Source organism: Lynx rufus, unplaced genomic scaffold (genome assembly GCF_022079265.1).
Source record: "Lynx rufus isolate CCGP_SWC_20201006 ecotype Redwood Valley unplaced genomic scaffold, mLynRuf1.p SCAF_5, whole genome shotgun sequence".
Classification (NCBI taxonomy): Eukaryota; Metazoa; Chordata; class Mammalia; order Carnivora; family Felidae; genus Lynx; species Lynx rufus.
The window spans coordinates 45,384,853-45,492,500 of NW_025814867.1; the positions used below are offsets into that span (position 1 = coordinate 45,384,853).

Genomic DNA, 107,648 nt, shown 5'->3' on the forward strand with positions numbered 1-107,648 from the left:
TTTGGCATAGGGTTTAGTACGCAGAAGTCTTGCACACAGTTTGAAAAAGGGCCGGTTTGCTTCGTTGCAGGGACAAGTCTAAAATTATGTCACGTGCTATTGGCTGTATGAAATGTAGCTGCAATAAACCGGCATAATAGAGAATGTCCATTGTTGTGATGGTGAATCTTATGTGTCATCTTGTTGGGCTATGGAAGCCAGCCTAACACCAATCTGGTCCAACACCAATCTAGATGTTGCTGTGAAGTTATTTTTTTTTTTTCGATGTGATTAACATTTACATGGTAGATTTTGAGTCGAGTGGATTATCCTCCAAAATGTGGTTGAACCTCAACCAATCAACCTCTGAAGAGAAAAGACTGTGAGGTCTCCGGAGGAAGAAGGAATTCTGCCTCTAAAAAGCCTTCAGACTCAAGACTGAAGCATCAACTCTTCTCTGGGTCTCCATCCCGCTGGCCTGCCTTGCACATTTTAGACTTGCCACTCTTTTGTGAGCCAATTCCCTAAAAGGAAGGTCTCTCCTCTCTCTCTCTCTCTCTCTCTCTCTCTCTCTCTCTCTGGAGAACCCTGAATAATAGTGTTTATCAAAAACAAACACTGGTTACCAGTAAAAGTGTTTTTGGCTCCTCTGATTTGGTTGAATATCAAAATTGAATCTCAGGAGGTCATTTTTCTCTCTGAACATTTCTGACCATGAGTTTTGTAAAATCCCGAGAATGTGAAGAGGTCAAGGCAAAGAGGCTATTTGGATTTATTATGATTTGAGTAGTCAGGGCTGAGGGGATATATATATATATATATATATATATATATATATGTCGGATTTCGTATTTTTATTGTAAACATAAGAGGCATAAATAATTCCTTTCTTATTTCCCTTCTCTAGCCATAAATGCTTTTTTTTAAGCCTTACTGTTCCCTTCTTTATAATTTTATAGTTTTAGTGGTAGCATCAGTATTTAATATTTATTAGGCAGTCCCAGTATAGAAAAAAAAAAAAGAAATTATGTGATCCTTGCTCTCAAATAATGATGAGAAATGTCTTGGAATTTTTTATTTAGAAAGTCACATTAAAAAATAAATTCTGGATCTGCCATTTAAATTGTTTAATAACCCCAAACCAAGAAAGGAGAGTAGCTACCTTTTTCTTAAGAATCATTATTAAATCTGTGTATTTTTGTCTGTGGCTATGTCCTACTTTACAGAAAATTCTGTCGGTGAATAGACAGTTTACCAATAAACTGTTCTGTTGGGTTTCATAAACATATATTGGGTATTTCCTATGTGCCAGGCACTTGGAAAGGCCAAGGTAAATAACATGAGGTTCCTGCTCTCTCCAGTGGTGGAAACAGACACATTGAGAGAGGAAAATGCTGTGAGAACAGAGGCTCAGCGGGCAGTACGTTCACAGGAGATGGACAAGACAGTGGAGTGGTTACGAGCATGGCCTCTGGGCCCCAACTGCTTAGTTTTGAGTCATGGTTTCACCTCTTGCTATCTGTATGGCTTTAGACAAGTTATTTGACTTTGCTGTACCTCAGTTTATTCATCTGTGAAGTCGGGATACTTTCATATCTTTACCATATTAAGACTTCTAATCTATGAAAATAGTATACTACTCCACTTATTTAGACCTTATTTCTCTTCCCATTGTTTAATTCCCAAAAGTGGAATGCCTGAATCCAATGCTATGATCATTTGATTGATTGATTGATTGATTGATTGATTTATAAGTTTATTTTTTTTGAGAGAGAGAGAAAGCATGCATGCATGAACAGGGGAGTGGCAGAGAGAGAGAGGGAGGGAGGGAGGGAGAGAGAGAGAGAGAGAGAGGGAGAGAGAGAATCCCAAGCAGGCTCTGTGCTACAGAGGCTTGACATGAGGCTTGATCCCATGAAACTTGAGATCATGACATGAGCTGAAATCAAGAGTCAGACACTTAACCCACTGAGCCACTTGGGCACCCCAAATGGCATGGTCATTTTAAAGACTTTAGATACATATTACAACTTTCATTGTTGTTTGTAAGCGTCCCTTGCTCAACCTGTCTTATTCCTTTAATTCTCAAGTTGGAATTCATGGTTCTACTCTTTTTAATAAAGAAAGTGCTGCCTTTACTTCCTTACCATTCTCTCCATTTTCAGTTGGATACTGATTAGGGTTCTATGGATAGAAAGGGCTGGCCTCTGGAATATACCAAGAGTCAAGAATGTGATTCAACCACATCCAGAGGAAGCCACCACTCTCTTGGGAATTGTATCAAGACTTAGAGCAGGAGGCCTGGGTGTAAGAAATGAAGTACAAAGAAAAAATGGGACTGGGGGATCCTGGGCCAGGCTGGAGGGACAGGGCAGGGGAGGGGTACAGAAATATGTGGAATCTGGGATTGTCCTTTTCTACAGTCTTATGCCTTTGTCCCTACCTCATGGCATGTGAAATCACCCAAAACTCCTGTTCCAAGACTTTCCCCACTGCAGCAAAGGATTGGGGCTGAATACGGAGTCTCAGGCAGCAAGAGGTCTGCAGCAGCAAAAGGAAGGAGTAAGAGCAAAGCAAGGATAGTTGGGGAGAAGGAGGGTTTTGCAACCATGTGGTGGGGGCAGTGGGTGATGGTGGAGGGTCCAAAATCACTCATCTGTGAAGGAAGTATACTACATAAATGCAGAAACCTGTGGTCTGAATCCATTTGTATTCTTTGTGGATAATTTAAAAAAATAATACCAATGATTTCATGAGAGAGGCTAGTATCTCTTCCAAACATAGACATCAGTATGTAAAAATTTAGTGTTATTAACATTTGCTGTAGTTTCCCAGAAAGCTATGACTGATCAATCAGCCTTATAGTCAAATTTGAAAATGCTGGGCTTGCAAAGGTTTTGACTAGCTGGCAAAATTATTCCCAGACTTTCTTCTTGCTGTTTTCTTATGATGATTCATAGACAGAAATCTGGAAATAAACTTTTAGAACCTTTTGATTTTTTTTTTAAAGCAAAATCTCTTTAGTGTTTAATTAACCTTACCCCTGAAAAGCTCTTCCTTAGGATTAAGTTAAATCCTTTATGCTTTAATTATCATTCATTCTCTTTAGTTCTACTTTCTGTGAAGATGGAAATTTCCTGATTACATTCCTTCCTAAAAGAACTCTGCCAATCCATAGAAACTAGAAGATGGCTGATACATTCTCTTTTTGTTCTTCGGTGGTGTAGTGAGGAGAAGAGGGTGTCAGGCTCAGGGTCAAGTTCCAAGGCCTCCCCCATGACTTCATAACTTTGGAAAAGTTAGTCAGTCTCTCTGAGCTTCATGTGCTGTGGCTCCTTTGACTTACTTCATGGAATCATAATGAATATGACTTATGTGAAAACTCCTAATCTTTAACCAATGTTTTCTTACTTCCTATATGTTAAAAATACTCCTTTACAGCCTACAGAATGGGAGAAGATATTTGCAAATGACATATCTGATAAAGAATTAGTCTCCAAAATCTATAAAAAACTTATCAAACTCAACACCCCCAAAACAAATAATCCAGTTAAGAAATGGGCAGAAGACATGAATAGACATTTTTTCCAAAGAAAACATCCAGATGGCTAATAGACACATGAAAAGATGCTCAACATCACTCATCATCAGGGAAATACAAATCAAAACCACATTGAGGTACCACCTCACACCTGTCAGAATGGCTAAAATTAACAACACAGGAAACAACAGATGTTGGCAAGGATGCAAAGAAAGGGGGAAACCCTCTTATACTGTTGGTGGGAATGCAAACTGGTGCAGCCACTCTGGGAAACAGTATGGAGGTTCCTCAAAAAGTTAAAAATAGAGAAAGGGAGACAAAACAAAACAAAACAAAAAAACCACCACCACAACCATCATATGTTATAAATAAAATTACGTTCTTTAAAAAAAAAATTTAAAAATAGAACTACCCTATGACTCAGCAATTGCACTACTAGGTATTTACCCAAAGGGTATAAAAATACAGACTCGAAGGGGTACATATAGCTCCGATGTTTATAGCAGCACTATCAACAAGTCAAATTAAGGAAAGAGCCCAAATGTCCATCAACTGATGAATGGATAAAGAAGATGTGGTGTGATACACACACACATACACACACACACACACACACACACACACACACACACAAGGTAATATTACTCAGCCATCAAAAAAAATGAAATCTCGCCATTTGCAACAACATGGATGAGGCTAACAGCATTGATTGTGCTAAGCGAAACAAGTCAGAGAAAGACAAATACTGTATGACTTCACTCATATGTGTAATGTAAGAAACAAAACAGATGCACACATGGGAAGGGAAAAGAGAGAGAGAGGAAAACAACCATAAGAGACTCTTAACAATAAGAGAACAAACTGAGGGTTGATCAAGGGAGGTGGGTAGGGGGATGAACTAGATGCATGATGGGTATTAAGGAAGGCACTTGTTGGGATGAGCACTGGGTATTATATGCAAGTGATGAATCACTAAATTCTACTCCTGAAACCAATATTATACTATATATTAACTAACTAGAATTTAAATAAAAAATTGAAAACTAATTCTCCTTTAAACATTTTCTTTTTTCATGGCTTTATATATTTTGACAGTGGCATCATGGGCATCATAAAGCCAGAAGTCAAAGTCCTAAAGTGAGAAAATATAGATATTGGTCGCAAACAGTCCCTCAGTCCGTGTGGCCTTTGATTGGTCATTTAGTCACTGGTGTGAGCCCCATTCCTCATCTGAAAGACCTTAAAGACCAGTGTAGTGTAATGGGAAATACATATTTGGTCATTGTCCCCAGTTACTGGCACAGAGCTCTTTAAAGTCCTTGGAATTTCCTGAGTAACAAGAGTGATAGGACCATCTTTTGTTCTAATGAGGCTTGGCTGGGCTTCTAGATGGCTCTGGTATGGAGACTTGTCACCAGAAAGACCAAGCCTTAATGAGAAGTCTAGGACTTTCAACCTTAGCCTCCAACCTCCATGGAGGGGATATGGGCCAGAGATCAAGTTGATCACCAATGACCAAGGACATGATCAATCATGCCTGTGTAATGAAACTTCTGTACAACTCCTAAGCATCCATTTGCCATGAAGGTGGAATACCCCAATTCCACTAGGGACAGAGATTCCTGTACTTGAGACCCTTCTGAACCCCACCTTCTGTACCTCTTCACCTACATGTTAATTTATATTCTTTATAATAAACTAGTAATGTAAGTAAAATGCTTTCTGAGTCCTTTGAGATGTTCTAGCAAATTACTGATTCTGTTGAGGGAGTCATGAGAAGCCCTGGTTATAGCCAGTTAATCAGAATGATCTGACACTTGTGACTGGAGCCTGAACTGAAAACATTTTTGTGGAACTGAGCCCTTCAACCCACAGATTTGAACTCTAGTTAGTTAATATCAGAATTGAGTTAATTATAATTGGACACTTAGTTCACCTAGTTGGAGAATTGGAGAACTGGTTGGTGTCGGGGAAAAAAAACCTTTCACTTGGTGTCAAAAACAACTTGGCAACCAGCATTTAAAGTACATATCCTGGATTCAGGCTGCTTGGGTAGGAATTTTTGCTTCTTTACTATATTAGTTTTCTATTACTGACTAACAGATGAGCATAGATTTAGCAGCTTGAAACAACACTCATTTATTATTTCATAGTTTCTATGCATCAGGAGCCCCATCATGGCATAAACGGGTGCTCTACTCAAGGTCTCGCAAAGGTGCAATCAAGGTGACCTCCAGTTCCCATGAGGTTCAGGTTCCTCTTCTAAGTTCATATAGTTGTGGCAGAATCCATTTCCTTGTGATTATAGAACTAGTTTCTTCCAGACAAGCAGAAAAAGGGAGTCTCTGCTGCTTCAAGTCTCTGATTCTGGGCAAAGTCCCAGCTTCCTTAAAAAGAACTCACTTGACTAGGTTCAGCCCACCCAGGATAATCTCCCTTTTGGTTAACTGAAAGTCAAACTGATTAGGGACATTAATTACGTCTGCAAAATCCTTTCACCTTTGCTGTATAAGGTAACATAATCATGGAGATGGTAGCCCATCACCTTTGCCATATTCTGTTGGCTTATTCAGATTGTCTTTCTTCTTGTGAGTTTTGGCAGGTTGTATCTTCCAAGGAATTGGTCCATTTCATCTAGATTATCAAATTTGTGAGCATAGAGTTGTTCATAGTCTTCCTTTATTATCCTCTTAATGTCCATGAGATCTGTAGTAATGTCGCCTCTTTTATTTCTAATATCAGCCATTGTGTCCTCCCTTTTTCTTAGTTAGCCTGGCTAGAGATTTATTGCTTTTATTGATCTTTTCAAAGAACCAGTTTTTGGTTTCATTGATTTTTTTTTCCCTTATTGATTTCCTGTTTTCAACTGCTCTAATTCTTATTATTTAGTTTTTTCTCCTTACTTTAAATTTAATTTGCTCTTCTTCTTCTAATTCCCTAAGGTGGAAACTTGGATTATTGATTTTAGATCTTCCTTGTTTTCTGATATATGTATATTTAGTGCTATAAATTTCCCTCTAAGCATTGCTTTTGCCGCATCCCACATGTAAGTTACATTTCATTTTCATTTAGCTCAAAATATTTTTCTTTCTCTTGAGATTTCTTCTTTTTTTTAAAAAAAATTTAAAACATTTTATTTTATTTTTTGGGAGACAGAGAGAGACAGAGTGTGATCAGGGGAGGGGCAGGGAGAGAGGGAAACACAGAATATGAAGAGGCTCAAGGCTCTGAGCTGTCAGCAAAGAGCCTGATGGGGGCTCAAACCCATGAACGTGAGATCAGGACCTGAGCTGAAGTTGGACGCTCAACCAACTGGCATCCCTGAAAACTCTTCTTTGATTCATGTGTTATTTAGAAGTGCATTGTTTAATCTCCACATATTTGGGGATTTTCCAGCTATCTTTCTGTTACTGATTTCTAGTTTAATTTCATTGTGGTCTGTGAGCAGACATTGTATAATTTTTCTTTTTCAAATGTTTATGTATTTGAAGGGGCGCAGGGAGGGGCAGAGAGAAAGGGAGACAGAGGACCCAAAGCAGGCTCTGCGCTGAGAGCTGAGAGCCCGATGTGGGGCTCGAGCTCATGAGCCATGAGATCATGACCTGAGAGAAAATCGGATGCTTAACTGACTGAACTAACCAGGTGCCCCTGATTTTTATTCTTTTAAATTTGTTAAGTTTTGTAACAACTCTGAGAGGTCAGCCAGTTAACTGGGCGGGAGTGTTTTATTGCCCAGAACGTGGCCTATCTTGGTGAATGTTCCATATGAGCTTGAGAAGAATGTGTGTTCTGCTATTGTTGGATGAAGCAGTCTATAGATATTAATTATATCCAGTTCATTGATGGTGCTGTTGAGTTCAACTATGTCCTCCCTGATTTTATGCTTACTAGATCTTTTCATTTCTGAGAAAGAGGTATTGAAATTCCCAACTATGATAGTGGATTCATCTATTTCTCCTTACAGTTCTATTAGTGTTTGCTTTGCATAGTTTGATGTTCTGTTGTTAGGTGCATAAGAACTATTTTTGTTTTCTTGGAGAACTGATCCCTATATCATTATGTTATGGCCTTTTTTGTCCCATGTCCCATTGATAAATAAGTCATAGTTCCCACCAACACTCAGGGAGGGACAATACACCTGTAAGGGGGGAGAGGGTCATGCTAGGGTATGTCCACTACATGTACATGCTGGCAGTGATCTTGGGTCAATCATTTCACCTATGTGCTCAGTTTCTACTCTTGTAAAATAGGTACAATATTAACTATCTCACTGATTCATGATGAGGATTCATTAATTAATACCTAAGACGCATTTAGAATAGCACCACATAGCAAGTATTTAATACTTTGGGCCATTTCTCTTCCCATGGGGCCGATTGCTGCCAATTTCTGGTACCTCTGGCCACCTGGCTAGAGTTGTTACAAAACTCAGGGGGAGGAGAGATCTCTGTTAACTGAAAAACACCACACAAATGAGATGGATTATTGTTTTCCTCATTGTTTTTTTAAATTTATTTTTTAATGTTTATTTAGTTTTGAGAGAAAGAACAGAGTGCGAGCAGGGGAATGGTAGAGAGAGAGGGAGACACAGAATCTGAAGCAGGCTCCAAGTTATCAGCACAGAGCCCAATGCAGGGCTCAAACTCACGAACCATGGTATCATGACCTGAGCCCAAGTTGAATGACTAACCGACTAAGTCACTCGGGTGCCCCTTGTTTTCCTCATTCTTTAACAAACATAACTTTTCACCTACTTTCCTACGATTGTGCAATGACACATAATTGTCTGTTTATATTTGTGGAAGTAGAGGTTCCACATCAATTGATCTTGTTGGTGTTTCACACTTGCCTGCTTTGAGATATTTTCTGTCTTGTTTTAGAGGCTGCTCAGGGTCAGAAAGGTCATGGAACAGCGAATAATGATATATGGCTTTGCTGAATCTGCTGTGTGATCTTATGGAAGTCACTACCCCTCCCTGGGCCTGAGGAGGCAAAATAAGATGATGGACAACACTAGATAATCGCCTGATAACCCCTTCAGTGCTTACCTTCTCTGATTTGTCAATTCTACACAATGCCATCCAGAATCTCTTGACTCAGGTCCATGAGCCCTCTTTATTTATAGGCTATTTGGGGTTTGGTGATACTTTGTACTCTTCCCTGGACTTGGGATGATTCAGTTTTCTATGGAACCAAGAAAACCCCTTCAGAGACAGCAGAATTGATTCTCAGGAATGTGATTCCAGGAACCAGAAGCAAAGCAATGCTAACGAAATCAAAAGCCAGGCAAAATTAACAGATGCTCCGAGTAATGAGCAAGGTGCAGAAAGGTTTTTCATAATGACTGCCTCCGTAGAGTATAAATAGGAACGCATCCCTTCCCTCCCCGTCTCCCCTCACACCATCTGTTATTTGTGTCAGGCAGTCAGTAATTGCTATATGTGACCCTTGTTGTTGGTAACAGGGACAACACTGTGCATTGCAGTTTTCTTTGCTTTCACCCATCTCCTGGCAGCTGTGGCTATAAGGTTTGTGTCTATCCGAAGATGGCAGATCAGGATTTCCTTGGCTCTTGTAACTAAATATAAACAAATCACTCACCCTCCCTATTGGGAAATAAGTTATAAATAACAAGTCAGAGCAATCTTTCATCAGAGAGGCTGTGGTTACTAGGAGACGGGCACTGCTGTCAGGCTAGCTGTTGTCATTATGTATCCATATGGCATTGAATGTAAGCTCTGGTTCTCTGTCTTTGGCCTTTCAAATGGTTCTTGAGGATACTATTCGTGCATATTATTCAACTCTTTTGTGCCTTTTAAGAGACGAAAGCTCGGGTTCTAATTTGGCCTCTGTCAACAGCATGCTGTGTGACTTGGGTGAATCCATTCATCTCTCTGGTCTTCAGTTGAAGTCCCAGTAAAAGAGATGGGAAGGTCGGCTGGGTCAGGGATTGGCAAATTATGGCCCACTGGCCAACAAATCTGGTCTGCTGTCTGTTTATGTGTGGCTTGTAAGCTAAGAGTGTGGTTTTACATTTTTAAATGGGTGAAAACAAATGAACAGAATAATATTTCATGACACAAAACATATGGTGTCATAGTATAATATAACAATATATAGTTGTGAGATGTAATATGTAATGATATACATAACTATTTCATGAAAATAATGATTTTCAAATTTGTAGCCACAAATAAAGTTTTATCAGAACACAAACACACTTACTTGTTTACCTGCCCTCTGTGATTGCTTTCACACTCAGTAGCAGAATTGAATGGTTTCGGCAGAGGCCATGAAGACTGCAAAGCCTAAAGTAATTACTATCTGTTTTTTTACAGAAGAAGTTTGCTGACCCCTGAGCTAGGTTGTCTCCTAGGTCCCTGTAACTCCATTTTATAAATTGACTAATTCTTAGCACAGCTCCCCCTTATCCTGGGAAGGGAACTCCAGGCTTCAGGTGAACCACATCTGGGCTGCTCTTACCGGAAATCTGGCACTTTCAATGAATCCTGATTACTGCCCTAGATAATGGGTGCCCTGAAAAGACTAGAAACATCTTGGCCCAAGACAGGATGGGGCGCTGGCCTCTGGCCCTGCCCTCACTCGGCATTGGTCCAGGTCTGGGGACCAGGGTAAGGAGTCACAGGTTTGTCCTGGGAGTTGAGACCTATAGTGGTTCTGGACAAAGACTCCTACAGGCCTAGTGAAGAGATGGGCTTCTAGGATGTCCCTGATATGACAGAGAACCCAAATAATTGTGGCTTAAACGAACCAGAAGCTTAAGGGTCTTTTCCATAAAACTCCAGGTAACCGATACGTTAAAGACATCAACTGATTGCAATCTATGGATTTTATCTGGATCCTGCAAAAAGCACTTATGAGATATTGGGGAAATTAAACACTGCATGTTTAAAAATAATAAAGAATTGCTGATTTTTTTAGGTGTGATAATGGTATTATGATCATTTTTTTTTAAGAGTCCTTATCCTGAGATCTGTACCAAAATGTTTATGAATGAAATGATGTGATGTCTGAAATTTGCCTCAATCCAGTTGGGGAGGGTTGAAAGTGGGTGAGGGCGTATAGATTAAAAAAAAAAAAAATGGTCAGGAGTCAGTAGCTGAAAATGCATAATAGGTTCATAGGGATTCATTATATTACATTCTCTAATCATGGATCTATTTGAAATTTTCTATAATAAAAGTTTAAAATATTTAATGTTTATAACCAGTGATCAAAAATTTGTACCTAAAAGGAATTTCGTTTATGAAAAATCTCATACAAGTGCCAAAAGTATATAATTACAGCCATTGTAGCTGTAATTTGTAATAGAAATACTTCGAAGCAAACTTTCCTATGAGAAAAAAACTCCTTGGGGAGAAATGGTTGTGTTAAAAGTTCCAAGCATTTAAAAATTTCAATTGGGGCGCCTGGGTGGCTCAGTCGGTTAAGCGGCCGACTTTGGCTCAGGTCATGATCTCGCGGTCCGTGAGCCCGAGCCCCGCGTCGGGCTCTGTGCTGACAGCTCAGAGCCTGGAGCCTGTTTCGGATTCTGTGTCTTCCTCTCTCTGACCCTCCCCCATTCATGCTCTGCTCTGTCTCTCTCTGTCTTAAAAATAAATAAACGTTAAAAAAAAATTAAAAAAAAATTTTCAATTAATGGAATACATTTTATTAATAAACGTTTTATTGATATATGATCATTTGAAAGTTTAAACTAGATAAATAAAGAAGACATAGAAATTACCACTAATTCCCTAGTCAAATCAACTTTTTAAAAAAATTTTTTTTTTATTTAAAAAAAATTTTTTTAACATTTATTTATTTTTGAGACAGAGAGAGACAGAGCATGAACAGGGGAGGGGCAGAGAGAGAGGGGGACACAGAATCCGAAGCAGGCTCCAGGCTCTGAGGGGTCAGCACAGAGCCCGATGCGGGGCTCGAACTCACGGACTGCAAGATCATGACCTGAGCCGAAGTCGGATGCTTAACCGACCGAGCCACCCAGGCGCCCCCAACTTTTTTTTTTTTAAGCCTATGCATCCATCATGGAAACATTTACCATGTACCAGGTGCCTACTATGATACTATGCATGATACATGGCATTTTATTATTTCTTCAATATAATTGTTGTAAAATTATTTCTTGGACCTGAAAATAAATCTGGGTTCTCCATGATTAGTCTAGTGGCTTCTCAATCATCAGGTACCTGGGCCTCAGGCCACAGTTACTTCTGTTGTGTGGCTCTGCCATTCTCATGCTTGGCTTGCACTTCATAGTTCAATATGGCTGCTTCGCCTCCTGCCGTCGACTCTGCATTCCAGGGTGTAGGAGAGGGAGAAAGGTAAAGGACATGCCCTTTAAGGGGATGACACAGATTTTGCCCTGTGTCACTTCTGCTTCTCTTCCACAGGCCAGAATCATGTGGCCATTAATTGGAAGGGAGTTTGGAAATACAGTCCTTAGCTGGGCAGCCATTCATTCTCCTAGGAATGTTTTTACTACACGGTTAGGGCAGAATAGCTGTTGGGGCACAGTGACTGGCTTCTGCCATGGCTGTTTATGTTTACATTTATGTTTGTATGCAGACTCCAGGAGTCTCCCTCTGGATCTGAGTTTAATGTTTTGCCTTTCCCTCACCTCCATCTGCATTCTGGCTTCTCTTCCCTTTTCCTCCCTATCTTCTTGGAAACAGCTTGGTGTGGGAATCCATGTGACCACATTCCTTCAGGTCTGGTGGTTCTGATCCAGACACCCACCCTCCCGTTGTTCATGCATTCCTATCCGTGCAGTCACTCATCTCCCCTGCCGCCACCCCCCAACACCCACACCCACGCCCACAGGCACATATTTGGTGTTGTAGTTCAGGAGGCATGGGTTTTTAGTCCTGCCTCCGTTATTTAGTCCATATGTAACCTTGGGTAGGTCTCCTCAGCTTTGTGAGCCTCATCTTCCTCACGTGGAAGAAAGCATCATCGCGTCACAAGAAAGAACCCTTGCCTAGCCTCCCTTCTGTGATGACTGAGGATGTGAAGCGTCATGAGGAAGTGCCTGGGCTTTAATAAAGAAGAAGCCACATTACTGGAAAGTAATGGATGGAGGGAACCCTTGTGCACTGTACTTTCCCTGAATCTGATCTCACCGACCTTCTCACAGAGGGAGCCTCTAGGGGCCATATGTCGCACATGACACATCCCAGTCACAGCTGGGTGATCCTGACACAGAATCTTGTCCTGAATAGGCTTGATTGTTTCCTTTGGAAACATGCATTTGGACTTAAGGGTCAGGTGATGGTGATAGTTAGTGGTCGAGGTGTGTAGGGACTTTCCACAGTCCCTCAGGTCCCGGAGTCTTCTCTGAGCCTTGGAAGTCAGCAAGCCTTTGTACTCTGGGAGATACCTTATTTCTTCAATACATTTCACTTCTTTGCTTAAATTTGTTACAGTGGTTTCTCTTCTTAGCTAAGCATTTTGATTATTGGGAAATCTGGCAAAATTTAACATTTGGCACCCTCATCTTAAAAATCTGTGCCCTTTCACCCTCTCGCAAAGTCAAAGGTCAGTTGTGGTTCTTCCTGGGGTCATGCTTTTCCCCCAGTCAAAATCAGCCATTTAGAAAAGGCTCCAACAGCAATCACTGACGCTGTAAAAAACATGAAGAGGTTTTGGATATACACCTCCCCTAGAGGGACCATGTCATCCTTAATTCTAATTACATAGTAAAATATATTTTTCTCTGAGGCTCCCGGGTGGCTCAGTAGGTGAAGCGTCCGACTCTTGATTTCGGCTCAGGTCAGGACCTCACCATTCATGAGTTCGAGCCCCACATCTGGCTCTATGCTGATGGTCAGGACCCTGCTTGGGATTCTCTGTCTCCTTATCTCTGTCCCTCCCCTGCTGTGCATACTCTTTCTCTCTCTCCAAATAATAGATAAATAAACATGTATGTATGTGTGTGTGTGTATATATATATATATATATATATATATATATATATATTTAAGTTCATTTATTTATTTATTAAGTATATTATACACACACAAACACACACACACACACACACACACACACACACCCCAATAAAGGGATTTTATGTATCAGAAAAGAGAAGAGGGTGGAACTTTCTGGAGAAAGGGAAGATCTTTGAACCCTCTCCACTTCTCGTTAAGATCAGACTGTGTGTGCACTTGCACATGTGTGCACCCCCACACTTGCACACATCTGTGCCACACTGTGTGACCACAAGCAAGATCAGCTATCCTGCGTTTGAAGACAGGTGACCTGACTCCTCATGTATTTACTGGGTGATTTTGGCTTCCCTTTGAGGCACCCCTCAGGCATCTAGACCTCCTTGTGGCTTCTCCCACTGCTCCCACTGACCTGTGGGCCCCACCTCTGAGGCTCTAGTCCTGCATTCTGGCCTCTCACCCCTCACCCACCTCCTGACATTCAGGTGGCTTGTCTGAGGTGACAGTAGAACAGACTTTCACCCAATGACAGGAGAGTTTCTTCAAGCTATTGCAGAAAGGGAAAGAGACTGAGCTCAACTCTGAACACGGCAGTGACAGCCAGTTCCCCACTCCTCACATTTGGCCAAATGCTGAATCCCAACTACTTTGCCTCATAAACAGTTCTGCATCCTCCACTATCTGTGTCAGCCTCTCTCCTCCTGGGTGAGTTTCTGCAAAATGATCTTGTTGCAAGTTGACCGATCTCTGTGTCTATCCCTCCTCAACAGCCCTGCAGGTGGTTCTTCTGTAGTAGAAATCCAACTTTTCCTTTCCCTTCGGTGACCGGCCGGTGAAACTGCCAGCACGTGTGGCCCTTCACCAGGATCAGGGCTTGCTTCCTCCACGCCGCCCCTGTGCAGCTGGCCTCCGAGGGACACCGCGCACCCCCAAACCACAGCCACAGGGTGCATCTAATCAGTATTGTGGTTGCCTTCTTGCGCTCTTACCTCAGCTTGCTACACCGACACGATCCTCCCTCCCTTCAGCAGGTGAATGAAACCTCGGCTCAAGGCAGTGATTACTTTGACTGGGAATCTGGGGTGTTTACAGTTCACAAGGTGCTGAAGAGACAGCTTTAAACTTTCTGAACAGGGAACAGATTTGGAAAGCCCCCAAGGTGCCCTACACAGAAACTTCCGGTTTCCAAAGTGAGCCTTTTAAAGAAAAATGGCAAGTAGTACTAACAGAAAGGAAGAAGGAACACAAGGGAAGAAGAAACCTCGAAGACTGGATGAGCAAGGAATACCAACGGCTTAAATCACTGACTGTCCACCTGCTTGTCTCTGTGGTCTGTGTGGAGGAACCCTGCACAGAACAGACTCCCAAATGACCACGAGGTGGGGCCACCGGGTTATGGCAGGCCCTGGTACCCTCCGCTCACCCTTGTGCCCCCCAAGTGGTGCTTGCAATGATGTGCGCTGCCCGGCCTGGCAGTACTGTGCCCTCAAGAAGAAGCAGATTCCCTTGAGTCTTCAGCTGATTTAGTTGTGAGGGATCCTAGAGATCTTTCAGGGGGATCATCTTTCATGTAGCGAATACCCCAGCTGTGGATTGAATCCTGACTCTATAGCACATGGCGGGGGGGGGGGGGTGCAGGCGTGTTCTGGACGCATGGGTACGACTTTGACGAGAGCTGATGCGCATGAGGCTTCTCCCTTTGGGTTGGAGAAGAAAACTTTATAGCGAGGTGTCTGGAGAGGAGACAAAAAGGGGGTTGCGACAGGAAAGAATGCAGCCATGTGTGTGGCATTTTTGTGTCATACTCAGCCTGTGGGTCTGGCTTTAAGATTTTTTGGAAGATACGTGAGCTCCCAGACACAAAAAAGGCTGGTCGGGGGAACAGATGACGAAGTGTGTCACAGGGTTGACGAGGGGCTCTTCTCCACCCCCACCCCCAGTCTGTTACAGACCTGAGTGCACTTCATGGAACAATCCCTTTGCTTGGAGGCCTTGGAGGCAGCTAGGCTGTGAGCTGTCTTGGTATAGACAGACTTGTTTCTGAGGAAACAGGACTTAGACGCCCCCAGAATGAAACGGGAGGGATGTGAGAGAGAGGGCCTTGGTTCTTTATTTGGCAGGGGGCTGACTATTAACAGCCATCAAAGGAGCACCTGCGTGGCTCAGTTAGTTGAGCGTTGAACTTCGGCTGGGGGGGGGTGGTGGTTCGTGCGTTCGAGCCCCTTATTGGGCTCACTGCTGTCAGCACAGAGCCCACTTCAGCTCTTCTGTCCCCCGCTCTCTGCCCCTCCCCCACTTGCACTCTCTCGAAAATAAACAAACATTTAAAAAAAGCCATCAAGATTTGGAAATTAAATCTAGTATATTTATGTTAATCTACTGGGGGAAGTCCAAGGACGTTTAGATTAGTTTCAGATAAGCCCACAAAGGTCAGGAAAATTAGGCATGCTCTGCTGTGGCAGAACTGGTGAGAACAGAAGTTTGGGCTTGAACCAAGTCTCTCTTCACCTTCAGTAACTGGTTCAACTTGCATTCACTTACTGAGAAAATGATCTGTATTTTAGCAGCAGCATACCTTCTGCGATTATTGAAAACGGGTTTAAGTTCTAAGCACAGGGACCATGCCCTGTGCTTCTCCTTCCTATGGGGCACAGGGCCAAAACGTAATCATTAGCTTATGAATCATTTGATTCACTCGTTAGAACGGACATCAGCTTCTTCTCTTGTGTGTTGTGGGCAGTTGCTGGCAAGAGATGGGGAAGGTATGGCAGTACAATAGACCTTGTGTCTCAAAAGCATCACCCCCTTCAACATGAAGGAGTGAAGACCCTGTTAGATTTATGATTAGACCGAAACCAAGAAGCGTATATGCATGATGGTAGGAAGGGGGACTCAGTTTAGGGACATCAGCAAAGATTAGAAGCAGTCAGCTTTCTGGAGCAGAAAGAGGGATTGAAAATTGGCCACAGTCATTCAACAAATATTTATCAATTGCTTAGTGCACGTCAACGGTGGTTATTCTAGGGACCGAGGATTTAGCAGTGGACAACACAGAATTGATTTAAGGTGAAAGCATGTTGAGGATGGGATTATATTTATTTACATCTCTCCTTCATAGCCTTGTAGTCCTAGGATGATAAAAAGTCTTGAATTTGTAAAATGTATGTGCCTTGTTCTAAAAACTTAAAGCAACTTATAAAGTAGTATAAAACTCATCAAGATTCAAATGGAAGTGGAAGAGATCGGTAAATAACTTTGGAAAATTTGAAAAGCATTGGAACCCCAAACCCAGCAGGAACAAGGCTAGTTATGAGGCATGCACCCTTGAAATCCCAGAAACAGCACCAAATGAGCCACAGATGTAGCTTTAGGCTTTCCAGTGACTAACCTGCAGTGGGTGATGATACCATTGAAACAAGTAAACATCCTCAGTTCTTTGGAGGAAGCATCATGAATCCTAATAAAGACCAGAAAGAAACTTCTAAGAATCTTTCCCAAACAGGGTACTCTGTGGCTGAGCTATGGGACTAAGGTAACAAGCAAAACACGACTCAGAGGAGACTGGGAGAGCTGCCACCTTGGATTGAATGGCTGAGTCTTTGTGAGTTCATATTCCATCTCCAGGCAATAGCTAGGGGCAAGGATGCCCACGGTAAGTCAGTCCCCGCAGTTTTGTTCAGCAGATATTAGACACGCGGGAAAGGTGTGGCTATCGATCTTGCACGTGTTTCATGAGATAAAGAACTTTAATGTGATTCCCAGAATAGCTGGAAGCAAGGTGGGATGGAGATAAGAAGGTTTGACTTTAGCTCCTTGCAGAGAAATGTGTGTTTGTAAACATAATCAGAATATCTCAGCTCAAGCCATTTTGCTTATACGGCTCCTTATATGTGTATGGGCTTGGCCTTAGGCATCCGTGAAGGGAGGAAGGATGGAAACATTCTGTTGTGTTTGATAGGATGACTAAATCTAGAAATGAAACTACTTTACCTCGTCAGTAAAAATCATCAAGTGTTTTTTTTTGTTTGTTTGTTTTTAAGGAAGTATTGTTCAGTCAACTGGATGTCTGTGCATGAGATACACAGAAAAAGTTAAGCTGGGCCTCCGTGTGTTTCTTTCAGTGTATCTCAGTGTCTGTCTCTGATTTTAGAAAACAGTAAAATGGGTTAGAAATGATGGTCACTCATAAAGCAAGAAACTAGAGTAAAGGACTCGTAGGAGTAAAGATTAATATATAGGATACAGAATCACATAACCAATCATGGCGGGTAGTTTTCGGGTACCAGCCAAACTCACACGTTCTTCTGTTAGAACTCCCCTGATACACGCACATGTGCACACATACGTGTCCATGGCGGCTGTGACTCATCCCTCCCTCATTTCAGCTGTGCAGAGCATGGGTGGGCATCTGACCAAGAGAGGGGATCGAGAGGCTGGACTGCACCATTCTGACTCTGTCTCTCTCTCTCTTCCAGCCCTCCCCGCCCCCACCCCATACACTCTTGCTCTCACTCTCTTGCTTTTTGCTTAAGATGTTTTAAGTGGCAGGGCACCTGGGTTGGGGGGGGGGGGTACTCAGACAGTTAAGCATCCAACTTCGGCTCAGGTCATAATCTCACAGTTCATGAGTTCGAGCCCTGCATCGGGCTCTGTTGACAGCTCAGAGCCTGGAGCTGCTTCAGATTCTGTGTCTTCCTCTCTCTCTGCTCCTCCTCCATTCACACTCTGTCTCTCTTTCTTTCTCTCTCTTTCAAAAATAAATAAAACATCAGAAAAAAAAGATGTTTTAGGTGATTTTTGTTTCTCATACTAAATGCTCCCTGATCAAGATACTAAGTAAACTAGGAAGATTTTCTTTCTTTTGATGTACAGGATAGAGGATTAGGGGATATAGCATAAATATAGTTTATATTTTATATATTTATGTATTTGCAAAAGGAAATAGCAATATTGGAGGGGCAGCCATGCCCCAAGGAAATATTGGGGGGGGCAGCCATGAAGTTTGATACAAAGTAAAAAAAAAAAAAAAAATCTGAAGCAAAGAGCTTCCGGTTTAGTGCTGATATGTGTGGAGGGATATTTCACTGTTTCTGTCTGCTGTGTTTTTCTGCTCCCCTGTGCTCACTTCATTTCTTCATCTGTACTCCAGAGACCTCTGCCCAATCTAAGCACATAAGCTTTGGGGAAAGGGGGTGACTATGGCGAGCCACAAAGGTGATGCTAAGTTCAAGAGTCACTAGTTCAGATGGGAAATAGAGTCTGAGACATTCTTGTGGAATATGTCTGCTTTTGTCTCCAAACTAGCTAGAAAGTTCCTAGGATTGGGAATGGGTGGGAGGGAGAGAGGAGATCCTCCTAGATTAAATCTAGAATCTGTGCTGGAGTCTTCTTCCAGCACCAGAGAACATTGGGGAAACTGAGTTGGTGCCTACTTGTCATCCTCGTTGCTGCTCAGGTGAAGCCCAAGATGACAGCCAGGAGGAGGTCTCCTGCCAACCGACCTGCAGGACGGACCCTATTCTGGGCTCCAAGACTTCACTAAGGCTTTGTCTGACCCAGAACTGTGGACTATCCTTCCTCCAAATACCCTGACCCCTCAGGAGGGGGAGAGCGAGGGGAAGTAGTGGTGTGGAAGGGAAAATGGCTGCCAGACTAACCATCACCTACATAACAGCTCCAAATGCGCACAGTGACAGAACTGACCTCTCAGCTCTTTCAGATACATTAAAGAACTTCACTTGGCGTTCGTTTTTTTTTAATGTTTATTTTTGAGAGAGAGAGAAAGACAGAACGAGAAAGAGAGCACTAGTGGGGGGCAGGGGGAGGCAGAGAGAGAGAGGGAGACTTTGGATCTGAAGCAGGCTCTGCACTGACAGAGGAGAGCCCGATGTGCGGCTCGAACTCACAAACTGTGAGATCATGACCCGAGCTGAAGTTGGACACTTAACCGACCGAGCCACCCAAGGGTCCCTGGCATTCTTTGATTAGGTATGCAGTTGTTTACCATTTTGTGAAGATTGAAACTCTAGGATAATTGTTGAATTTTGGTAATTAATGTAGTTACGGGATATCATTGGACTACTTGGGTTTTTTTTTTACTGGCAAACTTAAAACTCTGTCTTTAATAATAAATTGAAGCTTTGAAAAGAAAATAAGGATAGAGAGTGTTCATGGATATTCTTCTCTCAACAAAGGATTTTTTTAATGTTTTTTTCTCATTCTTTTTACATTTCCTCCCCACAATCCTCAGTGCCTCATAGACAGCTAGATCCATTGTAGATGCGAGATAAAAATGGTTTTGAATGATTGAAAAAGGGTTTATTAATCATTGTTTGGAAAGAATCCTGAAGGGTATCGGCATAAGCAAAGTGTTCATTTCCTCTTTAGATATTTATGCAGAAAATTCACTCTCAAGTCTTCATTTCAGCTGGTGGTGGGTAATATGGCCACAGGGTCACAGCTTCACAAAGGATAGTGGCCAGACAGGACCTAGTGGTGGTGGTGGAGGGTGCTCCTGACCCCAGGCTACCAATGAAGAGGCCTGGAGAATGTTTCATTGGCTTGAAGCAGAAGAGCTTTGCTAGAAAAGAGAGCCTTGGTGGCCTGGCCAAGGTGAGCTAGGCTGCAGCAACGAATAACCATCCGAACTCAGTGGCTTTATAGGAAGTTTCTTTACCAGTCTTGTCACACTCCGGTACAGGTCCTGAAGCCTGCCTCTGTTTCGTAGGCTCGCCGCCTGGATCCCATGACCCCCGAGGCTACAGCACCGGGCAAGGACACAGCTGGAGGATGGTGTAGGATGTTCTTCAGTGCCAGGATTGAAAGTGGCATGAGTCACTTCAGCCTATACCCTATCCGTCCAGACTCACTTACTTGACTGCAACCGCAAAGTTGGCTGGGAAATGTGGTTCGGCTGTGTGCCTACGAAGAATGTGGGGGAGGACACGTAGCATTTGTCTGCCACAGAGAATCAGGGGGAAAGAGTGACAGCAAAGGAGTGGGACGAAAAGAGCACCTGTGGGATGGGAACTGAGTGTACATGCCCGCTTCTCTAGGGGCTTCTGGCCTGGGATGTGCAACCGACACCATCCTTCATTCTACTCGGCTAAATGGAAGGATAGCAATTTAAGTGCAAATTAGTGAGCTGTGGCATCCTGGAATCCATACCTGCGAATTAGATAGGAGACCCTTTTTTGCGTAGGTACAGTTAGTGACAAATCGGAACCCGGGGACGTGGCAAGTGTGGGGTGAGCCACCTGTGGGCACCGAGACTGCATGTTCCCATAGGGCCGGTGCCCGAATTACTTGAGACGCCCAGGCCACCGCTTGGTGCACCTGCTTACTGCGCCAACTGGAGGACAGAGGGGACAGAGGCTAGTGGGAGACCCCCGGGTCTCACTCTCCTCCAGAATTAGACTCATGGCCCACAGCGGAAGGACACTTCTACCGTTCTGGTCACTTTCAGAGCAGATCGAGGCCCCTTACACCAAGATTCTAGCAAAGAGACATAATCCTTTGAGACACTTGCCTTTTCATTGTTGGGTGGTTTTCACCACAGCACGGCTATTCCCACGGGGTCTCTACAACCACTGCCGAATACTGTTGGATAGGCTCTATAGGCAACGCTTTCTGGAGATTTCTAACTTAGGTCGTCCGCTCAGCCTCGGACTCATTCAGTCTTTCCGAATAGGCTGGTGAGTCCCAGCTCTGGGCGGGACACTATAGACGTACCTGTAGATGTACACTTAGATGTTATCTAAGGAGGGATGGTCACGAAGTCTGTAAATCAGAGCATACACTTATTAAATTTACAGTAGCACTTTTAGGAGCAAGAAGGTGTTTCCTGAGGGGGAACTTCATCCCAGAAGCCAGGGCCCCACTCCTGCCCAGTCTTTCTCTCTCTAGTTTCAAGGAGCAGGTACCTGTTTCTCTAAACTGACCAGCATTGCTTTGTCCCTTGCCACTTGGAGGAGGCGGCTTATCTGCTGAACGAGCCATCACCCCTGATCCAGAAACGACTGCCATGTTGAAAGGGGTTGAGAACTGGTATGCCACCAGATCCAACACTGAGCACCCACACAGTGCAGGCTCCAAACATCTAAATAGAAGGATGGGGGACAGCAAGGGAGTTAGAAAAACCAGGCTGATGGCTTGGGACTGGCCTTGACGAAGCATTTCTGTAACAACCACACTTTTACCTGTACTGGATCTTGCTGGAAGGGGAGAAGTTGGGGACAATTGAGAGAGAGGTTAAAGCACCCTGATTTCCAGCCCCCAGAGTCTCTCCCTTGCCTCTTGCTCAGGTTTCCATCAGTAAATGGTCCGGACCATATCCGTTCTAATGGCAACTCGCGCTTCCCTCCAAGCTGGTGCACCCTGATACTGCCCCGGCGAACCCATCCTCCCTCCACCAGAGTTGGGAGGGGGCAGCCCCCCACCAGGCTCTCCCTAAAAACACGGGCAGAGGGAGAGGAGAGGAATCGCCCTAAGATTGTGTAATGTGTGAGCCACCAGCCAGATTGATCCGCCCTGAATGCTTGTGAAGTGACTTGAGAGCAGCTGTTCTGAGGGAGCAGATGGGGCCATGAGAGCAAAAGACCTTTGTGGAAAGCGCACAGAGGTGAGGCGCCCTCCTCCTCCTGTAGCCCACCCTGTCTGCACTTGTTTAGTCCCGAAGCTTCCTCCTATGGCCGTGAACGTGTCTTGCACGTTCACTGCAGGGGGTACCCCGAACGACTTGGGACGGCTTTCATAGCTTCTCCCCATTCCTCCCCTCACCCCCACCCCGGCGTGATGAGCCTGGGTATTCTCCGAGCTGATGAGGGCGGCTGCAGACAAGTGGAAAGGAAACCGACCAACAGACCGTGGAACTGTGTTTGCAGCCCCAGAGCCAGCAGGGGGCCCCGCATCCCTGAGAGAATGTGAGGATGCTGGCTGCCACCTGGGGAGGGAGGTCGGACACAGCATAATGAGTGTCACTCTTCGGCGCCTTTGATCCCCATAGAGGGAGCCACAAAAGGAGTCCTGGCCAGATCCCTCTTCTAAGGGTCACAGGCCACCGGAACCACACATTTCATCGGAGAGAAGAAAGGGACACAATGTAAGCGCACTCTTCTGAGGGCCCAGATTGTATCTTGTTTTATTTTTGTGTGTGGCACGATTTGCAGGGACCAGCAGCCCTGCCTCGACTTCCCATCCAGGGACCATTGTTAGTTCGCCTATTAGGTTCTCATTAGATTTTCAGCCGCTGCTCCGACTTTTCTCTTTTTACAGAAGAGAGAACAACTGGGGACTTGTTTCCTGAAGAAAGCGTGGTGTTAGAAGTTTTTCAAACCTCTGAGAAGAGAGAGAGGTCAAATGAGAATGTGGGGGCCTGGCTTTAAAGGATCTCAGGCCAATTACCGCGTGGGGAAGGTCCTTGGGCCTTCCTGCCCCCTCCCAGCTACGGAGGCTTCTGTGTTTAACTGTTGCATGAAGACTTCCAGCACTGGGCTCCACTAGCCTGAGCTAGAATTAACATCCTTTCATTGCCAGACTGACTTGTGGTCTTCTAGAAATTCTCCGGGTGTATTTCCTGAATGAAGGCGTGGGGACAGGCATCTGGAAAGTAAAGGTGTATTCTGATGTCAGCCTATGGGCCACGGATCACCCACAGAGCAAGTTACTTATCAGGGATATAAGCAGTCATTTGTTTCTTGTAAATTGTTCCAAAAGGGAAAAAGTTTTTTGGTTTTTTTTTTTTTTTAAGTGAGCACTTTCAGAACCTCTTGTATGGCGGCTAAGTACCCAGCAGCTGTGGTGAGGGGCCTGGTGGTGTATTCTCTGTCATTCTCTGCTTCTTCCTGAGCGCTTTCTTGAGGGCAGCAGGTCAGGGACAGAGGAAGTGTCTGTTTGGACTCACTTGTGGTCTTTGGTCAGCTGCAGGTCAATTTCATGGGTAATTCAGGAAAAAGAAAATGGGCTTGGGTCATGCTTTGTGACAGCTAGGCCAAAAACCGAGATGTAGTGATACCATCACAATCCCAGAATGTAATGTAATTTTCATAAGTGGAAATTAGTGCTTAAAGACACTAAAGTTAGAAACAACAGCCCCAGTGAGTCATTTGCATTAAGTTTACTAAGAAGAGTCATTTTGCATGATTCGTCAGTGGTCCCAGCAAGTATGTCTGTTTAAAGTACTGTGTTTCCCCACCCGCCTTTTTTTTTTTTTCCATCTAGAGGTTTGCAAATTTTGACCAACAGGCATGGATAATAAGACTGTGCTTTAAACGAACTTAAAAAAAAAAAAAAGCATGTGGATACTTTTCATCAATGCTCACTTAGTGCGCTATCATTTTAGGAAAGCGATTCCAGCTTTATTTCCTGGTATCTCTGGCAACAAATGTGTGGATGTATCAGAAATCGTATTTGTTTGTATTAAAACATAGTCCCCATGCCTTTTCATTCCTTCCTGATGGAGCAGGCATTTTACATTTTGATGCGTACATAGGGTGACAATTTGTCCCTTCTAGTCAAGAGCTTTAAGCACGCAGTTCCCATGAAGTAAAACAACCTTCTCAAACCTTCCTTCTGCTCCCCTTACTGAGCCTGTATCCTTAGTACCTCATTTGTAAACATTGCCACGGAGGGCTTGGATGCTTTCATTTGTGCATCTGAAAGGACGGACAAAATTAACCATTTCCAAGTGACCAGAGCAAGTCGACTCCCTTACTTGGCAGATCACAGGAATATTTGCCTTTCAGTACATTAGATCTGCAGCTACATTGGTCGTCTCCGTGTCTTTAGATTTTGCAAAAGGAAACTGAAATCCAGCAAGTCGTATTAAGAGCCCATTCAAAAAATGAACAAAAAAGCAAATGAAAACAACCCAGAACGAAGCGGTGTATTTTTCACTTTGCGTTTTGTAGGCGTAAGTCCCTTCTTTATCATTTGCAATTTTTTCTGAGAGGTGGTGGATTTTCACTTCAGAGGCAAACAGTATCATGACAAGACAGCCACAGGAGCCTGCAACAGAAGGAGCAAACAATGTGTTGTCACAAATATTTCCCGATTGTAAGGGGCAGGGAAGAGGGTCAGCGTGGAAACTAAAGAAAGCCTTTACCATCACCCTCGTTGGCATCCTTCTCCAAAAATATAGCATTTCACGTTTGTAATCATGAGCCTGATTCTCCAAGTGATGGGCGGGGGGCCTGAGTTATGTCCGTGAGCAAAGAAGATTTGGTGGAGGTGGGGAGGGTAGAATCTAGCTGATGTCACGAAGACTGGGAGATGTTCCTCTCTGTGTGATGAGTGGGCTGAATGGCTGGCTGGGCACCTTCAAAGCACAATGGTGGGATCCAGCTACAAAGCAGCCACTGCTGTGATGTGACTTTAAGAGAACAAATTTCTCTGTACTTCACAGACCATGCAGAAAAAATTCCAGCCATGCAGCCCCCTTATGAAAGGGCCTAGGGCTTCCTTCAGAAGACTTCCATGACCTCTCCCTCAGAAGGGCTCCTCTCTCCTCCAGCTCCCACTTGACCACGGCTGCCCAGAGGAGTCCCTGAGCAAAGGGGACCATACATAAAGCATTGAGGCAACAGTATCTGTTCTCCTTGTGTCTAACAAAACTCGGGATTTTTACCTGGGTGTGTGTGGCTGCCTTGAATAAAGGCCTCACTGTTTGGTTGAGAGGGGCGGGGTGAGGGCAGAAAAGTTTCCTTGAAGTATGCATGTATCAGATGGCTGCCCTGTCTTCTCCCCCTTCCTCCTTCCTGTAGCTGAAATATGGATGCAATGGCTGGAGCTCCAGCAGACATTTTGGACCAGGTGGCCTCAGAAATGGAAGCCATGTACAATAGAAAAACAAGAATGGAGGAGTATGGATTTCAGACACCTGGAGCTACCAGGCCAACCCTAGACTTCAAACTCTAGGTTTTTATGTGGAAGAAAAATAAATATCTATTTTGTTTAATCCACTATTATTATTTTTCCCTCATGTACTACTCATTGGTAGCCTAATCTAATCTTAAAGCTGTGGTGTGGGTGATCTCCCTGCAGGACAGGGGCACTCCATACTGAGTGGTGCCTGGAAGTTCTGAGAGGCTCTCTCCCTGAAGATGGAGAATGGGAGACCCCCAGATGGGTGGGTGGCACAGAGGACAGAAGCAGGTGGCAAGTGGATAGCAAGGTGCCCAGGCCTTCCACAGCTAGTGTTGCATCCCGGGCCACCTCAGTGGGGGTCGAGTTAATAGGAGACTTGCTGAGATGGTCTTCTAACTTGGGTCAAACCAGTTTGGATTCGGACCCTGATTCCTCCACTTACTCTGTGAAATTAGGCAATTTTAATCTCCAAGTCTCAATTTTCTCATCTCTAAAATGTGAATAATGGAGATGATGCACGATTAGCACTTGTCATTAGAATTGACACATATAAATGCTTACTAATCAGTAGCTATTCCTACGCTTTTTATGTACTCTTTTCATCTTGCAAGTCCTTGCCACAATCCCTTACCCCCCACCCCCACCCCACCCACCCCAAAAAAACCCTGACTGTTTCGGATAAGCCCCCCAAAAGAATACAGTACAGGCTTTTGTTCCTCCAAATACTCTCCCATTAGGTTTATGACTCCTTTAGAATAGGTAAGTGCTTTTTGCCCTTCAGTTAAAGTTTATTCAGATACCCTGGGAGCAGCAATATACTGGCTTCAGTACCCATTCATTAATTATCTCATTCATTGATTCCACTCGGCATGCTATGTGCCAAGCTCAGGGATAATGGTGGATATGTAAACGTTAAAGAAAATACATATGGTTTCTGCTCTAACAGAGAATAGAATAGGGTAGGGAACACACATAAGACAATTGTAAACCGATTTCAGTGAGTGTAATAGCAAGGGAGGTACAGGTGGCTATTACTGAGAGGGTGGGCAGCATCATGGAAGGTTCCTTGGAAGTAGCTGTAGGAAAAGTTAGCTGAGCAAAGGGAGGCTGGACCGGTGTGGGGAGTGGTCTGGACATGAGGAGCTATAATGCAAATGATGGCCCCCATTCCTTTTCTAAAGGTCGGGTTTGCATTGGGATCAAGGTAGAGACAGGATCTTGTGGGAGTAAGAGGTGAAGGGCAGGGAAGGAGCTATCCCATTTCTTTCATTTTAGAATTTTGCATAGGGCTGACCCATCCGCTTGATCATCATCGTAATATACCCCCAAATAATCAAATGATGCAGTTCTCTTGAAACTTCACTTCTCACCAGCCTCAGTGCAGTAGTTGAGAGTATTCCTTTGTAAAATTCGTCAGCCTATTTTTGTATTCGGAGCTTAAAACCAGAGCTCTCCCCTGGCAAAATCGTATTATTCCTTTCTTGTTAGATCCAACAAAAAGGCTGCAATGCTGTTTTCTCTTTATCTTTCATTTGAAAATTGTGGAGAAAATGCCATTGCTTTTACCAGAAGAACTTTCTTTGTCTGAGGAGATGGTGAATTTCAGACAGAAGCGAAACACTGTTATTTCCTTCCTGCTTGAAAGGAAAATTCAAGCTAGGTTTCCTTTTCGAGTTGTTAAATATTTTAGAGGTATTACTTTGTTAGGGAGACAGCATCATAGTGAGACTGCATTTCAAATTCCTGAAGTAAAGGTTGCTTGGGGTATCTTAAGACTCGCAGCCTTTCACCATAGCTAGTCATCCAAGCGTGCAAGCTCCCAAAACAGAGCGCATGGTCCAGTAGTTGAGAGGATGGTCTGAGATTCTGTTCTGGATTCTGGAGTTGACCATGGGGTCAACTTTATCATTTAAGAGTCGGAGCACAATAATCTTGCTTGAATTTTTGCCAACCCTGTGACTGTGAAGAGATGTGAAGGGAAACAACTTACTGTGATGTTAGGGTATCTTTGCTTCTCTCTGTCCATGGCTCTAAAAGAGATGTGGGACCAAGGATAACTACAACCTATGGACCAAAAGATACACATGAAACGTATCTTCTCTTTGTGGCCTGGATGCCAGGCACACGGGGAGAGGTGTGTAAGGGAAGGGGGTGATGGTGGGAATAGGGCTTAGCACTTTTCCAATATGGCCCTTAGTCCCCAGCAAGGGGGCTCCTTGCTCTGGGTCCCACATTTAGAGGGTGCTGCTCTCTCTCTTCTAGAAAGACCCTTCCTCACCCTCTGGTGAGGGTCAATGGGATGAGCCCATCTTGAGTCCCTCACCCACATTCTAGCTCGTGCTCCTGGGACCTGGGACTTCCCTCCCCAAACGGCCCTGAGTGCATTTCCAGGGCTGCATGGGTATCTGTCTTCTTTGGAGCAGTCGCTCTAAGGGCAGACTTTGTGGCTGGTGTTGCACAGCCCTGAGGCCTGAAGATGGCCAAGGAACAGCTACTGTGAGGGTGCAGTCAGAGCTCAGATACACAGTAGAGTGTACACGTGGGGCCCTTTGCAGTGTGGATAGAACCAAGCAAGAGGAGGGAAGTGGACAGACAGGGGCCAGCTCTTCTCTGTCACCGCATTCAGGTCCAGAATTTTAAATGTGAATGTGGCCTTCCAGGTCCTTATGGGGAGATGTTGTCAAGGCAGACGGATAGAGCATGTCTCATTGAATAGTTTATTAGCTTATGACTTTCAAATGTTTAGACATATGGTATGTGGACTGTCATTAATAGTCTTGCTCAAGGCCTCACAAATGTTAGGATCAGGCCTGCGTGCTTCCTTCTTCCTTTTCCCAGCTATCCATGTTCCCCAGGAGTCCAAACTCAGCCGGGGCCCTTTGGACAGATGCCTCACGTGTTTGTCTGACCAACACCGCTCCTGCTCATGAGGAAGGTTCGAGTACATTAGATGTAGGAAAGCCTGCCAAGACGTGCTCCAGCTAGAATTTGGGACATAACCAGGCACAGGACCCACGTTTTGCTGTCATGCGTCTTACCCAGAGACCAGCCGTTTTCCTTTATGTGTTTGATTGCCCTGCCATCTGGCTGGTACTGTAATATTTATTTCCCCCTTTAATGACTGATTACTGAGTTAATCCCTGACTGAAAAGGATAGCTGAGTTATAGAGCCGTCACACAATGAATTACCAGTCAATTAACAAACATTTGTAATGTGCTAGACATTGCACACTCATGACTCTCCTCTGGCAGCTCTCTGGGACTGCAGAGCTGGACGCCTCTCTCCTCCAGTCCTTACAATATAGGGAGCAAAGGTCACGGCCAGCAAGAGAGCTGCCTCTTCGTCCCTGGCTGATCGTGAGGGTGACTATGCCGTGATGGGTGAGAACAGCCTGCCAGGATCTCTGTGAGTCCAGGGTACCGTGGGCTTCAGGGGAAATGTGTCCTCAAAGGTGAAAAAAAAAAAAAAAAAGCTCTGATACATTCTCCTATTATCACTAAGATTGTATTGTGGGAAATAATAAATTAGAATTTCAATTCCATTTAAAGTAATGGCCAACATTTCCAGAAAGCTAGCACGTCATCTTTAAGCTCTCTTACAGATGACAAATACTAGAGGCATTCCATTGCCTCTGCAGAATGATAAATTGATAATTTCCTTCTTTAAGGAGTCTTGAAAGATGATAAATGGAGGTGGAAAAGCCACAGCTTTGCAGGTGTAGGTACTAATTTTCTGTGAAATTATGCAATCTCAGTAGAAAGCCAGTTATCAAAGGTGAGGTCTCCAGCAATAATTTCTTCCGCAAATGAAAGCGGTTCTGTCTTCACCCTGCTGTAGAGACCAGTGGCTGCTATCTAGAAAAGGGACAGCAGGACAAGTAAAACAAGTTAATACCTAAGAGTCGATTTTGAGGTCTTGATGGGGAGAAATTTGGTCACGCGTTTCCAAAGAGAAGGTGTGGATGAAAGAACACCACCGGTTAGGTTCAGCTTTTTCTCCTCATCTCCTGTACTGGAGAGTTGAAGAACCCACATCTAACTTAAGTTTTACAAATGTCATGTCAGTAGAGCAGTGATTTGTGCAAAGAAGAAATGATCTAAAAACGCGATCTTTTTTCTAATTTGAACCGACTCTCAGAAAAGGAGAATATCCCTTGTTTCAGAAAATACACAGAGCTACTTCTGCTCTATTCGTTTATTCAACAAATATTTGTTGGGTGCCTACTGCAGCGTTCTGGGCCCTGGTGATACAGTCCTGGATGAGCCGACAGAAATCCCTGTCTTCATGGGGCTGTCAGTGGTGGAGACAGTGGAGAAGAGGCAATAACTAGATAAGCGAGGACATTCTGTCATTTATCAGAGTGTGATTTGCACTAAGGGGAATAAAATAAAGCAGGGAAGGGGGTGGCCAGGGAGGCCTCAGGGAGAAGATGATGTTTTACTGCCTCTTGAAGAAAGTCAAGGAATGAGAAAGGTAAGTGAAGGGAAGAGCATTTTGGGGTAAGGGAACAGTGTGCGCAGAGGACCCGGGCGGTTTGGGCAGAGAGAGGCAGAGAGCCATGCAGAGAGGAGTAAGAGGTGAGCCGCGTGTGGGGGCAGGGGCTGGCGGGGTCCTGGGGTAGGCGCATCAAGTGGTGCTTTAGAGGTCATAGCAAGGACTTGCGCTGAGACTCTAAAACAAACAGAAAGGAAGACACACTTGCGTGTTCTGAATAGGAAGGGAGTCTGTTTGCGCTTGTGATAGAACAAGATTGAACATCTCCTTGCACGAGGTCATGGCCGGGTACAGGGCAAAGTGCGTTAACCTTTTCCAGCACCCTCGACATGAGTAACCTGGAGTGCAATCCTGTCACTGCCCTGCTGCCACCGGCACCTCAAATCAGAATCTCTGGTCCTTTGCCATCACGGGCTGGCTAATACTACTTCTTTCCTTCTGTGGCCTCCTTCCTAAAGTCTATGCTGAGAAGCCAGTAGAATACTGTCGTTGCCGACTTTTCCTACCACAATCCCGTCCTTCAGCTTTGCTCAGGCTCGGCGGCTTTGATGCCTGGATATCCCTGTATCTCCCTTCTCAGACTTTAGATAACAGCTCCTCCATAAGGACTGAAGTGGAAACAAGACCCGGAGAGTTTCTGACCACAGTTACAGAGTAATATGTCCTAGACATATTACAGAGGCCAGGATATTTGGAGCATGGAAATTGATATGTAATGTAAGCCTTCATCTATTTTTGTACTGCTCTTTATTTTCCTGTCTGTGTGTTTCATGTGTGACTGTGCTTGTTTATGTTCCATGCCATAGTTGTAATTATCATAAGTAATTAGGCCCGTATCAGGAACATCTCCCTTTTAAATGAAGGCAGCCATTGTATTTGTTTGCCTTGCTTGGTATAACTCCTAACATGATACTATGTGTAAGAGAAGACGTAATAAATACAATTTGCAATAAGCCCACATTTTGGAGGTTTTCACCACCTCCAAAAGGCCTGAGCCAGTACCTCTCATATCACCTTCAGAGAGTATTCACTGAACTATCTAGAATGTTCTATGCATGATCCATGGAAAGTCTTCTACCTGGCCTCTTCTCTTCTCCTTGCAGATCTGGGACTATGCCATCAACTGGGAAACTTCTAGAATGCAGTATAGAAAGGCAGACACTCATGTATCAGTGCCCCAGTGTGAAACTGTGGATCCAGTCGCTTCCATGCCCAGACGCTTCTTCTTTGGCTCCCTCTCTTTCTCTACCTCCCTAATTTGTGTACATTTCTCTCTCTCTCTCTCTCCCACTGTATTAGAAACATGGAGGGAAGTGTTTTCAACCCTGTTTTCCCCATTCTGCCTTCCCCTCCCATTTACTCTCCCATTTATGCTTTCACAAAGCTCACTGTTCAGCAATACTCTTGAAACACCCCTGTCTTATAGCCTCAGGGACATCATGACCTCCTGGTTTTCCTTCCTCCCCTCTAGACACACCTAGTCAGTGTCCTTTGCCGGCCGCTCCTCCTCAACCCAAAAGTGAACTGATGGTGTTCTTCGGGGATTGGTCCTAGGCCAATTTTTCTCTATCTACATTCTCTCCCCAGATGATCTCATCCATTTCCATTGCTTTAAATAATATCTATATCCTGACAACTCCTAAATTTATGTCTTTTGTCTAGACCTCTTCTCTGAGCTCCAGACTCATATATCCCACTGGCTACTTGCCATCTCTACTCACATACCTCCTAGGGTCTCAGAGTTGACATGCCCCAAATAGAACATTGATTTCTAGTGCTAAGCTCCTCCTTCCACATCTTTCTTGCCCTGAACTCTAAGTCTATTCCTCCCCTTGTCTTATTCGTCTTGGTAAATGCCACCACTGTCGACTTGCTTCAGCCACCGGCAAAAGGCTTTACTTTTGGATCTACGTTCAAAATGTTTTTAGAATCCATTCATCTCTCTCCATGTCCAAGGCAATATAGCCTAGTCTTTCACCAGACATTTCTTAAAAGGTAAATCAGCAACCTCATGTCTCCTTAAACTCTTTCACAAGTTTCTCAATGTAATTAGAATCAATTCTGAAAGATTTACCCTGGCTGACTTTTGAGGTCTGACATTAACTGCCATCAACAGGTCTTGATAATAATGTTGGTGTTTTTTGTTTTTTGGTTTTTTTTCTCTCATTTCCCCCTCATTACTTACCCCTAGCCACCTGGGCCTTCTTTCAGTTCCCACAGCAAGCCGACCTCTTTCCTTAGAGTCTTCACGAGTGCTTTCTCCTCTCCTTGGGAAAGTCTCTAGGGGTCCTCAGCTCCTTTGAATCCTTAGAACTACTTGCTGCCCAGTGCATCAAAGCCCCGTCCCTTCTTTCTTTCCATTCTCTATTATAGCAGCATGTTGATCACCCTTACGGGATTGAGTGTCATCTCTAATTGCTTATGTACGCTTTTGTTTGATTCTCCTGCTAGACTGTAGGTTCCACGAAAGTAGGACTGTGTGTACCTGCTTGGTTGTGGCATCACCAGTTCCTATTATGATGGCCGGCACATAGTGGGCATTCAGTCAGGGTTTGTTAAATAAGGGATATGTATGCACCTAAATCAGTGGTTCTCAATACTGGTCACGCATTAGAATTACCCGAGAGAGATTTATAAAAACACCTGTACCCAGGCCCCACCCCCAGAGACCCCAATTTAATTAGTGTAGCACGGGGCCTGGCATCAGCACTTTTAGGGAGTTTTCCGAGTGATTTTAATGTAGAGTCCAGAAAGAGAATCACTGCCCAAAATGAACTAAGGGAACCCATTGAGGTATTACTAAAATCCTAACTTGGGGAATGGTTTCTCAAATCTAGTTTATAACTGACAAGATGAGAAAGAGCACGTGAACTGCGTTGCCTGTGTTTCATGCACAGTGATGGTGGACAGAGATGCTACATGAAGAGGGCTGAGGAATAAGATGAACCAAACTGGAAGCCATAAGTAGTAGAAGGAGCGTCTGGTCCAAGAGGGCGACAGGCTATCGGGCCGTAGCATGAGCAAGCGCTGGTGCCTGAAACCTTTGGTGGCCTAATCCAAAGGTTTGTTCTCTTTCCTTCTCTGTCTCCAGGGTCTGGCATGCGTGCTGGGACACATGAGGAAAGGCTCATAGCTCCGTTACCCCGGCAGTGTGGAAGGAACACCTCTTCTCCTTCCTTCTCCCGTATCTTCATGCCTCAGGATGCCAAGCCTTGGGTCCCCATCCAGCAAGGGAGTAGACAGATCCAAATGATATCGGTATGAGGAAAGGGGGCATCTTGGGGAACCCAGGGCTGAGTGGGAGAAGAAGAGAAAGGAGGTCTGAGGAGGAAGGAATTTTCTCTGCTGACTATGAGGAGGGCTGCCTGGGCAGAGAAACAGGGGAGGAGACTCAGTGGAAAAGAGTTGCTCTTCCCCACACCCCCCACTGCCGGCCAGCAGAGGGGTTTTTAATGAAGTGTGACTCATATGGGAACAAAATGACTTCCTAACACAGGCTGTCCCCTCTTTGTGTGTTTATCTGTTGGCTCATAGTTAGAGTGTTTGTGATAAGACCGTAATCCCCATCCTTCCACGATGAGGGTTTAGAGCTGGGATCTCCATGAATATTATAACTTCGGATAAGCATTTCCAAAACTCCAGGGGCTTCTGCTTACTGTATGTATATTGAAGCTGAATGAGGTAGTCTGCGATTCAAGAGTGATCTGTTTACCCCCAAAGGTCACAAACCATCAGTCCGTTTGACGCTGACACGTGTTTTGTTTTAAAAAGTGATGGAAAGTTTTGCTATTTAAAAACACGGATTGGGGGCTTTAAAAAGCAGACGATGTGCAAAACACCTGTCCTTTACCTTCTGCGAGACAAATCTGGAGCTAGCTCCTTCTTTCCCTTCCTCCCCGTCTCTTCCTTCCCTCATCCACAAACCTTTATTGAGGGCCTGCTTTTGCAACAAGTTCAAAGATAAATAAGATATAATGTAAGCGCAGGGTCTGTGTGTTCCCGCATATATTTCTGTGCTCAGGTTTTCTTCGCATCAGACTTGGCCAAGGGCCGAGATAAGATCTGGGACTTGGATTAAATGCTGCATTCTCGGAGTCATCTCGCTTTTCAAATACCGTTAGTTTGGTCGTCCGTTAGAACTGTCAAATAATTTGTCTTCCAAATGGGCTGCTCTTCTGAATTCCGTTCAGAGGCTGGAGTGTGAGATGGCTGTGCCAGTTAATAAGCTGCCGTGTCTGGGCTTCGTACGAGTCTTTTCTCTGCTTTGTGAGGCTGGGTCAAGACTCCCCAGTCTCTAGTCTGCCTTGTCAGCTGCTTCCCGTTATGCTCTGTCAACAGACAGCTGTGGGGAGGGGACATGAGTGGGACGGAGCACTGGGGGACTTCCCAGGCCCCTCGACCCTCCCAGAGCGGCTGCGGGTGTCCCGCGACACTGTCATCTCCTCAGAGGGCTGAGACCAAGCGCCCCAGCCTCTCTCAAGCCACCAGGTTCTGGTAACTCCAGACTGTTCTTCAGATCTTTAAGCCCTGGGAATGGCGGCTGCTTTCTGAGAGCGCCGTCTCGGAGTTACCCCAGGGGCTCCTTTCTGTGCTGCTGGTTCTCTGACACCTGTGCAATCAGTCCCTGACGGCCCTGGTCCCCAAGAGCTTGCAGCAGAATCACCTGAGAGGCTTGTTGAACACATTGCTGGGCACACCCCTCCCCCTCCAGAGTTCCCGGTGCAGGAGCAGGTCTGGGGTGGGGATTTGCTTTTCTATCAAGTTCCCAGGTAAGGAAAGGCTCCTGGTCTGGGGACCCCACTCTAAGAACCACTGCTGAGCATTATGTTCCCTCCGGGAAAGTAGCGCGCGTTCTGTTTTCTGGCTAGCCTCTGATTGAGTTAATGGCCTTCACTAAAATAGCACACCACCCAGATCTACCAGTTTGGTTTGTTATGCTGGGGGAGCACGGAGGTAAAGCCAACATCCACTTCTCACCTGGCCCTACCTGTGAGATTACATCACTCTGTCGGTCTTTCTGTCCCCACCCTGCCCCTGTGTGCTTGCTCCTCTGCCCTGGTCTCGAGGCCCTCAGCCTTCCTTTACATATCTCACCCCATCTCTCCCCCGGCCCTTTTCCTCTGCCTCTGTGGGCCTGCTCTGCTAATCCCATCCATTTGAATTCCGATTTCTCTAATGGGTACTAAGTGCCCCAGCTAACACCTCCTTCTGGGTTTGATGTTTCAAGTCCACAAACACGTACTGAAGTGTTTACTGTGCACACAGCCTCACGCTGGATGCCCTTGCTGGACATGCCAGGATGAGAAAGACTGGTCTCTGCCGTCTTAGGGTCACTGTTGCTGCACAGTTGAGAACTGTGCTATCTGCTGGTGAAAGACGTGGGGAAAATATTAGCAGAACCCCCACAAGAGAGAGAACTGCTCTGGTTAAGTGAATTATTTGGTTAGCAAGATGTGGATGAGGCAAGACTCTGAGATGGGCGCTCAAGTACCGATGGAGAGAGGCTGGGGTGTTGTTGCAAGGTGACTGAGCCCCTGTTAACCACAAGGCTCTGCTTCATAGAGAAGGAGCTTTGCAGGTTTGTGGCCAGAGTTGATTTGTGCTAGGGGAAGGGAGCCGTGTCCAGACAAAGAAGGGCCTGGGGCCTGCCGGCAGTTAAAGGGCAACGTCAGGGAAGGAAACAGTCTAATGGGGATTTTTTTTTATGTTTATTTACTTATTATTTTTTTAAATGTTTATTTTTGAGAGAGGGAGAGAGAGCGCGCGCGCGTGCGCGTGCGCGCGCACAAGTGGGGGAGGGGCAGAGAGCAAGGGAGACAGAATCTGAAGCAAGCTCCAGGCTCTGAGCTGTCAGCACAGAGCCCGATGAGGCACTCGAACCCGCAAAATGGGAGATCATGACCTGAGCCGAAGTCAAACGCTCAACCGACTGAGCCACCCAGGCACCCCTATTTATTTATTTTTGAGAGAGGGAGAGAGTGAGCATGAACAGAAGACAGAGGGAGACAGAGAATCCCAAGCAGGCTCTGCCCTGTCAGCACAGAGCCCAACGTGGGGCTCGAACTCCCAAACCGTGAGATCATGACCTGAGTCAAAATCAAGTCAGATGCCTAACCAACTGAGCCACCCAGGGACCCCTCTAACAGGGATTTTCAATCCACTGTTGGCTGGTGTGAGTTGTAACCTCGCATCTCTACATGGAATCATTAACAGAACTATGGATGCTTCCTGGGACTATGACAAAGTACTACGTCTTTTTGCAAGTCTGAAATGTGGTGAAATGAGAGGCCTTCCATAGACACGCTACATACGAGTTATGTATACATTTTTTATTTTCTCATCTTTCTCTTCTCCTTGTAACTATATCCTAAGCACCCTGAGGCACTACCTTGAGTTTGTATTCTTTTCCATCTGCCTTGGTTATTGAGTAGGACATGTTTATTGATGAACTGATTGCTGAGTTTAGAGTTTATTTTTTTCCCAGATACATACATCGTTAGGCTACACAAAGTACCTAAAGGCTTGAATATTACAACTCATGTGGGCAGAACACTGGCCCTTCACTTCTTTTGCATGATTTGTATTTATTTTTCTGATTATGACCCGAGATCAAGACCTGAGCTGAGATCAAGAGTCAGACACTCAACCAACTGAGCCACCCAGGTGCTCCTGTTTTTCTGATTGTGAATAAATAAATGCACATTATTGAACATTTGGAAACATTAAAAGGCATGAGAGAAAGTGAAAATCACACATAATTTCCCTGCTCAGAGGTAACTACTGCAAATATAATGGTCTCTCTCTCTTTCTGTGTATCTGTATGGAGGCTAGAGAGAGTATATGTACAATATACATATACTCCTATATATTGTCCATATTTATATATAGTTATAAAATCTTATACACTGTTTTATTCACTTTTGATACAAGCATGCATCCTTTTGATTACATCTTCAGAATGTGATTTAATGTCACCATCATTTATTCATACAGAGTATCATAATGTGTATCTCAAATTTCCCATTGTTGGATAATTATATTTTTCTCTACTTTCATAATCATACATAACACTACAGTGGGCATCCATCTATATGTACTATAACTACATTTAGGTAGACCTGTCTTTTGACACACTGGAAGGCACATTTGTCTTCAGAAGGAGAATTTTGTACCCACCTGACATGAAGCTCAAAAGATACAACCCTAGTGGGCCATGAAGGGTTTCAAAGGGCTTGCCAAAAGCATTATACATGAAGAAGGCCGTTCCCACCATGGTTAAAACAACCAGGATCGTGGAGAAGAGAATGACGTTGACGTGGATGCTCAAGGGGATCACTTTGAGCAAATCTGGGAAAACTAAAGATAAAACAAAGATTAGAAGAACTTTCATTAGTGATAGTCTCCAAATGTAATTTCAAAAATTAAATCCTTCTTCTTTTTAACCTCAAAAATCACTAAAATCCTTCTGATGAATACATTCTCACTTACTAATTTACAAGGGATTTAGAAAAAGGTTTAAACACAGGATTATTTTCTAGAACTCACCAGTAGAGACCAACAAAGAGGAGAGTTGAAGGAATTTTTTCTACCCTTGGTCATATGTAATTATTTGAATAAACAAGTGCTGGCTTTACAACCAAAAACTGTGCATGTTGATGACCAAACTTTTAATGACATTTCTCAGTAGACATTTTTTTTTTTTTAATCTATCTTGAAATGACATTTTTGGTTTGGGAATATCTGGGGGAGTTCAAACATCAGGAAGTATTTCTATTTCTTTTACTACCAAAAAAGAAAAAATTGTTTCTAGTCCACACCAAGATTAAAAAATGGGGTATTTTCAGTCAACTTCAATATTTTCATGTAGTACAAGCTGTGGGAAAATAATTTCTGGTGATACGAGAAATATTTTCCATTTAGAAAACATGCCAAATCTATTTCTAGATTTTGTGTTCAGGGCAAGTTTTTCTTGTTTGCAGAGGAAATGAAATACTTTATAAATGTAGGGTTTCTCTTATCTGATGTGGCATCGGTATGCTCAGCATCAGCAAACCTGGCGAGACCAATCTGGGGAAGTTTAGTGCAGCCCATTTAAGTTTCCCCAACATTTATCAAGTGCTTTCTTAATTTATTTACTGGGCACCTAGTATGTGCCAGGCATTGTTCTGGCTGCTGGAAAGAGAGCCATAAAATAAGATAGGCAGGGTCCCCATTGTCTTATGGAGATTATAACCTAATGGGAGTAAACAGATAATTGACAAGTGAACAAACAAATGTGATAGCTTATCTCTAAAGATGGCCGCCATCAATTCCTTCTCTCCTTCTACACACATGTCACTTCTCCTTTAAGAGGTAGAATTCATTCCTCAATTCCCTTGAACCTGGGCTGGCCTATGACTGCTTTGACCACCTGAATATGGCAGAACTACAGCATGCCAATTCCAGGCCTAGCCTATATAAGAAGACCAGCCGTTCCTTTTTTTTTTTTTTTCTCTTGGAGGCTTGAGCTGTTATGCAGGAAGTCCAAGTTACTCTGCTAGAGAAAAAGGCGACCCAGAGGAGCACCAGACATGGGAGCGAAGAGTCTTGGACGTCCAACCCAGAAAAACCTCTAGATGACTCCAGCCCCAGGTGCTATTTAATTGCAACCCAATCAAGCACTGCCAAACTGAACTAATAAATTTTTGTTTTAAGCCCCTGAGCTTTGGGAGGCTATTATGCAATGGTAACAATAAGACACTTTCAGATAGTAGTGCTAATGCTATAAAGAAATGAAACCAGGTAATGGAATTTTGAGTGGTTGAGTGAAAGGGTGTGGGTGGTCAGCAGAGGTATACCTGAGCTGGCATCTGAATGCTGAAAAGGAAGTGGCTATAATAAGATCTGGGGAAGAACATTCCAGGGAGAAGGAACACCACTGGGGCAGCAATGAACCTGGCAAGCAAGAGGGGGCAGAAGTGAGATTGCTAGGCTGGGATCAGATTGTTGCACCTTCTGGGTCTTGGTCTCCTGACCATGTGACCATGGTAAGGCGTGGGCTTTTAATTCTAAATTCATTAGGAAGCCACTGGGAGGGGAGAGGGGTTAAATGGGAGAGTGGCACAATCTCCTTCACGTCACTCTGGCTGCTGATTAGTGCGTATAAGGGGGTAGGGGGAGGAAAGAAGGCAAATGTGGAGGCAGGGAGACTCCAGGGCAGGGAGTGTTCGCAGCAGCAAGAGGCAGGAGGCTAGCAGCTGGAGGTGGTGACAGGTTATCAGATTTGGAGTATATCTTGGAGATAGAAGATAGGACTTGTCGAAAGAAAGGACTCAAGGATAAGCAGCGGAATAAATGGTGATGCTATTAACTGACATAGACAAGGAGAAGGTGTGGGTTTGGGCATGGGAGTGGGAAATAAGGCAGAAGTCCTGTTTAAAATATGCAATTAGAGGTGCCAAATAGGATTCATGTGTCTGGAGTTCTGGGGAGAAGGTGGAGGTATTTAGGGAGGTGGAACCAAGGGGGAGGAAGCAAAGTGCTTAGGGCATGCAATTTAAGGGGATAATCACTCTCCGGGGCTAACCCTGCACTTTCATGAGCCTGAGAGTGAATGTCTCCTTAAATTTTATGCCTAGGGGCCTCCACGGCCTCGCCCTGGTATTTAAAACCGGAGGAATGGCTATCACCTGTAGAGAAACTGTAGTTAGAGAAGGGGAGGGCCCTGGGACTCCCCTACATTTCCCTGCACAGGAGAGAGGAGAAACCAGCCAAGGAGACTGAGAAAGAGAGCTTGTGACTTAGGAACAAATCCATGGATGGGATGGCAGAGAAGCCAAAGGAAGAAAATGGTCCAAACAATGATGTGAATCTATAAGGACAGGTATGAGGGTGCCTGGGTGGCTCAGCTGGTTGAGGGTCCGACTCTTGATTTTGGCTCAGGGCATGATACCAGGGTCGTGGGATCAAGCCCTGCATTGGGCTCTGTGCTGAATGTGGAACCTGCTTGAGATTCTCTCCCTCTTCCCCTGCCCTGCTTGCACATGCTCTCTCTCTCTCTCTCAATTTAAAAAAGAACAGATATGGAGTTATTATCAAAGTATGTTAGATGGAAAAAACAAATAGAAGTGTGCACCATTCTATCATTTGGGAAAAAGCCAAAGGGGACTGTATATAATAACAAATAATTTAAGTGCTTATCTGATTTAATTCTTTCAACATCCCACCTGCCACAGGAGAAAACTAGAGCTCAGGGGTGTGGTAACATACCCAAGATTTATACGTAGTAAGTGGTGGAGATTCAAACTCTTGTCCTCACTGTAAGTCACCACGCTACAGTAGCTTCAGGGCCAGGCATGCTTATCCACACTATTTCTAGAAGGCTACACATGAAACTGGTAACATTGCTTCTGGAGAAAGAGACTGAGGGATATTTCATTATGAAACTCTTGGATTTGTTGCTTTTTTACTTCTTGGGAAGCCTTTTCTATTCAGTGAAAACCTAAATAGTAGATAGATAAAGACAGAAAACTCCTGGGACTGTTCTAGATTAGGGGAGACTTCAGAGACTTGTTGCTAAATACAATGTATGGATATTGTTTGTGATTTGAACAAACACTTTATAAAAGTCACTTTTGAGGTAACCGGAGAAAATTGAACACGGACTGGGTATTAGGTAATATTATGTAACTATCATTGATTTTGTTGTTTGTGTTAATGGTGTTGCGGTTGTACCTTTGAAAGTCATCATCATTTAGAAACGATATCGGTGAGTAGGTTGATAGAGTACAACAATTCCTCATGTGCGTGGCGTAGCGGCAATATGGATGTTAAAGTTCACGGGTGTTCTGCTGGTCCACCCTGCCCTGTGTTCTAGGGGCACACAGTGAACCAGCTAGCCTTATGCTGCGGATGCCCTGCCCTCCTGAGCCTCCAACTGCTGAGACCGCACAATCGATCCAACCTGCTGTGCTTAGCTCGATCAGCTGTTGATTTGGTTTTTACTAGCAGTTATCAAAAAATCTGCCTCCATCTACCTACCCTTTCAACGAGGTGGCAACCTCCTTGTCTCAGATAGGGTGGCTAGGTGAAGCCTGTCTGAAAATTGCGGCTTGTGACCCAAATGAAACAAAGACTGTAAGAAGTTGCGTTGATTTGCCCCCTGGAAAGAAAAGCTAGGAGCTAAAATAAATTGTCACATGGAGCATTCTAATTCTTATGAAGTCTCTTACAATTTCCACCCTTGTGAGAAAAGTCACCCAGCAGGGCACTAATCCCTGCAAGTTACACAGTTATTTACATTTTCTCAGGTTTCTGTTTTTGATGAAAATTCCCTGAGTCTGTAACAATCGGCCAGGACTCTGGTAACATCGTTCCATTTCACACTAACGTTCACAGGACTTGTGGCTGAAGCTGAGAGCAGACCCTTCAAATAAATACCGGGAGGTGTCACTTCAGCGAGATTGGATACTGTGTATCTAGGAGGTAGGAGTGTTTGGTCTTTTCTTCCTTTTAGGTTTGGGATTGTAACACAGACAAAGGATTTGAACGTTTTGATCTGTGGAGGGGCTGTCATTAAATCCAGCCCAAGTCACTTCTGGCCTCCAGAAATTACTTAATTAGCTTTTGCAAGTGAAAGGGAGTTACTTATTAAAGCCCGCAGCTGATGCCACATTAGTACTGCAGGCTTGTACTCAGAATCACTCTCCTTGTCCTTCGTTCTCTTCTCACGGACTTCCTCCACTCTGTGCGCGAGTCCATGTGCCTGCCTCTCCCCATCTTCAGACCACCCCAGCCCCCAAGTGCCCTTCTTCTCCGTTATTTCATCACCGAACTTCCTCAAAGAGCAATACATGAGTAGTACCAACAGGACTAAAATCAACAACCAAAAGTTACATAGCATTTGCTATGTTCCAGGTAATTTACCTATATTGGATAAATTAGAAACTTAAGTGTTTTAATTCTTACAACATAAATTGAAGCATAACTCAGGCAACAGATGTTGCCAACAGACGTTGGCGAGGATGCGGAGAAAGAGGATCTCTTTTGCCCTGCTGGTGGGCATGCAAACTGGGGCAGCCACTCTGGAAAACAGTATGGGTGCCTCAAAAAACTAAAAATAGAACTACCTATGACCCAGCAATTGCACTACTAGGCGTTTATCCAAGGGATACAGGTGTGCTGTTTCAAAGGGACACGCGCACCCCAGTGTTTATAGCAGCACTATCGACAATAGCCGAAGTAAGGAAAGAGCCCAAATGTCCACAGATGGATGAATGGATAAAGAAGATGTGGTATATATATATATATGCATGTATATATTATATTTATACTATATATATAATATATATATATGTGTGTATGTATAATGGAGTATTACTCAACTGTCAAAAAGAATGAAATCTTGCCATTTGCAACTATGTGGATGGAACTAGAGGGCATTATGCTAAGCGAAATTAGTCAGAGAAAGACAAATATCATATGACTTCACTCATATGAGGACTTTAAGACACAGAACAGATGAACACAAGGGAAGGGAAGCAAAAATAATATAAAAACAGGGAGGGGGACAAAACAGAAGAGACTCATAAATATGGAGAACAAACTGAGGGTCACTGGAGGGGTTGTGGGAGGAGGGATGGGCTAAATGGGTAAGGGGCATTAAGGAATCTACTCCCGAAATCATTGTTGCACTATATGCTAACTAACTTGGATATAAATTAAAAATAATAATAAATAAATAATGAGCTAATGGGGAAAAAAAGCAAAACCACTAATTTGAAAAGAAAAAAAATTAATAAATTGGAGAATAGATGAGAGATCTAAATATTTTAATCGTTACAACATAAAACATAAATGAGGGAGATTTAAGTCTTACAACAGCATAAGGAAGGTGCCATTTTATTCTCAATGTATAGACTTAAAAAACAAAAAACCCTGAGGCACAAAGAAGTAAACTAGCCCAGTCACACAGGGGCATCTGTGCCTTTGCTTTTAACCCTCCCCTGCTATTTTTTAGATTAAAGTAAAATTAACACAGTAAAGAATTCTCCCCTTTCACTGTATACTTCTGTGAATTTTGATAAACTCATTCTGTCATGTAACCACCACCACAATCAATATATAGAACAATTTCGCCATTCCAAGAACTTCCCCATTTCTCCTTTATAGTCCACCTGCCCCCACCCCCCACCCCCTCGTGCTGTATGTGTAACTTTGTAAAAGCTGCCAATTGTTGTCCAGAGTGGCTGTGTCATTTCACAACCTTGCCACCAGCAAAGTATGAGTCCCAGCCTTCTGCATTCTTGCTGGCACTTGGCAGCTTTTTAAAACTGTAGCCATTAAATAGGCGTGTCGTTTACCTCATTGTAGTTTTACTTAGCATTTTCCAAATGACTAATGATATTGAGCATTATTCTGTGAGTTTATTTGCCTTCTGTATATCTCTTTTTGGTGAAGTGTCTCTTTATATCTTTTGTGCATTTTTTATTGGATTGTTTCTTATTACTGAGTTCTGAGAATTCTTTATGCATGCTGGATACGAGCCCTTTATCAGATAAGTAATTCACAAATATTTTCTCTAAGTACGTGGCTTGTCTGTTCATTCTCTTATCAGTGCCTTTTGAAAAGCAGTTCTGATTTTTATGAGTTCTAGTTTATCAATTGTTTTTCTTTTATGTATCATGTTTTGGATGTCAAATCTAAGAAGTCTTTGCCTCATGCAAGGTCACAAGTATTTTCTCCTATGTTTTTCTTCTAGACATTTTTTAGTTTTAGGTTCACATTTAAGTCTGTGATCCATTTTGAGTTATTTTTTGTATATGGTCATGGTTAAATTTGTTTGTTTGTTTGTTTTGGCATATGGATATCCAATAGTTTCAGTCCTTAAAAGGCTGAACATAGACTTAACATATGACCCAGCAATCCTATTTCTGGATATTTGTCTAAGAGAATTAAAAGCATATGTCTACACAAAAATCTGTATGGAGATGTTTATAGTGGCGTCATTCATATTTGCCAAAAATTGGGAACATCTTAAATATCGATCAACTGGTGAATGGATAAACAAGCTTTGGCCTGTCCACAGAATGGCATACTTCTTAGTAATACAAAGGAATGGACTACTGCTACATACAATAACACGGATGGATCTGAAATGCATTATGCTAACTGAAATTAACTACACTCAAAAGGCTGCATGTTGTATGATTCCATACACGTGACATTCTGGAAACAGCAAGATGATGAGGACAGCACACAGATCAGGTTTTGCCCAAGGTTGGCAGTGAGAGAGGAGATTGACCACAAAGGGGGGCACAAGGGTAATTTGGAGGGTAATGGAAGGCTGTATATCCTGAATGTGGTGGTATTTACGCGCCTTTATGTATTAGTCAAAATTCATAGGCCGGTACTCCTAAAAAGCATGAATTTTACTGTACGTAATTATACCTCAATAAACCTGCCTAGAACTAAAAAAGAGCATGAGGGCAAGGTCTGGAATGAGTAGGCTCTTCCAGACGTGAGCAAGGGCCTCAGCAAAGGTGACGGTTTGGCACGGAGGAGGACGAGCTCAGTAGAAGGGAAGAAAAGGAGCACAGGCCAAGAGCCAAGCGCCAGGTTCTAGACCACCATGTGACCTTGAGCAGGTCAAAGAGTCCCTGTTTCTCTCTGCAAAATGAAGGTGTTCCGTGGGGCAGCCTGGGAAGGGACCAGGCATTGGAAATTAGAGGAGGTTCACATGTCAGCTTCTTTTCTAAGTCTGTGAGTCTCTAAATCTTGATTTCCTTATCTGAAAAATAAGGCTAATTTTGCCTTTCTCTCAAAACTGTGAGGACTCCATGACCTCAGGGTATGGAGTAGCTAGCACAAGGTAGGTGGTCAGGAGAAGCTCTCCGTGCTGTGCCCCTAGGCCAGCTCGACCACTGTTCATAGCCATCCCTTCTCACCTCCTCAAGAACACTGCTGAGGATTTCTCTTCTCTCTCTGCCACGCAATTTCCTCCTCTCTTTGGATCAGCCCCTTGGGCACACAAAAAACATGCTGTCATTTTCTCATCGTAAAAAACTCTCACGTGGGGCGCCGGGGTGGCTCAGTCGGTTGAGTGTCCGACTTCAGCTCAGATCTTGATATCCCGGTTTGTGAGTTTGAGCCTCTCATCGGGCTGGCTGCGGTCAGTGTGGAGCTGCTTTGGATCCTCTGTCCCCCTCTCTCTCTGCCCCTCCCACGCTCATGCTCCCTTTCTCAAAAAAAAAAAAAAATCACTTAAGCCCTCCAGCTATTACTCCCCCCTTTTTTTTTTTTTTTCAATTTCCCTTAAGCAAAACCTCTCCAGGAGTTGGCTATATTCTCAGCAGCAACTCCCTCTCTCCACTTTTTCTCTTGAACCCACTGCATTGATACAGCATTTCCCAAGAGAGCTTCGAGCTGCCAAACCCAATAGTCAATCTTTGTCCCCATCTTCCTTGGTCTACATTTGGCACAGTGGCTCCCTCCCTCCTTCTGGAAGTGCTGTCTTCCCCTGGCTCCCAGACACTACACTCTCCTGGTTTTGCCACCTCACAGGCTGTTATTTGGATCTGCGATGTTGGTTCATCCTTATCCCTGGGGTCATCCAGGGGATGACTCCATTCTTGTACCTCTTCTCTTCTCCCTCTTCCCTCACTTCCTTGGTGCTCCATCCGGTGGCATGGCTTTTACTAGAAACACTCTCAAACAGATATTTCCAGCCCAGACTTTCCCCCTGAATCCCACACTTGGAAGTTTCCAGCCAACTTCCTATTGACGATCTTGACTGGGATCTTAAATAGGAGTCTCATTGTGTCCCAAACCGCACCCCGTGCTTTTCCTGTCCTCACACTTGCTTCCTTCAGCCTTCTTCATCTCAGTGGCTGGAAGCTCCACTCTTGCTTGGCATCATCCTTGATTCTTCTCTGACTCTCATATTTCATCCACCAGGAAAACCTGTGGGCACTACCTTTAGAATCTGACCACTTCTCTCTATTCCCACTGCCCCACCGGGTCTGAGCCAGCGTCATCTCTCACTTGGATGGCTGCAAGGGCTTCCTACCCGGTCTCTCTGGTTCCATCCCTCCTTCTTACAATCCACTCTGAACCCAGGAGCCAGAGGGATCTTTAAAAAAATGAATTGGTTCAGGAGTACCTGGGCGGCTCAGTAGGTTAAGTGTCTGACTCTTGATCTCAGCTCACATCTTGATCTCAGGGCCATGAGTTCAAGCCCTGCGTTGAACTCCATGCTGGGCGTGGAACCTACTTTAAAAATTGGTCCTGGGACACCTGGTGGCTCAGTCAGTTAAGCACCTGACTTCCACTCAGGTTACGATCTTGTGGTCTGAGGGTTTGAGCTGTGCTGACAGCTCAGAGCCTGGAGCCTGTTTCAGATTCTGTGTCTCCCTCTCTCTCTGCCCCTCCCCTGCTCATGCTGTCTCTCTCTCTCACAAATAAATAGACATTAAAAGAAAAATTTTTTTAATGAATTGGTTCATATCAATCCCCTGCTTAAACACTTCCAGTGGATTCTGCTCTCAGAGGATAAGCCAAGTCATTATAATAGCCTACTGGACTCATTGCCAGACCTCTGACTTCATCTGCTACCCATTCCCTTGAGGAGTGTGCCCTAGCCACTGGACTCATTACTGTACTTCAAACATGCCAAGAGCACTTCTACCGCAGGGCCTTTGCACATACTGCTCCCTCTGCCTGGACAGTCCCCTAGATATTCCCTAGATATTCCCATGGCTTGCTCCCTCACCTCCATGTCTTTACTTAGATGCTCTGTCAGAGGGCCTTCTTTGACCACCATATTTAAAGTTGTCATCTCTTGCCGAGTCACCTCCCCTTCCAACTCTCCTCCTTTCCTTACTTTTACTTTTCTCCTTAGCAATTATCACCACCTGACCAAGTCTATACTTTTACTTGTTTGTTTCTCTCCTGACACAAGGGCAGGTGCATTGGTCTATTTTATTCACTGCTGTATCCCTAGCACCTAAGAATGCTGGGCACAGTGTAGATTAGTATTTCTCAACTTTTTTTTTTTTTCATTACTGCTCCTCACCCCAGGAGTCTTTTCAGACATTTCTCCTAATCACCCTTTCCCAATGACATCTTAATACCACAGATATATTGTGTATTGATTTCAGTATTATATTTATATATTTGCTTTATACACATACACACTTTTTATTTATATTTATTATTTTCATAGACACTTCTTAAAGAGTAAGAGTTTTTTTCCTGCTCCCAAGAACCAATTTTCATCCCCTTACAGGGAATATAGCAGCCATTAAGAATGCATGATGTAGCTGTTAGACATGTTTATGTTGGATGGATACCTTTTGCTTGGAGTAGGATGCAGGGATTGAGTCTGATGTGGTTAGCGGGTCTGGGGTTTCTTGGCAGAAGTCAGTGGTTTATACTGAAGGGAGTTACTTCCACAAAGGCAAAAAAAGGGAAGGAAAAAAGAGGAATAGACAGTCCATTTGGTGACCCCAGGGCTAGAGGAGAAGAAGAGGGGGGTTAGCAGCTTCTAGTGTGATGGGAGTTTCTGGTTAAGAACTTGAATTTGTCGGGGCGCCTGGATGGTTCAGTTGGTAAAGCTTCGGCTCGGGTCATGATCTTGTGGTTTGTGAGTTCGAACCCTGCGTCAGGCTCTGTGCTGACAGCTCAAAGCCTGGAGCCTGCTTCGGATCTTGTGTCTCCCTCTCTCTCTGCCCCTCCCCCACTCATGCTCTGTCTCTCAATAATAAAAGTTAAAAAAAAAATTTTAAAAAAGAAGAACTTGAATTTGTCTGTGGAGTTTAGCAGTCGCTGTTGACCTTGATGTAACCTACTGGTGGTAATAGAAGCTGGATTGAGAGGGTTTTGGGAGAGAATCTGGGGCAATGGAGATAAAATAGAATAATCACCAGAGGGATGATAGGAACCTTTTTTTTTTTTTTTTTTAAAGAAGTTGAAAGACCTGGTTGGTAACTGAAATGGAATCTCAAATCTCTTTATTAAAAGAAAAATTTTAATCCAACATATTTGGGGGTTGTTGACCTGTTGCATGGAAACTGATGGCTGCTTAAAAGCAAGGTTTAAGGTCTGAGATTTGTAAAAGAATTCATCTCAATCCAAGGGGCTCCTGGGTGGTTCACTTGGCTGGGCGTCTGACTTCAGCTCAGGTCATGATCTCACATTCTGTGAGTTCAAGCCCCGCATCGGGCTCTGTGCTGATAGCTCGGAACCTGGAGCCTGCCTCAGGTTCTGTGTCTCCCTCTCTGCCCCTCCCCCCACTCACGCTCTGTCTCTCTCTGTTTCAAAAATAAATAGATGTTAAAAAAAAAAAAAAAAAAGAATTCATCTCAATCCTAAACATGACAAAGCTCTTTTTCATTAGCAGGGCGGGGAGATTAGGAAAAGATGGACTTGCTCCTCACTGTGTTTCTATTCAAATGCCCAACTGTTTATAGAGGAATTTTTGAAAATAAATGAACAACATTATAACAATGAAATGGAGATTAAGATAAAAATCTCACCCACAGTCCTACCAATACAAAAGCAAGGTTTTCCCTTTTATTTTAGTCGTTTCAAATCTTTGTCCATCTTAATACTTATTTCCTATGTTGTTATACTCGTAATGGAGTTTTGAGGTTCTATTCTGTACGTCTTATTCAGAATAGAAGCGTTTTCCATGTCATACGTGTTGTCTTCACAACTATCATACAGATAACAACTTGGATTTTCCATCAAGCTGATGCACTGCCGTCTGTTAGGTTATCGTCCATGGTTTCGGCATTCCAGCTGAGGCTGTAATGGCCACCTTCAAGCACATTCCTTCTTCTTTCTTTTATGGGTGTGGAAGATGAGCAACACTAACTTTTTTGGATGAACTTCCAGGAAAGGAGTGACTTGGATCAGAGTGCTTTCTAAAAGAATGCTGTATCCCAAACTTCACAGAAGACCATGGGGGAGGGGAAGGGGGAAGAAAAGTTACAGAGAGGGAAGGAGGCAAACCATGAGAGACTCTTAAAAATCTGAGAACAAACTGAGGGTTGATGGGGGGTGGGAGGGAGGGGAAGGTGAGTGATGGGCATTGAGGAGGGCACCCGTTGGGATGAGCACCGGGTGTTGTGTGGAAACCAATTTGACAATAAATTTCATATTAAAAAAATTAATAAAAAAAATAAAAGAATGCTGTATATGTATAGATCCAAGGTAACCTAAGGAAGGTGAGTTATGTTTTGTAACATACATGTCAAACTACTGGTTCAGAGCTCAGTTTCTCTTCCCTGCAGTCTGTAAGCAGAGATTTCTGACAAGATTATCTAGTCAGAAACTGAGAGCTAGAAGATACTAGTCATTGAGGCCACTGTCCTAATAGCAGAATAGAAAGCACCTGTCATGGGGTGGGGGGACGGCAAGGAAATCCGCACTGCATAACTAGCTCAGCGAACAGAGAAAGGCTGTCATACCCTCATTAGTGCAGTCTGCTATCACAAAACGGAGCTGAGCGAGTCCTAAGCGGAGGATCTGCAGTGAAAATACAGTCATAGGGGAGCTTTCTGTGGGGAATTGTCCCTCCCTCAATGATTTGGTGGGGGGGGAGGGTCTATTCTTTGAGCCATGTCCCTTGACTCTGTACCCCCATTGCAACTTGGGCTTCTGATCTGTGGGCTCCCCCCCTCCCCAGGGCATCCTGCAGAGTCTTTTCCAGTCTTTTTCCCTTCTGGCCCTTGTCAGATATTCCATCCCTTCCCCCACTCTTAAGCACCTATCACCCCCACCCCCTGCCTCCATTTCTGTCAGCTTGTGTGCCTGGCTTACAGAAGGCTTGAAAACATCCAGTGAATTGAACTCTTCCATTCCAAAGAGAAAACAGGGGCTATCAGGGCAATTCTCTCACCTGTCAGTTCCCCACTGCCATGTTTTCTTTGGTTTGGGCCCAACCTTCCCTCCATTCTGAGTGACATTTTCTTCCTCTTGTCCCAAGGCCTGGCCTTCTCCCTGTGCTGTCAGACTCATCCTTTTCTGCCTCACAGGGTCCTTTCTCAATCCATTACCTACCTCTCCCGTCTGTCTTCAGCACTTTCTTCAAGCCTCTCCCGTTGTGAACATACTCGTGGACTCACCCATACACGCTCGTGCACACACAGGCATGCACGCAGGTATGCCTGCAGCCCTTCTCTGAGTCCTTGCCTCCCATTCCCTCCTCAGCTCTTACAAGGACCTCTCTTCCCCACCACTCTATCAGGAATGCTTTAGAAAGGTCTCCCATGACCTTGTGGTGTTAAAATTCAAAGGACTGAGGCACGCGGGTGGCTAAGTTTCCAACTTTGGCTCAGGTCATGACTCATGGTTCATGAGTTCCAGCCTTTCATTGGGCTCCGTGCTGTCAGCATGGAGCCCGCTTCAGATCTCCCGTCCCCCTCTCTCTCTGCCCCTCCCCCGCTCATTCTCTCTGAAAGAGAAAGAAAGAAAGAAAGCAAGAAAGAAAGAAAGGAAAGAAAGAAAAAGATTAAATTTCAAAGGACTATTTTAATTGCCTCTCGTTTGGCACCTGTGTGGTGTTTGGGACTGTTAACCATTACTTCCTTTTGAAAGTTTCCCCTCTCTCGGTTTCCCCTCTGCTCATTTCCTTTCCAGTTCACTGTCCCTCCTCCTCAGCCTGCCTTGCCAATCCCTCCTCTCTACCCATAAGTATTGGTATTTTCTAAAACCCACTCTTATTCACCTTCTCATTTGATTCCCCTCCCTGGAAATCTTTCCTTCCATTGTAGATCCCACTGCCACCTCTAATCTGCTGATTCCTTCTTCTCTACCCCTACTCCAGACCTGCTCCCATGACCTCCACATCTGTGCAACTGATGGACATCACTTGTTGCTGGCCTATAAGTGAACCTCATTAAACATGACCAAAAATAGTGTCCTATTCCCTCTAAACCTTCTCCTCTGTGTTTCTTTTCTCAGTAACTTGCTACAGCTCTCTGTCCTGCAGAAGTCTGGGGTTCGTTTCATGTCGCTAAGGTCTGTTGATTTTTGCTTCGGATTATTTTGGAAATATTTCCCCTCGCTTGCAGCCCTCTGATAATGCTTTGGTTTGGGCCACTAAATATTGGATGAAGGAGCCTGTGGACTGGCCTCTTCACCTCTCTTTTGTTTTTTTTTCCAGTCCATCTTCTACCTTGTCACATACCTGCTTAACACCGTTAAGTGGCTTCCCACTGCCTTCGAGATCAAATGAACTGCGTTGGTACAGCAAAGTCTTCCATATTCTGGTCACTGCCTTCCTCTCCAGCCTTATCCTCCTTCTCCTTTCTCTCCCGTCCTTTGTACTCTGACCACAATAGGCTCTTCATACCTTGGCTCGTGCTATTCCTTTGCTCAGAATGGCTTCCTCCATGCCATTTAGTGAAATCTAACTCTAACTCTTAAGAACTTTCTTCCAGTTTCCTTGTGCCTTGCCCTGACAATAATTCTACTTCTTGGGGCTGTGTGAATAAAAACAATAATTGTGATAGTAATTAGTGCTATTCAACTATCTACAATTCTGGTTCTTCCCGATTCTGGGCTCGTGATAGGATTGCACGTCCCGGCCCCTTTGAAGTTAGATGTGGCTGTGTAACAACCTTTGTCAACAAAGTCTAAGTGGAAGTGGCATGTGTCAGTTACGGGTCAGAGGGTTTACTTGCCAGTGTGAGAGTCTCCACAATTCTATCTAACAACTGGTGGCATTCCAGATGGTGGCTGCACCCCGGAATGGACCTACAGCTGATCTCTGACAAATATGTTCTCTGAGCAAGAGATCAGTCTTTGCTGATCGACCTGTGATGTTTGAACTTACTTGTTGTTGAAACGTAACAGTCCATCTTGACTGACGTACTGGTGCAACTTTTATACGTTGACAGTTATTTAAAACACTCTTGCTAGGGGCGCCTGGGTGGCGCAGTCGGTTAAGCGTCCGACTTCAGCCAGGTCACGATCTCGCGGTCCGTGAGTTCGAGCCCCGCGTCAGGCTCTGGGCTGATGGCTCAGAGCCTGGAGCCTGTTTCCGATTCTGTGTCTCCCTCTCTCTCTGCCCCTCGCCCGTTCATGCTCTGTCTCTCTCTGTCCCAAAAATAAATAAACGTTGAAAAAAAAAATTAAAAAAAAAAAAATTAAAAAAAAAACACTCTTGCTAGATTCTTCATTGTTTGTGAACAAGTACCCTCTCTCATTCCTTCATATCTGCAGAGTCTAGGAGAACGCTTAGGCACATTATAGGCCCCAGTGATTTTTTTTTTCCTCGGCATGGGGGTGAGGGCGCATAGACTCTAACTTACAGAGAATTTGTGTCTTACATGTAAAGTCATGCTGTTTTCAATAGATCATTGGAGAGTAATAAGAATAAGATAAAAAAACTATTTGTTTTTACCAACTGCTAAGGATGTTCCTTTATTACTTGCCATTAATTCGTGTTTTATTTGCTGTCTCTAAATGCATGGCTTTCATTTCAGTTGCCTTAAAATTTATTTCTATCTGCTGGTTTCCTCCATTATATTTTATCTTGAAAGTTTGTTCTCCTTTATATCTATTACTGATTCGAGTCTGACAGTCCTATCTTTTATCCTACAGGTCTTGAACAGGAATTTAGAAGTCCAATCTAAACCTATATTTAGGCATTACCAAGAAGATTAGTTAGAATATCATCCAACACCAAAGCAAGAAGGACAGAGATGCTGCTGGGAAGAGTGACAAATAGCCAGGCCTTAACTGAAAGGTAACATAGCAGGTTGAAAAAAGCATAGCTTTTGTAGTTAGGAAAGTTTAGGATTAGTCTCACTTGGCCATTCACTGCTCATGTGGGCGTCTGGATACCTTGGCTCCCTTCTGTGTAAATGTGAGTAGTGACAGAAATAAGTCAACGAACTTTTGAGACACACAAGTGAGATCACTTACGTAGATGCTCTATGTCGATTTTAAGTAATCGCTTAAATATTTTTTTAACATGATGAGAACGGTAGGGCAGTCATATTTCCACGAAGAGGAGTGGAGGATATAAGAACCCAATGTCTTGAGAGCGTCTGCATTTTCAAGTCTCATGATCAGGCATTGTGGGTGGGTGGGAATTTTGGGCTCACAGGTGGTCAGAGCACTTAACTGTACATTGAGACGGACGATTCCCCCCCTCCTCCCCATAGGGGTCCCTATGGACATGGAACCCCTGAACACATGGAATTCAGGCAAAGTTTCTATCTTGTAGCCCACATTTTTACTTTTCTCCCCCTCCCTGACCAGGTGGGTGACTATTCCTGTAAATGATCCAGGAACTTTAGATTTATAGCTAATTACTTATTTGGTACCTGTCACACACTTTCCTCAGCATCTGATATATTGTTCTCATTCTCATTTCTATTTCCCTTGTGCAATTTCTTGCACATTCTCTGTAATGACTTCTCTAAAATGATTTTTGGGCCGATGGCACATCTCTAAGGAGGTGATAGTCTCCTGATAGTCTCTTTGGAAGGAGCAGAACCCTTCCACAAGAGACAGGCAGGTGAAGGTCAGAATGTTAGCTTTCTTTCTGGATACAGTGCTGGAGAATGTGGCTTAGATCTTCCACCAAGTTCTGAATTTGGCGGCCTCACCCACCTCGTCACAGGTGGGGCTGGACACCTGAGAGCCTCCCAGTCCAGGGCAGAGCAGGTTCCCTTATCCTGATCAGGTGGAAAACAGGCTCCTGTAAGTGGTGGGCAGGCTCAGAAAGATGAGAAGTCTCTGGGGCTGAGAGCCAAGTATGCTGTTCCTTACTCAAACTCATCAATCAGATCTCACGTTCTTGCTGAGGCCAGGCAGGTGTAGGGCAACTGTGAGACCCTTCGTGGAAATAAACAGCTGAAGGAGTGGAAACTAAGGATCCTAAAGCCTCCCACCTGTGTGGAAGCAATGCTAAACACTGCTGTTCCTCTTCCCTGCCCTCCTTCTGGAGGTCTTGTCCTTCCCTTATTTGGGGGACTTCTGATGCCTCACCTGCTTCCACCTGTCTTGGCCACTGGCCACCTCTGTAGTTCTCAGCCTTGGCTACACATCAGCATCTCCCAGGGAGCTTCTCAGCCATCCCACTTCTCAGGCGCCCCCTCCCGAGATCCTGGTTCGACTGGCCTAGGATGGAGCCTAGGTGATTCTATGGTGCAGGTGATTCTAAGCTGCAACCAGGGTTATGGATCACTGACCCGATGGCTTAGGTTTCATCAACCCTTTTCGCCTTTATCTGGCTGGGTGCAGAATGAAGGTAACACCATCTGTGGAGCTCTGGGAACGAAGGCAGGCTCTGATAATGATGTCAGCCATGGTGCAGCAACCTCTTCCTAGATTAAAGCCATGTGGTAGCTTCAGAGGTCCTGTCTTCCTTCTCAACTTGTCCTCCTCCACATAAAAGGTGCGTAAAAACCGTTGTATTTGGCCCCTTGGTGCTCAGCTATTCATTTTCTTGAAAGGGAGTAAGAGAGAAGGTTTCTTTCTTCTTCCGGAAACGCTCTTGATCTGACTTTCGCCTCAGCCCATCTGCGGCCGGTCATTATGAAAATCCAGTAAAAGGCATTCCTTGACATACGCTCAGTGCATTCGCCTCCTTTAATATCCCCCATAAGCTCACGCCTAGGTATTGAGCCAGGCTGCTTTCTGACAGCTGCCGTGGTCAGGGAGAATGAAATCCGTGACCCCAGCACTTAAGAGGAGGAGACCTCACGGTAAGATAGAACCGTCTAATATGCCATCTTTTCAGTACCGCGCCTGAATTCCTCTCAGCTGAAGTGTATCTACCTGACTCAACCCAATTCAGAGGCAGCCCCGTCAGTGAGTCTTAATCACCCACGGTGGCTGAGGGACGACAGCTGCTTTGGCGCATATGTGTCTCTGATAACAGAACCCATTTGACTGCTCCTAATCCACAGGGTATGATTATGTTGGGGTAATAACTCCTGAGAATGGCTTTGCTACAATTATAACACGCTGAGAGGGAGCGAAATACGAATCCTGCATAAATTAGTCTGCCAGGTACAGTTTGCTATTAGTCAGCTCTATCCTACCTGTAATAAAAGTGTATCATCTCCCAACCAGTCTGGGTGTTTACAGGCGTGACCGGGTGAAAGACTTATTTGTCATTGTTTAATTTAAATAAGTTTTGTTAAAAAAAAAAAAAAAAAGAAAGTGTTTAATTTTATGAAATCCCTGATCGACTTCAGAGATAAAAACGAGCTTTTATTTTTCACTTTTTAAAAATGAGATTTTAATTTATGCTCTAATTCTAATCCACTGGCTCCTAATAAAATACCAGTTTTTGAAGTTAACCAAATGCTATGTACCTGCTTTTCTGTTTATCTCTGCCTCTGTTTTGAAACCACTCAAGACACCTCAGAAAAGAGCCTGCCATTTTGGTGAAATAATTGTTGTGGTCAAGTAAGTAATTCTGAAGATCATACCATGAAGCGTTTCGTTGGCGGTGATCTTAAGTCAGCCAGCCACAGGAGCAATCAGCTCACTCTGCTTTCAACATAAATTATCAACATTAATGTAATATAATTTCATAACCCAAAGATTAGCCATAAGCATGTGACCCGCTCAGCCTAGATTATTAAACAGACTAGGCTTGACTGTTTTACCTTCCAAAGGTCAGAGATCGAGGCTGAGACATTAGGGCCACTGGAATGTGAAATAAAGAGGCAGTGAATGAGCCCAAGTCGCTAGGCCAAGGACCATCATCATATTGATATACAAGATTTAGTTCTTGTGATGTCCCGACGTCATTGTTGAAATGGATGGTGAAACTGAAGTTTGCTCTTAGATTTTCTTCCTTGCTTTGTGTTCTTTTTGCACGTTGTAAGGAGACAGATGTGGCAGAAGAATGATCGCGATCTATCATGCATCTGAATTTCAGTCTCAGGCTGGCTACCTACTAGATCTGTGACTTTGAGAAGTCCTGTGACCTCTCTGAGTTTACAGTTTCCATTTTTGTTCAAGGGGGAATGACATCAGAACACGTCCCAAAGGGGTGGAGGTGATATATGCAAAATGCTTGGCACCTATCAGGCACCCAGTAAATGGGCAGCGGAAATAAGTGTTTTTAATTCTGTGTTGCCCAAACGTCCTTGGGGAAGATACCCACAGCTAGTCAAAGACAAAGCACAGGAGCAAATTGTAAAAATGACTTGGAGTCCTGCTCCGACAGGTGAAGTTCACACACACCAGGGTTAAGTTCCAGAAGCCCCACCTGGGACCTATTGCACGGAGCTTCAGATGCAGCCCCGTCAGCCTTTGCTTCATGGCTCAGGAGAGCCCAGGTGATGACTTTACTGGCTATTAGAGTAGAGAGTAATTTAAAGGAAGGGGTGTGTGTGTGTGTGTATGTGCTTGTATGCATGCATGTGTGCAAAACTATAGTCCTCAAACGAGGCTAATTCTGTGAGGGATTTTTCCTGGTAAATAGTCTTTTCTATGTCTTTGCCTGGAAAAAGGTCATTTCCTGGCCTAGGCAAGGAGAGAAGTTCCTTTCCTCAACAGCATCTTCCCATATTTCTCACCAATTGGAGGATGATTTCTGCTTCAGTTCCTCCTTTGGGTAAAGAATCCCCCGAGAGTACGAAACACGCTGGTCGTTCCTAATTTCTTGCCATTATCAGTTGCTGAAACCAAATGCAAGAAAGAGGAGTTTTTCAGGGAGGATGGCAGAGAAGTTTCTAGGAAAAATAGAGAAAGGGAAAAGTGGAGGAAATAGGAGTTCAGCCTCTCACTGTATTTTGACTTCCCTTTTGCTTTCTCAATAACCCCATCTAGTCTGTTTGGGTGTTTGTGGCTGCCCCTGCTCGCTGCAACCCCAGCAATGCACCTCTCTAGAATTCCAAAACATTCCATTTTTTTTTTTCTCCTTCATTAACCCGTAGTTTTCTACACAAAAAGTAAAAGCTTTTGATCGGGAAGAAGAGGGGCATTCACTTTGATAATAAAATTCATTTGGGTCCTGATAAATGGTAGGTATTTCAGAATACTTTAAAAATCATGAGATTTGAGGACCAAAGAGTAAAGGCACACAAAACTCACAGCTTCCGACAATGGTGGCTGCAATGTGTCAGTGGAGGCTTCAAGCGACAGAATAGAAGGGTCAAGCAATTTTAAAGCCGGAAGGACCTTGTCGAGAACAGCCAGCCCCTCATTATATAGATCATAAAGCGTTTGAACTAGAAGAGATGTTAGAAATCACCTGGTTTCACCTCCCATTTTACAGATGCAAGAGCTGAAAACCAATGAAATGTGATGTGCTCCAAATCCAATCCTCGGTGACACAGACCTGCCACAAACCCAGGTTAATCCCGATAGTGTCTGTTTACCGCGCATTTATTAAGCACCTCTCTGTGACGTGCACCGTGTGGGTCCTGCTTGAGGGAGTTCCGGGATGAATGATACCGAACTCCTGCCTTCTGGGGGCTGAGGGTCTCCTTGCAGAGAAATACACTTTCTCAAATACTTATAATCCAAGGTGATTTAAATAGAGCGACTATCAAGGTCTGGGAAGGACAAATCGGGAAACCATTATTAAGCTGAGAGAAGTTGAAGATTTCCCCCTTCGTACCACTGCTGCTTAACAATCACTTTTGTTGAATGGGAGGAAAACAAAAAGTCTATTTGCTGGACTGTTTTAATGAGTGAATGAGACTAGACAACAGGGTCCTGAGCTAAAAGGCAGGAGGGCCCATGCAAGCTAGGTGAAATGGTACAAATGGCTGTCTTCCCTCTGCCCTCCTACCAGGTAGGCTTCCCCGCTGAACTCCATAGCTTTCCCTCTCACCAGACCATCCGTTAAGGAAGTGGGGGGTAGGCAGTGTTACTAGAAGGAGGTACCATCAAAGACCTTTGTGGCTCTGCCGTGGGCAGGCAGGGTGATAGGAGAGATGTGGGATGTGCAGGATGGTGACGAGGGGAACCCCTGGGTCCTTCCAGGTGGGGGAGCCACACTTGCAGGAAACCATGAAGGTACAGTGCCAACTCTCAGTAACAGTGGCAGAAACTGAGTCCCGACTATTCTGCCCCAAGATAGTAGGTTTGAGAAGCCACCTGCTTGCCGACACAAGTAGTTTCAACATCCCCTCTGTAACCTGGGTGATGTGCCTCATTTGGTAAAGAAACTCTGCTTTCTAAAAATATGAAGGGGTGGGGGGTGGTGCCTGGGTGGCTCAGTTAAGCGTCTGGCTCTTGATCTCAGCTCAGGTTATGGTCTCAGGGTCCTGAGTTCAAGCCCCGCATTGGGCTCCGTACTGGGCATGAAGCCCACTTAAAAAAAAAAACATGAGATTTTTGGGGCGCCTGGGTGGCACAGTTGGTTAAGCATCTGACTCTTGATCTCGGCTCAGGTCATGATCTCACAGTTCGTGAGGTCAAGCCCCACATCGAACTCTGGGCTGATGGTGCGGAGCCTGCTTGGGATTCTGTCTCTCCTTCTCTCTGCCCCTCCCCCACTTGTGTGGCCTTTCTCTCTCTCAAAATAAATAAACTTTAAAAGATATGAAGTAAGTTAAATCTGTTAAGCTTTTTAACACATTTTCAATCATAAGGTCTCAATTAAAATGCTTTTAAAAGTATGACTAAAGTTGCAATCTGTGATCCATGATTGGTGAGATCTTATTTTTCACATTCCCCCCCCAAAAAAAAAAAAAAAGTTCCATATGTTTTTACCAGCTCATTGAACTATCTTGGCAATAAATAGATCAACATATCTAGGAATGGTTGATACCATATGATTCTTGGGTATCCTATTTTGATGATGCTCCACAGTGTTTCCAAGCACCAAAACAGAAACCCACCCGCACATACTAAGCTCAAAACTGGCAGTTTTTGTCTTGATGGCTACAGTAAGAGTTGAGACATCGTCATTAAAATTTTACAGGTGACATATCAGGAAAAATTAAGCCCACCGGTTGTGTTTCCTTGAAAGGAAAACAGCCCTTCATCATAATGAATGAAATTGTGTGCTAGGTATGAATGCTAGTGACCTCTAGAAAATGAAGCGCTGACCCATAAGTGGATGAGAGTCAGCCAGAGTAAACGAGGCAGAAGTTTGCCCGGCATAACTGTGCATATGCTGGCAGGGAAGATTCTTGTTATAATTAAAAGAGACAGAGTGGTCAGTAGGGAACGTTTAATAGGAACAAACATGACAACATTGCCTGACGATTTTTCTGCTCCATTCCTTATCCTCATGTTGCACTATATATCTGGGTTTTAAAAGTGACACATGGCACTGCCCGTAAAAATAACACGGACACTTGTGCAGCAGAACCAAGCAAAAATTCATTTAGAATATGGACACCGTCAACGCCCGATTTACTCAGAGGAAATCTCTAGCTGAGTTTGCACTGTCCAGTTGTGATAGCTATTAGCCACATTGAAATGGCTGGTGAGCACTTGAAATATAGCTAGTTTGGATGGAGGCGTGCTGTAAGTGAAAATATACACTAGATTTTAAGGACCTAGCACAAAAAAAGTAAAATATCTCTTACGTTGACTGCATGTTAAAATGACAGTATTCTGGGTTTCTTGGGTTAAAGAAAAATGTCATCACAATTCACTTGTTTCCTTTACTCCCTTTTTCTAGTATGGCTACTAGAACATTTAAAATTACATATGTGGCCTGCGTTTATGGCTTACATTGTATTTCTGTTGACCAGTGCTGATCTAAATGAAAAGTTTGGTCAGCGAGGTAGCATTTAGCAATCCCACAGAACCGAAATGTAGATCTGTATTAACTGATGCTGCCTCCACAGCGCGAAGAACCGGGTCACGAAGCGATTGATAGTTGGACGAGCTGCCTTTTCCGTTCCTCCTACATTGGAAAGTTTCTTCAATCCAAATGTTTGCTTAATAACTTTTCTAAGGGGAATATGAGAAAGGGAAAAGTTCTGGGAAGTGAGTTGTGCCCTAATCATAACTTGGGCTCTGGAAAAAACAGGAAAGAATCATCTACCCTGAGCTCTCTGGGGGCTCTACGTTTTGCTCGAAGGATGCCATTATTGAGAAAACAGGGTTAGGCCTCCCATTCTCTTACAGTATCAGGACTACACTTTTCTCTCAGGCGAATGATCTGAGGGCTCTCTTCCTTCAAGAATGCGTTGTTAGAACGTCACTGACAGGGTGATGGCATTTTGAACGTGAAGATATGGACTGTGAAGCCTTCCTGTAGCAGGAGTGTCAATTCAGTGCAGGATGTTCGAAAGGCATATTGGTGAGGAAGTTTTTATCACTGAGAGGGCTGCTTGTTTCAATAAGCACTATGCAGGGCACCTGGGTGGCTCAGTCAGTTAAGCGACGGACTCTTGATTTAGGCTCAGGTCATAATCTCCTGGTTCATGAGATGGAGACCTATCGGGCTCAGTGCTGACAGTGCAGAGCCTGTTTGGGATTCTCTCTCTCTCTCTCTCTCTCTCTCTCTCTCTCCCTCTCTCTGCCCACCCCCGCTGTTGCCCTCTCTCTCTCTCTCTCTCAAAATAAATAAACATTTAAGAAAATTAATGAGCATTATGCTTTTTAGGGAATCCAGTATTCACTTTTCCTAACTTTCTCTTGTGTTCCATTGAAAGAGATACTTCTAAGCTTAGGCAGAAAAAGTGATACTGTAGGTATGCTTTGCAGGGTCTCATTGAAGTTAATGAGGTTTTGGGGTGCCTGGGTGCTCAGTCGGTTAAGCATCCAACTCTAGATTTTGGCTCAGGTCATGGTCTCATGGTTTGTGAGTTCAAGCCCCACCTCGGGCTCTCCATGCTGGCAGTGTGGAGCCTGCTTGGGATTCATTCTCTCTCTCTCTCTCTCTCTCTCTCCCCCTTTCTCTCTCTCTCTCCCCCTCCCTCCCTCCCTTCTTCCCCAGCTCACCCTCTCTCTCTCTCTCTCTCTCTCTCTCAAAGTAAATACATTAAAAAAAAAAGAAATTAATGAGGTTTTAACATGTCTGGGGTAGAGACAGGTTACACAGAGAGGCTGTCACCACAGAACAGACTAACAAATGTAAGATCTTCTTAACGAGGGTGGGGGGAAATGTTCAAAGTATCACAAGGACAAATGAAATTCTGTCATAGGTGAAGGTATTGTCTAAACCCCACGACTCTATGAGTCCGCACAAAAGCAAAGGGTAGGCCACCTGACTAGCACAACGGCGTCACAGACAGAGCTAGCAGAGGACACGGCCATGAAAACTATTCATCAAACCGCTGAGGCATGTGGCTTTGTGAGGATTAAATAAGACAAAACACGCTTCGTGCTTCATGTCTTGTAAGTGTTCACAAAACCTACCGTTTGAAACCTGTCCTATGGTATGAGTAAAGCTGATCTGTTTCACTGTACAAAATGCAAAGGCTCCAGAAAACTCACTGTATGGTCCCTGCTTTTGTCTAAATTCATGTGTGAGAAGCTTTCCTCTCGCTTTTTAGCTGTCAATGAATGAGAGTTACCTAATTCCACTCATCTTTTTTCCTCTTTTATTTTTTAATACAGTTGCAAATCATGTGATCTACTTTGTTCTTTTTTCCCCCCAAGGACAGCTAAGCAACTTTAACAGCCCCATTACCTTAATGAACTGAAGCCATTCAGCGAAAAGAGTTGGTATTCACTTCATCAAATCTAGTGGATGATAATTTTCCGAAAAGCTAAAGACTAATTCTTGAGGATTTTTTGGAGCCCTGTGACAATTCGTATCACCTAATAACCTATGTGAGTGAAAGTTGGTGTCCAGTGACTGCGAAGAAGATAGAAGGAATGTTGCAGAAATATAAATAGGCCAGCACTGAAATTTAATTAGACACTGCATATGTTAATAATAAATTCAATTAATTTAGCTTTCTACCTATGCTAGAGAAAAAAAAATACCCAGGCAAAATAATAATTCATTTTAAATGCCTCACTTGGTAACCTCCTTTCCTGAAGAGTGATTTATGCAGTAATTTACTGGCTGTTTCTTCATAAGATTGTTCCAAACCAGCCCTTTTGAAATAATAATAATTTCTGTATGTGTGTTGTGAGAGATATAACAAATGCCTTCTTATTAATTTTCATTTAATGAGTTGCCTATTCACATGGTAATTTTTTTAAAATTCTCTTCTTAAGATAAACAGGTTATAAATACTGTGGGTAACACTTCCATCTCACAAAAATCGAACAGAAAACCCATCTCATATTCTCTACATGATTTGAAGGTCAATCAGTTGCAAATTTTCTATCCTAAATAGGCATCTGTTTCTTTCCCAGTTAGCATAGCAGATCCGCTTTAAATTCCAAAAGCCAAGTGATTCACATTGGTGAAAAAAGAAAAAAAAAATATTAGCAGCAGGAAAGGTGCTAGCAGGGATAAAAGAGGGATAGATGGGGTACAAAGTCATGAGCAAGGTGGAAAAGAAGTTAGAGTTGCTTAAGGAGCCCATGACACTGATCTTCTTGTTTTAAGAACAAAAAGAAGATCGTCTCTTACAGCTTTCTATTTCTCCAAGTTGCCCCCCCTTTAAAAAGATACCAAAATTTCTAGCATAAATATTAATGTTTAAGAGAATTTAATTGCTTACCTTCTCAAAAAGCTTAATTCCATACCAACTCATCAACTATATATTGTCATAATAAAAACAGAATGAAATAATAAGAACAAAATAGTAAAAACTAGGAAGAAGAAATTGCTCAGAAGAGTCCTAGGTATTTCAAATGGTTCACGTCTGTTTTAAGAGGCTTGTAATAGACAGGGCAAGGCTCTTAAAAATAATTCCTTCTTAAAAGTAATTCCTTGTAACAATTGGGAGAGCGCGCCTAAAGTATTAAATAATTCAAATGCAATTGTTACTTACGTGAGAACCGAAAGGGCCTCGCTCCCAGCCCGCACTGCCTCACACCCTCTCCGTGGAAAAGCCCGTACTGCATTTCTCCCATGAACTTGTCCAGCTCCTGCCCAGAGGCATTGACGAGCAGAGCCCCTGTTTTGCAGAGGAAGGTGGCTTTGATCCACAACGGTGTCCCCAGGGCTGTCACAACTCCAAGGGCGCACACGAAGCTTAACACCCCAGCCATACAAAAAATGACTTTCTTTTGTTGGTTTGGCATGATGAGAAATGGCTTTTGTGAGAGTGAGGTCTAAAGAGGAGACTTTTGTGACTGATGAGAAGTGACTGCCCCTTTGGCTGCATTTATTGTAGAAGCTGAACGGACAGATCCCGGCCACAGAGGCACCTTCACCCTCAACGGTGGTTCTCGTCAGTAGAATGGCAGGATATGGAGACTTCTTCATCATACTTACTTGACTTCTTTTCTGCTGCTGCTTCTCTCTAATTTGGAAGCTTTGGACTAAGAGTCTGTAAAATAAAACTCTTTCATGCTGCCTTCGACAATCTCCTCTTGTGTCACTTGGTAACAAAGGTCTAAGATAACAGATGGAGTCCTCCCTGTAACTTGATAAATGCCTCCCCTTTCCTCAGCCTTTTGTCTGATTGGATGAGTTGAAAGTTTCAGAAACAGGCTTGGCTCCTATGGCAGATTTTCAGCAACCTGAGAAGTGCATTTTTTGATGTGTTTCTGTTTTCGTTTTTGGTGGGGGCTGAAGAGGCGTGTGGACAGAAGAAGAACATATATGTATTTATTGGTAATTAATAGATTTTGAAAAATGTTAATGTAACAGGAGAAAATATTGAACTGAGTTGGGTTCTGTGTCAATATGAAGTGCCCTAGACCAACCATCAGGGCCTGTCCCCCTAACTCCTTTTCTTCCCAATTCATGATTTGGAATCATAGAAAAGTTCATTCCAATTTTTCCTGGGGCACAGGTGCAAATATCTAGTTTTCTAAAAGCTTTCCTTCAAAATGCTTTGCTGCTTCAGGACTCTAGCAAGGAAATGAGGTTCTGGGTCTGAGAAATATCTGAATCTATAAAGAAGAGAAGGTCACTGTCATGGAAAGAAGAGATTGTGTTCATATAGTCTGCTCTAAGAATTCACCACAGGGTACCTGGGTGGCTCAGTCGATTAAGTGTCCAACTCTTGGTTTTGGCTCAGGTCATGATCTCATGGTTTGTGAGTTTGAGCCCTGCATTGGGTTCTGTACTGACAGCATGGAGCCTGCTTGGGATTCTCTCTCTCCCTCTCTCTTTGCTTCTCTCTCTCTCTCTCTCTCTCTCTCTCAAGTAAACTTAAAAAAAAAAAAAAGGAATTTACCACAGAAAAGCAAGGGTCCTAGGAGAAGTCATCAGTTAGAGAGACAAGAGACAAATTCATGAGCAAGATTAAATAGCAAGTAAGTCAGGTTACATCATTAATGTCTGAAAACTAACGTTGAGAACTTAGTAACAAATTTTCACCTCAGCATTTCTACTGAGATTTTCCCTTCAGACACAGAACGTGTGTGTGTGTGTGTGTGTGTGTGTGTGTGTGTGTGTGTGTGTGTGTTTACTGAGTATCTATTGTATGGCACATTATTGTGCTAGGCTCTGACCCAGAGCCTAACTTCTAGTGAGAACTTAGTATGCATGGTATATTGCTCAGTATTTTACCTAAATTATATTATTTAGTCCTCACAATCACTGTATGAAGTGATGATGAAAATGATATCTCCATTTTATAGATAAGGAAACTGAGGCTCAGAGAGACCCAGCAACTTGCCCAAGAGAGTAATGGAGCTGGGATTCAAATCCAGGTGTTCTCATTTTGAGGTTTATCTGCTAGCCTGAGCAAAGCCCTTGGCCTTGAAGAGAAGATAAGCTCTTCATCTTGGGTTGTATTGGGCTGGGAGTAATAAGGGCAGAGCAATCCTCACTAATTGTACATCTTGGATGCTTGGAGAACACAGGTATCTTCGAACAGAATTTTCCCACTTGGTCAAAAGCACATATTGATGCTAGTTTCTATTCTCTTGATCCACTTTTAAGCATGTCAGCTGAAGAGAAATTAATAACGGAAGATGTATTTTATGCCACTGTCAGCATAAGTGAATCTCAAGGTTATGTGCACTTTGAGGGGTTCTTTACGTACAGTCTTAGACTTCCTGGCACAGCTACCCTCTCTTAGTAGCTTCCAGAGGCTATCTTCTTGTTGTTGTTTTGATTTTTTTTTTAATGTTTGTTTATATTAGAGAAAGAGCAGGGGAGGGCAGAGAGAGATGGAAAGATGGAGACAGAATCTGAAGCAGGCTCCAGGCTCTGAGCTGTCAACACAGAGCCTAACTCAGGGTTCAAACTCACGAGCTATGAGATCATGACCTGAGCCGAAGTCAGATACTTCAGCGACTGAGCCACCCAGGCGCCCCCAGAGGCTGTCTTGTGAAAGATAGACAAGTAAGTATAGAACTGATCCCAAAATGCCCATGGCCCTTCAGAGGAGGAAGGGGGCAACATAAACCACGACCACAGAAGAACAGAGCACACACTAGATTCCAAAGAGGCACTCAAAATTAAGTTTCCAATCTAAGTAAGCTTTTTCATTTCATGTAACTTGACACCCACAATGAACAACCCACCACAGGTTATTTGCCCTCCCAATGAATTCTTCCCTGGATTTAGAATAATTGTCATCATTGTCCAGTAATGAAACAAGGGAGCAGCAGTGCCCCCAAGAAGCGGTTATCTGGGGTTACATGTGCTACACCCATTCTAGAAACCTTAGTTTGAGATGTCGAAGAAGAGCTATGCTAATTAAATCAGCATATTCTGTAATTGGAAGAGACAGAATATTTCCAAGCCTGGGAGCAGAAATTATTTACAACGTAATCAATACTATGAGTACATCTATGGAAAGGCTGTGGTAAGAGAGGAGTAGTTAGCATGGGACAGTGGTTTAATGTGAACCAAACCCCAACCCATGGTATGGTAAGCAATCCAGGAAGATAAGCCTTGACTGGATATAGAGAGCAGTTAGATCACACCAGTTCTTAAGTGTGCCTCAGCCTACAGTGGGGTTTTCCCTGATCCATAGAAACAGAAGAAAAAGAAATACGACATAGTTCTTTTATTGTAAAATTATGTCCTTCTTAATCTTTGTTAAAATTTCCTTTCTTTAATGAATAGTGATCATTAAATACATCCTCACTTGGCAAATTAAAAAAAATTGGCAGGGTGCCAGGAGGCTCAGTCGGGGAAGCACCTGACTTTGGCTCAGGTCATAACCTCACGGCTGGTGAGTTCCAGCCCCGCGTTGGGCTCTCTGCTATCAGTGCAGAGCCTGCTTCAGATCCTCTTTCTCCCGCTCTCTCTGCCCCTCCCCTGCTTGCACACACACTCTCTCTCTCTCTCTCAAAAATAAATAAACATTAAAACAATTTTTTTTAATGGCAAACTTCTATCTGTTCCGAGTTTAAACAACCAACCAACCCACGGTCTATAGTATGCAAAAGCATGGACCCCTGTGTGGAAAGGATGAGGCCTCAGGCTCATGGCAACCTGCATAGACAACGTCTTCTGCTCTGACCCAGTGATTCTCCGCCTTGACTGCCCTTTGGAATCATTGGAGGAGACTTTTAAAATACTAATGTCTGGGTCCTAATCCTTGAGATTCAGATTTATTTATTTTAGGGGATGGCCTCGGTGTTGAAGCACCTTGGGGAGTTGCAGGGGGCAGCCAAGGTTGAGAACGAGGGCTCTTCTCACACAGCTGCCTTCTGATTGCTGACTAGGGTTCGCAGGTATCTCAGTGCTGGAGTGCATGCACACGTGAACATTCAGACACCAGAGAGAAATTTCCTTACTGTAAATTAATAAATTGGTACAACCATTTACAGCTCAAATTTCCTGAATTTTGTTCCCCACTAAGATCATGATCTTGTCAAAATGTCCCGATGGGTCAGGTTTCAGCCTATCTCAGACTAAAACCTCGGCCCCAGATCACAGATTTACCCCAAATCACCATGAGAATGTCAACGGTGATGTCTCCTGGTTGTGAAGCAGTCCCTCTCGGGTCTTACGCCCACCCCACCTCCTCTCTGCAGCTTCCTTTCAAACTTCAATATCAACCACCCACAGGCTGCATAGTAGTGTATGTGATCCACCCTCTGAGAATGATAGAATAGAACCTGGCAGTCATTATGCCTGACAGCCTCCTTTTGAAATTTCATCTTCAATGTCTTGAATGACAGTGATGACACCATTTTCCTTGCAGTCTCTCTGAGAATTTGAGTCATTAATGTCAGCAAGTTTTCACCAAGTATCCTACTGAAATCTTTACTTCTCTCAATCTTAACAGCAGTACATTTGGTAACATATGAAAATGGAACTAGGCCTTTTCTACCCTCCCTCCTGACCCCTTCCATGTGCTGGTCGATGATAGAATTCTCCAGTGAGACCGGAAACGATATAGACAAAAGAGTACAATTGCAGACTATGCTTTTACTTTCAGTATTCGTTTATGAGTCTTCTCATACTAATTTGGCTTCATTGGGTTTCCCTTATGGTTATTCAAAAACAAAAGCAAAAAAAAAAAAAAAAAAAAAAAGGCCCAATTCCAAAGACATGGGAATTCTCATTGATTTGCTCCCTAAGAGTAAGAGACAGCATGGCACCATGAGGAAAGAGCACTGGGTGGGGAGGAAGATATGACCCAGGGTCCAACACTAAAATTAAGAATTCCCTAATTACTCTGGCATTCATTTTACTCCTTTATGAAAAGAATGGTCTTGGCTACATAGGCAATTCTTAAATTATTTTTAGCCAGAGAAACCATTTCCTCAACTGAACTTTTGAGTGGAGTAAGAGATAAAAATTGAGCTTCTAGGGGTGCCTGGGTGGCTCAGTCGGTTGAGCGCCCGACTTCGGCTCAGGTCACGATCTCAAGGTTTGTGAGTTTGAGCCCCGCGTCGGGCTCTGGGCTGACAGCTTGAAGCTTGGAGCCTGCCTCGGATTCTATGTCTGCCTCTCTCTCTGCCCTTCCCCTGATCCTCCTCTGTCTCTTTCTCTCTCAAAAATAAAGAAACATTAAAAATATTTTTAAAAATTGGGCTTCTATACTGGAAGGGGTGGGGATGGAGGAGGTCTGCTGAAGACTCTCCTCACTCCTTTTTCCCTAAGAGCCTCCACTTGCAACCCTAGAGTCAGCTCAGAGACAATGATGGGCATGGGCCAGGCGATCCTTGAGTTGCCTTCTAACTAAAATTTTTTTGCCAGTTATAGAATTCGAATATGTCCATTTGCTAGATTATTTTTTTCTTTGCTGTACTCACCTGTCAGCTATTATAGAATATTGTATTGCCTAGAGACACTAGGTGGTTGATTATTCCAATTATTAATTTTTAGTTTTTTTTTTTTTTTAATGAGAGTTTCTGGGTTTTGTCCAATTTGTCGCTGGTAAAGCTGATTTTGATTTTCTTCCAAATGGATCATTATACTCCAAGGCCTCTCTGAGAGGGATTCAACAAGGGTTTATCAAGCTTCCTATTCTAAGACAAGAGGCCTTTGTGAATCTATCCCATTTTTCTCGTCTTTAAAGCAAAATCTGGCAAATTTGATTGACGTTTCTTGACTGATTCAAGTTGCTGGTGATCCTCAAGTAGCATTGTAATTCTCTAATGACTGAAAGGGGTAAAAAAAAAAAACACACACACACTCCACAGAAAGAACTGATTGATTTATTAGGGGGGAAATTACCACATGTGCTAGACCTTGATTGCAGCTAATATTTGTAGAGCTAATTGCTTGAACTAGAGGATTAAAAGGGTTGAGGAAAGGGAAGAAAAAGAAAACAAAGTTCTTTCAGAATACAGATGAAGTCACAGTGGATTTGGACTGAGAGGGTGAATTCAGTGCAGGGATTTTCAGGGTTGATGATGGTTATGAGGACATTTAAAGTAAGTGCAAGAGCTGGGCTTCTGTGACAGAGAGCAGCCACAGAGAAAGCCTAAGTAGAGGAAGGTTGTGATCCTGTCAAAGAAGACGTGTGACCACACCCTCTGATTTTTCTGTTTCTTGTTGGTATCTCGTACAGAGACTATGGTGATACGTAAGCCTCAATTTAGCAGAATCCTGACCTATTCTGGGAAGGAGGGAAAAGTTACCTAAATAAGTGAAGAAGGAAGGCACCAGTTGAGACCCCCTCCTTTAATAATCATAGATGGAGGGGCACCCGGATGGCTTAGTCGGTTAGGCATCCGACTTCAGCTCAGGGCATGATCTCACAGTTCATGAGTTCGAGCCCTGCATCAGGCTCTGTGCTCACAGCTCAGAGCCTGGAGCCTGCTTTGGATTCTGTGTCTCCCTCTCTTTCTGCCCCTCCCCTGCTTGCTCCCTCTCTCTCTCTCTATCTCAAAAATAAACATTAAAAAAAAACTTTAAAAAAATAATCATAGATGGACTGAATTCCTATAACAGAGAAATCAACAAAAATTCTCACTGATATAACCTGGGGTAGATGTGTTGCAATGGTAAACTTTGGAGCAGTTTGATTCTGCCATTACTATTGTTGTATAAATGTTTTCTTTTGTGTGGGTGTGTGACACTTAAAATACTGACAATTTCTTTGATGATTTACATCAAAATAATAGTAGCAATGTTAACAAAAATATAATTCCTACTGGGGTTTATCCTATGTGCTTTCCATGTGTCAACTCCTTTCTTTTCAGACACACTGGGGCAATTATTAGATTTCCTGCCCCTCCTTTGTTAAGATATTCCAAGTAATACAATAGTTCAATTTTTAGCCAGACAGATAAAAAGTCTCCTGAAATAGTCTCATAATGAAGAGCTGAATAATAGTACAATTGGGTGGATTTATATCTTATCAAGTCTCCAGAAATAACGAGTATTGACTTATGGAGCTATGCTAGCAAGAGAGACCTTTAGACTGATTCACCCAGACATTACTATCAGAGACTCACATAAAAACAGAGGTTGTATCTCATCCAAACACTTAGCTTCCTATCAAACCTTTATTTGAGCACTGACCATGGACAGAGACAGTTAAAAATAAGAGATGACCAAAAAGAGATTCAAGATTATCTTCATGTTCCAAGGATGGGATCAAAGCAACAAGATATCCTCAGGATTAAAAATATAATTGCCTGGGGAAATCTGGGTTGGCAGGCCTTCATGTGAGAAGACAATTAGCTAGACAATGAGCTCCACAGGAGCCAACGGTGTGAAATGACAATTCCAAGTGTTACTACAGTGAGGCATCATCAGCCTTTGGGTTGATTTCCCAGCCCTGGGTCCTTTCTTTGAGAAATTCCTTTTAATACCCTGATAGAAAACTCTATGGCAGCCATCTTTGCACTATGACTCATGCTTTCCAGTCTACTGTGATTAGGAATAGATGTCTGGACTAATCAGAATCCATCTGCTGAGGGTTGAGAAGTGGTACCCAAAGACACAAGGTCAAAGTATTGGAGGCCAGTCCGCAGAGAGAAGGAGGGAGAGTCTCTTCCCATAAAGAAGGCCTTGAATTGCCCTCTCTCCCCAGTCTGACTGCTCAGTGTTTCTACCACCTGTCACCCTTCTCCTTCCTAGAAGTCAAAAGGCGGGCTCTGCTTTCAAAGCATTCTTACTCTTTTACCTGTTTGTTTGCTGAGAACTTTCCCAGGAAGCGCCAATTTCAGTTCTTCCCACCATCTGGTTGTGGGTGCAGCGCCCCAGGTGAGACTGGCTGGACAGTCACGTGAGTGAAGGACGAGCAGTGGCTGCCGCAGATCCCACATGTGGTCTGTGAGCACATGCATATTAGTGCCACCCGTCCCCTGTCCCAGAGCCTCTGTGTCCACCAGTGCCCTAGCTCTGTGGGAGCTTCCCCTCAGGCTGGTCTTGTCTGATCCCTCTTTCATCAGGGATGGACACTCCCCTTACATGTGGTCACTACCTCAGAGGCGCCCAAGGTCTCACCCTCCAAGGGAGGACCCCCAAGAATCTAGACTGCTGAGCTTCCTAGGATTGACTTCAACAGAAGGGGGTGGGGAGGCCTGAACAGAGTCCTGGAGCAAAGACAGGAGAGACTCCTGTGCATGCATGCTGGCAGCGTGCTGATTGCTGTCCCGTGGGAGCTTCATTAGTCGCCATGAGGACGGCGTAACAGTGTGATAATGGGACTTGATTTCCATTCTGGGCCCTAGCTGCAGCCCATGTTCCCAGTACACCCTCTCCTGAGTACCGTGTCCCTCCTTCTTCTTCACTTTCCCAGACAGCAGTGTCTCTTAGCAAATCTGCAAGTGATATGTATACATGCCCTACTCAGATCTTTTTCTTCCCCCACTCAGGGTAGATCACACATGAATTAATCCTTCAAATGTCTTTCATTCTACCATAGCTACTCATATTCTCTCTCTCTGTCTCTCTTTCTTCCTCAGTCTAATTAGCAAAAATATTTTGTCCATCCATGAGAAGATCCTGAATGAAGTGCGTATTTATGCACCTTAGAAAACCAGCACTATCTCCTTGGATGGCAAAACATAGGCTAGTCACTAGGGCATGAAGTGTTAAAACGAAACGTTTTAAGCCCAGTGGCCAAGACACTTCACTAAGTACTTACAAAGCAAGGCAAAATTTCAAGGTTAAAAATCCCTTTCCAGGAAATTCAGATTGAAATGAATATAAGATCTCTATTAATTTTCCAACGCCTGTGCATATATTCTCTGTACATGGTCCTTATTTGAAAAATAATAAAGGCATATTATAGACAAGGCAATGTAGAGGGTTATGAATGCCTTATCTGTAAAGTCTCTTTCCAAGATGAGCAGCCACAGATGGGGAAGGGGGTGGTAAGCGCTGGGAAACCCAAGCTGGATTGGGAGTAGCCTGAGAAATCACCATACTTGGGAGCCAAAACTCTTTGACTTGTCATGTGCTGAAAATCACCAGTAAGCCAGATCAGACATGACACTGTGTCTTTAAATGATGTAAAATGCCCAGGCGCTGAGCCATGGGCACTACTGAGGACGCATGAACATTGAGTGGATCTGGGATTTTTATGAAGAAAAACCAAGCTGCACTCCATGCCTGCACTTCTATTGAAACAAAATCTAGACTAGCCAATGACTTCTTGATGTTAATGACACAGAAATGTTTTATCATTATGAAAAAGATGATTTTAACAAAGACATTTAGAAAAACCAAACCATATTCAAAAATTAATTAGACATTTATTATAGATCTAAATGTATAGCCTAATGATAAAACTTCTAGATGAAAACAGGAGAAAATCTTTGTGACCTTGGGTTAGGTAAAGAGTTCTTGGACAAAAAGAGTATGAATGATAAAATTAAAAACAAATTGATAAAATTTTCTCCTCTTTGAAAAGCATCATAAAAAATGAAAAGTAAGCCATAGACTAGGATAAAATACATAAACAATACATATCTGATAAACGACTTGTGTACAGAATATATACAAGAAACCTAAAAACTCAGAAAACAAACACCCCAACTTTAAAAAGCAGACAAGATATTTCAATAGACACTTCATCAAAGAAGACATATGGGTAACAATCCCAAGAAAAGATGCTCAAAGGGGCACCTGCGTGGCTCAGTTGGTTAAGTGTCTAACGCTTGGTTTTGGCTCCTTCATGATCTTATAGTTTGTGAGATCGAGCCCCCGCGTTGGGTTCTGTGCTGACAGCGTGGAGCCTGCTTGGGATTCTCTCTCCCTCTCTTTCTGCCCCTCCCCTGCTCATGCTCTCGCTTGCTCTCTCTCAAAATAAACAAACTTAAAAAAAGGAAAGAAGAAGAGATGTTCAATATCAGTCAAAATAAAACCACAATAGACTATCACAACCTACTTATTAAAATGTTTAAAATTAAAACGAAACAAAACAAAATCACCTGACAATATCAAGTCCTGGCAAGAATGCAACTGGAACTCTTATGTATGTTGATGGGATTGCAAAATGGCACAGCCAAGGAAAGAGTTTTAGCAGTTTCTTAAAAATGTAAACATACACTCGTAACATGACCCAGTAATCTTACTCCAGATATTTGCCCAAGAGAACTGAAAGCATATGGCTGCATAAACACTTATACACAAATGTTTATAGTGGCTTTATTCATAATCGCCCCCAAATGGAAATAACCCAAATGTCCACCAACTGTGAACGGATAAACAAACTGTGGTACATCTGTACAACAGAATACTAGTCAGGAATAAAAAGGAACAAACCACTGACACATGCACCAAAATGGACGAATCTCAAATGTTTGCTAACTGAAAGAAGAGAGACTCAAGCGTGTGACTTCATTTATATGACCTCTGGAAAGGGCAAAACTATTGGGATATAAGTTATATCAATAATTATCAGGGGCTGGCCAGGGTGGGTAAATATTGACTCTTAAGGGGGCGGAGGGAACTCTGGGGTGAAATTGTGGTGGAGTTACATGCCTGCAAACTTTTGTTACAATTTCTGGAACTGCATACCTAAAAAGGGAGAATTCTGCTACATGTAAATTAAACCCTAAAAAAGGGAACACAATTAAAATATCTTGGAATGCCAACACTCAGCATGTAGCTCTCCAGATATTTTCTTATGCAAGAAGTTAAACATGAATTAACCTCTTTCTTAGAATAGAAAAACAGGATATTCTAGTCAACTTAATATTTTGCTTAACAGAGTTATCACATATACCACTACACACAGGGATCACTGCTTCCAAAAGGATTCTAATTCCAGATATATTTCTTTCAAAATTTGTTCTGCTATAAATATTTGATGTGTTTTGGCAGACGTGGCATAGTCAGGAGACCTGGATTGGACTCTGTAGGTCCTGTGACCAACTTACCCAATGACCATGGCAAGTAATTTTCCTCTTTGGTGTTTATTTTTTCCTGCTTCCCACAGTAGGTTTGACATGATTCCTACTTCTTAACCTTTTCTTTTCCTGTATGGGTGCAAATAAGGAACACTGTCTGCAGGAAGAGCTTTCGTCTGCCCAATCTGAGCCTTTCCCATCTCGTTAATCACCCTCGTCACCTCTCAGCTCAGGGCAAAACTCAGAGTTGTTCTTGATTTTTGCCACCCCCTCCTACCCTGCCATATTCAATGCATTAACACCTTCTTTCACTGCTGCCTCCAAAATGTATCTGATCCTGACCGTGTTTTACTGTCTCCCTTATTATTACCGTCCTGTTGATCACTATTGTCTCTGGCCTGGACTCCTGCAATTGCCTCTTAACTTCTCTCCCTTGTGCAATTCATTCTCAACTCAGGAGACACAGTGATCCTCTATAAATGTCAATGTAGGGACGCCTGGGTGGCTCAGTCGGTTAAGTGTGTGACTTTGGCTCAGGTCATGATCTCATGGTTCCGTGTGTTCGAGCCCTGCATCGGGCTCTGTGCTGACAGCTCGGAGCCTGGAGCCTGCTTCCCATTCTGTCTCTCCTTCTCTCTCTGCCCTCCCCTGCTTGTGCTCTGTTTCACTTTGTCTCTCAAGAATAAATAAATGTAAAAAAAGTTTTTTTAATGTAAATGTAAATCAGATCCCATTGAACTGCTAGTGGATGGATGCTGGTGACTTCCCAATGCACTGGTGATACAATTTGGACTCTACTGTGGCTTACAAACCCCTCTGTGGTCCAGCCCATCTACTTAAGACATCTCCTCTTATCACTCCCTAGGCTCAGTACACAAGTCAGCTTTCTGTTTCTCAGACACTCGATGCTTGGGTCAGCCTCAGGAACTTTGCCCTTGCCCTTCCTTTTGCTGGAAATGATTATCCGCCAGACCTTGCAATCATTGGTCCCTTCTCTCCATGCAGAACTCAACTCAAATATGACTTCCTCAGAGGGTACTTCCTGGACCAGCCTACCTAAACAGCACACCTCGACCAGCTACTGTCTAACTCATTGCTCCGTTTCATTTTCTTCATATTGCCACTTAAAATTGTGTTATATTATTTACTTATTGGTCAAATTGACTATTGTCTGTTGTTCCCACTAAAATGTGAGTTCTGTGGCGACAGGGAACTTTTCTTGTTCCCCATTGTAGCTGCCGGGCAGGAAACACATATCTCCTGACACAGGGTGGACCCTCAATATCAATCAATACCATTAGCTGTCAGAATTAGTGAATGTATGTATGCAAATTAAGTCCTAAAGGCAAAATGTTTTTCAGATCAAAAGTGGGAAGAACAAGCAAAGTCTGGCTCTAATAGTCTGTCTAAAGCCTTTGCAGAATAAATGGCATTAAGATGTCTAAAGAGAATATGTGTCAGTCAGACGAATCAGCAAAGAAAATTTAAGAAACTGTCAGAGAAAAAAGGTAGCAGTGTACCTTCAGCTCCTGGGAGATTTTGGTTTTTAAATCTGATGTATTGGGTCCCTGACACAGGTACACCTGACTTGATGGGCAGCTAGATCCTCTAAAGGTGAGAGACTCACTCAACCCCATTGCTCTGACCACGTTGTCTGCTCCCATTTGTAATCTAGTTTATGTGTGGATTCTTCTGTTGAGTGGAAGGTGCTGTCCAGCACAGGTGATTGACTGGTTCCTTTGGAAGTTCTAGTCTTTTTGCTTTAAATAAGGAAACTGGTGTGCTGATTTTATTCTTTAGTCTTTTGTGACGTTTTTGGGAGTCTACTTCCATTCTCAGAGTCCTAGCAAAATCAAGCAATACTGGGGTCCAACTCTGGAATGTCAGGCCTAGCTCTGGACCAGCCCCTTCACATTTATTTTCTTCTAGTTATGACTCTTTCTCCTTCTCTCCCTCTCTCCACCCCCCAACTTCCTTCCTATCTTCTATCTATCTATCTATCTATCTATCTATCTATCTATCTATCTATCTATATCATCATCATCATCATCATCATCATCATCATCATCATCATCTCTGTTTCTTAGAATCCCAGAATGAATCTTTGGCTCACTCAGATGTAGCAATCTGAGCAGGAGAATTTAATAAAGGGACGATTTACAAAACTATGGGCAGGGTTTAGGGCAATTACAAGGGATGATGCAGTCCTCTATGAGAACTGAAAGAGATGGGAAGGGCATAGTTTTTGGAATCTACAGGTAGAGAAGTCCATGTGGAGGGGGCCACCTGAAAGCAACAGTGTCCCTCTGCTGACTTCTGGAATCTGCCGTGGGCCCACAGGAAAAAAGATGGGACAATAACTACCTTGACCTGACTTTCTTCCTTTCCTCTCCTCTGATCAGCTCCTGGTGTTCCCATTGGCCAAATCCAACTGGAAACCAAAGGTTAGCCTCTCAGGCCATAGGGCAGGGCGGTGAAGAGTGTAAAATGGATGTAAAGGGGCAAATGTAAGAAATCCTACTCATTATCGATTATCTATCCATCCACCTACCATCTATCCTATCTGAAATAGTAAAGCATACACCTGGTTTATAAAATTAAGTGATAAACCATAAAGAGTGAAAACCAGTGTTCTTCTATCCCTGACCTTTAGTCTCCCAGGCTCTCTTCTACAAGGCAATTTCTTGTAAAACTTTGCTGTTATATCCTCAGATCATCTTAGCATAGGTGTAAATACATCTTCCTTCCACCACCTGCCTTATAAACAAATGATATATACCATGAAAACTCTTCTACATCTGGCTTTTTTCACTTAATAAAACATCTCTGTGAGCATTCTAATGGGACCATATGTATGATTTAATCTGTCTGATTGTTTGGCAGCAACAAATTCAACTTTTAATGACTCTGGGATGGGATCTCATTGACGATGCATGTGCCTGTCCATGCACGCAGTCACAGTCACTACTGCACCTTCCCAGTGTGTACAGATTCTCTCCATAATCCCAGTTCTAGAAGCAGTTCTCCCCTGCCTCCACATCAGACACCCTATCCTGGCAACCACGAGTCCAAGATGTAAAAAGGCTATGTTTCTAAGTCTGGACTGCCTGTATGCCAGGGGTAGAACCAAGAGCTTAATTAAGTTCCACTTTATGCTGTAACCAACCTGGACAGTTTACTCTCAGCCATGGAGTAGCTCCACATACATGACTTAGGGCTTCCTTGCTCAAATATTTTTGAAATCCTTCATTCTGTCACTCTCAAGCAACACCCCGGTTAAGCAGTGCTTGAATCTCTACTACCCAATACACCTTACTGTGTGCAATAGGATTTATTTTGTCTTCATAAAAAGGTAGACTTTGTTTTCCATCTGAAAATTTGAATATATATATTGATAGGAATTAATATATTTATATATAAATATTGATATATATACACATGTATATATGTATATATATACATATATACACGTGTATATATGTATATATATACATATATACATACATATATATGTATATATATATACACATATATATATATACATGTATATATATATACATGTATATATATATACACATGTATATATATAGTGTGTGTGTGTGTATGAGTGATCGAGTTCAACTGCAGTTGCATATGCCATTGAAATCATCTCTTCACATCCTGCGACATTTGCCTTATTTTTAATTTGTATCAGTAATTTTATCCAGGTGACAGGAGGAAGAAAAATCTCCATAGCTAATTCTCCAACTGCAAGCTGATGTCCATACAAACAGTGCTATTGGCATTTCCAGAGCATTGAATACATAAGGGAATATATTTTATATTTAACTTTAGAGATGGACATACCTGTATTATAGGGGAATCATTATATCATTATCGTATCATATCATTATCATATATCATTAATAAGAACGTTTTATTTAATAAAGTTTTATCAGTTTCATTGCTGGTATGTTAACACTTGGATGCTGTGCAGTAGTTTTGGGGTTCTGTGAGTGATTGTGCTGGATGAGTCTGTGACAGAGCCCAGAACGAACTCCCAGAGATGTGGTTTTTGGAAGACCTGTCATCGCTGAAACTGTACTGAAACTGTCCTGAAACCTTTCCTGGAACTTTGCCCAGTGCTGTGATATGCACGGTTGATTGCAAACGTTCTGTCTAGAAACTTCAATGATTTGGCAAGATGTCTTTGTAGCAGAAGTGCTCTTTGTGTTTAAAAAATCAACTGAGTTGGGCACGGGCACAGAAGACCGTCTAAACGAACACACCAAAATACTAACAGTGGCTTTGCCTCAGGGAATGGCACTGGGGCGAAGGAGGAAAAGGATAAAGGACTTTTTTTGAGAAAGGGAGCACAAGTGGGAGAGGGACAGAGAGAGACAGGGAGAGAGAGAATCCCAAGCAGGCTCTACACCACCAGCACAGAGCCCGATGCGGGGCTTGAACTCATGAACCACGAGATCATGGCCTGAGCTGAAGTCGACCCTCAACCTCCTGAGCCACCCAGGCATCCTGAGGACTTTCACTTGTTACTTCTTCCACTTCTGCATTATTGAATTGTTTACAACCTGCATCTATTGCAGAAGAGAAGTGGGAGGCTTTACCATCCACTCTGTCTGCCAGCTCAGAAACCAGGGAGGCAGACTTGCCCTTTCTTTCTCTTTCACTCCCCATACCTGACCAGTATGATCAAGCTTTGTAGGTTTACTTCCTAAATCTCTCTCAAATACACCCCTGCTCCCCATCTCCGCAGGCCTCCCTAAGGTAGGTGCTCATGAGCTCTCCTCTGATGCAACAGGCCCTGAGCTCGACTCCCTGCAACCCCATCCATTGTCCCCTCAGCTCCTCAGAGGCACCCCTACCACATCCTAACCCAAGAGCACATCTGACCAGGTCACTTAAATGCTTAAAATCCCCTGCCCAGCAAGCCTACCCTGTCCTAACCCCTTCTCCGCCTTTAAAATTGTGATGTGCTTCTAATTACAAATCTGACCAAGAACACCTGTGACCCCCCCAAAAAAATTATTCCTCAGCCTGGCAGGAGAAACCTGAGATCCTGTCTGCCCACCTTCCTAGCCTCACCTCCTACAACCAGATTCCTGCAGTTCCCCAGACCCTCCACCTGCTGTCTCATTTGTCTCCCTGATGACTGCTCCCTGATCTGGCTTCCTTTGAAAGCTACTTCTCCTTTTTCCCATGAAGTTTTCTTGACACCCTCAGGTGGACTCGGCTCCTCCTTCTCTAAGTGACTGATCAGTGCATTATCACACTTTATGGTAATAATTTAACACCTGTTCCCAACACTCTTGTTTCTTTGAGAGCAAAGAACTTATTTATTTTGCTTATATGCTTCTATTTTTAATTTTGGCATCCCCAACATTTTTTATGGGATGAGTATTTTCTATGCAATGTGTATGCTGAATAAATGAGTGAGTGAATGAATGAATGCAGAGAGCAGAAATTAGAAAGTCCCTGACGTGTGATAAATTTCATTTCTGATATTCTGGCTAAATCTTATTTATTACTCTTTTTAATGGCACATTGGGCACCCCTAATGTGATTCTAAAATAATAATGTTTCAGCTCCTGATTTCATTAAACACCATGTTGTGGTTATGAGGAGCCCAGGAGGAACCCTGGAGGCCAGTGCCACCTGTAATGGTTTTTTCACTCCATAGTTGTCTTCAGCTTAGTGACTGCTGCTTTGAAAAAGTTCCTTAACTTCTCTGCACCTTAACTTCCTTGGCTGCAATAAGAGATTCATGATGCTGTTAGTTCATCAAGTATTGGTGAGGCTGAGATCAGATAATGTATGCGAAGTTTTTAGAACAATGCCTAGCGTATGGAACATGTAATAAATGTTCAATAAACATTGATGACGGTGATGACGTTTCCTTGATATTATTGAGGGCACCTTGTACTTTTCCATGGAGGAGAAGTAAACTATAAGGCCTGCTGTGAATTGCTGCATTCTATAATGATTCATAAAGCACTATGTCATTGTGTTACATGATCAATATAGAGCTTTACGAGCATAGGCAAATTCAATTGTCTGCAATAAGTTGGGTTTCAAAACCAGTACAGTGAACCAAGGCAATTTAAAATGCTAAGCAACTACTCTTATGTGTCTAAAAAATTCCATCACTGGAAATGTTATCATTATTGGAATACTTTGTCCCTTTGAAATGTTAGATGTTCTAACAAGTAGGGACATATGAGTCATGGAAACCTTAGAGTGAATGAGAGCAGTGTTGACGGGCAGAACATTGGTGCCGGGGGCCTACAGGATAGAGGATGAAGAGGAGAAGAATAGCCTGCAAGGAGTTGTCAGATGTGGCTGGCTCAGAGTCTGCAGCCATTCTTGCAAGGCTGGCAAGGTGGGCCAACTTCTTAAAGTGCAGACTGGTCTCAGGTAGGGTTCTGTTCAGGGACAGCATTGTTATGGTTGCTGAGAGCTCATGCCCAGGACTGCTGGCCTGGGTTCTGGATGCCTAGCCACCTCTACTCTTTGACAAACTGTTTTGTTTTCCAGATAAGGGAGGGTCTTAGCTGCCAGTGACAGAAATTCCAATCAAACACTAGTTTAGGCATCAAGGGAATCGTTTGGGCCCATATAACTGGAAAGATCAGGAGTAATCATGGCTTTAGGGTTCAAAGGGGATCATCCAGGCTCAGTTTCACTCCATCCCTTGTCTCAGCCTTTTACTGGGTTGACCTCCAACCCAGGCATCATAGATGGATGGTGACAATAGCTTTAGTTTCTACATCCCCTCAGGTTCAAGGGGCATAGGAATAGAGCTCACTTTTGCTTTGGAAATTTCAAATATATATACATCAAATATATATATATATATCAATATATATATATATATTTGATATATATTATATAGAATATATATATAATTTATATATAATATATATTATACAGAATATATATAATTTATATATAATATATATTATACAGAATATATATAATTTATATATATATATACACATACATATATATATATATATATATATATATATATATATATTCCTTGTGTCTTTTTGGCTCTAAAAAGGCATTGTACCTATCTTTGAAGAAATTGCTCTGGCCAGGGGAAATACAAACTCTGAAGGGCCACAAATAAATGGAAAGATATTCTGTGTTCATGGAGTGGAAGACTTAATATTATTAAGATGTCAATACTGTTCAAAGTGATTTATAGGTTTAATGTAACTCCTATGAAAATCCCAAAGGCATTTTTTTCACAAATAGAAAAATCCATCCTAAAATGTCTATGGAATCTAAAGGGACCTTGAATAGCCAAAACAATTTTGAAAAAGAACAACATAGTTGGAGGACTCACACTTCCTGATCTCAAAACATATTACAAAGCTATAATCATCCAAATAGTGTGAAACTGGCATAAAGGAAGACGCATAGACCAGTGGAACAGAACAGAGAGCCTAGAAATAAACTCTTACTTCCATGGTCAACTGATCTTCAACAAAGGTACCAAGACCACACAATGGAGAAAGGAAAGTCTTTTCCTCATAACAAATGGTGTTAGAAAAGTTGGGTATTGTGTTTAAAAAAATGAAGTTGGACCCTTATTTTACACCATATATAAAATTAACTCAAAATTGATTAAAGACCTAAATGTAAGAAACCAGAACTATACAACTCCAGAAGAAAACATAAGGAAAGACCTTCATGACATTGGACTTGGCAATGATTTCTTAGATATGACATCGAAAGCAAAGGATAACAAAAGCAAAAATAGACAAATGGGAATACATCAAACTTAAAACTTTGTACATCAAAGGACACAATCAGCAACCTAGGAATGGAAGAAAATATTTGCAAATCGTATATCTGATAAGAATTTAATATCCAGAATATATAAAGATGTCCTACAACCTAACAACAAAATCACGTAACCTGATTTTAAGATGGCTGAAGGACTGAAATAGATATTTCTCCAAAGATGATATACAAATGGCCAACAGGCATATGAAAAGATGCTCAATATCACTAGTCATCAGAGAAATTCAAATCAAAACCACAATGAGATACCACCATAATTCCTTACATCCATTAGAATTTCTATTATCAAACAAGTGGACAAAAAACAAAAATATCTAGAAAATAGCAAGTGTGGGCAAGAATATGAAGAAATTGGAAATCTTGTGTACTGTTGATGGGAATGGTATGGCCACTATGGAAAATGGTATGAAGTTTTCTCAAAAAAATTACAAATAATCCCACTTCTGGGTATATATCCAAAAGAATCCAAAGCAGAGTCCTGAAGAGGTATTTGCACATCCAAGTTCATAGCAGCATTATTCCTGATAGCTACGAGGTGAAAGCAAACCACATGTCCATTAAAAGATGAATGAATGAGCAACATGTGATATGTACATACAATGGAATGTTATTCCGTGTCAGAAAGGAGGGAAATCCGTCACAAGCTACAATATGGATGGACCTTGAGGACATTATGCTAAGTGAATAAGCCCATCACAAAAAATAAATACTGCATGATTCCACTTGCAGGATATATCTAAAGTAATCAAATTTATAGAGACAAAGTACTATCGTGGTTACCAGGGTCTAGGAGGAGGGGGAAAAGGGGAGTTGTTTAATGGGTATAGAGTTTCAGTTTTGGAGGATGAAAAAGTTCTAGAGATCTGTTTCATAGCAGTGTGAATACACTTGACACTACTGAATTTATACATTTAAAAATGGTTATGGTAAAATTTGTTTTGTGTTTTTACCACAATGAAATATATATATATCCTAAGTCCCCTATCAGAGTAATTAGTTCAGGTAGAGTGGGGCTAGGACTTCAATATTATTTAAAGGCTCCCTGGGTTATTTTATGGTATAATCAGGTTTGCAAGTAGCTGCCTAATCTCTAATCTTTCATCTGTCTGCCCAATTGGTGCTTAGCCAATTACTGCTAGGAGCAGGCCTTTCTTACCCTTTCACACAGAGAAGTATGGAGTCAGGAGTTTATTGAGCACGTTTATTCAGAGCTGGGCTGGGGTGCAGGTTCTATAGGGGCCACCAAATCATCCCCATAGATTAGAAGCAGGGCGTTAGTTAACTCAGGTTTACCATATACAACCCTTTGTGTAACTTCTGGGTGGGCAAAAAGAGGAGATGCCTAGTGTCGCTCAGACAACCCAGGCAGTCAGGCTTTCCCTTCGGGGTAGGAAGCAGAAGTGAGAGAGCAGGCAGAGAGGAAAGAGACACTAGGAGCCCAGAATGCTGCTCAGAGTGGAAGCCACAGTGGGCACTGGGAGGCAAGTGGACAACTAAAATGGGATGGTTAGGGTAGGACAGAGAGAAAGTCCCAGAAGCCAGGAACAGTAAGCTTAAGGAAAGGAAGAGGGGAAGCAATATAATTCCTTTCTGTCTAGAACTGGGCCTATTTAATTTGTTCTTAAGTAAAATAAAAACTGCTGGGGTGAGGGTAGGGAAGAAGAATCATTCTTTACCAGGAAGAGAGTAGGAAGCAGGGAGTGGAGTTTTTGTGCAGAGAACAGTAATCAGTATTCAAAATCTTACTTCTTGCTACACCGGTGGATTGAATTCAGGCTTTAGCATAATTTAATTAAATGGACTATTGTTTTTCTTTCTCACTGGTTTTAGAGAGAGCGTTACAAGTATGAGGTGAGCAGGATTAGGTTCTAATTGAAGCAGATCTATCTGCCTCAAAGCCACCGAGGCCTGTATAAACAGCCTGAGAAAGCTTTTATATCAATTTCATATTCAGCAGGGTGTGGGTGAACAGATGGGTGCACGTTACCCGCTTGGCTTCCAGTTTTAGAAAGCAGGGGGCAAAATGTTGGGTGAGTTCAAAATTTTTAAAATTATGGCTGGGTTTGTTCATAGAACATATTAGCTAGGTGGTGTTGAAACAGGACTATGTAATTTGTGCTTCTACAACACCTTCTTTCAGAAAATGTGTTCAGCTTTGATTTTCATTTAAAAAAGGCACTGAGGGCACCTGGGTGGCTCAGTGGATTAAGCATCTGACTTCAGCTCAGGTCATGATTTCACAGTTCGTGGGTTCAAGCCCCACGTCAGGCTCAGTGCTGACAGCTTGGAGCCTGGAGCCTGCTTCAGATTCTCTCTCTCCCTCCTTCCCTCTCTCTCTCTCTCTCTCTCTGCCCATCTCCCCCCCAAAATAAATAAGCATTAAAAAAAAACCTTAAAAATATATAAAAAGGGAACTGATATTTAAGTGCCTGTTAGGTGGTAACAGGCGAGGAGTTTCAGATACATCATCTTACATTGATTCCCACAACGATACCCATTTTACAGTCGAGGAAGCCAAGACCCAGGAAGATTTTTAGAAAATTTTCAAGGGCACTGAGTTAATAAATAGCAGGACTGGGATTTGAAGCCAGTTATTTCTGGCTCCAAAGCCAATACCCCTTCTGTTGGTTAACCCAGATTTTGAAGGCAGCGAAGCTAAGGTGTGTTAATTCCTTTGATTGAATTTTCGGAGTCAGACTTAGATGGCAGATACAAATCTTAGTCCTCAAACTCAGAGGTCCAAGATATTTTTTTCTTTAATTTCTCTACATCAGCTTACTTATATGTTAAGCCTCCATCCTGATAGGTGTTCTACTAATCTCTGCTGACGCGCGCACATCCCAGGCCAAGCCCGAACGGCTATTTCTTTGCCTTTGCTGACCCTTGCCATGTCATGGCTACAGCCTGGGACCCAGCCGCTGAGGTCTGCTTCAGTCCTTGAGGCTTTATTCTAAGAAAAGTCCTTCTTTAATCATGTTTCCCAGGAAAGTACTTATCTCTCGCCTCAAATTTTGGTCTCAACAATGGGTTCAGCCTTTTGGAAATACAAGTCAGAAAAGAGGACAGTGATACCTACCTCAGAAAGTTGTTATGAAGACTAAATGAATTATTTATAAATGCTTAGCACAGTGCCAAACGCATACTACTTGCTCTATAAATATTAGCTATTATTACATTATTTTCGAATATATTTACATGTATATTTTTCTCTAGGTTTTACCTATGTGGCTCACAAAGTACATTTAAATATGTAGGATTTGTAATAACTTGTGTATAAGCAGTGCTGATATTGTTTTGTGCCCCGCAGGCACAAAATTTTACTATTCAGTTTCACACAATTCCCATCAAAAAAGAGGGGGAAAGTATAATGCTGTTACAATTGAAGGCAATGAATTACACAGTATATTCTTGCCACGAGAGGACTTCTATTGTGTCTAGGCATCACTGAGAATTCAAACCTACCCTCACCATTTTACACAGCTGATGCTTGGAAGAATTTTCCAGAGACTAGCCTCTGGCTCTGTTTCTTTCCAATCTGCATTATCCAGTGGGATGCGCTGTAGCTCAGTGTCATACCATGATATGACCCCCGGTCCTGACGCTTTGTCTCATGATGGGTCAGCACAGTGAATGGAAGGAACATTCCTGGAAACCATTCCTACCTACACTGGGATGATGATAGGCCACCCAGCAATATCCCACGGAATCCAAATTAAGCATGACCCCAACTCAGCTTCTTGTTAGCCAGATCCAAAAAGTCCCACAGGTACTCAGTGCCACCTCACAAGAAGGGAAACGTGGCGGCAAGGAAATTTGAATGGAAAGAGATACTGATCTTAATTGAGGTAAATGTATCTTACGTTTACACATGTCCCAAAAGTACGACTGGGGAAACTCATTTTTAGCGTCCCTCTAAGGACTGTGAAAGATGTCTGGGCGGGTAAGAGGCCCTGAAGCTTCAACCTGGTTATTTTCGCGGTAAAGAGCAAGTATTACGTGAGGTTCTTCGTGGAAAGGATGTAAGACTGTGCCTACACATCCGGCACACGAGAACCATCATTGGCAGTTGAGTGGTAGTGAGGGTGGTCGAGACGTTTGTGCCGACTCTCATCCTCGTGCCGTCGCCAGCTCGCCCACCCCTACTCTGCCCTTCTCTGACTTGCTCCACACCCAGGACGCTGACCTCTCTGTTTTGTCCTTACAGACTTCCTTGCCCCTGGCTTCCCGTTGGCTTTGGCCAGCAGGAGCCATCAGCAAGGGATTGGTGAGTAGGAACAAAGACAGCCTAAGATACTTATCACCTTCCCTTCCCCCAGTTTTCTTACGGTTCTGACCCTGTCTGCGAACAGCTACAGCTCCTATTGGTTGGCTCCTCTCCCAGGACTGTAGAGCTTGCTGGGCCCAATCACGCCACATCTACCCTTTGCTCTCAACAGGCCTAAAAATAGTATAAACTTCCTGCTGCTGTTAGTCCCTGGTGCCTCACTATCCCTTGTTGCTTTCCTTAACCCATTCACACCTCTATAACTAGTCCCTTCCTTGAATCCCGTCAGTCAGTCCTCCCGAGTGTCTGCTTCCTGGATTCCCAACAGACACCTTGCTCTGACCCTAAATACTATGGCCTGTGGTTGTTTATGGCTGTAGTGCTTTCTCTTTCTCCTGGTTTCCTGAGATAAAAAGTGTTGCTTATTTTCTTCTCAGAGTGAGTCACAGAAAAAGGTGTACCTAAAGTCATTTGCTCCTCCTGTAGTCGGTCATAAAGCTGTATGCGATCCACGTGTCACTTGGAAAAGAGCTCTGCTTGTTGACCCAGCTGTTAATTTCCCCTGTGGGTGGCCTGTCCCTCAGAGTATTTAGCCTCTCTTTAAAGTTTCTAAGTTTCCATATGTGTTTATGTAACCACTTAGCTCTGTCCTATGTAGCTCTAGGGAAATTTGCTACATTCATTGGAAGTTGAATTGTCCCATCATATTACATAAGATGAAAACCTGACCCCATTCAACAGCCAGAGCAATAGCCAGAGAAGACATTAAGTGAGAACTGATTTTCAATCTGGGGATCCCTTTTCATTCATGAGTCCTGTAGGGTTTCTCCAAGGCTGCACAGATGGCTGTTTTTCAAAAGGAATATAGTTTTTTCTACCCTTAGGAAATACTTAATCTGGACATCAGAAATGTTTCTGAGAGTGGGGAGGAACACAGGGAAAACTCAACAGTACCATGTTTATCTTTATTAAGAGAAAGGGAAAAGAATGAGCAGATCTAGAACATTCTTATGTCTTCTTCAATACAGCTACAGGTGAGATCTTCAGAGATTGTCCTTACAGGTGCACCAGACCAGGATTCACTGTGACAGTACTGCTTTTGAAAAGCACTCCTCAGGGGGTCCCTGGGTGGCTCAGTTGGTTAAGCATCAGACTTCAGCTCAGGTCCTGATCTCATGGTTCATGGGTTCAAGCCCGGGGTCAGGCTCTGTGTTGACAGCTCAGAGCCTGGAGCCTGCTTTGGATTCTGTGTCTCCCTCTCTCTCTGCCCCTCCCCAACTCATGCTGTGTGTGTGTGTGTGTGTGTGTGTGTGTGTGTGTGTGTGTGTGTGAAAAATAAATTTAAAAAAAAAACATTTAAAAAAATGAAAAGCATTCCTCAGCCTCTTGCCCCATCTGGCAGTCATGGCCACCATAGAGAGGATGCACTCCATGAATGTTCCAAGGAAGCTCGCACCTGAGTCTGTCCAGGCCTAAGTGTTGATCTTTTGTCTCTTCAACCAGTATTTGTTGGTGCCCGTGATGGAGGAGGCCCTGTTTAAGCTGCTAAAAATACTGAATATGACAAAGTCTTTACCGTTCTTGCAGAGGAACTTACATTCTAGCAGGAGAGGCAGAAAAATAAACAACTAGACCGCTAAGAACATACAGACATATACAGTATATTACAATTTTAGTTAGTGACAAGTACCCTGAGGCAGTATTACAACGTTAGTTTATTATAACCAATAAATACTTTAATAATGTTGCCATGCAAAAAATAATTAATATAGGGGCGACTGACTGGCTCAGTCTGAAGAGCATGCAACTCTTGATCTTTTTTTTTAATTAAAAAAATCTTTTTAATGTTTACTTATTTTTGAGAGAGAGACAGAGTGTGAGCAGGGGGGAAGAGAGAGAGGGAGACACAGAATCTGAACAGGCTCCAGGCTCTGAGCTGTCAGCACAGAGCCTGACTCAGGGCTCAAACTCACGAGCCATGAGATCATGACCTGAGCCGAAGTCAGGTGCTCAACTGACTAAGCCACCCAGCCGCCCCACTCTTGATCTTGAGGTTGTGAGTTTGAGCTTCACATTGGGTGTCTATAGAGATTACCAGAAAGAAAGAAAGAAAGAAAGAAAGAAAGAAAGAAAGAAAGAAAGAAAGAAAGAAAGGAAGGAAGGAAGGAAGGAAGGAAGGAAGGAAGGAAGGAAGAAAGAAAGAAAGAAAGAAAGAAAGAAAGAAAGAAAGAAAAAGAAAAGGAAAGGAAGAAAGAAAAGAAAGAAAAAAAGAAAAAGAAAGAAAGAAAGGAAAGGAAGAAGGAAAGAAAGAAAGAGAAGGAATGAAGGAAGGAAGAAAGAAAAGGAAAAAAAAAGAAAAGAAGAGAAAAGAAGAGAAAAGAAAAGAATTAACATAGTGGGTCTGAGGCTGCTAGGCTTAGAAAAGCTGCTTGGAAGGTTGGCCATAGGCTGGCGTCTGGAAATTGAATCGTAAACTGTTCTCTATGCTGATAGAAAAAGTGGTGGTGCTCCTGGATGGCTCAGCAGGTTGAGTGCCCGACTTCAGCTCAGGTCATGATCTGATGACTCAGTTTGTGGGTCTGAGCCCTGTGTTGGGCTCCAGGCTGGCAGTGTGGAGCATGCTTGGGATTCATTCTCTCTCCCTTTCTCCCTGCCCCTCCTCCACTTGTGTGCTCTCTCAAAATAAATAAATAAATAAATTTAAAAAAAAAAGAAAAGAAAATGCTAAGAGCTGCTCACTGTGCTTAAACTGTCTGCACACCTGCTTTCCCTCTGGTAGTCTAGAATTTTGATATGTGCTATACATGGGGTGTCTATAAATAAAAATACTAATAAAAAACCCTAGGCACTCATGGGGCACCTGGGTGGCTGAGGCTCAGTGGGTTAAGCCTCTGACTCTTGATTTGGGCTCAGGTCATGATCTCAGTTCATGAGCTTGAGCCCTAAGGCAGTGCAGAGCCTGCTTGGGATTCTCTCTCTCTCTCTCTCTCTCTCTCTTTCTCTCTCTCTCTCTGACCCTGCCCCACTCTTTCTCTTTCTTTCAAAATAAATACATAAACTTAAAAAACAAAAACAAAAAACCCTGGGCACTGAGTCTCTAATGAGCTTCCTTGGAAGACGTTTCACACTTGATGTCACAAGTGATTGTGGGAGGAATTAAGTGCATCCTGTGTGACTCCATTGGGAGAAGTTCTTTCGTACCTGGAAGATTGTGCCTGGTTTCCCCCAGACTTCACCTCAAGTGCTTTTTCCCTTTGCTGACTTTCTTGGTATTCTTTCACCGTAATGAATCATAGCCAAAAGTATGATTATTTGGTGAGACCTGTGAGTCCTTCTAGTGAATTACTGAATGGGGGAATGGTCTTGGGGACCTATGACACAGTGGGGAATGCAGAGTTTTTCGAAACAAGGGGATTAAGGAGATAATACAGGTGGAAGATGGTGGTAGGGTAGCTTAGAGCACCACATAAAAAACGAGGATGGGTTTTAATAAAGCTGTTACTGCAAACAAGCAAACAAAAATAACTACAACAAAAAACTCTGGGTAAGGCATAAGGAATATTTAGGGGAAACTATCATCCTTCCAGCCAGTGGATACCCTGGCACTGGAAAAACCTAAAAAAATGTAGCTACACATGTTCTCCCTCAAATCAGTAAGCTTCTTGAAGACAGGGTGTTGCAAAGTCTTTGTACCTCATACTCAGAGAGGGTCATTATGTAGAATGATGGGATGAATGGATTCTTATTTACAGACTTTTAAAAATCATATTTCACTTTGGGTTTTTTCATCATGCTAAGTATACTCTTTAATCTCCACCCCTATTTCCCCCATGACTCCACCCACCTCCCCTCTAATAGCCATCGGTTAGTTCTCTGTATAGAAACAGAATTGTTTCTTGGTTTGTCTCTCTCTCTTTTCCTTTGCTCATTTGTTTTGTTTCTTAAATTCCACATGAGTGAGATCATATAGTATTTGTCTTTCTCTGAGTCACTTACTTTGCTATTATACTCTCTAGCTCCATCCATGTTGTTGCAAATGGCAAGATTTCATTGTTTTTGAAGGCTGAATAATCCATTCATCAACCAATGAAAACTTGGGCTGCTTCCATATTTTGGCTATTGTAGATAATGCTGGCATAAACATACAGGAGTATGTATCCCTTTGAATTAGTGTTTTTGTATTTTTTGGGTAAACACCCAGTAGTGTGATTCCTGAATCATAGGGTAGTTCTATTTTTAACTCTTTGAGGACTCTCCATTCCTCAAATGGTTGCCTCAGTTTGCAGTCCCACAAACAAACAGTTCAAGAGGGTTTCCCTTTCTCTGAATCCTTACCAATGCCTGTTTTTTCTTGTGTTTTTTTATTTTAGCCATTCTGACAGGTGTGAGGTAATATCTCATTGTACTTTTGATTTGCATATCCCTGAGAATGAGAGATATTGAACATCTTTTCATGTGTCTGTTGACCATCTGGATGTCTTCTTTGGAGAACTGTCTTTTCATGTTTTCTGCCCATTTTTAAATTGGATTATTTGACTTTTGGGTATTGAGTTCTATTAGTTCTTTTTATTTTTTGGATATTAACCCTTTATATTTGCAGATGTATTCTCCCATTCAGTAGGTTGCCTTGTAGCTTTGTTGATGGTTTCCTTCGCTATGCAGAAGCTTTTTATTTTGATGTATTCCCAATAGTTTATTTTGGCTTTTATTTCCCTTGCCTCGGGAGACATGTTTAGAAAAATGTTATAACAGCTGATGTCAGAGAGATTACTGGATGTGCTCTCTTCTAGGATTTTGGTGGTTTCAGGTCTGACATTTAGGTCTTTAACCCACTTTGAGTTTATTTTTGTGTATGGTGAAAGAAAATGGTCCAATTTCGTTCTTTTGTGTATAGCTGTGCAGTTTTCCCAACACAGTTGAAGAGACTGTCTTTTTTTTCCCCCCCATTGGATAATCATCCCTCTTTTGTTGAAGATGAACAGACCAAATAATTGTGGGGTTATTTCTGGGTTTTCTGTTCTATTCCATTGATTGATGTGTCTATTTCTATGCCATTACCAAACTGTTTCAATTACTGTGGCTTTGTAATATAACTTGATATCTGGAATTGTGATAACTTCAGCTTTGTTTTTCTTTTTCAAGATTTATTTGGCTATTCAGGGTCTTTTGTGGTTCCATGCAAATTTTAGGATTGTTTGTTCTAGCCTTGTGAAGAATGCTGGTGTTATTTTGATAGGGATTGCATTGAATATGTAGATTGCTTTGGGTAGTATGGACATTTTAACACTACTTGTTTTCACAATCCATTAGCATGGAATAGCTTTCCATTTGTTTGTCATCTTGAATTTCTTTCATTGGTGTTTTACAGTTTTCAGAGTACAGATCTTTCACCTCTTTGGCTCAGTTTATTCCTACATATTTTATTGTTTTTAGTACAATTGTCAATGGAATAGTTTTCTTAATTTCACTTTCTGCTGCTTCATTATTAATGTATAGAAATGCAACAGATATATACAACAATTATGTTTCTGTGACTTTACTGAATGCATTTATCAGTTCTAGTAGCTTTTGGTGGAGTCTTTAGGGCTTTCTATATATACTGTCATATATATATATATATATATATATATATATAGTGTCATATATATATATATAGTGTCATATATATATATATATATATATATATATAGTGTCATATATATACTGCAAAGAGTGAGTTTTACTTCTGCCTTACCAATTTGGGTGACTTATATTTCTGTATGTTTGTCTCATTGCTGTGGCCAGGACTTCCAGTACTATATTGAATAAAGATGGTGAGAGTGGACATTCTTCTCTTGTTCCTGACCGTAGGGGAAAAGGTCTCAGTTTTTCCTACTGAGTATGAATTTTGCTGTAGGTTTTTCATATAGAGCCTTTATTATGTTGAGATATGTTCCCTCTAGACCTACTTTGCTGAGGGTTTTTATCATGAATGGATGTTGTACTCTGTCAAATGCTTATTCTGCATCTATTGAAATGATCATATGGTTTTTATCCTTTTCTTACTGATGTGATGTATCATGTTGATGGTTTTGTGAATATTAAACCACACTTACATCCCAGGAATAAATCCCACATGATTGTGCTGAATGATTTTTTTTAATGTGTTGTTGGATTCAGTTCATTAATATTTTGTTGAGGCTTTTTGCATCTATATTCATGAGAAATATTGGCCTGTAGTTCTCTTTTTCTGTAGTGTTTTTTATCTAGTTTGGGTATCAGGGTGATACTGGCCTCATAGAATGAGTTTGGAAGCTTTCCTTCCTCTTGTATTTTTTGGAATAATTTGAGAAAAATAGGTATTAACTCTTCTTTAAATGTTTGGTAGTATTCACCTGTGAAGCTGGCTGGTCCTGCCCTTGTGTTTGTTGGGAGTTTTTTGATTACTGATTCAATTTCCTTCCTGGTGGTTGGTCTGTTCAAATTTTCTATTTCTTCCTGCTTTAGTTTTGGTAGGTTATATGTTCCTAGGAATTTATCCATTTCTTTTAGGTTGTCCAATTTGTTGGCATATAAGTTTTCATAATACTCTGTTACAATACTTGTTTGTATTTCTGTAGTCTTGATTGTTATTTCCCTCCTTCATTGGTAATTTTGTTTATCTGGGTCCTCTCGTTTTTTTTTTTAATAAGTCATGCTAGAGGCTTATCAATTTTATTTATCTTTTCAAAGAACCAACTCTTTGTTTCATTGATCTGTTCTGTTGGGTTTTTTAGTTTCTGTATCACTTATTTTTTGCTCTAATTTTTATTATTTCCTTCCTTTTGCTGGGTTTGGGCTTTGTTGTTCTTCTTTTTCTAGTTCTTTAGGTATAAGATTAGGTTGATATTTGAGATTTTTCTTACTTCTCAATATAGTCTGTGTTGTTATAAACTTCCCTCTTAGAACTGCTTTTGCTGCATCACAAAGATTTTGGACCATTATGTTTTCATTTTCATTTGTTTTGATGTAATTTTTTATTTCTTCTTTGATTTCTTGGTTGACCCATTCATTGTTTAAAAGCATGTTATTTAACCTCCATGTATTTATGCTTTTTCCAGATTGTGTGTGTGTGTGTGTGTGTGTGTGTGTGTGTGTGCGCGTGCGCGCGCGCGTGGTTGGTTCCTACTTTCATAGCATGGTGGTCAGAAATAATGCAGGGTATGATTTCTATTTTTTTTTAATTTGTTGAGACTTGTTTTGTGGCCTAATATGTGATTTATTCTGGAAAATACTCCATGTGCACTTGAAAAGAATGTATATTCTGCTGTTTTATGAATGTTCTGAGTATGTCTATTAAATCCATCTGATCCAGTGTGTCATTCAAAGCCACTTTTTTCTTGTTAATGTTCTGTTTGGATGACCTTTCCATTGATGTAAGTGGACATCCCTTACTGTTATAATATTATTTTCAAATTTTTTAAGTGGGCTCCATGCCCAGCGTGGATCTTGAACTCATGACCCTGAGATCAAGGCCTTAGCTGAGATCAAGAGTCAGAGACTTAACCAACTGAGCCACCCAGGCACCCCTATCAATTATTTTTTGTTATTAACTGTTTTATGTATTTGGGTCCTGCCATGTTGGATGCATAATTACAATTGTTATATCCTCTTGTTGGATTGTTCCCTGTGTTATGATAGAGTGTCTTTCTATGTCTCTAGTTACACTCTTTGTTTTAAAGTCTATTTTGTCTGATAGAACTATTGGTACCCCAGCTTTGTTTGGGTATCCATATCATGATAAATTTTTCTCCATCCGCTCACTTTCAATCTGCAGGTGTCTTTGGATCTGAAGTGAGTCTCTTGTTGCATATAGATGGGTCTTGTTTTGTTTTTATTTTTGTTTTTAATCTATTCTGTCACCCTATCTCTTTTGATTGGAGTGTTTTGTCCATTTCTATTCAAAGTAATTATTCATAGATATGTATTTGCTGCCATTCTGTTTCTTGTTTTGTGCCTATTTTTGTAGTTCTTCTCTGTTCCCTTCTTCTCTTGCTCTCTTTTCTCACAGTTTGCTGGCTTTCTTTGGAGATATACTTGCATCATTTTTCTTTACTTTTTACATATCTATTACTGGTTTTTGATTTATGGTTGCCATTAGGTTTGTATAATACATCTTCTGCACATAGCAGTCCATATTAAGTTGATGGTTGTTTACATTTAAACCCATTCTTTATTCCTCTCCCTCCCACACTTTAGGTCTACGGTGTCATATTTTACATCTTTTTATTTTATGAATCCCTTGACTTATTTTTACAGAAATATTTATTTCTACTGCTTTTGTGTTTTTTACTTTTCATACTCTCACTTATGGTTTGCTTTTCTACTCAAAGTGTCCCTTTAATTTTTCTTGTAGGGCTGGTTTAGTGGCCATGAACTCCTTTAGCTTTTGTTTGTATGCATTACCTCTTTATCTCTCTACTTCTATTCTGAAGGACAGCCTTGCTGGATAGAGTATTCTTAGCTGCAGATTTTTCCCTTTCAGCACTTCAAATATATCATGACACTCCCTTCTGGCTTGCAGAGTTTGTGCTAAAAAATCTGCTGATAGCCTTAAGGAGTGTCCCTTGTATGTAACTGTCTTCTTTTCTCTTGCTGCTTTTAAAATTCTCTCTTTATCAGTACTTTTTGCCATTTTATTTACCATGTGTCTTGGTGTGGGTTGAATTTGGGGAGGATCTCTGTGCCTCCTGGATCTGGATATCTGTTTCCTACCTCAGATTAGGGAGATTTTCAGCTATTTTTCTGAAAATAAATTTTCTGCCCCCTTTTCTCTCTCTTCTTCTTTTGAGATCCCTATAACATGGATGGTTTTACATTTGATGGAGTCACCGAGTTCCCTAAGACTATTCTCAATTTGTTTGATTTTATTTCCTCTCCTTTGCTCATCTTGATTACTTTCCATTACTCTGTCTTCCAAGTCATTAATTCATTCCTCTGTTTCATCTAGTCTGCTATTTATTCCATCAAGTGTATTTTTTTTTCAACGTTTTTTATTTATTTTTGGGACAGAGAGAGACAGAGCATGAACGGGGGAGGGGCAGAGAGAGAGGGAGACACAGAATCGGAAACAGGCTCCAGGCTCCGAGCCATCAGCCCAGAGCCCGACGCGGGGCTCGAACTCACGGACCGCGAGATCGTGACCTGGCTGAAGTCGGACGCTTAACCGACTGCGCCATCCAGGCGCCCCAGCCATCAAGTGTATTTTTAATTTCATTTATTTTGCTCTTGTTCTGGTTGATTCTTTTTTATCTCTGTGTTAAAGGTTTCACTGATATCCTCCACTTTTTTCTCCAGTCCACTGAGTATCTTTATGATCATTACTTTAAATTCTCTATCAGGCATATTACTTATATCTGTTTTGCTTTGGTCTCTTGATGTGGTTTGGTCCTTTTCTTTCATTCAGGAGATGTTTGTCTCCTCGTTTTGTCTGATTTTCTGTATCTGTTGTTGTGTGTTAGGAAAGTCAGCTGCATCTCTTAACAATAATAGCCCTGTCAATGAGAAAGACTGAAATCTGGCCATTTGCAGCAACATGGATGGAACTGGAGGTTATCATGCTAAGTGAAATAAGTCAGTCAGAGAAGGACAGATACCTTATGTTTTCCCTCATATGTGGATCTTGAGAAACTTAACAGAAAACCATGGGGGAGGGGAAGGGGAAAAAAAGTTACAAACAGGGAGGAAGGCAAAACATAAGAGACTTAAATACAGAGAACAAACTGAGGGTTGATGGGGGGTGGGGGAGGAGAAAGTGGGTGATGGGCAGTGAGGAGGGCACTTGTGAGGAATAGCCTTGTGAGGAAGAGGTCCTATAGTGCCTTGCAGTGCAGTGTCCCTTATTCCCTAGGGCTTTATGCTTCAAGGAGTGTCTCCTATGTGTGTTGTGTGCACTCTGTGGTTGAGTCTTAGCCTCTTTTTCCTTCAGTCCAGTTGTCTGCAGCGGCTCCCTTTGCCTGTTGTGGGTAGCAAGGTGTGCAGAAGGAAACCTATCTCTACTGCTGTCTGAACTGAGGTCCTGAAAAACACATGGATCAGGATGTGTGGTGTAGCAGGGTTTGCTCTGGTCTCCTGGGGGGAGGGGGTACTTGGCGCAAGCAAGTTGGGTAAGGAGTGTTGGTGTGGCACTTGTGACTACACGTGGCTGTTGTTTATGCTGGATGATGGGGGAGGAAAATGGTGCCTGCCAGTTCCTTTGTTCCTGAAGGGGTTTCCCAATTTACAGACTTTTTTTTTTTTTGTTATTTATAGGGACTCAGCTTATGTGGAGGACCTGTGATCACATAACCAGTCAATAAGTTTCAAACCTCTCTATTTGTCTTAACATTTGTCAGCAAAATAGACCTGGTTTTGAGGCTAGTGGTGCCTTATTATGTTTACATGGAAGTTAAACAACAAAACTTTGGCAGAGATATCTTCTTGTAGCTTCTCTGTCCATTTAATTTTTTTTTTGAAGGCATGGACTTTCAGTAGCAGGGTAAAGAGTATGGTTGGGAATGGGTCTGTCCCCTAGCATTTATAGTACCAACAAGGAAAGATTTACAGGTAGGGCCACAGACATAACTCCCAAGGCAAATGGAAGGGAAGGTCTAATTCCAAGCAGGCTTGTTGGTTCCATAGTTGCAATTAGCCTCTTCCTTTTTTGCTTTATTCTTCACATTTCTTTCTTTCTTAATGTTTCTCTCTCACTTGCTCTCCTTTCAGACTTCTTCCTCTCTTCTCTCTTATTTTCCTACCTTTTTTTCCTCCGTCCCTGACTCTTAACCCACCTTTAATTCTTACCACCTTGCCTCTAGCTCCTTCTTGATAAACATACTCTTGATTCAAGTTTTAACCCTCTCCTTGGCTAGGCTTTGGACTCTATTTCTGCCTTTCACTTTGCATCTCTCTGAAAGATAGTCAACTACTCTGGATCAGATTGAACACTTTCAGTTAGCTGAAAACTGGAAAAACCAATTATAGTGAGAGCCTTCTTGAGCATAGTAATATCTTCCTCTTGTTGCTAAAACTTAGGAAATGTATTAAAGAAAAATGATACCAAAAGTTCATCTGAGGTGTTTAAAGCACTAATTCCTTAGAAACAACAGCGATACATACTTTTTCACTAGGTCTGTATTTTTAGCTATAGTATTTGCCACTCCTAAAGATAGTATTGTCATGTGCTATAGTAAATACATTGCATACCTGAGCATATTCCTCAAGGGCTAAAGAAAATCACTTAACCATCCAGACTAGTGCTACAGAATTCCCAACCTCCAGCCTTGACTGGGCCCTCAGGGCCACTGAACAGCCCTTTACATGGTCGTCAGTGAGCCCCTATTCCCTTTCCCACACAAGAACCCTGACGACACTTCACCATTCTCCTTAAGATCTTTACCTGTCATCCACAGCTTTCACATTTAGCAGATGACCCTCCCACTACTTTATTAAGAATGTGATTGGATAAATGATTTGGCATTACAGATCTGCCTTCTCCCATCATTTTCTTGTTCACCACTCATAGGGATAAAGAGTTCCTTTTTCAATTGAAAGTCAACCCCTTTGACCATATTCTTGATCTCATTCCCTCCAATCTTTGGCACCTTTTCTATGCATTATCATCTCTCTTATATATCACCAGTTTTTCTTTCTACCGACTCTTTTTTTTTTTAAGTAATCTTGATGCCCAGTGTGGGCTTGAACTCATGACCCCAAGATCAAGAGTCGTATATTCTACCAACTGAGATAGCCAGGCACCCCTCTTTCTACTAGCTCTTTGCATATAATCCATAAATATGTTCAAAGACATTTCTGGAAAAGAAAAATTTTATTCAGCCCTTTATACCTCTCAGTGCCTCTGGATACTGCATAGGTCTCTGATTTCCTTTCCAGTCAAGTTTCTGGAAACAGAAAAATTTACTTGTTTCTCTATTTGCTCACTTCCCATTCACTCCTCACATCCGTGAGATCTTACTTCCATCATCCATCCCTCTGTTGAAAATGATTCTGTCAAAGATCTCTAATGTTCTTCACGTTGACAAACCCAATAGGCACTTTTCTTATTTTATTAGACCTGTTTATAGTACTTGATACTATTGAACTTCTATTCTTGAAATTTCTTGGCAACCGGAGTATTTCTTTCCTGGTTTCTTTCCATTTCTATGACTGTGCTTCTTAGTCTGTAATAGGATCATTTTGCTTTACTGAACTTTTAAGCTAGAAATTAAAAACTCAAGTACCTACTAGGGCCAGGCAAGTGATATAAATAAATGAAGCAGGTATATGAAATAGAAGCACCATGGTGGTGATCAATGGGAGTCTTGGTTTTAAAAAGACAATGGGGAGTAGTGGAGACTGTAAAGGATCTGGGAATATATATCCTGTTTGAAAGGGGAAGCTAGTACTCAGTTTTGGTAGAAAGTTGTTATGTGAAAATGCAAGCCCAGAAATGGGTCCAGAGCTCCTGATTTTAAGAAAATCTGGATATCCTCATTTTTGGGTAAAATTTTCTGAGTTTTATATGTTGGCAACAAAGCCAAATTTGACTGTGTCAACCAAAGAAAACATGCTGAACATTTTTGTAAAATCTGCCTTAAATATTGATGTACTTCACAGTCACATACTGGTCTCATGGCTATTTCTTTATATACTCTCCTTATCCTGGCTTATCTATTCTCATGATTTTACCTCCATCTGATGAACTGAAGATCCTCATCTCCCAGCCTGGTATCTCCGTGACATTCAGATCCATAGATCCAGTTATTTGCTGGAGATTATAACTGCATGTTCAATAAACGATTCAATTCTACACATTTAAACTTGAACCCATGGTTCCCCAGACATCTCCTCCACCCTCTCAGCTGGTTGTATCACCATCCTCCTGGGCATTCTATCCATATTTCTGGGAGTTAATCTGGATTTTTACTGTTATTTCTGTTCCCTGTTATTCACGGCTTTCCATAGGCCTGCCAATTGTACCTATTACATTGGGTACCCATTACATTGCTTGTTCTGTCCCATCCTTCTACTGCTATCTTCATTAATGTTCTCAACATCTCTTGCTTGAACTAACCCTTTAGACACCTAAGTATTCCGAACCCATTTGCCTGCCTTCAGATCAGCCATCTTAAAATCGATTCTTTCCATTAAGGTAAATCTGATTACTATCCTATCTTCTTGAAACATTTCAAAATCTCCCCATTGCCTACTGAATCAAGCCTAAGGTGGAAAGTAAGGTTTTTAGTGACCTTGCCCTACTTATCTGGTATGTGGTGCTCTAGTACTGCCAAATAAATAGCCTGTAGCTCCTCACATATGCCAACGTGCTTCCTGCTTCATTGAATTTACTCTTTTTCGTCCTTTCTGTCTTCCCACGTTCTTCCCAGTATCTTCTAATTCTAATGTTAAAGGTGTTTCTCTTTCTGGGACCCTTCCCTGCATTTCCAATTTGGGCCAAGAGTCCCTCATCTAGTTCCTCACAACCACTGTGTTTATGTTTCAGTTTTTCTTATATCACATTGTAATGGTGTGTTTATGTGGATGTCTTCTTCTAGCCAGCAAGCTGCCCTAAGGTATAAATCATAACCTAAATCATTTTTACCCTCTCTCCTAAACTTACCATCTAATATAATTCCTGGTACCTCATAATAACTCAATAAATATTGCTAAACTAAACCGAGATGATACCTCATGACACTTGGTAATGAGACATTTCCCAGGGATCAGAAAGAGATGTAGAATTTAGCCCAAGAGTACAGAGACAAAGAATTTATGACAAGTTTTATGTATACCTATAGTTATAAAACCACAAGAAGAAAACAGAGCTAAGTGGTAGTACACTGAAATCCCAGAAGATGGGGTTATAGCCTCATCGGACCAAAGAATACAATCTTGGACTATAGTAGTTGTATCATGGGTATCCTGTTTAGAGGAGGGAGTTGTCCCACTGTTCTCCATCCTGGTCAGCATACATCCTACTGATGTGTGCAGGTCTGGGGCCTTCTGCTTACATGACCAACTAAGAGATGAGGACCAGCACAGTGAGGAGTCCCAAAGCTATGCCACTGAAGGGGAAGCTAAGATACAGATGGTGTGAGATGTTTTCTCTCAAGAAAATAAAAAACGAAAGTATTAGTGTGAACCTGAGAAGCATTAAAACATTGGAAAGACCCTTATCTGAGAGAGGGAAAATATCTACTTCATGAGATACCAGAGAGTAAAATTGGGACAAGTATATGGAAGCTACCGGGAAGCAAATGACAATCCCATGTCAGAAACAATTGTCTAAGGATCAGGCGTATCCAGAAAGTAACAAACTATTTCACCAAGTAATCAGTTCCTATTCCTGGGAGTATTTAGGAAACATCCAACAGCCAGCTGCCAAGGCAGTCTCAGCAGTGCCTGCTGCACTGGGTGACATCCTGGACCAGACCAGTAGACAACTTTCCAATACTAAGAGCCTAAAATTCTGTGAGACTAGAGAAACCATCTTTCTTTCCTACAGGGAAGGTTAAAGGAGAAGTTCTTTCTTCAAGTGAAGATGTGGGGAGACAAAAAATTTATCATTTGATCTCACCAGTTTAGAAATCACACTTGGCATTCTTGGTGTTCTCCCACCATGCCCCACTACTTTTCTTGGACTTAAATGTCTGCCCACAATAGATCCTTCAATCACTCTTAATTTACTGGTCCCCCACTTCTTCCTGTGGTGCTACAGGAATAAAAGGAACTTCCCCAGGAACAAGGATGACTCTAGAAGGACACAGAAATGTAGATGACCATCCTATGACAAGAGGGTGGCTAATTCTACATCACTGCCTCTGTTGGTTGAAATTAGGTAGGAAGAGACCTCTTAAAGGAGGTACCAACATGTCCTCCTTCTAAGTCAAAACCCTCTCATAGGAGAGGGGAGGTTTGAAGAGCTCCATTCTTAAATATGCAAGAATAAGAGACAAAGTATCAAAATAAGAGGAAATAGTCGAGCAAGACTTAGAATTAACCCCTCAAAAGTGATACGGGATCTGGACCTAAAGTTCTATTACACAAGCCTTTTGCTAGAACCTGGAGCCAGGCTAACTTCTTTTTTTTTTTTTTTTTTAATTTTTTTTCAACGTTTATTTATTTTTGGGACAGAGAGAGACAGAGCATGAACGGGGGAGGGGCAAAGAGAGAGGGAGACACAGAATCGGAAGCAGGCTCCAGGCTCTGGGCCATCATCAGCCCAGAGCCCCACGCGGGGCTCGAACTCACGGACCGCGAGATCGTGACCTGGCTGAAGTCGGACGCTTAACCGACTGCGCCACCCAGGCGCCCCTAAATTTTTTTAACGTTTATTATTGAGAGAGAGAGACACAGAGTGTGAGCAGGGGAGGGGTAGAGAGAAGGGGAGACATAGAATCTGAAGTAGGCTCCAGGCTCTGAGCTGTCAGCACAGAGCCTGACGTGGAGCTCGAACTCACAAACTGTGAGATCATGACCTGAGCCGAAGTCACTTAACCAACTGAGCCACCCAGGTGCCCCCAGGCTAACTTCTTTATAATTGTGATTCTTACTATCCATTGACTGACTGTTTTCTCTTGGAAACTAATCTACCTCTGGGATCATGCCATTGGTTTTATAGGAAGAGGAACCTTGAGGGATAATGAGTACAGGAAAAAAAGAGCCCAAGGCTTAATCATAGAGGGTTGACTCTCTGAATGTTCTCTCTTCCGGGTCTGGGTTCTAGTCAGCCTCCTCTACCTGGTCATCATGAACACTCATGACATTCTCACCCCATGGCCATTACCAGCCTTGGGTCATCCATGTCCTCTAGCTCTGTTTCCACTCCTAGGCCTTGAACTGCTGCTATAGAAACTTTGGAAATCTGCAGACCTGAATCATGGCAAGTTCTATCATTCTACCAGCAGAGCCAGATTTCTGAAGCCTTGGTATGGCCCTACAGTTGTTTCCAATCCAGTCACTCAGTGTGGCCCCAACCCCCTCCCTCCAGAGGACCTCTCTTCCCCCTTTAATGAGGCTGCTATACTTGAATTGTTACACCTGCACCATCTCCCCTTCAGACCACCCGTTTACAGAGAGAGCATTTCTCTTAGTTCTGAAAAGAAAGTCTTCCCCTAAATTCTCAGTTTAGACTCCTCCTGCCTTCTCACTCCTAATTCATCCTCCTTAACTCTGATTTCTGTCCTCAAATCCATTTCTGTATCTCTAATTGCCTATGGGACACATGTGCTGAGTGTCATCACATCACCAAGTCCCCAGACTCAACAATTCCCCAGACAGAAGGTGTCATTCCCCCAACCCTCCTCCAACATCACCAACACCAACGTATTCCCTCATGTCCCTTTTTCCTTCACAGATATTGGGTTACCACAAAGTGATGAGTAAGAGAGGAAGGCCAGGAACACTGCAGATATGTGGCCCCTCATGGTCAAGCCCCTCAACCACAGGCAGCAACTGCTTCCCTTCAGACTTCTAGTAATTGGATGAAAGTAAAAAAGGCTAGTTTGGGCCAGTGTAAGTCTGGTACTCTGCTTCCTAAACTCAAGTGCATTCAAAAACTGGTACACCAATTCTGATCAACTTCAGAACCAGCATTCTTTCTGGGATAGCTCACTGAGATTAAAATAAACATTGATCATTAGAAACCTCATGAGTAGGTTCAAAGTCTAATTTCATTTTATAGAGAGCATCTAGGAGATTTCCAGGCTGCTAAATTTAAATATAAATCATTGTATGGGTTTTTTTTTTCTACAAGTAGAGGTAGTGATGAATAAATTTTGATTAGACTAATACTTTTTTTTTTTTTTTTAAAGGCAGCACAGTCACAGCTACAATAGGTTAGGGATTTTCTAGTCGGTCACAGTGGTTTGTTAGGATTGGGTCTAAAACCCCTTTTGTAAACCCAGGGATTACTAATCGGCACTTGTTTTCCCAGCCCTGGTGGTTAACTGCTCATTTGGCAACATGCCAACATGGTTAATCACGGTCCTGGCTTCCTAAATCTCCATGTTTTTAACAAGAGCCTTCATTTCCTGGGCTAAGCTGCTCCAAAGTGTTTGATAACTGAGGCGTAAAGAATGAGTTTTCAGAGAGATGAGATATTTCCTGACCAGGTGGCTGGAAAAGTGTAGCTGTCAGTCCTATCTCATGTGTTCTAGTCGTCAGATTTTGATTACAAAAAGAAGGCCTCACTGAGTTGTAGGATGGGAAAATGGAAGCTTCCTGTTTTCCCAGTCATTTATAGCAGTGGTTGTCAAACTCTGTTTCAGGTAAGTACATCAATATTGGCAGTTGCTGATGCCAATGTAGGCCAGAGAAACTGATTTCAAATCTTTGCATTAATCAAAAATCTTGTTACTGTTCTCTTTGGTTAATCTAAAAGTAAGGAAATGTAAATTTACATTTTTTTAATTTCCACTAGTAAATACTGCTTAGAGTTCCTGTGAAGTTTTATTTTTTAAAAGGAGACCCTTGTATTAAAAAAGTTGGAAAATGCTGAGAGGTCAACGTGATAGAGGATGCTTGCTTAGTGAAAGGCAATATTCCCTGCCTGAGAAATTTTAAGGGTTAATTTTACATAAGAGCATTTAGCACCGTATTTGGTACAAAGATTAGTAAAGTCTAGTGGGAGGGAGGGAGGAAAGAAGGAAGTTAGTTAATGAGTGACTTAGTTAAAAACTGCTATGCCAGATATCTTTGGTTTACCTCTCCAGATTCACTTTTCACCCTTCTCCACCCTACTTTCTGCCTAGAGGTTGACCATATGGACATATCCCCGGAGCTCCCTTGCCTTGGTCTCCAGTTTGTTTGGGCCAGTAGGGAGTCCTACTGGAAGCCCAGAAGGCAGAATTGGGGTAGGGAGAGGTCAGCGTTTTACTCCCCTGGCCCTCCATTAGGCTGGTTGTATTCCTTCACCAAAGCTCACTGCTCCTCTGAGGCAACCTCTATACACACTCTCCTTTGGGTTCTGATATCAGTGTTCTCCCCTTGTCTCCGTGAGGCTGGGTGGTATGATATTGTGATTTATTATATATATGTATATGTACATGTATATGGATATGTACATATATAAAATATATGTATTTGTATATACATATGCCTATGTATATAATATATCATTTTTGGTCTTTGGGAGGGAAGAGGGGCTGGAGATTGAATTCAGTCCCCAATAGCCAGTGATTTAATCAAGCATGCCTGTGTAACAGAGACTTCATAAAAACCCAAAATGAAAGGATTTGGAGTATTTCCAGGTTGGTGAATCAGCACTTCGCTTCCATGTGCCGCTGAGCTGGGCCCCAAACTCCATGCGGACAGAGGCTCCCTTGTTTGATATTTCCCCCTATGTATCTCTTTACCTGGCTATTCATTTGCATCCTTTAATATGCTTTGTAATAACCCAGTAATCTAGTGAGTAAACTGGTTGACTGAGTTCTGCGAGCTGCTCTAGCAAATTAATCAAACCCAAGGAGGGGATTGTGGGAACCTCGGATTTATAGCCAATCAGTAGAAGCACAGGTAACAAACTAGACTTGTGATTAGCATCTGAAGTGGGGCAGTTTTGTAGGACTGAGCTTTAACCTCTGCAATCTGATGTTATCCCTTGGTAGACGGTGTCAGAATTGAGTTGAATTGCAGGACACTCTGCTGGTGGTGAAGAATTGCTTGGTGGCATGGGGAAAACACCCACACATTGGAATCAGTACCAAAATCCTTAGATGGTAACAGCCCCACTGCAAGTAACTCCAGGTTACTGCATAATCTTTTTTGGTTCCCTTGGCCTACCCACATTTTTGTAAATAGACCTCTTGTAAATGAGCTCTTAATGAATTATTCTAACTAAGGGTTGCCATTTGTTCCTGTTGAACCCCAACTGATGCAGTGAGTGGCTGTGTATTCTTTGTTTGACCCTCCAAAACTATTCTTCCTTCCTCCCAAGCCCCCTGCCACGTCCTACATCCCTGGAAACAGATCCCTGGGAACCTCCAGTTGGATTTGGCCAATGGGAACCACCATCAGGAGATTGGAGAGCAGGAGGAAAGAGAGTGGGTGATTTATCCCCTGCCGGGTTTCGGTTTGGCAATTGTGTTCCTCTACTTAAGAGCACAGCTGCTGCCAGGCAGCCTCTGTACCAGGGCTCAGCTTTCACCAGGTCTGTCACTTTGCCCTTCCAACTCTATGGGATAGTAGCAGCTCCCCATTGTGACTCGTCCCTGAATGCTTCACCATGTCTTGTTGGTTCCCATAACTCCAGCCTATTGTTGTGAAATAATCCTTTCATTAAACTCTCCTCAGTTATACTTAGAGTGTGTCACCTCTTCCTTGCCAGGACCCTGACTGCATTTTAAAATCCACTGACTGGATAGTGAATTTTAATACTTGTGGCATTATATGCAGATTAGAGTTTTATTCGCTGCCAGTGATTCATTTTTAAAGAAGTCTTAGTAAAGCTACGAGATTATTTAAATTCAGACAAGCAGCAAAGACAGTGTTTTCCCTTTTTGCCCTTTTATCACTCAGCATGGGAAAGTTCACAGAGCAGAAAAAAAAAACCACTTTATTAATTGGTTCTTTGTCCAGCCCAGGCAGGGTGTATAGCCAGGATAGAAGCAAGATGACAGCACAGGGTGTAAAAAACTTGCAACTGAAGAATTCATAACATGGAGCAAACAGAGCAGTAAATCTTCAACTATAGAGTATCTATACTAAAGGACATCTCATAGATATAAGCTCCAAAGGAACTTAACCAATAACATTTCACTCTTGAGAATTTGGTAAGTCAACTACCTCCATGGACAGGAGCGTGAGTTTCTCAGTTGAGAACTTGGAAGACATGGATGTGAGAAGTAAGAAGTAACAGAGGATATGTCACGGCTCCATGGTCCATGATTCCTAAGATACTCCAAGTGAAAGCACCTGTTCTGTATTAAACAGCTTTTAAGAACATTGGCCTGTCTCCCCTGAGCACCATCACTTAACAAGTAATGCAATGCAATATTTACTGAGAGCCCACTCTGTATGAGGCACTGTACTAGGTATTGTGGATACAGAAATGAATGAGCATGGCATATGATGACACTGGTGACTCCAAATCAAAGCGGACTATGACAACTACACAAACATGTAAACATGAGCGACTAGGGAGTATGAAGTGGTCCTGTTGCATCCTTTTATCTAACATTAATTCCTCAGGCTGCAGTTCAAGCCCAAGTCCATTTCATTTCTAAGAAGAGATGGATAGCAGCTATTCACTATCTTTCACGTAATTGCATCTCAAAGGGTAATTTAACGATGACTTCACCTCCTTGCTCTCAATCCTGCCTGCTAATCCATCTTCATTATTCCAGTGTGAAGGTCCCAGGTCTTCTATATTACAAGCATATTTTTTTTGGCATCCAGAAGATGCCAGAGAAGCATCCAAAGCTTCGAGTTGGAGGTGACCACATTTCAGGGTGTAGAGGGATAATGACCAGAGTTCATTATTGCTGCCCATTGCAGGAATGGTCTTTCACCTATCAACACCCAGGAAATGGTAATATTTTTAGGCTCACATCGATCTAAATGGAAGAGATTACTTGTGTCTGAAGCAAAGAGCCCAGGACTATGATTGTTCCAGGTCTTGCCTAGTTACCCTAAGGTCCAAGGGGATTTGAGTAGCCCATTCACTGCTAGTCACTGGAATCTCTGGTCTGAAGAAAGTCCAAACTGCTAAGGCTGGTGTGTCAGGTAACACATCCAGACAGCACTCTGGATGGTGGCGTTGTTGTCTGGTTTTGTTCACTCTGGACACTGAGCTCTTCTCTGTCTGCCCAGTAGAGATATCTACATACAAAACCATACCCAGAGGGGTTCCTTAACTTTGGAACGTATGAAGGTCGCAAAAGATGTTGACCAAAGCCATACTCTGAAATGAGAACTCTATCACATTCAGCTAACTGCAAAGGCAATCTATAATGGGTTGTTCTATTTATCTCTAGTTAATCCTCACTAAGACACTGGTAATAACCTTTAACAGTATTCCTCTGTGTGCTTCACTGTTTGATTCCTAGAGTGTCTGTGCTGGGATGTTCACCTTTTACCTCAGGTTATAGCTTTGGCGGATCATCCCTAGCTTCTGAACATTAGCCTCAGGAATGGTTGATCTTAGGTAAATCTGTCTCTGGACTTTCTTGGATATGCAGTACCCCTGGGAGATTGCATTATTTGGATTGCATTATAATGGGGGAGGGGGTAGGAAAGAGTGGATTAAACTTCTTTTGTCTTGAAGGATTACTTCTTCTTTGGAGTAGGCTCTGAAAATAAGTCCCCCGTTGCATAAATGCTAGGTTACCATGACATTCCCGGTGTAACACCATTACCCCTCTTGGTGATAATAGTCCAGACGTTATTGCCAGACTTAGTCACCCAGGCCAGGCCCTCATCAACTGGATATTGTTCATCTTTCCCTTTCTCTCTACTGCCTACCATGTATCCTGTTCTCTGGCCACAACTACATTCTTAATTCTTCCTGCATATATTATTCCTTTTCAGCCTTTGTATTCTTTCTGTGAAAAACAAAAAAGCCTAAAACCTTCCCCAATTTGACATCCTGGTAGACATCTACTCATCAAGGTCTATGAATCCTTCCCCAGCTCCCTGGTGGAGTAAATTCATTCCGCCCTTTTATGCTCACCTTATAATGCACATGCTTCCTTTTCCATAGTATTTATCATGATGAATTACAATTATAGTTATTTGTCTATCTCCTCTCCCACCCTCATGAGACTGTTGATCCTTGAGACTTGCAATGGTGTCTTATGCAGCTAGGTATTCGGAATGCCTGGCACATACCAGGTATGGAGAAGATGCTCTCCAACGTCAAATGAATGATTGTAGCACGGGCAATTGCTTCCAGCAATCCTGGTAAAACTCTTCCCTGACTGGCAGGGGCAGAGATTCTAGTGAAATAGAAACTTTGAATACATTCCTGAAATTTTGTGTCAAGTCTTTTAAAATTTGCACAAGAATCTGTGACTTATTCCATGCCTGGATGTGCACGCATAGATAATGGCATGTGATGATGATGATAGTTCTTTG

General features: G+C 42.7%; 1 protein-coding gene across 1 annotated transcript; it reads right to left on the bottom strand.

The window, feature by feature from the left end:
• Window positions 1-24,226: 24,226 nt before the first annotated feature.
• On the bottom strand, window positions 24,227-62,917 carry CLRN1 (clarin 1). Its single transcript, XM_047098674.1, has 3 exons — window positions 62,665-62,917; window positions 37,022-37,201; window positions 24,227-24,492 (listed from the first exon to the last, which is right to left on the bottom strand). The coding sequence occupies exons 1-3, from the start codon at window positions 62,915-62,917 to the stop codon at window positions 24,227-24,229; spliced, it is 699 nt and encodes a 232-aa protein (XP_046954630.1).
• Between the last annotated feature and the right edge of the window lie 44,731 nt (window positions 62,918-107,648).

What these genes read in the sequence shown, in the direction of transcription:
- CLRN1 (XM_047098674.1), bottom strand. Translation starts at nt 62,917, where the DNA reads ATGCCAAACCAACAAAAGAAAGTCATTTTTTGTATGGCTGGGGTGTTA. An exon ending in GAGGCCCTTTCGGTTCTCAC is followed by an intron (nt 37,202 to 62,664) that starts GTAAGTAACAAT and finishes TTTTATCTTTAG; the next exon opens with TTTTCCCAGATTTGCTCAAA. An exon ending in TCTTTTGAGCTTCATGTCAG is followed by an intron (nt 24,493 to 37,021) that starts GTGGGTACAAAA and finishes CTTCTGTTGCAG; the next exon opens with GCTCCTGTGGCTGTCTTGTC.